Source organism: Panicum virgatum, chromosome 5K (genome assembly GCF_016808335.1).
Source record: "Panicum virgatum strain AP13 chromosome 5K, P.virgatum_v5, whole genome shotgun sequence".
NCBI lineage: Eukaryota > Viridiplantae > Streptophyta > Magnoliopsida > Poales > Poaceae > Panicum > Panicum virgatum.
Window position 1 is genome coordinate 1050170 of NC_053140.1, and position 112510 is coordinate 1162679.

The 112510-nt window shown below is 47.2% G+C and overlaps 16 protein-coding genes and 1 pseudogene across 24 annotated transcripts; 6 read left to right on the forward strand and 11 right to left on the reverse strand.

Annotated features, from left to right (window-relative positions):
• The first annotated feature begins 2730 nt into the window (after positions 1-2730).
• On the forward strand, positions 2731-7054 carry LOC120705508. Of its 5 annotated transcripts, none has more exons than XM_039989883.1 (5): positions 2731-3122; positions 3990-4113; positions 4269-5635; positions 5917-6046; positions 6174-7054. In XM_039989883.1, the coding sequence occupies exons 3-5, from the start codon at positions 4283-4285 to the stop codon at positions 6827-6829; spliced, it is 2139 nt and encodes a 712-aa protein (XP_039845817.1). In that variant the 5' UTR covers positions 2731-3122; positions 3990-4113; positions 4269-4282; the 3' UTR covers positions 6830-7054. The 5 variants fall into 5 exon arrangements, with proteins under 5 accessions (XP_039845817.1, XP_039845816.1, XP_039845819.1 ...); XM_039989882.1 differs by having other exon boundaries at positions 3990-4109; positions 4219-5635; XM_039989885.1 differs by having other exon boundaries at positions 3990-4109.
• Positions 7055-7226: 172 nt separating this feature from the next.
• Positions 7227-10184, forward strand: LOC120705509 (glyoxylate/hydroxypyruvate/pyruvate reductase 2KGR). Its single transcript, XM_039989887.1, has 2 exons — positions 7227-7805; positions 8662-10184. The coding sequence occupies exons 1-2, from the start codon at positions 7371-7373 to the stop codon at positions 9178-9180; spliced, it is 954 nt and encodes a 317-aa protein (XP_039845821.1). The 5' UTR covers positions 7227-7370; the 3' UTR covers positions 9181-10184.
• On the reverse strand, positions 9624-10360 carry LOC120708694 (putative protein TPRXL). Its single transcript, XM_039994071.1, has one exon. The coding sequence runs from the start codon at positions 10358-10360 to the stop codon at positions 9656-9658; it is 705 nt and encodes a 234-aa protein (XP_039850005.1). The 3' UTR covers positions 9624-9655.
• Positions 10361-11010: 650 nt separating this feature from the next.
• On the forward strand, positions 11011-14016 carry LOC120705510. Of its 3 annotated transcripts, XM_039989891.1 has the most exons (6): positions 11011-11176; positions 11306-11457; positions 11693-11807; positions 12524-13089; positions 13298-13483; positions 13572-14016. In XM_039989891.1, the coding sequence occupies exons 4-6, from the start codon at positions 12607-12609 to the stop codon at positions 13848-13850; spliced, it is 948 nt and encodes a 315-aa protein (XP_039845825.1). In that variant the 5' UTR covers positions 11011-11176; positions 11306-11457; positions 11693-11807; positions 12524-12606; the 3' UTR covers positions 13851-14016. The 3 variants fall into 3 exon arrangements, with proteins under 3 accessions (XP_039845825.1, XP_039845822.1, XP_039845824.1); XM_039989888.1 differs by lacking the exon at positions 11306-11457 and having other exon boundaries at positions 13572-13997; XM_039989890.1 differs by lacking the exons at positions 11011-11176; positions 11306-11457; positions 11693-11807 and having other exon boundaries at positions 11835-13089; positions 13572-13997.
• Positions 14017-17080: 3064 nt separating this feature from the next.
• On the reverse strand, positions 17081-17597 carry LOC120708812. The gene is made up of 2 exons (XM_039994230.1): positions 17448-17597; positions 17081-17332 (listed from the first exon to the last, which is right to left on the reverse strand). Exons 1-2 carry the CDS (start codon positions 17595-17597, stop codon positions 17081-17083), a joined length of 402 nt encoding a protein of 133 aa, XP_039850164.1.
• Positions 17598-18009: 412 nt separating this feature from the next.
• Positions 18010-21761, forward strand: LOC120705511 (protein Mpv17). Of its 2 annotated transcripts, none has more exons than XM_039989892.1 (3): positions 18010-18280; positions 19674-19771; positions 20992-21761. In XM_039989892.1, the coding sequence occupies exons 1-3, from the start codon at positions 18125-18127 to the stop codon at positions 21389-21391; spliced, it is 654 nt and encodes a 217-aa protein (XP_039845826.1). In that variant the 5' UTR covers positions 18010-18124; the 3' UTR covers positions 21392-21761. The 2 variants fall into 2 exon arrangements, with proteins under 2 accessions (XP_039845826.1, XP_039845827.1); XM_039989893.1 differs by having other exon boundaries at positions 18027-18277.
• A 7287-nt stretch (positions 21762-29048) lies between these two features.
• Positions 29049-30235, forward strand: LOC120705513 (pollen allergen Phl p 11-like). Its single transcript, XM_039989895.1, has 2 exons — positions 29049-29422; positions 29536-30235. Exons 1-2 carry the CDS (start codon positions 29248-29250, stop codon positions 29874-29876), a joined length of 516 nt encoding a protein of 171 aa, XP_039845829.1. The 5' UTR covers positions 29049-29247; the 3' UTR covers positions 29877-30235.
• Positions 30236-30413: 178 nt separating this feature from the next.
• Positions 30414-32648, reverse strand: LOC120705512 (cytochrome P450 71A1-like). Its single transcript, XM_039989894.1, has 3 exons — positions 31541-32648; positions 30833-31422; positions 30414-30642 (listed from the first exon to the last, which is right to left on the reverse strand). The coding sequence occupies exons 1-3, from the start codon at positions 32513-32515 to the stop codon at positions 30603-30605; spliced, it is 1605 nt and encodes a 534-aa protein (XP_039845828.1). The 5' UTR covers positions 32516-32648; the 3' UTR covers positions 30414-30602.
• Positions 32649-38354: 5706 nt separating this feature from the next.
• LOC120708893 lies at positions 38355-40536 on the forward strand. The gene is made up of 3 exons (XM_039994325.1): positions 38355-38639; positions 38686-39275; positions 39427-40536. The coding sequence occupies exons 1-3, from the start codon at positions 38355-38357 to the stop codon at positions 39866-39868; spliced, it is 1317 nt and encodes a 438-aa protein (XP_039850259.1). The 3' UTR covers positions 39869-40536.
• A 2884-nt stretch (positions 40537-43420) lies between these two features.
• On the reverse strand, positions 43421-45434 carry LOC120710401 (annotated as a pseudogene).
• Positions 45435-48171: 2737 nt separating this feature from the next.
• LOC120705514 (cytochrome P450 71A1-like) lies at positions 48172-50112 on the reverse strand. The gene is made up of 2 exons (XM_039989896.1): positions 49146-50112; positions 48172-49069 (listed from the first exon to the last, which is right to left on the reverse strand). The coding sequence occupies exons 1-2, from the start codon at positions 50082-50084 to the stop codon at positions 48446-48448; spliced, it is 1563 nt and encodes a 520-aa protein (XP_039845830.1). The 5' UTR covers positions 50085-50112; the 3' UTR covers positions 48172-48445.
• Positions 50113-53234: 3122 nt separating this feature from the next.
• On the reverse strand, positions 53235-54845 carry LOC120710402 (cytochrome P450 736A117-like). Its single transcript, XM_039996094.1, has 2 exons — positions 54209-54845; positions 53235-54110 (listed from the first exon to the last, which is right to left on the reverse strand). The coding sequence occupies exons 1-2, from the start codon at positions 54821-54823 to the stop codon at positions 53463-53465; spliced, it is 1263 nt and encodes a 420-aa protein (XP_039852028.1). The 5' UTR covers positions 54824-54845; the 3' UTR covers positions 53235-53462.
• A 6983-nt stretch (positions 54846-61828) lies between these two features.
• LOC120705516 (cytochrome P450 71A1-like) lies at positions 61829-63630 on the reverse strand. The gene is made up of 2 exons (XM_039989899.1): positions 62661-63630; positions 61829-62566 (listed from the first exon to the last, which is right to left on the reverse strand). Exons 1-2 carry the CDS (start codon positions 63495-63497, stop codon positions 61949-61951), a joined length of 1455 nt encoding a protein of 484 aa, XP_039845833.1. The 5' UTR covers positions 63498-63630; the 3' UTR covers positions 61829-61948.
• Positions 63631-63848: 218 nt separating this feature from the next.
• Positions 63849-68430, reverse strand: LOC120705517 (ras-related protein Rab7-like). Its single transcript, XM_039989900.1, has 7 exons — positions 68086-68430; positions 67954-67980; positions 67739-67838; positions 64983-65129; positions 64824-64904; positions 64593-64735; positions 63849-64281 (listed from the first exon to the last, which is right to left on the reverse strand). Exons 1-7 carry the CDS (start codon positions 68136-68138, stop codon positions 64212-64214), a joined length of 621 nt encoding a protein of 206 aa, XP_039845834.1. The 5' UTR covers positions 68139-68430; the 3' UTR covers positions 63849-64211.
• Positions 68431-68912: 482 nt separating this feature from the next.
• LOC120705515 (proline-rich receptor-like protein kinase PERK1) lies at positions 68913-73919 on the reverse strand. Its single transcript, XM_039989898.1, has 8 exons — positions 73007-73919; positions 71901-72392; positions 71311-71397; positions 71135-71205; positions 70788-70864; positions 70505-70652; positions 69871-70032; positions 68913-69530 (listed from the first exon to the last, which is right to left on the reverse strand). The coding sequence occupies exons 1-8, from the start codon at positions 73902-73904 to the stop codon at positions 69204-69206; spliced, it is 2262 nt and encodes a 753-aa protein (XP_039845832.1). The 5' UTR covers positions 73905-73919; the 3' UTR covers positions 68913-69203.
• Positions 73920-81661: 7742 nt separating this feature from the next.
• LOC120705518 (probable chlorophyll(ide) b reductase NYC1, chloroplastic) lies at positions 81662-87287 on the reverse strand. Of its 2 annotated transcripts, none has more exons than XM_039989901.1 (10): positions 86840-87282; positions 85849-85927; positions 85599-85734; positions 85289-85363; positions 84338-84533; positions 84004-84072; positions 83732-83871; positions 83462-83584; positions 82711-82903; positions 81662-82347 (listed from the first exon to the last, which is right to left on the reverse strand). In XM_039989901.1, exons 1-10 carry the CDS (start codon positions 87149-87151, stop codon positions 82162-82164), a joined length of 1509 nt encoding a protein of 502 aa, XP_039845835.1. In that variant the 5' UTR covers positions 87152-87282; the 3' UTR covers positions 81662-82161. The 2 variants fall into 2 exon arrangements, with proteins under 2 accessions (XP_039845835.1, XP_039845836.1); XM_039989902.1 differs by having other exon boundaries at positions 81678-82347; positions 86023-87287.
• A 12031-nt stretch (positions 87288-99318) lies between these two features.
• Positions 99319-100782, reverse strand: LOC120705519 (zinc finger CCCH domain-containing protein 18-like). Its single transcript, XM_039989903.1, has one exon. The coding sequence runs from the start codon at positions 100657-100659 to the stop codon at positions 99589-99591; it is 1071 nt and encodes a 356-aa protein (XP_039845837.1). The 5' UTR covers positions 100660-100782; the 3' UTR covers positions 99319-99588.
• Positions 100783-112510: the final 11728 nt, after the last annotated feature.

The window sequence follows — 112510 nt, forward strand, 5'->3', positions numbered from 1 at the left end:
AATGTGTGCCAGGTGGTTTCTTTTAAACAAATGAGTTGTTTTCTTGAAACAAAGATGTTGTCCTACAGAACATCTGAAAGGAACACACCTATATGAGTTTGACCACTGGTCATGGTCTATGAGAATTGGGTATTCTCTAGAAACTCATGAAGGGCCTGGAGTATGACTTATAAGCTCCAAACCGTGGGGATGCTTTTGCAGCCTAGTACCAGTGTAGGGCTCTGGTCAAACTTGTTTGCACAAAACTGGCAATTCAAGGCATAGTCCATTGCACAGTTGTGAATAAGTGTAGCCTTTGTCCTAGATGGAAGTTCAACTTAACAGTCTCTGTCGAATACTGGTATATCAATGAGGGAATGAGGGTATTTCTAGTGTGGCTTGAATTTCTTGGTGGGGATTGTTGGAGTAATGGGCTTGGCCCATTACTTCTAAAGCATTAAAAGAATTTAAAGCCCACTATTAATACTAGGGAATCAATGCTTAATTCCGTACCGGAAATTGAGGAGGATCTCAACCGACTAAAAAGGTGGACTTCGTGTACACCACTTGTGAAGCCGGTAAGAGGAGGACGGTAAACCACACGCGCGCGCGCTCGCTCGCCTCGCCGAGCCGGGCCGGACCGGGCCGGGCCGGGCCGTGGCCGTGGCCGAGACGAGGCGCGGCGCGGCGCGGCCGGCCGGCCGGACGGGCGGTGCGGTGCGCGTGCGCGTGCGCGTGCGCGGACGGACGTGACGTGCAGGTGCCGGTGCGGTGCGGTGCGGTGCGACGTGATGTGCTGAGATGAGAAGGATGTTTTGCAGTAAAGAGTATTAAAACAGAGGATTAATGTCGTCACTAATGACCAGACATTGAAGGCTCTTTACGACGTCCAGGTTCGTTGAACCTGAGGCACATTAACTGCCGCTCATCAAAGCCATTCATGACGTCCAGGTTCGTTGAACCTGAGGCATATCGTGACTATATAAACCAGCACCCTCTCCTCTCATCCTCACTCATCTCAAGCACTCATCCAGGTACTCCTCTTCAGGAGACCTCTCCCTTCTCCCTCAGCTGCTTTCTGCCTTCCCCACCGCTAGCACTGCGCGCACAGGTCTAGCGAGAGCAGGGCCTCCGGAACCTCTGCTCGCTGAAGGTCCTGCACGGGACGTGGGCAATTAGGTTTTTGGGGAGCGTCTTGACGCGACTGCTCGCTCCCTGAACGACTCCTTCGTCTACTTCCCGGCGTAACCGCTCGTGCGAACGACTACTTCGTCTACTTCCCGGCGTAACCGTTCGTGGGACTGCACTGCGAACATCTTCCTGCATCGACATAGTTCGGCTACTTCGAGCAAGACCAGTCGAATAGCATGTCTATTCCAGCTGGTAACGGCGCAACCGGTGCCTCTGGCACTGGTCCCGCCTTGGGGTACTTACTAAACCTACTCTGGTTTAATTCTTTGTTCATGCTTATTAGTGAGAATAACATGAACACATGCACATATCTTGTACACACATTATCACTCATCTATATCATGAAATTGATATTAATATTTGGAATTAAAATATACCGAAAATTGCCTAGATATCTAACAATAACATGCCTTTTTGTCGCAAAATATTCCTATACTTGCTCCTTTCTTCCCAAGCATATGCTCGTCCGATCCATTCTAGAGGTCCATCCGCATAAGGCAAGTAGAGCCATCATTCAAAGAAATAGAAGCTAACCCCTTGTATTGATCCAGCAATTTCACCACATCACGCCACCAGAAAGGAGCCGTTTCTGGCCTGACCAGGTAATATAATTTGCCATTCTGATAGTGTTTTCTCCAAACTAGATGGTATGTCAACCTTGTTGAAGAATTTATAAAGATACTTCAACAAGGGGGCTTCATTTTGCGTTTTCAGGTTTAGCACCAGTCCTTCTTGGGATTTGGGGAGTGCAAACCATCTTCCAAGCTGCCTTGGGCTTGGATCTGGATGAGAGCATATGGGGAATTGAGGAGTCTCGATCTAACTTGCGGCAAAGCCTTATCTGACGCGCAGCATGCATTTGCCTTTTAACACGTCTGCATGTACCAGTACTAGGATATCTTAATCCACCCATGTTAGTGTACTGCTACTACTAACCACTGTAATTTGGAGACTAGCAGTACCAAAGATTCAGCGCGTTTTCAGAATTCAGACGGCCTACTAGGCCCTGTTTAGATGCCAAAACATTTGGGTATAAAATAATATAGTACTTTCGTTTATATTTGATAATTATTATTTCGTTATGGGTTAATTAGGCTCAAAGATTCGTCTCGCAAATTATAGACAAATTATGTAATTAGTTATTTTGTTTAGCTATATTTAATATTTCATATATGCGTTGAAACATTTGATGTGATGAGAAATTTTATAAAATTTTAAAGGCAACTAAACAGGGTCTAACCAGGTGATGCCTGCCTACCCGCTGCAAGTTTTCAGACGTTAGCGTTTCAACTCTGAGCATCCCTCGTCTTTAATTGATGATCAGTACTTACTTTGGCCTGGGGACCTGTGGTCCGCCCTGCCGTACTTGCTTGTACCAGGGCACCAGGCAGCCTTCACTCACAATTTCAGATACGGCGGAGTATGACACCATGGCCCCCCGACAACAAGCTGGAGGTGGATGATGAATCCATCATCATCACTTCTTCATCACCACGAGCCTGGTCAAAGTAAATGAACGGCCTGCGGCTTGGCTGATGAGCTGTCCCCCCTTCCCTCTCCCTCTCCCCTCCCCATGAGGCCATGCCCCATCAAAAGACGGACTCCACGGGCATGGGTTGAGCTTTCGCGGCCGCTACCACCATACTGTACCTACCCTAGTCACAGCGGCGCCAGCGCCAAGAGGCAAAGGGAGTCTCCCGAATGGTATTGGTATGTGTGTCATCGTAGGAAGCCACAAGCAGTTGCAGTAGCACTGGGCTAGGTGCAGGTGCTAGTCTCCCTGTCTCTACTTCTCCCTTGCCGCCCTCATTGGCCACACCTCCCTTCTTCTCCCTCTCCCACAGATCTTGGGCTTCTTGTCCTACCTCCACAACCACCTGCACAGGCCAGGCAGCAACCTCGGAGAGGGACACAGCGGCTGTAGGCTTGCAGTTCATTCCAAGAGGCAAAAGGTGCCATTTTTCCCCCTTCCCTTCGTTTTACTTCAGTTTTGTTTTTGCAGTTCGGGCCTTCGGGGGGCCGGGAACCCGCCCGTTGGGGCTTCTGAATTCTGCTCCCCTTTCTTTTCGCGACTGTTTTGGTAAATTCTCCTGCCTGTTTAGCGTAGCTTGTTTAGGAACTCTCCGGCTGGGCATGGTGTTGCAGCAAGGATCCGCAACGAGGTTCTGTTTATTCAGACCTGAGGGATTCAGAGAAGCCAAGAAATGTGCAATTTTGTTGTGATTAATTTTCAGGTCGTTTCTCGTAGTTAGTTGTCAAATTTAGGAAGGAATAGGAAAGCTTGGTACTACAATCCCGTGCATTTGGGGAATGGAGAGCTTCTTCATCTCTTTCTCTAGATGAGGAGACCAATGGCCTCTATCCGCTACTCTCCTTCCTGCATCTTGGATTCTTGGTTTACTTCCTTTTCCTTTTCGCCTTCCCGTGACACAAAAGTAGGCCCTGCTTGTGAGCTGCTCGTCTTTGACACGACACATGTGATGATGTGAATTCAGAGCAACCATGGATCGGTAAAAAGCCCAGGTGGCCAGTGAATGCATAGATATTCCGTGGAGAGATAAAGAAAAAGTACCCATTGCTTTCCTGGAGCCAATTCCCCAACTGCTGCCTATCCTTGCCTATTTAATTATTTCAGCAGTCGCTGTTTTGTGCAAAACATAGATGTTTGTAGGATATGATATGATAGTCAATCAGACGACATACGAAATTCTTATATCTGCTTCTTGCTCTGGAACTTTTCTTTAAAAAAAATAAAAATAAAAATGGGTACCTTATCTTCTCCCTCTGAAACTAAGAAATAGGTTTCTTGTTATTTGCAGTTTCCTTTTGACTCCGTGTCCTCATCAAGGTTTCAGAGCTCAGACAAACGCCACTGCCTGAAGTAAACAAGCTTCTAAGTTGGCATCTCCTGTCCCAAAATTGTGTTGTCTCAACATAATGTAAGTTTGCACCTTCTTATTTGACCAACATGTCGTTTCTTTAATTTGTTTTTCGTTTCCTCAAGAGATAAGATCATGTTTGCTTACAAAAAATATTTTGTGTTTATAGATAATCTGGCCATCTCAGTTTGTCTATTCCTCCATCTCTGTTTCTTCCAGAAAAAAAATACAATATGCATCAAGACAGTTTCAGATCAGTGGTTTGCAGATCCCTTTCGAAGAGCCTTCCCCCTAGAAGCAAAGATGGCAGCTATCCTGAAACAGTCCAATGTGATCTCCCTTGTGTTGTTACACTGCAACCTTCAGTTTGTCGAAAGGAACGGAGCACGTCGCAAAGCTACCGGGAGGAAAGATCCATGCCATTCCATGGAGACTATCTTATGGCGCCCTCACTATCCAAGCATTTTGCTGAAGATCTCCTAAGAGGCGCCATGGATCTCCAGGAGTCCCTTGCGATGCTTGAGGAATTCCAAACTGCATCACAGAGCATGAGATTATCCAACAAGAAGAGAAGACCAGAAACTGGTGAAAAATCTCTAGAAATAGATACCATAATCCGTGAAGTCCTCCTGAGACCGTCGAATGCTAAGCAGGCACTACCAAGAACTGTTAACAATGGATTGCATGGGCAGCTAAGCAATTCTACTGATGAATTGAAGAATGTGGTCAAGGATAGTTTCTACAGGAAGAACCTCCTGTCAGTCGCCACCACCAATAATGACCAGGCCTCTTTGAGCCAGTCAGCACGGTACTTGCCGAACAATTATTTGATGTCCAATACTTCTCAGCAGAAGAAAGTGTCACGGAGATCACTTCCATCTTGTGCAGCAGTGCAACCTGACAAGTCTAAAGCCCCAAGTTTGGTAGCCAAGCTCATGGGCCTTGATGGATTGCCCTCACAAAAAGACAACTCTAAAATGAAGGACGAGAAGATTAAGATAGTGAGTTCACTAAGAGCACGGCTTGATATTGAGATGCCCAGATCACAAAGGCTACAGACACAATTATTTGGAGAGGAGTCTGGTTCTGATGCGAAGATGCCTAGGTCAGAAAAGCTAGCACCAGAACATCACAATGTTCGGACGTATCATACTAATTCACAGAAGGGCATTGCTCCTTCATATGATACTGGAGTGACTAATGAGATCAGACCGATGAAATCAAGTCACAGGGAGAGAAACATTGAGCAGGCTCGATCAAAATCCCCCAAAGAAATCAAGATTGCTGCACCTACAAGCAGAAAGCAGCAGATCAAGGAGACAACTGAGGTCAATGGGAGAACCAGGGAGAAACAAAAAACTAATTCAACTTCACGGAACAGAGGAGGGAGGGAGGATGCAAAGGCTAAAATAGTATCAGCATCTCGTAATGCTAAAGTGGTGAAAAATTCTGATAAGAAATCGGTATCAAGTAGCAGTCGCTCTTGTGACTCGGTGAAGCCTGTCTTACAGAGAACATGTAATAAGTCCAGAGAGAAGACAGTATCCAGGAGAAATGTCAAGAGTTCAATTATTGATGAGTTAGTGGTATGCACCCTTGTTTGCAGGCTTGTAGCATGGCATGGAAATTTCCATTTAATATTGCATATAAGATAACTTTAAAGAATGACCAGCCACAAGCTAAGAAATTATTAAAACTGAGATCATTGCTTGAATCCTTAGATTCTGAAAATCAAGTAACTGACCTTACTCTTAAACTTAGTAGCTTTAGCTATCTCATTAAAAAAAAGCCTAGTAAGTTCATATATGTGTGTGCATATATATTTTTTATTTACGCCTCAGTTTTTTTTTTTTTGCTCCTAAAATAGGCATATGAGATACAAAGGGAGATCTTTCATGTACTAGATCAAATTGACGGTCCATCCACTGAACATAGTGCAACACCTAGCAATGAAAGCTATCCCAATGCCGATTGGGAGGCGGAATCTTCTGTGGACGGTAAGGAACTGCAGATTTCCATTCTTTAACACACATTTTTCATCATTTCTCCTTTCTGTTTTATTATTTGCTTTCATGTCTTTGAAACTTAGATGATTTCACACTAAACAACCCCTTTGTGTTACAGATATTCAGAAAGACTCTTGCGAATCCAATGAAGCTTTGCTATCTACCACCCATGCTGAAAGAATCGGTTCAATTGATGGAGATGCTATTCACCCATCAACAAACATAAACATAACACCAATAAAGGAAGCTGAGATAAAAGATGAGATCATTTTGCTTCTTCTAAGTGATAAGTCTTTCCTCAGCAGAGCAGCCAAACTCGTTGGCATCGATGTGTATGAGCATCCAAGCAACCAACACGATGGAACTTGCAAGGTCGAAATGAAAAACCATAAGATCTATTTGGACACAGCAGTAGAGCAACTGGAACGAAAACAACATCAGCAAAATAGTCTGTGTTGCACTGGATTTCAGGGCCAGAAATGCAGAGCAACAGCATATTTCTCACTGGAGGAATTGCTAAGAGAGATCAGCGACGGGATTAGAAAGCTGAATGGCTATTCCGACAGAGACGACACTGGTGGCACGAAAGATAGCCTGGACACGAAGCTAGAGAGGGATCTCAGGTTCTCAGATGGGTTGATCAATGCTGTGTGGGACATGGGGTGGCAGAATTTTATCTGCACGGAAGAAACAGGGTGCTTCATCAGAGATGCTGGGGAGGACATTCTGTCGTTGCTTATTGAGGAAGCTGCTTTGGAGATGTGCATTCACTGACCTGAAAACATACAGCAGCGAGGTGCTCTTGAAGATCTAACTTGTAACCTGAGTATGAACTAGTTGCGTTTTGTGTTAGGTTTCAAGTAATTCCACCCATGTAAGGAGCTAAGAACAGGTGAAGTAGGCTGTAACTAGTTTCCATTTTCTGAAGAAACATGTTTGGTGAAGTTGTGTTTTCAGTCTTCACAAAAAAAAGAAAAAAAAACGACTGTATTTCGTGCAAACCGGCATGCAAAATCAATAGGGGAAAATGACAGGTTCTACGGCTGATGAACCTAGACAACAGCAAGCCACAGCTCAGTTATATGCAGGAAGAGTATATTGGTTGTTGGTTCTAAACTATATATGGTTCAAAGGAGACAAAGAAAATAAGAAAAGAAACTGGGCGGGCCGGCATCTCGCCACACCTAAACCACACGATGCTCTCTTCTAGGCTAGTGGTTTCTCTGCCACTGCCGCGTCACCACCTCGTCCCGTCTCCAACCCACACCCGCCGCCGCCTCCACCTGTTCCCCCTCCTGCCCGCCCGGCGGCAGAGATGGAGTCCCTGGGCGTGCTGCTTCTCCACCCCATGAACGCGTACCTGGAGCAGGAGCTGGACCGCCGCTGCCGCCTGCACCGCTTCTGGGAGGCCCCGCCGGGGGCGCCCCGCGACGAGTTCCTCCGCGCGCACGCGGGCTCCATCCGCGCCGTCGTCGGCAACGCCTCCTACGGCGCCGACGCCGCGCTCATCGACGCGCTCCCGGCGCTCGAGATCGTCGCCTCCTTCTCCGTCGGCATCGACCGCGTCGACCTCGCCAAGTGCCGCGAGCGCGGGATCCGGGTCACCAACACCCCCGACGTCCTCACCGACGACGTCGCAGACCTCGCCGTCGGCCTCGCCATCGCCGTGCTCCGCAGGATCCCGCAGGCCGACCGCTACGTCCGCGCCGGCCAGTGGAAGGCCAAGGGCGACTACGCACTCACCACACGGGTTCGTCGATTTTTTTCCCCTTCTTTAAGACCGAATTTCCTCTTGCTTCCTGCAAATATATAGCTCTTTCTTGTTGATCCTTTTGCAGAATATGTACTTATGATTAGTGATACTTCGGCACTGTTCCATTACTTGTGTACTATTTGGCCTCTAATTTAGTTTAGTTGAAGTGAGGATACTAGTCCTTCTCCTTGATGGCGAGGTTTATTTGACAGTGCGCAGTTCAGGGAATAAAACTGAATGAAAAGAGGAACTGCAAATTAAATAGGGGTCATGATCCGGGGCGCAAATTTTTAAGAGAATCAAGGAAAATCAAACAAAAGAATCGCAGCATTGGTTGTCGTTCTCAAATTCGGTTGCCTCTCTTGAACAGAAGGTGGTTTCTTTCAGCAGATTAAACAGTCACATTTTCAGAACTAGCCTAGCCCTGGGGGATTTGTTTTGGCTGTAGAATCTGGATTCTATGTGACTGAAAGCCCAGACTTTGTTGAGGAGTTCTTGACCTTCTTAATTAATAGCCAGAAATGTAGCTTCCTCTTCCTGTAATAACTTATAAGGTTAGTATTTTGTCGAACATAAGCAAATTTCGTGAGCTTGCTTTCTGCGGCTTAGATCGGTATTGCTTTCTCACTTAAACAATGCTGATGCTGAGGTAATAATCAGATTAGTGAACAAGTTGCCCCATCATATGAACTACATTTTCGGCTGTTAATCTATTTTAACCAACTGGTCATGAGTTGCTTGCCACGTTATGCTGCTGGTACTCTCTTCATTAGCACCAGGATGTGTATGAAGACTGAAGTAATAAGGTTTGTTCGAACAGAAAACGAAAATGACTCTGCTTATCTTCCTGCAGTTCAGTGGCAAGAGAGTTGGTATTCTGGGGCTTGGCAGGATAGGCTTAGCTGTAGCAAAAAGAGCTGAGGCATTCGGTTGCTCGATCAGCTATCATTCAAGATCAGAGAAGCCATTTCCAAACTACAAATTCTACGCGGATGTTGTTGATCTGGCAGCCAACTGCGATGTGCTTATTGTGGCATGCTCGCTTAACGCGGAGACCCATCACATTGTTAATCGTGAGGTCATCAACGCACTTGGACCAGAGGGTGTGCTCATAAACGTTGGCCGTGGAGCGCACGTGGACGAACCTGAGCTCGTGTCTGCACTTGTTGAGAAACGCTTGGGAGGAGCAGGCCTTGATGTGTATGAGAACGAGCCCTTTGCTCCAGAGCAGCTTTTGGGCTTGGATAATGTCGTCTTAGTTCCTCATGTGGGCAGTGACACAGAAGAAACATGCAGGGCGATGGCTGATCTAGTGCTAGGAAATTTAGAGGCACATGCGTCGAATAAGCCGTTACTCACTCCAGTAATCTGATTATTGTTGCTGGTAGCTAGTCAGAGATTAGTAGAAGGATATCGTAGTATGTTTTGTAATGCCAACTCTGCAGTTTGCTATTTTTAGTTTGCCAATCAACCATCGCAAGGGAAATTAATGCTGTTCTCTTTTTTTTTTTGTAAAGGATCGTGTTAATCAGCCATGATAAATAAGAGTACCCATATGGTCTGGATATTTATTTCACTGTTTTTTTTTACCATGTTATAAATCTGTTGATATAGTACTAGCTAGCTAGAACAGCAGCATTCTATATATCCTAGTGAAGGTGATGAAGTCTTTAATTTCTGACAGAATAATAATATTGTGTGTGTGAGTGGTTGCAGTTCAGCGGGAAGAGAGTGGGCATCATCGGGCTTGGGCGGATCGGTCTGGCCATTGCCAGGCGAGTGGAGGCCTTCGACTGCCCGGTGAACTACTACCAGAGGACGAAGCAGGCGTACCCCAACTACAGCTACTACCCGTCGGTGGTGGAGCTGGCGGCCAGCAGCGACGTCCTGGTGGTGGCCTGCCCGCTGAACGCGGCAACCCGGCACATCGTGAACCGGGAGGTGATGGACGCCCTGGGGCCCAAGGGCGTGCTCATCAACATCGGGCGCGGGCCGCACGTGGACGAGGCGGAGCTGGTGGCGGCGCTGGCGGAGGGGCGGCTGGGCGGCGCCGGGCTGGACGTGTTCGAGGACGAGCCGCACGTGCCGGAGGCGCTGTTGGGCATGGACAACGTGGTGGTGGTGCCGCACGTGGGGAGCGGCACGTACGAGACCCGGAAGGCGATGGCGGACCTGGTGCTGGGCAACCTGGAGGCGCACGTCCTCAACAAGCCGCTGCTCACCCCGGTGGTCTGATCACTGATGACTGTGATACGGTGTGTGTGTGTCAGTGTGTGGGATGAAGCTGCAGCAGAGATGTGCGCCTTTAGGATTTGTTGTCGATCGAATCGACTCGTTCTGAATAACAAACTGCTTGAGCCTTGATGTGCTCGCTTCTTTCTCGGGCATTGCAATGCCAAGTTTGGTGAACAAGTTCTTAGCAAAAGTGGCTCGTTTGGATTCGAAACGATGCTGTGCTCTGCTGACGGCGATGATGCATGGTTTAGTTTCTGTGTTGGCGCGCGCTCAGTGCTTGTGCTTGTTGATGCAGGCAGTAGTGTTGCTATGCCCATTTGGGTGGGCACGCGAGTGGGTGGGCTTGGCCCATTGGCAGTAGGAGTGAGCGAAACCCACTGGGCCTAGCTAGATAGTACTAGCTACTGTTCGTCCATCCAATTCCAAGGTGTAGTACTACAACGCATGGTGACCGACCTCAGGGCCCGTTTGGTTTAGTTTATGCTAATAAATAGTGCTATTTTGACTATTAATTACAAGTATTAATGAAATCTAATTACAAAATCACTTTCAGAACCATGTACTACTTCGCGAGATGAACCTAATGAGGCTTTTGACTGCACAATTAGAGATCGGTTACTGTAGTATTACTGTAGCCAATCATGAATTAATTACTATCATTGTTTGGGAAAAAAGTCTATGTTGTTGTATATTCGTCGCGAAAAGTTACACCCATCCATGAAAAAATTTTGTAAATAAATTTTATTTAATACAGTACTCCATACATGCAAGATTTTTGTTGCGCTAGACGCAACCCATGTGGCGCTCTGCTTGTCCTAGGCCCACATGGCAGAAAGCGACCGACAGGAGACAGGGCCCGCGGAGCGGGGCCCACGCGTCGTAGCATAGCCCGCATGGTCAAGCGGGCCCCGGGAAAGCCGCCGCCTCCGTTCCATCTTGTTCCATGCAGCACAGCAGACTGCATAGCATAGCAATAGCGTAGCAGCAGCCTGACCGAGCGCGTGACCTCCACCTCCCCATCCTCTCCCCCGTTCCGTCTGTCACTCGGCCGCTCCACCACCTCCTCCTCCTCCTCCAGGGGATCTCGATCGATCGATCACAAGGGAGAAGAAGATCAAGACGCCGATCGAGAGGTAATAAGCGCATCGACCTCCGATTCATCCATGGATACCTTTTCTTCCTGTCTCTTGGTTGGGGAATGCATGGTTCCCATCGCCTGGGTGTGGGGTTTTTCTTCTGAATTTTGGGGTTGGTTGGTTCAGACTCCGATCCAGACGGCCTTGTCGTCCAACACAGCGTCCCTCCCTGCCATCTCTCGGCGCACCCCACGTCTGGAATCACAGCGCGCAAAGATCGATCTACACATGTTCTTGGAATCGTCAGCTACCAGTTTCTTCGCTTCTCTTTCTTCAGGGTCAGTAAACAGATGCCAATTCTGTGGTCTTTTATGATGAAAAGAAAATCTGCTGGGGAAAAAAGTTTCATCATGCGCTAAATGTGAATTCTAGTATATGTTTACAATTTTTTCTTCAAAAAGTAATATATGTTTACAATGCCATTTCTCGCTCCTCCCAGCTTTATAGTACCGCCATCTGGACTCGGAAAGTCTGTCAGTATGCGATCCGTGATTCTGTACTTGTGCTCTGCAGATACAGTACATTTCTCGAGAAAGCATTCGTTCCTCGCGACATGTGGCGGGCGGGATGAAGCTCTTACACTTCATCAGTAGCAGCGGCGACGCCACCTATCGACACCGCTGAGCTGGTGCTACACGTGCCCCTTTCTTCAATTTTCTATCCTTCTCCTTCCCATAAAAATGCGCAAATTTTAAACGCGACAAAGAGCCTGCTGCAGTTTCTTTTTCCTACTCAATGCAAAGTTGCAACAAGCAAGGATTTTCCCCAGCTGCAAGGCCTTCTCTGCTTTGACGAGAGTGTCTTCCGGTTTTGTATTTCTACATGCTTGCTCGATCTTTTGCCTTTTTCCCAAACAATCCCAGGCACTACAATCATGCACAAAGCACTGCCTCCTTGGGTGATTTAATCCTACCCATTTCGTTGCACGCGATGGCAAGAATCCAAATGCAGGTGCTTCTGAATGCTGCTGGCATGGCGTTTTTGTCTGGGATCACAAAGAGAATACGTGTGGGTTTGCGGTTGCCTTATTTTCTCCAGCACATTTCTTGGATGAACTTGCTATGCCTACTTGCAGGCGTACTTTTGGACAAAAGGGTTTTTCTTTTATCTTTTGAGGAATGATGACAAAAAAGGGGTTGGTTGAGTCTTTGCCTAAATCTTGTATCTTCTGGCACTGTTGTTGCTAAAGCAGTAATGTCTCTTTGCCTAGATCTTGTTTTGTATCACGTCGGCTGCCACTGTTGTTGCAAAAGCAGCTGTCTTCCATTCCCCACCAAAGTTGTAATCAATTAATCTTCAGAGCTCCTCAGATTCTCTCTCACATCGATCAGCAAATATTTTCAGTTCAGTTTCAGGCAAGAAGCGCATCATTCCTTGGCTATCTCGATCGTTATTAGAAGAGGACGTCGTCGGCAGCGGCACGATAGATGAAGCACACGACGTCGGAGTCGGACGTGACGAGCATGGCGACGACGTCGCCGCCGCGGACGCCCAAGACCCCGAAGCGGCCGGCGTACTACGTGCAGAGCCCGTCGCGCGACTCCCACGACGACGGCGACAAGTCGTCGACGACGCACACCACGCCCGTGTACAACAACAGCCCGCTCGACTCCCCCTCGCACCCCTCCACGGGCCGCCACTCCAGGATCTCCTCCGCCACCCGCTTCTCCGGGACGCTCCGCTCGTCGTCGCCCGGCAGCAGGGCCGGCGACCGCAAGCGGACCAAGGGGTGGCGCGAGATCGCCGCCATCGACGAGGAAGGCGCGTACGACGAGCTTGACGAGGAGCCCGAGCTCCCGCGCTGCTGCGTCGTCGCCTTCTGGCTCTCGGCTCTTCTCCTGGCCTTCACCGTCATCTGCCTCAGCGTCTGGGGCGCTGCTCGCCAGTACAAGCCTAGCGTCGCTGTCAAGGTACACGACGTCATCTGAATCGAGTTTACTTTCCTGAATGCCAAGCGCACGGATTCGGAGGAATTTATACTTTATATATAGTAGGATGCTACGAGGATCTAGGCTGCAGCATGATCGTCAATGATCTCTGAACTTCTGAATCATGTTCCTGATTAATGCAGATGTTGTTAATGCAGAGCTTCCTGATTAACTCCGTCTGTGTCTGCAGAGCTTGACGGTGCACAATTTCTACGCCGGAGAAGGAACAGACCGCACCGGGGTGCCGACGAAGCTGGTCACACTCAACTGCTCACTGAAGATAAACGTTCACAACCCCTCTACAATGTTCGGCATCCATGTGTCCTCAACCTCGATTCGGCTCATGTACTCGGAGATCGCGGTCGCCAACGGCCAGGTAATTAACATCTCCTTCCATCAGTTACAGACATGAGAACTTCCCTTCTGCAGACCAGCGGCACCATAGCATCTGATCCTGTCTGCAGTTTGACAAGTTTTACCAGCCACGGACCAGCCGTCGCGTCGCCTCCGCGATCCTGCATGGCGAGAAGACGCCCCTCTACGGAGCCGGCGCCACGCTTGCTCCGTCCAACGCCGGAGGCAGAGTGCCATTGACGCTACAACTGGCCGTCAGAAGCAGAGGGTATGTGATGGGGAAGCTTGTGAGGGTGACACACGCGAGGCGTGTGAGATGCCCGATCGCCATCGATCCCGGCAGCTCCAAGCCAGTTAGGTTCCGTCAGAGCGCTTGCACTCACACCTGAGGAAGCTACCTTCTGGATGTGTTGTTCTTCATCCTGGGCTGGCTGGCTTAATAACAGTTGCTTGTGATCATGTAAATATAGTTACTACTTACTAGGCTGATCATATGACCTGATGGTGATCAAATAAAGAAGGGATGTGCAGTTTGCTGGTATTGCGTGGATGTGCATGGTTGATTGTATCTTGTGTTGACATTTTGTTTCCTTGTCATTTTAGCATAAGAGTTTCATTTGTCAGGTTTCCTAGGTGGCATCCGCTTGAGATTTTTCTTTCTGGGACAAGTGGTGTGTGACGATTATCATCAGTTTCTGACACAGCCCATATTTCCTCCTACTGAATCGTAAGAGGCAGTTTTCTTCAGAACAGCTTTCTGAAAGATATCACTTCAGTTTCACTTTCACATGTGTAACCACTTAGGCACTTAGCTACTCATTTCTGACAAGCATAATTACCAGGTTCTTAGCTAGTATTTCGGACAAACATAAGTAACAGATTCTTAAACTTTAACCAGAATGCAAATCCGACAACCACTTATAAAAACTAGAGCCCTAAACTAGTCACACTCTCCGCCACAATATCCACCGAGAAAGCCAGATACGGGATGCAACACATCAGCGTCACATGCGCAACATTTTAGAGACTTCTTCCTCTTTCATTCTTCCCTTGCTTTTCCCAGAAAGGCCACCTAACAAACAATAAGAGTAGGAATACATCAAATGGGAAATTATGGGAAAACTAGAAGCAAACAAAACTCAGCTCTATTGTGGGGCAAATCATACCAGACCAGTAAGCAATAAACCTTTTGAGACTGAATTTTGCAATACAGATATTTAGTGACCCACAAAAGGGACAAAGTCAAAAAAAAATGATGTGGGCTACGCGGAGGTATTAAATAATAAATACCCCACCTGAACAAATTCTATCTATCCCTGCCTGCTTTAGCACAAACAAAATTTGATCAACACCTACCAGTTTCAACAGATCATGTCGAACACGCTGCTAAAATTCAAAACAATCATAGGCTGTTTGGTTGGTGAAGAAGGGCTAAAATGGGTGCAGCATCCACAATAAGTTACTGCATTATTTCATCCATTCAAATAATGTCTTTTGGACATTTTTTAGAAATTAAGATGCACATTTTCTTCCGATTTTTTTGGCTAAAAAATGGGTAAGACGCGGAACAGTAGTCAAAACATAATTTCGCTAGCCTCTTAGTAAGAGCAGACACAACTGCACAGATGACTGGTTGCCATTTACAAGCTTGACCCAACATCTTCAACTTAGCCCAAAATCCAAACAAGTAATATTTTGACTTTATGCTAACTGAACTCCAGGATAAAAATTGGATAGCTGCCGTTTCAAAATGAGGCCCATTATCATTTTAAATATTTTGAAGCTTCCTTTGCCCCTTCCATAGTATTATTGCCACATAAGTAAACACTCTTCATTGGTCATCAATCATCAGAGGATCAAGTTATATGCAAATAAACAGCCTAAGAATATCACAAACTATATATAATTGTATTGTTTGAGGTAGTGCTGGCGTCCACACAAAATCGACGGACACTATAGTTATCTCACTTGATGTGCTAACACTGGAAATAAAATCCAAGTGACATCAGAAAAAGAACCTTTCACGGCATAAGCAAACATCTCCCAAGCTACACAACCCTACGACCATTCTAGGCACACACACACAAAAAATCCTGCCTACACATTCAACAAACTACTTCACAACCTCACCTTATCCAAAGCATTAGAAACAAAAATCCATAGTGATAGACCATATCGTTTGCATTGAAATAGAAATCCATAGTGATAGACCATATCGTTTGAAATAGAAAAGAGGAAGGAGAAGAAGAAAAAAGAGGGAGGATGAGGTGGACAAGCTCTCCTTAATTTTCTATGCTGCGTCCGCCACTGCACACAACCTAGAGCATAGAGGACTCAGTGCGGTTACAGGTGGAGAGATGAAGACGTGATGATTATAGGAAATCAGAGTGGCAATACGCGACGTTTCTTTTTTCCTTTTTCTTTAGACTCAATAATGATGCTTTATCCACACTGCAGGTGGAAATTAAGCAGAAATATAAAAACTTCTTAGGCACTCAATAGTTATTTGTTAATTCAACCGGGACATGTCAAATCTTGTTTAAAAGTTTGCAAAAGGAGATTAACCGGAACTGGATAATTTACAAAGCACGTGGGAACATGGAGCAAGAGATTTTGAACCACCAAAGATATTCACAATTAATGTCTCCATATAATTTATGCCCTTAGTTAGCAAAATGAACCACAACAAACTCTTGTATACTCAGGCTTGATCCTTCCGAGAAATCTCACTTTTTTTATTTTTCTGAAAGCTAAGCGGCAAAACATACATTTTGTTCTAAAAATAATGAACAAGATCTTATTAATAAAGCATAGCAAAGAAAACCAATTATGAGGTTTCAAAACTCCATCCATCTATTGGGGACCAATGAGACTTCATTGTTGTTTTGCATGATGAATGATGAGAATCTCCTTAGTCATCGGAGAAAAGGGTAATGTGTCTTTTTTTATCCTCCCATTTACAAGATTTTTTATTATCTATAAATTCCTCAAAAATTGTCACCATCACAAATTCATACTATCGAAGTTTGACCGTTTAAAATTGAATCGGCGTCTTTCTTTGAATATTTTTCCCTCATCCGGTTGGGCTTTGACGTTCCTACCTACAGTTGGTTGTCCACCCAGGAACCAGATCCTCTGCAGTCGGGCTTCTTGACTTCACTCTGCAGTCACACGATATCAACCGTCGACCCGTGATCCTACGATGCTCCCGTGCTAGCGCTCGCGCGCGGCTCTCCTAGCCGCTGGCTCTTTCTCGCGGCTCTCGTGGGCGACGGCTCGCTCTCCTCGGCAACTCATCCCCTCCCTCCTCCCTCGTCCCCTGCGCCGCGGGCTCGCGTCCCGGCGAGGCGCCGCCGCGCCCAGGGGCGGGTTCGTATAGAAGGTGCACGTGTACCGTGGGAGCACCGGAGGGCTGGCCGTGGCCTGGACGAGCACCACCGACACCGGCGCGCCGCCGCCCGACAGGCCCACGGCCATCAGGAACAGCGACGCGTCGTCCCGCGCAACAGCCGGAGGTCCGAGGCTGGCGCCGCCGCGGGCAAGGGCACGGCGACCGGAAGCGGTGTGCCGTAGGCGACGTCGTGGAGGGCCCAGTAGTGGTCGACGGTGAGGTGGGCGGCTAGCGTCCGCGCCTCCGCAGCGAGCAGAGAAGGGAGCTGCAGCCGTGGTTGGCGCCGCGGAAGTAGGGGACATAGGCCTTGCAGTCGTACTGCTCGAAATCCCACAACACCCCGAGGTCGGCGAAGAAGAAGGCGAGGCCAGGACAGTGCGCATAGGCGGAGGAGGCGGTGCCGCGGTCGCGGCAGGTCCGGCAATGGCGGCCCAGGAGCTTGACGCGGCAGCTGCAGCTCGCCAGGTGCCCCACCGCGCACTGCACGCCAACAGGAGATGACGACCATGAACCACTAGGAATCGAAATTATGTGCGCAGATTGCAGAGATGAGGGAAGCTAAGCTTGCACACAGAAATCAAATCATGAACCCAACCTGGTAGACGGGAGGCGTCAACAAGCAGCGCACATGGAGCAGTTGAGCTTGGCCTTGTCCACCTGAACGGCCGTCGGCGGCTGCTTTTCCTGGTACTCCGATGGGACGGTTGCTTTGCTCCTTGTGGTGCGGCTTCAACCACCAGTTCATCGTCTTTCCCTTCATGCTTCATCAATTGGGTGCCGAACAGCAGCGGGCCGTCCCTTGCGCTCTTGCCGCTGCGCTTGATCCTCTCCAGCAGGGAAGGCCTACGAGGGAGGAGGCTGGGCGGCGAGGATCGGGCGCTCCCACGGCGGCGCCTCGCCGGGACGCGAGCCCGCGGCGCAGGGGACGAGGGAGGAGGCGGGGGGAGGAGTTGCCGAGGAGAGCGAGCCGTCGGCCACGAGAGCCGCGAGAAAGAGCCAGCGGCTAGGAGAGCCGCGCGCGAGTGCTAGCACAGGAGTATCGTAGGATCACGGATCGACGGCTGATATCGCGTGACTGCAGAGTGAAGTCAAGAAGCCCAACCACAGAGGATCTGGTTCCGTCCACTTAACCCTAACTTGCATGATCGACGAAAAAAATAAAGAGAAGAAAGAAATAAAAAGAGGAAAGGGAGGAACGTGCACACTTCCTCCGCTCTCCTCTTCTTGCCCGTGGAATTGTTCTCTCCTCGCTTGCCCGGCGGCGCGGTGAGGATGCGACGGCTCTGGCGATGGTACCAGCAGTGCCTGGCCTCGCACCCGGTGCGCACGCAGGTCGTCAGCTCCGGCATCCTCTGGGCCTCCGGTGACATCGGCGCCCAGGCCGTCACCCACTACTCCGCACGCCGTCGCGCCAACAACAAACCCGTGGTAGCAGCCCCAATCGAATCCATCCCCTACCGCTTTCTTCGTCCATGGTCGCCATATGTAGATTCCCCCGGCTAGTTCTCGGACGGGGTCGCTCCATTTTTTTTAAGCTATCTCTTCCTATTCTTGGCCTGGACTTGGGCGGGTTCCTTGCGAGCTGTAACTTCTGTCTGGTGTGATCCAATGGCATATAGCTCGCTGCTAATGCGTAGGCAATCTTTGTCGGTTCGGACGAGCTGTGGATTTGATCGGTAACCTGAAACGGCACCACAAATGGGTCAACTTGTCAGCTCCTGAATGCGGATGATGGCTGGATTTGTGCTCTGTCCCTTTGGCCTGTGTGAGGTTTACTGCAAAGAAACTAGAGTATTTGGTGGGAAACCCCTTAATATCTTAAGATTCTTTATTTCTAATGCTAGGGCCTTGTCAAATCTATTATTGCGAATGCCTCTATGGACTTCTGTGGTAGTGAGAATTGATACTCCCATTCTGGCAAAAATTTTGGAAATAGGAGGTTTGTTGCTAAAAAGGACCTAGGATGCCCTTTTTGGTCACTGATGTCTGATATTACATTAGGTCTGATTGTCGTTCACTCCATTTGGGGTGTTCATGGATTGTTGGGTAGTAATGGAGCTTTTATTTTGTTCCCAGAAGTATGACTTAGAGGAGTAAATTTGTAATGGAATGAGAAGTTGAACAAGTTTTTTTTTAATAGATGGAGGTTTCTTGGTAAATAGCTTAACCTGCAAATCAGATTAATTTTCTGGCCATGTGATCTACTCTTTTGCTTGCTGTGACCTCACAGGGCTTGTTGTTTACTGTGCAGTTTTATGGTTATGGTTGGGATGGGGCTCATAGTATCCCATTAGTACATACTTACAGTTCTCATTTCTTGCTTTGATGGCAAAGGTTAGCCATTTCTCTGATTTTTAAGCTTCAGATAATCAGATGTGCTTGTTTGTTCTTTTAATTCCGAGTACAACGAGAATCGGGAGCTTGATTTGATTGTTGTTAATATGTACTTTACTCAACAGAGTTGCCTTCTCTTTAATCAGCAAATCAACCTTTGAATTTCTTGTATCCAGAGTTCATTTGTGGTCAGATTATTCTGTGAATAAAGTCAAGCAGTGCAGCTGTTGGGCTGCTTATGTTGCTATGCACTGGCCAGTTCGTTGAAACAAGATTTTTGTTGATGTTCATGGTGCCTTTGTTCAGATACGAGATTGGAAATTTAAGGAATCCTGACTGGCATTTCGTTAGGTCTTGAGACCCTATATATACTACCTCTATCTCCATGGAAAGTTTATTAGTTATTCTTCGGTTGGATGTCTACTCCAAAATTTTTCATTCTTCAATTTAATTGTTCTATTCAATAAAAATCTGTTGCCTTTTACAGGATAAAGATAAAGTTAAAGAGTTCAAAGTTGATTGGAGGAGGGTGGCCATCACAAGTTCCTTTGGATTTGCTTTTGTTGGACCAGTTGGACATTACTGGTTAGTTCCTGTATTATTGCATATGCGCTACATTTTCCCTTTCTATGATTTGATTTCTTTATGATCATAGGTTGATGATTTTACATTATTAACAATGATTTTTTTTTAGCATGCCCATCTGTCTCATGCCACATAGTCACTATGCTTCGCATATAAAGGGCAAATACAGGACAATATACACACGGAGATAAAATGAAAAAAAAATACAAGATAATAAAAAAGATAAGGGGCTGAGTGACGATGTAATCCCAATCCTGCACTGATCTCCATTCAATTACTCATGTTTAGGTGACAGCATGTATTATCAGTTTATGGTGTGTCAGTTTTAATAATGAGTACTTAAGTAGTTCTTGAAATTTGGTTAGATCTAAGAACATATGATTTTGCTTGAATACGTCAATGTATTTTCTAGATTTGGGTCATTGAGACTTGGATTTTTACTACTATAATACTATGCTTATTGGATGCAAGCATTTGTATAAGTGCATGTGTTTCTTTCAACACAATAAAGGGCAATATAGTATTATCAACAGTAGAGGGATCTATGCATCAGCACACTACTGGTTCTTATGTCACTGAATCTTGCCTCATTATTTAGTTATGAGGTCAGGCAACTGAGTTTGAGTGGAAAAGGGGCAAACATCGCCTTTATGAGTAGAAGTATCTGGGGTTGTACTTTGCAGTTTGCAGTAATACATTTTTGTTTGCTCATCTGTGTGCTCAGCAGTCCACTTCGACATCGACTTTATCTCCAACATGCCACATAATCTGTTGCATTTTCATGCTTACTGGCCTTAGGTGTTTAGTAGCAATGCTATATTTTGGAGAATGTGTAGTAGTTGACTATATTCTGCTATATGAAAATGCAGATGAGAAAAAATATGGTCATACAGGATTTCATTTTGGGACAGAGAAGTAACCTAATAAGATTAACTGCTGTGAACAGACTTTACTGTCTTATTCATTCCCACCTTGATGTTTTCATTTGTAACGAATAGTGATTCCATAATCTGCTCACTTATCTGCTGCACTTATTCATTTTGCAAAAGCTGGTTAAGGTATTGTGGTATGGGTGCTTTAGGTTTAGTGATTTACTGATGAAAACAGCTCTGTCCTGTTTTTAGGAGTATGAAATTTCAACTATTGTCATTTGGACTATCGTATGGCATACTGCTTGCATTGTATCTATTTCTGTCACTAAGGCCTTGGTGTTGTTGCAGGTATGAGTACCTGGACCGTTTTATCCGGCGGAGATTTCAGCCTAATACATTCAAATTTGTTGCCTCAAAGGTTGCTGCAGATGGTTTCCTCTTTGGACCATTAGATCTTCTCTTGTTCTTCTCATATGTGGGTCTCGGCCAAGGAAGGAGTGTAGAGCAAGTGAAGGAAGACGTGAAAAGAGATTTCATTCCCGCTCTGGTACTAGGTGGGATGATCTGGCCAGCCGTGCAGATCGCGAACTTCCGCTTCATTCCCGTGCGGTACCAGCTCCTGTATGTCAACTTGTTCTGCCTCTTGGACAGTTGTTTCCTATCATGGATTGAGCAGCAGGGAGACGCTTCATGGAAGCAGTGGTTCACATCGTTCCATAAAATCGAAGACCATAAGAGTAAGGTTTGATTTTACTAGTTATAATCCATGGTGTTCATGCAGATCAACATTTAAAACTCTACTGGCTGAAGCACTATTAACTTGCTGTAAGATAAAAGGGGGCCAAAGTTGTCCGGGAGAGGGTTACAGGGGATCATGTGTTTCCCAGACAGGGATACGGATGTTGATAAGCTGAAGATGCGTGCTTGACTGCTTGTGGCTAGTGGCTGAGGCATTGTTAACTTGCTGTAACCGGATCTGAGCTTTATGTCTCTGTGGTTGTCTGAAAATTCAGTCCAATACGGTGTCCCACTTATGCTGCGGCCGTGGAAACATTTCTGCGTTTTGTGGATGTGGAATCGCAACTTGGCAAGCTGCTCATGACTGGGCATTTCGTTTCGTTAGATGCATAATGCATTCTTGTTCTGGATCTCCTTTCTTCCCTTGTCTCTTCCCTGTCAGCAACGATACTGAATCTTAGCTGCTTTGGGTCCATCAATGCCTAGATTTCTTAAGACTGATTTGAACAACATATCCCTGAATGTTTGCTGTTGCAGTCTTCAGTCTTCAGATTAGAACCTGGACACACACGACATGAATTTTGAACATGTGTGCTGCATCGCGTGAGTTTTTTGTCTGAAAATTCATGTTGTTTCTGCATTTGGGCATGTCGTTGCTTCAGACGCATTCGCTTCATCGCGTGGCCGCCTCTCCTTCCTTTTCCCTGAGGTCAACTGGTCAAGAACACGACGGGCGCCCGCGGCTCCGTCGCCGAGACCGACCGACCGCCCGGTCTGCTCCGCAGCAGCCAAACAGATGGAGGCACGGAGCAGAAGCTTGCCAGTGATAGCTGTCTCGGCCGTCTGAATATTGAAGGTCCCTCATGTCACACCCGTGGCCGCGGTGGAGCTAGACTAGTAGCACGAGATGGACATGGCGTGGGGAAGGGGAAGGTCCCCTGTCCCGTTCACGAATTCGATTTCAGAGATAAGATTCAACTTGTCTTTCCCCTAGTACAAGTCATCGGTTTATATCAACCGGAACTACTGCCCATCGGACCCCACTCGTAGGTGGGTGACTCATGCCCACCGAGTTGAACACGTCTTCTCGCTTCCCGCCTTCATCACTCCTCCAGTGTGACATCTCCCCCCGCTGCAGTTCTTGCTTGTCCCCAAGCAAGCGCCGAAGGAAAGCGACGTTGCACCACATAGAAGTCTTCCCATGTTGCTGATGTGGATGGAAGATGCGCCCATTTCACCAACACCTGCGGAATAGCATGGTTACCTTTCTTGACAAGACGACGGTCCAGCACTGCTTCCAGAATGAGGTCAGCAGCACTCAAGTCTGACAACATAGGCAGATGAGTATAGACTGGAGTGTAGTTAGGAGTAAACGGCTTGAGCTGTGAGATGTGGAACACCGGATGCACCAAACTGCCCTATGGTAATTCCAAGCGATACGCAACAGGTCCAATGCGCTCCACAACTTTGTAGGGACCAAAGAACTTGAAAGCCAACTTGGGAAAAGGTCGATTCACCACTGTCGTCTGGGCGTAAGGTTGGAATTTCAGCAAAACTTGATCTCCAACTGAGAATTGTCTGTCGAGTCTGTGTTTGTCAGCCTGAGTCTTCATACAATTTTGAGCAGCACAGAGATGGGCTTTCAGAGCATCCAGATGACATTGCCTTTCAGTTGCAAAGTCTGCTACAGCCGGGCTCACTTGGTCAGGAAGTTGGGATAATGCACCAATTCGAGGCTCATAACCATAGAGAGCTTTGAAAGGAGAACAATTGAGGGATGAATGGAAAGAAGAATTGTACCAAAGCTCTGCCAAAGACAGCCATGAATGCCACTGCCTGGGTGAATCATAAACTGCACAGCGAAGATACATTTCCAAACATTGATTGACACGCTCGGTTTGACCGTCTGTCTGGGGATGGTATGCAGTGCTGAGTTGGAGGTTGATGTTGTATAATTTGAACAACTCTTTCCAGAAAGCACTAACAAATATCTTGTCTCTGTCAGTAACAATGGAGGAGGGCAAGCCATGAAGTTTCACCACATGATCGAGCACCACTCGGGCTATCTGTGCTGCAGTGAATGGATGTTTGATAGCAATAAAATGAGCAAACTTGGTAAAACGATCTACCACCACCAGAATAGCATTATAACTGTTGGATGTGGGTAGGCCCTCCACAAAATCCATGGAAATCTGTTGCCAAGCTCCATTTGGAATGGGTAGGGGACCAACAATCCTGCAGGCAGAGAGTTAATGTGTTTGGCCTGTTGACAGATAGAACACTGCTTCACAAAATTTTCCACATCCTATTTCATTCCTTTCCAAGAGAACAAATTCTTCAGCCTATAGTAAGTAGCATTTGTTCCAGAATGACCCCCAATAGCTAAAGAATGCATAGCATTAATGAGTCTGAGTGTGTAATGCTGAATTTTCTCCAATCCAAACCTTCCCTTTATGTCTGATGACATTTTGGTGTAAGGAGAACTCATTCTCATCTGGAGATGATATAGCCAGTTTGGTTAATAAGAGCATCTCCAAGAGTTTATCAAATTTTACTTGGCAAATCTTGTGTTTTGCCAACTTCTAAAAAGATATGCCAAGTAAAAAAAAGAGCTCATCTCCAATAGTTTGGCATAATTCACTTGCCAAACCTAGATATAACTTACATCAGAAACCTGAGAGAGAAACAAAATTATATTTATGCCCTTTCACCTCATAAAAACTTACATCATGAACCTTGAGACAGAAACAAAATTATTTTTATGCCCTTCCACCTCTTCTGATATGGACAGATGCGCCGCGGATACGAGCGCGCATATATACGCGCGCGGAGTCTCTTTTTCCGAACTTGGCAAAAATGGCAACCTGGGATGGGGAACTGTTGGAGAAGGTTTTTCTGTTTTTGCCAAAAAAAAAGAATGGCAACCTGCGATGGGGAACTCTTGGAGGTGCTCTAATGTCTGGGCCTTTCGATCTGTAGCATAAGAATTAATCACTTCCTGAATCCAAACAAGTTGCACAGTGGCTACAGTTTGTAAAGCCATCAAATGTCCTACTCTGGACAGAGAGTCAGCCACTATATTTTCCTTGCCTTATCTGTAAACTATTCTAAATTTGAGTCCCATCAAACGGGTCATAGCCTTTCTTTGCATATCAGAATGCAAGTTTTGCTCTGACAAATGTGCCAGACTTTTTGTGGTCCGTGGTGATCACAAACTCTTGTAGATGAAGATAAGACCTCCAGCATTCCACTACCATAATTAGTGCCAGAAACTCCTTCTCATAGATGGACATAGCTTTATGGGTTGGTCCCAAGGCTTTACTCAAAAATGCAATAGGTTGTGCATTCTGTAACAAGACAGCTCCAATGCCATCCTCACATGCATCAGTCTCCACTGTAAAAGGTTTTGTAAAATCAGGAAGTGCTAGAACTGGAGTAGTACTCATGGCTTGCTTTAAGGTGTCAAAAGCTTGCTGGGCTCTGTCAGACCACTGAAATATTTTCTCTTAAGTAACTGAGTTAGTGGCTTAGCTATGATGCCATAGTTCCTGACAAAGTGTCTATAGTAACCAGTCAGACCCGGGAATGCTCTTAATTCTGTCACACATGTAGGCATAGGCCAATTGACCATAGCTTCAGTTTTTGACACATCAGTAGAGACCCCTGCAGCAGAAATTATGTGGCCCAAATATTCCAATTTATCCTGGGCAAAGGAACATTAGCTTGCTTTCAGATAGAGTTGATGCTCTCTAAGTTTCTGAAGTACTTGGTGCAGATGATCCAAATGGCTTTCCAAAGTGGGACTATAAATCAATATGTCATCCAGAAAAACAAGCACAAACTTTCTCAGAAAAGGGCCCAATATGTCATTCATTAAGCACTGAAACATAGCAGGGGCATTGGTGAGCCCAAATGGCATAACCTTGAACTGAAAATGCCCATGATGGGTCTTGAATGCAGTTTTGTATTCATCCTGTTCCTCCATCCTTACTTGGTGATATCCAGAACGCATATCCAATTTGGTAAAGAACTTTGCCCCAGCCAATTCCTCTAAAATCTCCTCAATGACTGGCATAGGAAATTTGTTTTTAACAGTGACTGCATTAAGCTTCCTATAATTCACACAAAATCTCCAGGAACCATCTTTCTTCTGGACTAGTAACACTGGGGATGCAAAAGGGCTACTGCTATGAACAATCAATCCAGCTTGCAGTAATTCTTTGACCTGTCTCTCAATCTCTGTCTTGTGCAAAGGAGAGTATCTATAGGGTCTGGCATTGACAGGAGTAGTCTGAGGTAGTAAAGGGATAGTGTGATCATGTATTCTTGGGGGTGGTAACCTTATTGGGTCAGTAAATACCTCACTATACTGTTGGAGAACTTGTTCCACTTGAACCGAATATGGAGAAGGGGAATCTTGGGAAATAGTCTCCACTATTGCCATAGACCAAATAGCAGTGCCTTTAAGCCACTTGTGGAGTGTATCCATTGATACTTCCTGCACTGGATTGTGATGGGGACAAGTGCCCTTAAGCTGAATCAGTTGACCTTTAGCTTCAAATTCAATAGTCTTGTTGGCCCAATCACATTGCATAGGGCTGTTAGAACTGAGCCAATCATATCCCAATATAGCATCATAGGTGGGCATGTCCAGCACACACATATCAGTGACCAGGGTATGTCCATTGGACCACCATTCCAAACTTGAGATCATTTTGTCAGAAATCAGAATATCCCCACTACCCAGTTTTACCTTTTTGGCCACCACTGGAGTAGCAGAAAGTCCCACATTCTGAAGAAAAGCTGAGCTGACAAAACTATGAGAGCTCCCACTGTCCACAAGAATGAGCATAACCTTATTCTGGACTAATGCTGCAAGACACATGGCAGAACCAGAAGCTGTACCTGCCAAAGCATTCAGTGATAACTGACAAAACTCCTCATTAAGAGCATCCTCTATGGACAACTGATTTAATATCTCATTAGTTCCAAATCATTTGCAACAATGGCATTGACCTGAGCTTTGGGACGCTTAGAACACTTGTCAATGCGGCTGGCATCAAATTTGTCACCACAATAAAAACAAAGACCATGTGTCTTTCTATAATCTTTCTCTTGTCTCTCCTTCCACAAGTTACTGGTTGGTGCTGATGGTTTAGGATCAGGTTTAGGATTTGTATATGGGGCTTTGGTAGGTATAGGGGATTTTTGAAATTTGGTCCTACTCCTGTCCACAATCTTCTGCTGAATTTTAGCCAACATCACAACCTTTGTCATTTTGTCAGGAACTTGTATTTGGACAGTAGCACTAATATCATGTTTGAGGCCCTTTAGAAATTGAGAGACAAAAAACTCCTCATCATAACCATGGTTGTGCATGCAGACCTGGTATTGGAGAGATTCAAACTCAGTAACAAACTCCTCCATAGTGCCTGTCTGTTTCAGTTCCAACAGTTGTCCCAGAGCATCTCTATAATCACAGAAACCAAACTGATCCTCCACAGCCTGAATGAAAGAATCCCAAGTACCCAAGCCAAACCTAGCCTTGTACACATGAAGTCATTTTGCTGCATTCTTATCAAAATTCATAGTAGCCATGGAAACCCACATGTGCTCAGGGATATTAAAGATGCGAAAATAATCCAAACAACGACCCTTCCAGATTTTAGGTTGGTCACCAGTAAATTGAGGAAACGGCATTTTAGGCAAGTAGTTCCTATGTATGCCCTGAGATTCAGTATTCTGATGACCAGTGGAACGAGAGGGACCGGGCTCACCAAAAGTATGCCGATGATGAGGTGGAGACACGGGGTCGTCGTAGTGTGGCGAATGATCGACCAGGAGTTGAGCAACCGCAGTGGCCGTTGAATCCAGTTTCTGAGAGAGGATTTGGTACTGCTTCCCGTACTGATCCATGGCCTGAGTCACCGACTCCACTTGAGCGCGAAGTTGCTGCTGAGTATTGCCGATGTCCGCCATCCTTGCGAAGATGAGGTCGATGCTCTCCATTGTTTGATCCCAACGTGCAGCATCCTCCTGCGCAGCTTGTGCCATGGCGTCAAGCACAAACTGGGTCTGCACGGAAGGTTTTGGGGGCGCCGTGGTGACCGCGCCGCAAGTCGACTCGAGCGGGGAAAGGAATTACAGGCAGCAATTCCACCACGGATTGTGGCAGAATCACACAATCCCAACCGAATCAGTTTCTCAGATCAAGACCGACGGGTTCCGTGAATCAGCACGCACCAGAGAAACTCGGTGAAAAGAAATTTCCAACTCGAAAGCGCCCGATTCCCAACTACACCCTAAGCGGCGCGAATAACGTGATGGACGGCGGTGCCAGGACGGCTAACCGACGGTTGCTGTGGCCGTCGCTGATGAGCAGTCAGGGACGGGGCATGGATGCCGCAATCGGATGGATTGGCGGCGGAGCGGGCCGAATCGCCGGAAGGAGGAAACGGCTCAGGAAAAGGGCGGCGGCGACGGAACGGTAGCGGCTGGCCGAGGAAGGACCGTCTCTGATACCACCTGTCACATCTGTGGCCGCGGCGGATCGCCGACGTGAGCTAGACTAGTAGCACGAGATGGACATGGCGTGGGGAAGGGGAAGGTCCCCTGTCCCGTTCACGAATTCGATTTGAGAGATAAGATTCAACTTGTCTTTCCCCTAGTACAAGTCATCGGTTTATATCAACCGGAACTACTGCCCATCGGGCCCCACTCGCAGGTGGGTGACTCACGCCCACCGAGTTGAACACGTCTTCTCGCTTCCCGCCTTCATCACTCCTCCAGCGTGACACGTCACCATCTCATCTCAGGAGCTTGGACCAGGGTTCCCCTTACCGGTGGGAACCGGTCCGGTTTGACCAGTTACCGGTCAAACCGATCCGGTCCGGTTCCGGTTTGGGCCGGTACCAAACCGGCCCAAATTCAAAATTCAAATTTGAATTCAAAAAAATGAAAAATTCCCAAAAAAATCCTAAAAATACTTCAAGGTGCGACGAATCTAATGGTGTCAAATTTTCTCAAAAAATCGTTCTTTTAACATACTTTTCGGTCATTTAAAGTTAAAACAAAAAAGAAAAGGAAAAAATAAGACGGCCCATTAAGGCCCACTTGGTAAACCGGTCTAACCGGCCGGTATACCGGTCCAAACCGGTTACACATGTGATTTTAAATTTGGATTTGAATTCAAACTGGTTAAACCGGCCGGTAAACCGGTCAAACCGACCGGTATACCGGTACGAACCGGTTGAACTGAGTTTTTTGAATTCAAATTTGAATTTGACCGGTTTCTACCGGTAACCGGTCAGACCGGTCTGTTTTACCGGAACCGGAGGGCGCCGGTTTGGGTAAACCGGTCGGGAAAAAAAACCCTGGCTTGGACCAGGAGCGGCGCGGCGCGTGCGTGGAGACGGAGGAGCGGCAAGGGCGTAGGCCAGGGGAGGGGAGCGAATCCGCCAAGGGGATGGTGGCTCTTCTTTTTCTGTCTGAACGAACATGCCTCGTCGTAGCTACTCTGACTGCAATGCAGAAACTTGCAGTCATCTTTCTTTCTTTTTCAGAAAAAAACAAGGAGCAGTCCGAGGTTGGCGGCACGCGCGCATTGCTCGCCGCCGTGCCAGCTAGCATCTGCACTGCATGCGCATGCATGGTGAATCCATATCCACACACGGCGCCGAGCTCTTCCCGGGGCCTGGAAACGAGCTCCGCCCCCCGAAAAGCCCCCCTTGTCGGCGTCTCCTCCACCCAGCGCGCGCGCGCCAATAAATGGCGCAACCTCGCCAAGCGCACCGCCCGCGACGTACGTTCGATTCCCCATTCCAGATCGCCCGAGAGAGAGAGAGACCAAGGCAACAGATAAATTAAATGTCGCAGCCCAAGATGGCGACGACGACCGCCGTGGCGGTCGCCATGCTGGCCGTGGCGACCCTCGCCGGCGTCGCGTCGGGCGAGAAGGCCGGCGGTTTCGTCGTCACCGGGCGCGTCTACTGCGACCCCTGCCGCGCCGGGTTCGAGACCAACGTCTCCAAGAGCGTACCGGGTGCGTGCGTTGTATATATATGCAGATATATAGATTTCTTTCATATACATATACATATATGCATATATATACACATACACATATAAATATATATAACGAATGATATGGTGCAGGCGCGACGGTGGAGGTTGTGTGCCGTCGGTTCGGCAGCAGCAAGGAGACGCTCAAGGCGGAGGCGACGACGGACGAGTACGGGTGGTACAAGCTGGAGATCGACCAGGACCACCAGGAGGAGATCTGCGAGGCGGTGCTGGCCAAGAGCTCCGACCCGGCGTGCGCCGAGGTGGAGGAGTTCCGCGACCGCGCCCGCGTCCCGCTCACCTCCAACAACGGCATCAAGCAGCAGGGCGTCCGCTACGCCAACCCCATCGCCTTCTTCCGCAAGGACCCGCTCGCTGACTGCGGCACCATCCTCAACAAGTACGACCTCAATGACGCAACGGAGACGCCATGATTGATTCAGCGTCTGCGTGCTTAACATACATGATACACACATACATACATAGGTGTCTGTCTCCGGTATGCTCAGCCGCCGGCCGGCCGGCGTCGGAGAAGATGGTGGTACAGTGTTTGTGTAGCCGTCGAGTGGGCGTTTTCGACTTCTAGTGTACACTGGGATCTGTCACTTGGGCGGGCCTCATCAATTTAATTTGCATGCACATTCTTATTATATATACTACGATATGATGCTGCTTCTTCTTCTTTTATCTTTTTTCCTGTCTTCTCCATCTCCTCATGTACTTCAACCACGCACCTTGATTGATTAAGGCTTTGTTTAGATGTATAAAATTTTAGCTGTAAAGTACTGTAGCACTTTCGTTTGTATTTATAATTATTGTCCCAACATGGATTAACTAGGCTCAAGATTCGTCTCGCAAATTATAGACAAATTGTGTAATTAATTATTTTGTTTAGCTACATTTAATATTTCATGCATGCGTTAAAAAATTCGATGTGACGGAAAATCTTATAAAGTTTTGGAATTTTGAAGGGAACTAAACAAGGCGCAAGATGTTATTCTCTAATTAATCTGATCAAAACGTGACTACTACTATCATGTTCATGTCTCTTTCTTTTCCAAACTACTAATGTGACAGCTGTACTGCCTAGCTACAGTATAACGATAGTACAATACTACTACCAACACACAACCTGAATATATAAAACGCATGCATGTGTATCACGGGACCCACGGCTTCGCTACGAGCGGCAGGCCGGACCATGGTTCACAAAACCGGACGGGAACCGACGCGGTTTCCGCGGTTCCCGTTTCTCGTTCCGATTCAAAAACGAAAACCCAGTCGGAAAACGCCGGAAACCGCACGGAAACGCCGGAAACCGTCCGGTTTCCCGTTCCCGGACTTCACCGGGAAATAACTTCCCGACGGGAAGTTAAACCCTGGGCCGGACTTGATGTGCACGGTCAGGCCGTTCATCTCGCTCATGTCCAGCGACTTGCCTGCCGCCTCCCAATCGAAATGACACACCAAGCTCGCCAGCGCCGTCTCGATACTTGCCTCGGCGAACCCGGCCCCGGGACACCCCCTCCTGCCGGCGCCGAACGGCACCAGCTCCAAGCGCTGCTGCCCCTCCTTCAAGTCCACGGCGGCGGCGCCGCCCGAGAACCTCTCCGGCACGAACTCCTCGGCGTCCTCCCACGCCGCGGGGTCCCGGCCGACGGCCCAGGCGTTCACCACCACGCGCGTGCGCGCCGGCACGTGGTAGCCCAGGATCTCCGCGTCCGCCGGCGGCTCCCGGGGCACCAGCAGCGGGACAGGCGCGTGCAGCCGCAGCGTCTCCTTCACCACGGCCTTGAGGTAGTGCAGCTGGGCGACGCGGTCCTCGTCGACGACGACGCCGCCGCCGCCGGTGGGCGTGCAGCCGACCGCCGCGCGGATCTCGTCCTGGAGCTTGCGCATGGTGCGCGGGTGGGTCACGAGCTCCGCCATGGCCCATTCCATCACCGTGCTGGTGGTGTCCGAGCCTGCGGCGAACATGTCCTGCGGCCAACAGACGGCCAGAGATTGATTGATCATCAGCTACTGGCCCTCAGATCAACAAGTTGACAAGTTCGTAGTACGTGCAAGTATGTACAGCCGAATTTATATCGGTGCTTACCAGGATGATGGCCTTGATTTCGTTGGTCTCGAGCTGGATGCCGCACTCTTTGTCGTTCTTGTGCACGTCCAGCAACACGTCCACGAAGTCCCGGTGATCGCCGTCGTCCGTGTTCGGAGGCCGCCGGCGGTGGTCATCGATCACCTTCTCGAGCAAGGCGTCGAGCGCCTGGAACGTGCGCGTGATCTTCCCGTCCAGCCCGCGCAGGGCGTCCACCCATCCCAACCCCGGCAGGAGCTCCCCCAGCGGCTCCGTCCCCAACAGCTTCTGGAAGTCGGTGAGCACCTCCCTGATCCGCTCGCGGCCGCCGTCGAACAGGCCGCGAGCGCTCTCGTCTCCGAAAGCGGCGCGGCACACGACGGTGTTGGCGTACTCGGCAAGGAGCTCGCTGAGGTTGAGGACGGCCGCGCCGCCGGCTGCTCCGGCCATGGCCTTGACGCGGTCGACCAGCGCGGCGGCCTCCTGCTCCCTGACGCGTCGGAAGGACCGGGTGCGGCGCGCGCTGAGGAGGTGCACGACGCAGACGCGGCGCGCCTGGCGCCAGTAGTCGCCGTAGGGCGCGAAGGCGACGTCGCGGCCGTACATGAGGCGGTCGGCCATGGCGATCCTGGGGCGGCTGGCGAAGGCCAGGTCGCGCGCCCGCATCACCTCGTCGGCCCCCGCGGCGGAGGACACGACGACGGCGGGCACGCGGCCGAGCCGGAGCAGCATGACGGGCCCGTGCGCCCGCGTCAGGGAGCGGAGGGCGCGGTGCGGCAGCGAGCCGAGGAGGTGCAGGTGGCCGAGCAGCGGGAGGCCTGGCGGCGACGGCGGCAGCGGCAGCCTCCGTGGACGTCGCCCATGGCCGCTGGCACCGTGACGCTGCGGAGAGGCAGGGGCAGGCTTGTTGATGACGGCATGGAAGAGGAGGTATGAGAGCGGCAGCAGGATGAAGACGGCGAGGAGGGCGGCGGCCGCAAGCAGCGAGAGAGCCATGTCGTCTGAACCACTGCCGGTCTCGCCGGCGTGGATCCACTTAATTGTGTGGTGCGAATACACAAACACAAGTGGAGCAGCCTAGCTGTGTCTCTGTCAGTCGACGCAAGACCACGACTGTGATTTCTCGAGCTAGGACGACCAAAGGAAAAGGATATAGGCCGTGTTTGGTTTTTTCCGTGGATTTACTGTAGCACGCTTTGACCAAAAATTTAGAGTAGTAAACGAAGTCTAATTACAAAACCACCTCCACAACCCCGTGTAAATCGCGAGACGAATCTAATGAGGCCTTTGACCGCGTGATTAGAGGATGGTTACTGTAGCGTCACTGCAGCAAATCATCAATTAATTACCGTCATTAGATTCGTCTCGAAAAATTACATCCGTCCCTGAAAAGGTTTTGCAAATAGACTTCATTTAGTACTCCATGCGGACGTTCGTCTTCATATATAGAGGAGCGGGGGGGGTTCGCTGTCCGCAGCAGCAGCCAGCCAGCTGGCAGGCAGCGACGAGTTCGTGGTGGAGCGGACGATCCTATCATATCGAGAGTTGTGGATAGAGGCGACGACGTGGAGCGTTGGTGACGCAATCCCATACGGGAGGAAGGAGCCAAGGAGAGATGGAGTTGAGCACGCGAGAGCGGCACACGGCAACGTTGAGCAGGAGGGCCCACGAATGCAACTACCTACCAGCACCAAGTCTGCAAGGCGGTGACACTGGGCCCGGCGAATCCGCGAATATGGACATGGCATGTGCAACACATGCACATCGATCGATGTCGAGAGCCAGAGCGCGTGCCAAGATCGAAACAGGATCCATTTTCCCATTAAGATCCTGTTTAGTTTTAAAAAAATATCTGTCACATCGAATAATCGGACACATGCATAGAGCATTAAATGTAGTTGAAAAAATAACTAATTACACAGTCTAACTGATTAGCACGAGACGAATCTTTTAAATCTAATTAATCTATGATTCAACATTATTTATCAAATAATAACAAAATATACTATAATACCAAAATCAATAATTTTTCACTGCAGGCGTATGTGCGGACCATTCTCTTTCCTTTGCACAGGTGCCAGCTCTTTCGGGCACGTGAAGCGCAACTGCACCAATGTGGTTCCACCGGACCCCACCACGCTACTAGTCCCCACAGATCTCCATAATCGCCTTAAGGGCGTCCGCAATAGTAATAGGTGGCACTAATGGTCTCTTTGGCAGGACTCCCAAACCGGCTCCAAACCCAGCTCCAGTCGGAGCCCTGCCAAAGGGTATAAAATGGAGCCGCTCTAGACTTGAAGCCGCACTTGGAGCCCGTAGCAGCTTTCACACAAGGGGTGGAGCCACCAAAACGTAGCTCCTCGCGGCTCCACCCCTCTGTTTCCACCGGTACCCTCGATGAGCCCACTAGCAAGAGCGGTGATGATTTCCAAGAGCGGCGCCGGGCGCTGGAGCGGCGGCGTCGGCCGTCGGACATGGGAGGGAGCAGCGCTGGGAGGGAGGGAGGGGCACTGGGCGCGCGGCAGTAGCGCCGGGCGGAGAGGAGGCGGATGGCGGAGAGGGGCGCGGCGCCGGGCGTTGGGCCTGGGCTGGAGCGGTGGCATCGGGCGTCGGGCCTAGGCGGGAGCGGCGCTGGGCGCGCGGCAGCAACGCCGGGAGGAGGGGAGGCGGACAGCGGAGGTGGAAGGAGAGGGCGCCGGAGGTGGAAGACGGAGGTGGAAGGCGGGGGAGGGAGCCGCCGCCGGTGAGAGCTCGAGGCGGGGGAGGGGGCCGCCGGCGGGAGCTCGAGGCCGAGGAGGGGGCCGGCGGCGGCGGGATCATGAGGCTAGGAGGGAGCCGGCGGCGGCGAGAGCGAGGCGGGGTTGTTGGGCGGCGGCGAGAGCGAGGCGGGCGCCGAGGAGGTACGCCGAATGGATAAGGAGGAGGGGAAAAAAGAAAAGAGAGAGGAAAAGAAAAGAAGGGGAACTAAAGGAAAAGAAAGCAAATGGAAAAAAAGAAAAAAAATAAAGGGAAGTTTAGACATTTCACAACCTCAATCTAACTGGTGGAGCTGTTTTGCCAAACGTTTTTCAAAACGACTTCGGCTCCACCCAAGAAGCCGCTCCACCAGAGGAGCCGGAACTGTTTTTTGAGGAGCCGGAGCTCTACCAAACGGGCCCTAACTACATAGTCTGCTGATGTGGAGATGTGAGATAAACAAAAAGACTATTTTATATTATTGGACTCGCACATTCATTTCATATGATCTTGGACTACGTGAAATAGGTCAGTTATTTGCTCGTTGCTAGTGACTACTTTCTTTTATTTTTTTAATTGCCGCTTCAGAACTAGCTAGCTAAATAGCTATCCATTGCAGACGCCCTAAATAGTAAATTATTCCAACTTTATTCCAAAAGTCAGACTATTTTTATATTCAACCAAAATTGTTACAAAATTTATAGCACCAAATAGATATACTACGAAAGTATATTTAATGAAAAAAATCTAATAATACTTATTCGGTATTATAAATGTTAAATGTAAGTACTTTATTGGGTTGCGCACAAACTGATGGCAAGAAACTAGCAGTGTAACCCGTTCTGCATTCTGTGTCAAACCAATCAAGAAACAGCTGATCACTTGTGCTTACAATGCCCATTTGCCTTCAAGTTTGGGATTTGATCAGAGATGGATAGAAACATGATCCTTTTACATCTCTAGGATCAACGATTGACAGGTCGAAACCTGTCGGGTACCATGATTAGGGGCACCCTAATCAGGGGACTAAAATCTCCCTAAAAACGCAAACATGTGTTAGGCAATCGGGCCCACGAAGGTCTACAGACTAATTCCAATCTGAAAGAAAGGAAAGGACTCAAAGAAATCCAACACGCAGCCCATGTACACAGTGCGGCCCATCCGCACCCCCCTCGAACCCGCGGGGCGATCTCTGCCTCGCTCGAGGGCTCCTCGCCGAGACCCTCGACCGCACCCCGCGTCTCCGTCTCGCTCGAGGGTAGCGAGCCTACCCTCGAGAGAGCAGATCAACTCCGCCTCGCTCGAGGCCACCCCTCGACAGGAAGGACAAACGGCCCTTCCGCTCACCCGCCCGCCGTACGGATGCATTAAATGCCAACCACTCCTCCATAGCGCCTGGGTCAGACGGCGTCAGACCGCCATTTCTCACAGTAGCTGTGACCGGAGTCTAGTCCGCCAACTCCGGTCACTGCTCCACCATTCCGGACGCTGTGGCGACACTGTGGGAACCTGCGACGCAGTGAAAGACGTGCTCGGCGCTGCTCTAGCCACTGTACTGCCAACTCCCCCATAACTCCTTCAAACTTTACGCTCCGCGGAGCCCTCGAGCGGCATGGGCACGACCCTCGGAAGCGGCTTTGGCCTTGACCAGGACAAGACCCTGACCCGCAGGACCCTCGGAACGTCGCCACGCCACGCCTAGAGGACGGTACCCCCTACAACAACGACCACACCGCCCGCTGGAGCTATAAGGACACCGGCGCGATCTCCACAAGACCAAGGACGACGCCCAGGACGACTGTCACACCAGACGCCATACCCCACAGTATACTTTCCACAGTGTTCGACCACTGCGCCCCCCGCGATTCGGGGAGAAGACGACGACTTCCACGATCTCCTGTGCATGTACACCGCCCCTCCTTGTCTATAAAAGGAAGAGGCGGGCTTTATCTTGGGGGGTCGGTTCATCCGGTAGAACACAACACTCAGCACTACTCACAGAGCACATACGCTCTTCTGAGCCCCGATATTGGCACTCGCCTCAATAGACTCCTCCTCTAGCAGAGACTTGGGAACTTCCCTCTCTCTTTCGCCTCGCTTGTACCCCCTACTACATGCACCCCCGGTGCAAGACAGTACAGTGCTCCCGCACACCCCTTTGCTGGATGTACGGCCCCACGGCCGGAACCAGGATAAACCCGTGCGTGACTGTGTTGCCTCTTGCATCAACATCTGGGACGAGGAACACGCAGCATCATCACTAGTTGGGTCCGGACCGCCGGGTCCGGACACCGACAAAACCGTGATTAGAGCAACTCCAGTAGTGAGAGCAAATGTGCTGTCATATAAAGATTTAGTCGGTGGACATCAAAAATCAATCTCCAGCAGATGGAGCAAATGGGCTGTCATTTTGGTAGGTCTTCCAAATTTCTCCCCCACCCCTCTAATTTAGTGGCCCTCTATTTGGGCTGCCAACTGTGGAAGCCCAATTTACTCAGTCTGCAGGAGTGGAGGCCTATATTTGGGTGCGTAAAATTTAGAAGTGAACTTCTAAATAGATATTTGCTCACCCAAATTTAGTAGCTCTAATAGAATTGCTCTTATATATACAGCATGAAATCTTTGAAAAAAGCGCAACAGAAGAATTTTCGACAACAAGGCTGTCGATTCGCGAGCAGTGATCCATTTCATCAAGGAGGAGATGGCTTTGCGTTTCTTGGACTCTGGGTCCCCCGCTGTATCTTACTAGTCTCCATGTTATTTCCTCTAAGAGTACTGAGACCCGTTGTATTTATGTAATCGCACTTTGTACGACTCAGACATTTTTCGCCTTCTTATATGACATGGTAGTATTTTTGCCTTAGTTTAAAATAAAATACTTTATTGTATAAATTTGGATAGACTTGAAATATTTCGACTCTCCAAAAAAATTAGAATGACTTACAATTTTTAACGGAGGAAATATAAAACAAAATTTGTACACAACATTATAGTAAAAAATATAAAACATATTTATATCGCATAAATTATGCAATATACATTTATACAAAGAAAATCATGTTAAACATATTTATATAACAAACTTATATAAATAAACTATTCAGAAAAATAAATATAATTAACTGTATCCAAGAAGAAAGCTACCACAAATAAAATTGGAGAAAAAAAGGTTGTACAGATGCAACAAAATTATTGATATAACTTATGGAAAAAAGGAAACATTTATGAGAAAACATAAAATATATAACTTTTTCTACAAAAAGTTATACGTACTCCCTCCGTATAGGATTTAGATGTCGTTTTGGATAAAGTTTGAATCAAACATTGGGAATATAAATTATGAATAATTTTTAAGTTATTGAGTTTGAAAAAGTGAAAATTATATGAATAGATTTGTCTTAAGAAACATTTTCGTAAAAATATACATATATTACTTTTTAATAAATATTTTTTATAAAAATAAACAGTCAAAGTTATACTTTGAAGACCGTGTCGATGTCCTAAACGCCATCTATTTTTTATACGGAGGGAGTATATTTTTGCCGAATAAAAATCAAAGAGAAAGAGGAAAAAGATGTCGGACTCGGCGTCGCCGTTACTCGGCGCGCTCATCGGAGCAGCCGTCGGCCGCCTCTCTGGACGCGGAGCAAAACTGCTCCTCGGCAGCAGAGTAGAACGTTGAACGAAGGAGCTTGAGCGCCGTCGTGTTGGCACGGCAACTGCACGGCTGCCGGGCCGAAAGCCCGAAACGAAGCGAAGCGACGCAGCCATATACGCTTGCAATCTGGACCAGGAGGATTCAACTTCTTTGGGCGCCTTTTGAGCCAGTCATGGCCCGGCCCATTGTTGGATCAGACTGTTGGGCCCATGAGGCAGGCATGCACGCTCCTCTCGCATTCCGTTGCGGAGCGCAGCAGAGGGAAGCGCCTCGTCGCCCGCTGCACGTCGACGAACAACTTGCTCCTCACGCTTGCCTGCCTTCCTATATAATCCGTCCATCCCCTTCCTCTAGCGGCCGGCCGGCCGGCCAGCAACACGCGGATCATTCCAATCCAATCCAATTCAAATCGAACCAAACCAACCCACTCCCCGCCCAGCCATGTCGGCGCCGCCCGAAGCCGCCGAGTCCTCGCGCGCCCGCCAGCAGCCGGAGGAGGAGCCGTCCGACGACGCCCCCCAGCGCCGCCGGTGGGTGGCCCTCGGCTTGATGACAGGCGGGCCGCACCGCGCCGGGGACGAGCGCCACCGCCGCATCCTCCGCGGCCGCGACCTCCTGCTCGACCTCCACGACCCGCCGGCCGCCTCCACCCTGGTGCTGCGCGCCAACCTCACCACCTTGTTCCCCATCATCTTCGTCGCCGACTCCTCCTCCGCCCGCCTCCTCGTCAAGGCCGCCTGGGGCAGCGCCCGCATGCATCAACCGCCACGAGTACTTCCTCTGCGACGCCCGCGCCCGCACCGCCGACCGCCTCCCCGCCGTGCCCTCCTCCGAGCTCGCCGGCCCCGACGCCTGCCCGCTCGGCGGCCTCGACCTCTGCCCGCGCCGCAGCATCGGCCTCATCGCCGACCCGGACCACGCCGGCCACTTCATGGTCGCCCAGCTCCACCCCGTCCCCGCCACCCGCCACGCCTTCATCCTCTTCTACTCCACCGCCACCCGCCGCTGGGCCACCAAGCAGCTCGCCTCCGCCCCGGAGCACAAGCGCTGGGGCGGCCACGGCGTCCTCGCCCACCAAGGCCTCCTCTGGTGGGTCGACGTCGCCTACGGGATGGTCGTCTGCAACCCCTTCGACGACGCGCCGCACCTGCGCCTCGTCCCGCTCCCGGACGGCTGCGCCCTGCGGGGCGTCGAGGTGGAGCGCAACTTCTACGGCTGGCAAAGGACCCGCGCGTACCTCGACCAGCGCCGCTTCATCAGGCCCAGCGAGGGCAAGCTGCGATACGTCGAGATCCGCGGCTTCAACTACGACACGGCCGCCGCCGCCGCCGAGCCCCGAACGACCCCGCCGTCTGGATCAATGTTTTAAATAACAGGCTAACCTATTTAGCTATCTTTGTTCAAAAATAGGCTATAGCGGTAGCTAAGAGCTAAATTGTACATGATAAAACTTAACTAAATCTCTCTCAAACAGCTATAGCCGGAGATAGCGGAAGCTATAGCTGGAGATTTAAAACCTTGTCTGGATGTGGACGCTCCTCGACCCCGACGGCCCCAACCCCTGGGAGTTGGAGTACGAGGCGCCCTTCGCCGAGATCTGGGCCCACGACAGCTACGTCGCCGCCGGCCTGCCGCCGGACAAGGTCCCCAACCTCGCCCTCGTCGACCCCGACAACCACGGCGTCGTCTACTTCTTCCAGGGCACGCGGCTCTTCGGCGTGGACGTGCGCGCGAGGCGGGTCGTGGCCTGCGGCGACTGCGTCATAGGCGACACTCCGATTGAGATGGGCGGAAACCTATCCTCCCGCTTCGTCGAGGCCTGGGTGCCGCCGGAACCTGATACATGCTCACAGCCTGCTAGATCATTTTCAGTGTGTGCTGACTTCTCTGATCATTTTCGTCCCCTGTTACCATTTACTAGGCAGTTACCAATCATGCTTGCTTGTGCAGAATAGAATTGCTCTCAACTTTTGCACTTGCTGTTAGTCAAGATTCTGTTACTACTGTTACCATTTGTTCCTCTTGCCCAGTTTCTGATTCACGTCTCTGATTTTTTTTTTAGGGAAATTCATGTCTCTGATTTTACTACCATTTATTTGGATTATTACTGTTTGCAATTGCTGACCCAAACCCAATTGCCCGTTACAAAAAGGGTTCCTCTCGTGTAGATGAGTACTGAAGTTGCATTGATTAATATTCTGTTCCTTCAGTAAGCTGTGGCTTTTGTTTGAAGATTGCATATACAAATCACCATTCCAAGATATCACTAATCTGTTATTTTTTTGACGGGAATACTACTCTGTTATTTGCAGTCGAAATTCTAACTGTGCTTAGGATTTACCAATCATGCTTGCTTGTGCAGGATAGAATTGCTCTGAACTTTTTTGCAGTTTCTGTTAGTCAAGATTCTGTTACTACTGTTACCATTTGTTCTTCTTGCCCAGATTGTGATTCATGTCTCTGATTTTCTTTTTTTTAATGGAAATTCATGTCTCTGATTTTACTACCATTTGGATCATTGCTGTTTGCAATTACCCGCTTCAGCAATATACGAGTATATGATACGACTAGCACCACCTTTAATTATTACTGCTGTTTTGCACGCAGATCGGACTCCGCAGAGTTTGCGTTATAACGAGGAAAAGGACCGTAAGGTGATCGAATCGGGTAAATTAAAGAATGCTGCCCCTGCACGGCCTGGCCGAGCCCTCCCACGGGGACGCGTGGCGTGATAGGGCTGGGAGAGGTGCTCCTGTGCTGCATGGGTTCTACCTATTTTATTTTTTCTCCATCTCTTCAGTTCTCTTAGGCCATGTTTTCACAGATTTTTTAGTCCCTATCACATTAATTTTTTTTACTATTTTAGAGTATCAAATAAAATCTATTTATAAATATTTTTTGACAGCTGAGTGCTAATTCGCGAGACGAATCTAATGAGCCTAATTAATCCATATTTTGCTACAGTGATACTCCAGCAACCATCCTCTAATTATAAATTAATATATCTCATTAGATTCGTCTCACAGTTTAGCCTCAGGATTCTACAGTTACTTTTATAATTAATCTTTATTTAATATTTCTAAATATTAAGATTCTCTTTGATGTGACATAGACTAAAATTTAGCCCCTCAAATTAAACAACCCCTCATTCACTCACACTCTCTTGCTCGTATACTACTAAATCTACAATTAAGAAGAGAAAAGGTCGTAAAAAAACCATAACATAAAGTAGTTTTTCATAACATGTCAAATGATAATCTTATATCAAACATTCATTTTTTTAGTGTCGCGTCTCAAACAAGAAAATCACCAGGAAGCTGCTGCCCACGAAGACACCGGAAACGAAGACAATAGTTGTGTACATGACAGTCCCAAGCCTATCTAAACATCTTTCTCTACTTAGACTAATCCCACTGGGTAGTTTCATTTTTTGTTTCCAAAAATGTCACATCATCAAACACACAAATGAAACCATAGATAAAACTCACTTCAGAATGCATTGTTTCATGTTTGCTATTTCATAAGCTCTCATTTCATTTAATTTTAAGACTCATCAAGAGTTGGTAACTGTGCATACATAGTTTCATCTTTCATCTCTCTCTTCAGTAATCCAGTGCCACATCATCTAAAATACTGACATAGTACCCTATTTAATGTGTATAAAACTCTCATGAAACCTCCACTAAAAATATCCTTAAAATTTTAATGGCTGATTAAAATATAGTTGCCTCCAGACAAATATTAGTTTTATTGTATACTCCAACAATAACCTCTACTTTAAGATCCTTATTTTTAAAGTAGGGGTTGTCTCTACTTTCTCGACTTTGGCCCTGTTTAGTTCCCAAAAATTTTCTACAGTATCCGTCACATCGAATTTTTTGACACATGCATGGAGCATTAAATGCAGTTGAAAAAAATAACTAATTACACAGTATAACTGATTAGCACGAGATAAATCTTTTAAGCCTAATTAGTTCATGATTGGACATTTTTTATCAAGTAACAACGAAATGTGCTACAGTATCAAAACCCAAACTTTTTCGCGAACTAAACACAGCCTTTGTATTTAACCTACAACTCCAACAAACCCCTACTTGGTGGATCCCATCCGTAAGTGAGTGAACCTTATTTTTCTCTCCCTCTCCTGTGCGCCATCTCTCATTGGTGAAATGGGTCTTATCCGTAAGTGAGTGAGTATTTGGTACCTGCTAATGTTGATAGGAAAATATAATATTGAGCTACCTATTATATTATTAAAGTATTTGCTAACTACTAATATTAATAGATAAATGCAATATATGATTTGATAGAATCCACATGCTACGTATGCCATTCAATTAGCAATATTATTGTTATTAAGATATCTGTATGACATATTATTATAAATTTATCATTTAAAATATTTACTTTAGTATTCCTTCTATTGTACTATTTTTATATTGATGTAAACTCATATGATGGGGCGCGCGAAGTGCGCGTTAAGTTCTAGTATGTTGAAGATTGGCTAAGCCACATTGAGTGGACGAACCAGGACATCGTCGGGTGACACGATCGAGGGCATGGCACCGCCATCTGAAGCATCATCTCCTGACGGACGCGGGTCACCAGGCTGATGAACCGTAGATACAGATTTCTTTCCCTGGGTGGGAGTGGGAGGCCACTTCCTGGTCTCAACATGCGGAGGGTTTTTCGATCTTGCATGTTTCAGAATTCAGATAGGTAGTGGAGCGTGCAGCTTTATTTCTGTCAGCGACGTCTCATCATCAATAGGGTAAGGATCGATGCTATGAACAAGCTTGTGTAGGTTTCGTAAGTGAGAACATGCTAGCTCTTGCTGTGTTCACAAGTCGATCAGCTAATTCGAATGGAATTCAGTGTTGGTTCTCCATCCTGTCCTGTTCGGTCGTTTGCATGCATTTCTCATCCTGTTAGATTTCCCAACTTCCCAAACGCTTGCTAACAGAGATAGATCCAACTAGTGCTGTTGCCATGCATATGCATTTACATTTTACTACTGACTGGCATTATATATATAGTCTGAATGAAAGCATCTCGGTTACAAGTTATAACTTGCAAGTTTACAGCACACCTTTGTATCTCTAGCTAGCGCACAACGTCCATTCCGTAGAGTTCCACACACACACGACAAGACTAAAATGCAACAAGGTGCATTTGCTATAGCAAATGCACAGACGCTCTGCCGGACTCGCCAACTAACCACAGCTCAATCTCGCCACCCACCAGCCGCATGCAGAGAATCTTTTATTGATTTGGATAAAAAAATACAATATCTCTTAAATCGTAGCTCCGATTTCAGATCTATTTGCATCACGTTGTTGGAAAAAATGTGCTCAACAAAACGAGATCTATGAAGACTATATTTGATGAACTTTTTTTCAAGTATGTAATTGCAACATCACGATACTATGAGTTGCTATCATAGCTACATTATAATTGCAACTTGGCTGTAGCATAGTTAGCACTAGTTGCGACCACTTAGAACCTTGTTTTTGCACAATTGCTACTGATTTCAACTAGTTACAATCTAGTTGCAAGTCTAGTTAGTGAACGTTGCAACAAGGTGCATTCTGTATACAAAATGCACTTATACCCTGTAATTGCAACTTAGAGACTACATCAATTGCAATAAGAAGAATAGACCAACTGCAACTAGACGGAACTAATTGCAACTGGACACAAATCGGTTGCAACTTGGACAGATTTGGTTGCAACTCGGACAGACTTGGTTGCAACTCGGACTGACCCGGTTGCAACTGGACGCGAACCGTTGCAATTGGACACAATCCAGTTGCAACTAGAATAGTCACAGTAGTTGCAACTGAGAGGGTGGGTGCATTTTCTATACAGAATGCACCCGGGTGCATTATACATAACGGCGCCTTGAGCCGGACGGACAGCCCGAACACCTCGCTCCCGTCCACCGACGGCATCCCCGCCTGTCTCCTCCCGCGGCCGTGCGCCATCAACGCCCCCAATCGAAGTGATACAGCATGTTGGCGAGCGCGAGCTCCATCGTGGGCGCGGCGAACCCGGCGCCGGGGCACCCCCTCCTCCCGGCGCCGAAGGGCACGAACCGGAAGTCCTGCCCCGCCCCCACCCTGCTGTAATCCACGGGCGCGTCGACGAACCGCTCCGGCACGAACTCCTCGGCGCGCTCCCACGCCGTCGGGTCCCGGCCGATGGCCCAGGCGTTGATCACCACCCGCGTGCGCGCCGGGATGTGGTAGCCCAGCAGCTCCGTGTCCTCCGTCGTCTCCCGGGGTATCAGCAGCGCCGCCGGGGCGTGCAGCCTCATGGTCTCGCCGATCACGGCCCTGAGGTACGGCATCCCGTCGAGGTGGTCCTCGGTCACGCGCCCGGCGGCGCAGGCGGCGCCGCGGACCTCGTCCTGGAGCTTCCGCATCTCGCGCGGGTGGTTGATGAGCTCCGCCATGGCCCATCCCAGCACCGTGGAGGAAGTGTCAGTGCCGGCAGCAAATATGTCCTGTCCATCCATGTACAATTCAGTGTCACGATCGATCGACAAGTGTGCGTGTAACCACCAGCAGGCTTACCATAATAATTGCCTTGATGTTGTCCGTGTCGAGCCGGAGCCCGGCGTCCTTGTCCATCTCCTCCACGTCAAGCAGCACGTCCACGAAATCCCGGTGATCGTCGTCGACCTCGCCGTCACCAAGAACCTGTCGGCCACCGGAACGCCGCCGGCTCCGGTGGTCCGCGATGACCCGCTCGAGCAAGCCATCGAGCGCCTCGAACGTGCGCCTCGTCTTGGCCTCCAGCCCGGTGAGCGTGTCCACCCACCCGAGCCACGGCGCGATCTCCCGCATCGGCGACGCCAGGACCAGCTCCTGGATGTCGGCGAACACTCGCCTCAGCTTCTCTCCCCCCTCGTCGCCGTCCAGCCCGTAGTCCCCGTCCCCGAACGCCGCGCGCGAGATGATGGCCTTGGAGTAGCAGATGAGGGCGTCGCTCAGGTTGACCGCGCCGCCCGCCGCCGCCGCCTCGTGGCGGACGCGGGCGACCAGCGCGGCCACCTCCTGCTCCCGGACGCGCCTGGCGCCAGTAGTCGCCGTAGGCGGCGAAGGAGATTTCGCGGGAGCCGTAGACGAGGCGGTCGGCCATGGGCATCCGGGGCCGGCTGGCGAAGGCCGCGTCGCGGGCCCGCAAAGCCTCCTCCGCGGCGGCCGCCGAGGACGCCACGACGGTGGGCGCGCGGCCGAGGCGCAGGAGCATGACCGGGCCGTGCGATGCGGCCATGGACCGGAGCGCCCGGTGCGGCAGGCGGCCCAGCTGGTGCAGGTGGCCGAGGAGCGGCAGGCCGCCCGGCGGCGACGGAGGAAGCCTTCTGGCTCTCTGCGGACGGGAAGGCCTCTTGGTGCCGAGTAGCAGGAGGGAGAGCAGAGGCACGACGAGGCTCACGGGGAGCAGCGCCACCAGCGAGACGGCCATGGCTGTGGCTGGCTGGCTGCTGACTGGCCGATCGATCAGAGGAAGAGATATCGCAACAAAGCGAAACGAGAGGAAGTGGAATCGAATAGTCAATACAGTGGCAACAAAATTGTTGCTGTCAGAGTAAAAAAAATAACGCGTGGAGACGAGTCTTCGGAATTTTTTGGTGGTCAAATTGCGGAAAATTTAGAAAATTGATCATAGGAAGAGAGATTGTGATTTTTGGGTGTGTGCTAAAAGCGAACCGAGAGGCAGTCGAATCGAATAATCAACACAGTAGCAATCAAATTGTTGGTGGCGCGAGGGGAGGCGTCCAGATGATTGGGTGATTTTTTTTTACCGAAAGTTGGCCCCACGAAAACGAAGTCCACGCAGCCATAACCGAACACTAGTGCAGTCAGACGTCAGAGTGACAGAGTGAAGCCTAGTAGTTGAATTTCAAATAAAGTACACGAGCCGTTCCGAAACTTATCATGTTGTATCATTCCGATCTCCAGCTGAACACGTTTCGGGTGACCGGTCTCTGAACTCGCAAATTGCATATTTTAGTTTCTAAACTTAGATTCGGGTGTCAACCCGTTCCTAAATAAAAAATTCCATATTTGACTCTCTAAATTTAAATATGGATGCATATCATCTAGGTGCATGATTTAAATACCGGTGCTAGAAAATTTTGACAGTTAATTATTGATATTAAATGAAATAAGTTTGCAAAATTAACTCCACAATCCCTACGCTAGGAATCTTGAAGAATCTAATCAGGCCTTTGATCGTGTGATTAGGTAATGATTACTGTAACATCGATGTAGCCAATTATAAATTAATTATCGTCATTAGATTCGTCGCGAAAAGTTACGCTCATTCCTAAAATTTTTTTACAAATAGACTTCATTTAGTATTTCATGCATGTGAGATTCTTTTTTCAAAAAACCTGTGTTCTAGGTAATAAACGATCCAAACAAGGCCATTTTAACCATCAGTATTTAAAAATTAACAACACAAGTGAAATTTATTAGATTTCCCCAAGTTGGGCCCCACGAAAATTAACCGTCCAGGTGATTGAGTGATTTTTCCATGGAGGTAGGCCCCATGAAAACGAACTCCACAGTCCTCACAGCCAGAACCCCGACACCAGGTTTATTCAATTTTGTGTGTTCAGTGAAATTGTATTTCTTAATGGGCCTATACACACCTACCTCAGTTTGCAACTATACTTAAGTATCACCTTTTAGAGCAAGTAAAATGAAAAGCTCTAAGCTGGCTAAATACTGAGGTGTAGGAGAGAAAAGAGGAGAGAGAAGAGAAACAGGCTGTAAGCTTATAGCTAGCTCGGGCACAAGAACAAAAAAAAACTTTGTGAGAGACAAGTGAGCCATGTATTAATGATGGAGAGCTAAACCACTATACAAGTAGTACGGGAGTTGAGCTGAGAAAATTTTTGTAGCCAGCAACAGATTAAATTATTAGCCTTACTCTTACCACTTTATATTTTATTAGGATCTGACTTTATTTGACACTTCACGTTTCTTGAAGCATATTTCCTATTTTGCCCTCACATGAATATTGTAGGTATTGGATGTTCTAGAAATACTAAAAGAGTATTTTGGTCATTTCATGCTTAAAAGGTGAGTTGCCTAGGTATCCGTGTGTTGGTCAACGTTGCTAAGTATTTAGAAATGGTGGTTAGTACAATATTATCAGTCGGGGCTGCATTTGCCTCGCCGACGGACAGAGGGACAGAGTCTTTGTTATCAAGAGGATTAAACAAATGGCATCAGCCATCAGAAAACACATACAGAAGGCGTCATATGAATCCTTGTACTCTTTGGGCTTTGGATATCTCACTGTATATATCTATGCAAGGTGTTCGTTCCAAAGTAGTAGTGCAACAAGCTGCACTTTGTATAACCTACTTTGGTATGTATATCAGCACTTCTTAGAATCCGACTTGGTTTGTGGAGGTACTGTTTAAGACTTGTGTTACTGTACGGTGATAGATCGATGCACTGTGTGACTTATGCTGTATATATGCTAATCATGTTCTGCTCGTAATCCTGTTTGATGGGATGGAAGGTCTGTGATTTACTTATGTTATGGTTATTTTGGCCCCTGAACAATAGTAGACAGCACTATGGGAGACGCCCTCTTTGCCGTGTGCCCCTAAAAGCCCACGGCAAAGGGTTTGCCGTGTGCCGCACACGGCAAAGGGCACACGGTTCATGGCATGGCTCATGAGTAAGATCTTCAAATTTTGCATCCATTTTTTAGATTAGAGCTCAAATGGGAAAAAATAATGTGAACAACATTTTTTTTGCTTCATTAATATTTTATTCATAATTATTGCAGTTCAAAGTTGACTTATTCTCTAATATTCCTTTTCACGAAATAGAAATGTTAAATATAGCAAAATGACCGAGAAAATTACCAAAACTTAATGTAGAGTCCCACGTACAATATAGAGATAAGTAAAAAAATTTCAAACGGGGAACTAATTTTTTTAAGTCAAATTTGCCGTGTGTTTAACAAAAACACACGGCAAAGAAGCCTCTTTTGCCATGTGCTGTATTGCTCGGCACACGACAAAGATGGGGCTATGCCGTGTGTCCATGTGTTTGCCGTGTGCTAAACACTTGACACACGGCAAAAAGCCTGTTTGCCGTGTGCCCGATATAGTGCACACGGCAAAGATTCTCGCACACGGCAAAGGAGGCGTCTCCTTAGTGCAGCAAGCATTGAACAGCTTGTTCACAGGGATGCTGACAAAAGTCTGCTATGCGGCTGGAGAATGTACACTGAAATGAACATGATGCTTCCAGATCCAGAGAATAGCAGACAGGTTCACCATAGCAATGGGTTCGATCGACGTATGATCGCCCATAGCTGATTATTGACAGGTACGTTGCGCGCAGTAGTAGCATCTTACAACAAGTCGCGAGCTATATAGGATAGAAAGCCATCGTCGGCTAGCCGTCGAAGCTGGCATATATGCGTATGCTTATTGGTACAGAGAAACCAGAGTAGTGATCGCCGATGTCTGAACGTCCGTCGATGCATTCGATCGATCAGGGACAAGACCATGGCTTTGCGACCAAATGCAGCGTCGCCTTGAGCCGCACGGACAGCCCGTTCATCTCGTCCATCTCCAGCTTGGACGGCCCGCCGGCCGGCAGCTCCCAGTCGAAGTGGTAGAGCAGGGTCGCCAGCGCCAGCTCCATGGACGGCACGGCGAAGCCGACCCCCGGGCAGCCCCTCCTCCCGCCGCCGAACGGCACGAACCTGAAGTCCTGCGCGGACATCATGTAGTCCGTCGTGAGGTCGTCGCCGGCGAACCGCTCCGGCACGAACTCGTCGGCGCGCTCCCACGCGGCGGGGTCGCGCGCGATGGCCCAGGCGTTGACGATGACCCGGGTGCGCGCCGGAACACGGTAGCCCAGCAGCTGGGTGTCCTCCGTCGTCGCGTGGGGCAGCAGCAGCGGCAGCGGCGCGTGCAGCCGGAGCGTCTCCTTGATCACGTGCTTGAGGTAGCGCAGCTTCTCCAGGTGCTCCTCGGTGATGTGGTCGCCGCCGGCGACCACGGCGCGGATCTCGTCCTGCACCCGGCGCATCTCGTGTGGGTGGTTGATCAGCTCCGCCATGGCCCATACCAGCGTGGTGTAGGTCGTGTCGGTGGCGGCGGTGAACATGAGCTGCCGGAGTATGTACATGTTCATTAGTTTCTGGCACACACAAGACAAGGAATAATTATTGAAGGTTCACCCGTACCAGGATCATGGCCTTGATGGCTTCGTTGTCAAACGGGACTCCGCCGCCGCCGCCGCCGCCGGCGTGCTCCTCCGCTTCGTTCACGTCCAGCAGCACGTCCACAAAGTCCCGGTGGCCGTCGCCCTCCCGCCGCTGGCCACCGCGCCTCCGCCGGTGGTCGGCGATGACCCGCTCCAGCAAGGCGCCCATCTCCTGGGACGTGCGCCTCGCCTTGGCCTCCAGCCCCATGAGCGTGTCCACCCACGCCAGCCACGGCACGAACTCCCCCAGGGTCGCCATCCCGAGCAGCTCCTCGAAGTCGCTGAACAGCTTCGCGAGCTTCTCGCCGCCGTCCAGCTCGTAGCTCCCGTCGTCGCCGAACACGGCGCGGGAGATGACGCCGTTGGTGTAGGAGATGAGGACGGCGTTGAGGTTCACGGCTGCGCCGGCGCCGGCGCGGCGGACGCGGCCGGCCATGGCGGCGGCCTCCTGCTCCCGGATGTGCCGGAAGGAGCGGACGCGGCGCTGGCTGAGGAGGTGGAGCACGCTGACGCGGCGCGACTGGCGCCAGAGCTCGCCGTAGGGGGCGAAGGCCATGTCGTAGTCGGAGAGGAGGCGCTCCGCCATGCGCACCCTCGGGCGGCTCGCGAAGGCCAGGTCGTGGGTCTTCATGACCTCCTGCGCCGCAGCCGCCGAGGAGGCCACCACGGTGGGCACGCGGCCCATGTGCAGGAGCATCACCGGGCCGTGCTTGGCGGCCATCGCTTGGAGCTTACGATGCGGTAGGGAGCCAAGAAGGGGAAGGTGGCCGAGGAGGGGAAGCCCCGGCGGCGACGGAGGCAGTCGCCGACCATCGTCCCCGCTGGACGGAGAACCACCCTTCTTCCCCTTGCTGCCGAAGAGGAGGAGCAGGGAGAGGAGAGCAACCAAAAGCAGGGCAGCAAACGGCGAGATGTCCATGTTTGCACTGCACTGTCCTGCTCTCCGTTCAACGTATCATCCATTTATAGAATTGCAGGAGGAGAGAAGAAAAGTGGACAACTGGGTGCCACCTCTATAGCGGATTTCAAGATTATCATGAATTCATGATACATAATCCATATTTTGTAATAGTGATGTTACAATAATCATCCGGTAATTATAAATTAATCATAGATTAATTAAGCTCGTTAAATTCGTCTCGCGATTTACAATCTATTTGTGCAAAAAAAATTTGTAAATAAACTTCATTTAGTACTCCAAAATAGCAAGATTCTTTTTCAAAAATTTTACGGATAAAAATCTAAACACACATTTTTTTTAGGGTTAGTTGGATCCATGCCACTACAATTTCTTGAAATTGGATTTCATGTTGAAATCCATGCCATTGAGTGGCATGATTTTCAACATGAAACCCAAATTTACGGAGTTGTGGTGGCATGAATCGAATTTTCCCTTTTTTTTAACACCTAAGAGCACTGGAAAGTCATGTAAGATTTTGGGCGCCCATGCTAACCGGACTCAACGCAGACGAGGCTGCCCGAGTAGTCTCGGAACACGCCATACTGAAGTACTCATACCACCACACACACGCGCACACACACCCCGACGCACACCTCAGCCCTCGCGGGAACACTGTTCCCAGTGCGAACCCTGCGTTGAGCTGCGTTCGAACGCGGGCGGCAGGCGCCCCAGCGGGCTGTCTTACCAACACGCATTCGCAAATCTAAACACACCCTGACTCTATCATGTGGGTGGCATACTATAACTTTGGACTATTTTTTTAGAATAATTAGGGCTCCATGTCTTTGAAAGACGACAACGTTTTACAGCGCAGTGGAAAGACCGGATTCACCTCTGAAAACAGACACAGCATCAAGAGCTAAAAGAAACACCAAAACTGAAGATCCTAACTTTGGACTATGTGCCAAGTTCTTTTGTTGGAGGCGTTGTCGTCGTCTTTCTTTTTCTCTAACTAGAACGACAATGAGATAAAGATAAGAGGTCTAGCATCTATCTAATTCAATTATTTTTGAAAATAACGCTCTGGGGCATGCAGTGTGATCACATCTCGCAGCTGTTTGTTGTTGTGACCATTTTGGTTTTTTAGGTTGTTTGTTTGTGGTGGCGACGACGGTATGGGAGAAGCTCATTAGATGAGGTTGTGGCCATTTTGACTTCCTAGGCAAAGTTCTCACTAGCTAGCTAGTTTGTTTGCGGTGACGACGGTTCTGTGAGATGCTCATGAGATGAGAGGTTGTGATCATTTTGGTTTCAAAGCAATGTTATTAGTCGTCCAACTAAACATAACAAACCAGGATTAGTCAGACTTATTGGTTCATGGACCTTGAGATTAGTTGTTTCTCAAATAGCTCTGGGACAGCTAGCATAGAAAAAAAAGTCCAAGCTTTGGGCCACTTGCTTGTCCACTGAATTTCTGTTTTTTTTTGTCCCACAAATAAGTGATCATGCTTGATGCTTGCTACTTTCTTTTACCCATCTATAAAGAAGTTTTTTTATATCACATTGCAGAAAATACTTCGTGACTCTGCAAAGGGTAAAGGAGGGGGAGAGAAAATCTAGCTTTTAATCAAGAGCTAAGCTAGCCTATCTTCTCGATCTATCACATGAGACCTACAACTAACTTTAAACAACGTGTTAAAGTTTTTGTTGGATGGATCATTATATTATTTCTCATGCTTACTATCTTGATAAGATGAAAATGATATGAAGATACGAAGGCTAGTATGCAATATGATCACATCTTGTGCCCGTACGTAGTATAGCTCACTGGATGAGAATGGACGAGTTTGTTTGTGCTGGTGGCGACGGTTTTGGAAAAAGATCACCTGATGTCTACAGTGACAGTGGACGGAACTACACTTCCGACAGCACATCAGTCCTGCTAGCTAGAGATGTTGCTTTCATTTACTAAATGATCGGTACTAACAATCAGGTGGCATTTGTCATTTGTCTTTAGGCGACCGGCGTGAGCCGTAAGAGAGATGCCTGCCTGCCTGCTGGGCTAATTTCTGCTAGCTGCTAGTGTAGGGCAGGACGGCATGGCATGAGCTAGGAAAGAGCATCGCTATTTGACGGGTAAGAGATACCAACTTGTCTTCTTTTTTTTCTTCTTATTTTCAGCCAGACAGAGCTCATCTGGTGTTTTTCTTTTCCTTTGGTATTCCCTCCTTCCATGTCATCGGCCCATACATGTGCCATTGGAGGAAGAGCAGGGAGAGGGAGTAGGGCTTAAAAGTGGGGGACAGGGACATAAGTGATCCATAACTGACAGTGATATTTTTAAAAGTATGTCATCTTTTGGTACTGATGAAAATCCCAAATTCTATTTCTTCAAAAAAAAATCCCAAATTCCTCCATGAACCAGCATGTTCAGCGAATCCAAAGGCAGACAAGATAAGATGATGGCTATGCTTGCACTGCACTACTACTGTACAATCACTGTTCGCTGTACTAGTGCTGGTGGCTGGTGCTGGAGTGGTGTGAGAGAAAAATACTGTTGCCTGGCTGGTGGCTGGAGGCTGGTACTGGAGCTATGTGAGAGGAAAATACTGTTGGCTGGCTGGAGGAACCAAACAGCGAAGAGAGTGATTGTCGTTTGTACTACGTGATGCTGCGATGTAACTGAATGATTATAAAGTGACAAGACTAGCAACGCCAGTACTCTTGGCACTAGTGAGGTAGTTAAGGTACATGTCAACACGTACCATATAAACAAGTATGTTGCAGAGTTGTACACGCGACATTATTCAGCTTGGCATATCCAGGGCGTCTGTCTATGTGCTTTGCGGATGACAGGAGTCAGATACCTAATTGCTATGTTTGGTTGCATTGCTCAATCTGCCATATTTTTCAAATGTACCTTTTAATTACGGAAAATACCCCTCACTTGATGTTGTTAGCCTCCGTTTGTCAGAGCACCTGTCTTCTTTTATCATCTTCTTCCCTGTTGCATTAGTTTCTCTCTATCCAGGCTTACATGTTTTTCATTTCTGTGCATTGGTCATTGGTTAACCACCGGACCGTACGCAGCTCCTTGATAACGGGCCCTTGAGGTCTGGTAGTTTTGCGCAGGTTTTTTCGGATTTGGGTAATATTTCAATACTTCGCTAAGATTTCAAACTTCACTGTCAAAGTTCATTCAAGTTTTCTTAAGTTTCAGCCAAATTCCAAAACTTATTTGAACAGGTTTGCACGAAATTCGGAGCCTAGCTGATTTCCCCCCTTTTCAAATAGTGAACCGGCCGGGCCATACCAAGAAGAGATTGCTAATGTTCAAAACATACTACCACAACCACTTAATGCGAGAGAGAGCAGAGCCCAGGATCAGCTTGCATGTCAGGCAGGCCAGGGCTGAGCTACCAGAAGCAGAGGCCTCTTGAGTCGCACGGAGAGGCCGTTCACCTCGCTCATGTCCACCAACGATCCCGCCGTCGTCCATGGCCTCCCTCCACCTGCAACTGGAACTGGGACCTCCCAGTCGAAATGATACAGCAAGCTCGCCAGCGCCAGCTCGTTGGCCGGCACGGCGAACTCGACGCCCGGGCACCCCCTCCTCCCGCCGCCGAACGGCAGGAACCTGAAGTCCGCCCCCATCCTGTGGTACTCCGCCTCGCCGTCGGCGGCGAACCTCTCCTGCATGAACTCCTCGGCGTGCTCCCCCCAGGTGGCCGCGTCCCGGCCGATCGCCCATGTGTTGATCACGACACGCGTCCGCGCCGGGACGTGGTAGCCTTGCAGCTCGGTGTCCTCGAGGGTTTCCCGCGGCAGGAGGAGAGGCCCCGGCGGGTGCAGCCGGAGCGTCTCCTTGATGACGGCCTTGAGGTATGGTAGCTTGGGAAGGTCGTCCTCGGTGACGTGGTCGCCGACGACGGCCGCGCGGATCTCGTCCTGGAGCTTGCGCATCCGGGCTGGGTAGTTGATGAGCTCCGCTATGACCCATTCCAGCAGCGTGTACGTAGTGTCGGTGCCGGCAACGAGCATGTCCTACCAGGGTTTACAATCCCGGTAAATAAAATTCCATCTTGTTATGAACAAAAGAACAATGCAAGAGAGAGCGAGCATCAGATCAGAGCTGAGCATACGAGGATTGTGGCTTTGATGGCGACCGTGTCGAGCTGGACTCCCCCGACCTCTTCCTCTGCCTCGCTCAAGTCCTGCAGCACGTCCACGAAGTCCCTGCAATCTTCCTCCCCGTCTCCGACCCGCCGTGCACCACCACGACGTCGCCGGCGATGGTCGGCGATGACCCTCTCGAGCAGCCGATCTATCTCCTCAGACGTGCGCCTGGCCTTCCGCTCCAGCCCGGTCACCACGTCCACCAGCCACAGCCACGGCACCATCTCCGCCATCGGCACCGTCCCGAGCAGCTCCTCGAACTCACCGAAAACCTTCCTCAGCTTCGCCCATCCTCCGTTGGCGCCGCCGTCGAGCCCGTAGCCCGCGTCGCCGAACGTGGCGCGCGAGATGACGGCGCTAGAGAAGGCGACGAGGAGGTCGCTCAGGTTCACGACGGCGCCGGCGGTGCCGCGGACGCGGCCGAGCAGCGCGGCGGCCTCCTGCTCGCGGACGGCGCCGAAGCGGAGGACCCGGCGCTGGGTGCGGAGGTGGGAGACGCAGACGCGGCGCAGCTGGCGCCAGCGCTCGCCGTAGGGCGCGAACACCATGTCGCGGGTGCCGTAGTAGAGGCGGTCGGCCATGCGCAGGCTGGGGCGGCTGGTGAAGGCGAGGTCGCGGGTCTTGATGGCCTCCTCCACGGCGGCCGCGGAGGAGGCCACGACGGGGGAGCATGACAGGGCCGCACGACGCGGCCATGGACCAGGGTTAAAAAAACCGACTGGAATCGGTTCGGAAACCGCGGTTACCGGTCAAATCGGTCCGGACCGGTTACGGTTCCGAAACCGGCCCAAATTTAAAATTCAAATTTGAATTTGAAAAAAATAAAAAAATCTTAAAAATACTTCTAAAAATACTTCAAGTTGCGACTAATCTAATGGTGTCAAAATTTTTCAAATATTCGTTCATTTAGTACACTTTGCGGGTATTTGAATTTAAACAAAAAAAACGTGCATACAAAAGTATACAAATACAATGTAAAACATGTTATACATTGTATTAATGTAAAAGTAGTACAAAAGAGGATTGGAGGGTTCATTTAGGCTAAAACATGTTATACAAACATTCATTTAGTATACTTTTGCGAGCATTTGAATTTAAACCAAAAAAGGAAAAAAAATTGAATTTGGCCGGTTACCACTCAAACCGAACCAGTTTACCGGTCTAACCGGTCGGCTAACCGGTGGAAACCGGTTGAACTGCTGTTTTTGGTTTGAAATTTGAATTTGGCCGGTTTTTTCCGGTAACTGGTCAAACCGGTACGGTTTACCGGAACCGGAGGGCGGCGGTATTGTCACACCGGTCGATAAAAAAAACCTGCATGGACCTGAGCCCCCGGTGCGGTAGGCGGCCCAGGGTTTTTTATCCCGACCGGAATCGGTCCAGAAACCACGGTTACCGGTGTAACCGGTCCGGATCGGATCCGGTACCGGCCGGTTGTAAACCGGTCCAAATTCAAAATTCAAAATTAAATTCAAAAAATAAAAAATTCTCAAAACATTTATGAAAATACTTCAAGTTGCGACGAATCTAATGGTGTCAAATTTTTTTAAATATTCGTTCATTTAGTATACTTTGCGGGCATTTGAAGTTAAACAAAAAAAGCGTGCATATGAAAATATACAAATCAAGGTTTTAAATCGCCGGCTAAGACGTTTAGCGGCAGAGCTGCCGTTATGGCATTTAGCGGGCTATAGCGGGCAATAGCCGGCTTTAGTGGGATAAATGTCATAGCGTCTGGCCTTTCTAGAAGCTATAGCCGGCTATTTAAAACCTTGATACAAATACAATGTAAAACATGTTATACATTGTATTAATGTAAAAGTAGTACAAAAGAGGGTTTGAGGGTTCATTTAGGCTAAAACATGTTATACTACCTCCGTACTGGTAAAAGAAGTCATTTTGGACAAGGTTTGAGTTAAACATTGAGAATATAAATCATCAATAATTTTTAAGTTGTTGAGTTTGCAAATATAAAAATTATACGAATAGATTTGTCTTAAAGAATATTTTCATAAAAGTATACATATATCATTTTTCCATAAATATTTTTATAATAACAATAGGTCAAAGTTGTATTTTGGAGACCGTGTCACTGTCCTAAACGACTTCTTTTACAAATACGGAGGGAGTACAAACATTCAAATTTTGAACTAAAGTGGATTTTCCGTCGGTTTTTTTGTTCAACTCCCCGGTTCCCACTCAAACCGGACCAGTTTACCGGCCTAACCGGTCGGCTAACCGGTTGAACTATCATTTTTTATTTGGAATTTGAATTTGACCCGTTTTTCCGGTTACTGGTCAAACTGGTCCGGTTTACCGGAACCGGACGGCGCCGGTTTCATTCTACCGGTCGGTAAAAAAAACCCTGGGCCCAGCAAGTGGAGGTGGCCGAGGAGCGGCAGGCCTGTGACATCCGGTCCAATTTGGATGGCCCAGTAGTGGCCCATGAGTGCTGCGTGAACATGTTTAGTACCACCTTGCTAGTTGAACAAGAGTGGAGCCAACTTATAAGTCCTTGTCCTCCCGCCATAGCACCTTTGGGTTGACCTTTTTACGCGAAGCGAGGACGAAAGCGTAAGTGAGGTGTTATGTGTAAGCGGGAACGTCCCTTAGAAGAGCTGGGCTGTGCGCCAAGGGGGCTCAGTAGTGGCGAGCAGGGCAACAAGTGAGGCGGCCATGCTGCAGTGTTGATCAAGCTAGGTAGCTCCCAGTCAGTCCCAGCAACGGACGATGCGGAATGCTGAGAAACGGAATGGCAAAATCAACAAGTAGTAGGTGCCACCACCACCATATATGTACAGTACAGTAGAGGTGCATAGCATGCGGCGGTGGCTCCAAGCTTGAGGCGCCGTGGCTTGCGTGGCTGCCGACACCACATCTCCAGACGGCCACAGCCTCGCTAGCCCACATCGCTCATCTCCTGAGCAGCGCGTTGAGCTGGAGGAGCACACGCTCAAGCAGAAAAGACGTCGATCGGTCGGTCGTCGGATCAGGTCTGTAACCACGCGGCAAGAATCCAAGGCGGAACTTCACGGTGAGGGATTTGGGAACCGTCCCCACCTATTTTTTCTCTCTCTAGATTTTCGGGACAAATGATTTACAGATTTGCTCCTTGTCAACTGACTGAGATATTGCTTATCTCTCAATCGATGCGCAGACGCGTCCGATCGGCGACTTACGGTGGTGATCCTGTTTTGTGAAATTCATCCAACCGGGTCCGTACGGCACATTAACGGGTTCAGAAAAATCCACCCTTTACCTGTTTTGTCTACATGTGGGTGCGTCGCCCATCTTCAACCGTGTTTGCATCCTTCAGTGGAGGCTGGGGTAGTGGGGGAGCCGGCCAGCGATACGTCTTCCCCGGTGGCTATCTGCCGATCCACTCGTGCGCTGGTGTTTTTGTCTACCCCATCTACATCTGTCTTTGATCCCTAGCACCAGATCTCCCCTCCCCCTCGAGGTACCCATGTTTTTTCGTTTTTTGATGTGGTCTTTTTCTGCGTTTGATTTTGCTTCTATCGGCTATCCTACCAGCAGAGATCTTTTGCCCCCTTCGAGGTAGCCACATGTTGCCTAACTGGATTTTGCTATAGGCAAATCCGCTGCAGGATTAGATAGTTTTTTTTTGTTCATTTTTTTGGGTGGGTTTTTGTTCAATTTTTAAGTTGCTTTGGTAGAAATGACAAATTGAGCCACACCGGTTTTTGGATGATTAATGGTGGGCCATGCGATGGCTGTTTTTTTTAACCATATGATTGTTCAACCGATCCGATGAACATACTAGTTAGAGCAACTCTAGTGGAGTGACTAAATTTGAGTGACTAAAACTCATTTTAATCACCCACTTTTCAAGTTTAGTCATTTAAAATGTAGTCTCTACTCCAACAGCACCGACTAAATAGATTAAAAGTGGTGGGCCTTACTTTTGCTAGTCTAAGTAGAGGGTGACCAAATTGAGGGGATGGAAGAGGAAATTTAGTCACCTCCTCATTTTAGTCACCCAAATAGAGGTCCTGCTAGAGATGAAAATTTGAGCAAAATGACTAAAATATGGGTTTAGTCATCCAAATAGAGGCCCTGCTGGAGTTGCTCTTAGCTGTTGCTTCAGTAATTAACAGAGTTTGTTTCTTCAGCTGTAAATCAATGGATTTTGTCTTTGTTCTGTACGCCCCATAGTTCTTAATACGAGTTGGCTATTTCTTGAGTAATCTTTGTTTTTCAAAGCAATCTGCTGCATGTCAGTCTATTTTTTGCATCCTGCTCCATTTAGAATTAATCTCTAGTTTATATCTCGATACTACCATACTGTGCGAAATCCCAATGCTTGGTTCATGCGAATCATCTTATGTTGAACATATCATAATTTGATTAGCCCTGTCAAATTAGTGCCTGACAAGCTAGAGCCCTGTCAAATTATTTTCTGCATGCCATAACCATAAGTTACTAATGAGTTATAGTCATTTAATCTTTTGCATTGTAGCTGATTTGCATTCAGCCTCACAATCTGTCATTATAGTGTTTAACTTTTTTGTCTAATTCCAGTTGGAATTTTTGTGTTCCACTAGCTTCAGTTTGTGGATTTTTAGCTTTTGATTTTGTGAATTATCACCGATATATGTCCTGTTGCATTGTCTTAAGGTACCTAGTTGATAGGGAGCGAGGGGGAGAGTCGACATGTCTTGAAGGATTTTCTTCATTGCGGGATATGGTTGAGGAAGGGATCCGTGTTGCAGCTTAGCATGATTTGTAAATACTATAAATTTGTAGTGTCAATGTGTCCCTACTTTTTCAATTAATTGCGATTGAAATTCATCTCTCTCTCTCTCTCTGTGTTTTTGAGTGAGTGAGAGAGAGAGTTTATTTTTTCCCCTTTCTGCTACTGTTATAAATCTGTGTGTGTGTGAGTGAGTGAATGAGTGAAAGAGAGAGTTAATTTTTTCCCTTTCTGCTACTGTTATAAATCTGTGTGTGTGTGGTGGTGTGTGTGTGTGATAACTTTTTCCCTTTCTGGTATCACATGCAAAACTACTTGATGGCAGATGCAAGAGCTTCAATGATGTAGGTGTGGGCTTTAGAGTCATGGAAAACGTTTACAGTTCCATCTCCAATTGGTGGATTACCTACTAGATGTTCAACATGCATCCTTCTGCACTGGAGCTCCCAGCAATGAAGAATTGAAGAGAAAGCTTGATGATACTGGGGCATGTTCGAACAAGTAGAAGTTAGGGTTTTTTGGTGAACTATATGTTCTATCATGTATCTCCAAGGATCGTATGGTGGCCACTCCCGCCAATTTTTTCTTTTTTTTCTGAACCCAACAAGGATTTTTTTTCACTGGCACACATATGGCTGGTATGGGTTTTTTGGGTTCATAAATAAAAAGACCTTTAAAACAAACAAAACAACAGGACAAGAGTCTTCAAAGCAAGGGAGGCAACAGGCCTTGGGCTTCAGACAACAAATATCTAGAGATACAGGGCCACGAGACAAAATGGACCTTGTATTTGGGCTTAAAACAACAAGAAAACAGCTTGATAAATTGGGTCACGAGACAAAACGGGTCTTATTTTTGGGCTCTAGACAACAGGACGACAGAAGGTGCTAACGGATTTCAACTAACGACAAGCGGGCCTGATAATTTTTCAAACGGACACAAACAGTAATTGCGGGCATGATAAGCACAATCTAGTGTGGGTGGTACAATTATAACCGGTGATTGAGAGATATCTTAAATATCAAACGATTGACCTGGAGACACTCCCTTTTTTTTTATGTTGCAGATATTTTCTTTCTATGTTGCAGACGTCATTATTTAATATTGCGTTGCATCGTTGGAGCGTCTAATGGATCGGACGTCCGGGCGCTAGCAAGCCGTGATTTAGAAAGACATACATCCAAAGACATATATCACTACGGAAACGGGTCAAAGGCCAAAATACCCACGGCAAACCCTTTGCCGTGTGTTGCACACGGCAAAAGACACACGACAAATAGGCATCGGCAAATAGGACCTTTGTCGTGTGCCATTTATCGGGCACACGGCAAAGAGTTTGTCGAGTGTCAAAAAACACACAGCATAAATGTTTTCAGAAAACTGATTTTAAAAATAGAAAATTAAAAAAATTTAATTCGAAGAGGAGGACCCCACCGGTGAGCCACAGCCCATTCCACCAAAGTCACAACTCTCAGCCAATTTTCATGCACAACGCGGTCGACGGGTTTCGAACCCGCGACCTCCCCTTTACATCTAACCTTCTCTACCACTACACCACACAATCAGTTGTGTCTATACTTTATTTTCTTTCCCCATATACTATACTAAACCGAGTCTAAATTGATTGTTTGAGACCCTAAACGAATTCAAATTAAAAAGTTGTCAACTACAAAGTTTTATAACTTTTCGAGATCTACAACTTTTGTTTTGGAAGTTTCTTCATCCAAGATTGTTTACGAAATTTGAAGTTCACTTTGCCGTGTGCCAGATCTGGGGCACACGGCAAAGCTGCCTTGATCTGGCACACGACAAACCTTTTTTTATTTTTTTGTTTCCTTCTATTTTTGTTCTTTTTGTTTCCTTCTTCTTTTATTCTTCCAAATTGATTACCATACACTTTGAATATACTTATCAAATTCACTCAACTATATATATTTAATTCTTCTACTCATATTATTGCATTATCTTATGCAGTTATAGATCAAAATTCAATTTATATAAATTCTATAATTGCACTTGATACATTAAAATTACCAAGTGGTTCCAAAAAATTACCAAAATTTTACACGAAACAATATATATTGTCTATAGAAAATTTTTTGAAGTCAAACCCAAATTTGATCGTCACTTCCACTCCAAACCTAACCGCATCCTTCTCAACTCTCTGATTCTTCTTTACAGTTGTTTTCAATTGTAAGCATCATACGTGATAAAATTACGAAACCCACTCAAATTTTTACCGCAACCTCCACATATGATATCATGAGATATTGACAAATCTCATAATTTTCAGACTTCAATTGATTTTTTTAGAATTTTAAAATCATTCAAGCACAATTTGTGATCGTTTTTTCTGGACAAGATGTTTGCAATTTCTTTTCATTTGATAGGTAAGGCCTCAAACTATGTTAAATAACATGAATATCATTTTTTAATTATTTTATTCTATTATTTGAATCACTTACAGTTCAAATTTGATTTGATTCAAAAAATTGCTTGAAATGTAATTAATTAGTTAAATATAACAAATAAATACAAAAATATATCAAATTTTAACATGGAGTACCACATGTTGTATGTGAAGTGTAGAAAAAGTTTTGAGGTGAGAAGACAAATTTTTTTTATTACTTTGCCGTGTGCCAAAATAAAAGTATTCTTTGCCGTGTGCCAAAAAAGCACACGGCAAAAGTATTCTTTGCCGTGTGCCAAAAAAAACACACGGCAAAGCATGATTTTGCCGTGTGCTTTAATTTTGCTGTGTGTTTTATTGAGCACACTCAGCAAAATTTATGTTTGCCGTGTGCCCGTGAATTTGCACTCGGCAAACCTTGGCGCACACGGCAAAAACAAGGTTTCCGGTAGTGTATGCATGTCCTAAAATTAGATATATACCATCGTGACCCATATGTTATTGAATCATGTGCTCCACAAGTTAGTGAGATAACGCTAATCTTAGAATTTTTTAATGTACAGATTCAAATTTCCCTCCTAATTAAGGAGACCATGGCTTAGCAACCAAAAGCAGCGCCGCCTTGAGCCGCACCGATAGCCCGTTCAGCTCGTCCATCTCCACTTTCGACGGCCCGCCGGCCGGCAGCTCCCAGTCGAAGTGGTGGAGCAGGCTCGCCAGCGCCAGCTCCATGGATGGCACGGCGAACCCGATCCCAGGACAGCCTCTCCTCCCGGCGCCGAACGGCACGAACCGGAAATCCTGCCCGAGCAGGTAGTCCGCCGTCAGGTCGCCGCCGGCGAACCGCTCCGGCACGAACTCGTCGGCGCGATCCCACGACGCGGGGTAGCGCGCGATGGCCCAGGCGTTGACGATGACGCGGCTGCGCGCCGGAACGTGGTAGCCGAGCAGCTGCGTGTCCTCCATCGTCTCCCGGGGCAGGAGGAGCGGCAGCGGCGTGCGCAGCCGGAACGTCTCCTTGATCACGCACCTGAGGTAGCGCAGCTTCGGCAGGTGGTCCTCGGTGACGTGGCCGCCGCCGCCGACGGCCGCGCGGACCTCGTCCTGGACCCGGCGCATCTCGTGTGGGTGGTTGATGAGCTCGGCCATGGCCCATACCAAAGAGGTGTAGGTCGTGTCGGTGGCGGCGGCGAACATGTCCTGGACATACCGATCGATCAAGCTTGATCATGTTACATGCGTGCCTCAAATTAATAATCTAGCAGTTCATAAGAAGAACCTGTGCGCTGCGTACCAGGACAATGGCCTTGATGGCTACGTTGTCAAACACGAATCCACCGGCGGCGGCGTTCTCCTCCGCCTCCTCGTTCACGTCCAGCATCACGTCGACGAAGTCCCGGTGGCCGTCATCCTCTCGCCGGCCGTCACGTCGCCTCCGGCGGTGGTCCGCGATGACCTGCTCGAGCAAGGCGTCCATCTGCGCGGACGTGCGCGCCGCCTTGGCGTCCAGCCCCATGAGCGCGTCGACCCACGCCAGCCACGGCACGAAGTCCCCGATGGTGACCGTCCCGAGGAGCTCCTCGAAGTCGGCGAACAGCTGGGTGAGCTTCTCGCCGTCGTCCACCCCGAATCTCCCTTGGTCGCCGAACGCGGCGCGGGAGATGACGCCGTTGGTGTAGGAGATGATGAGGGCGGTGACGTTGACGGCGCCCGGTGAGGCGCGGCGGACGCGGCCGACCATCGCGGCGGCCTCCTGCTCCCGACCGTAGGGGGCGAAGGCCATGTCGCGGCCGTAGACGAGGCGCTCCGTCATGCGCGCCCTCGGGCGGCTCGCGAAGGCCAGGTCGTGGGTCTTCATCACCTCCTGCGCCGCGGCCGCCAAGGAGGCCACCGCGGTGGGCACGCGGCCGAGGCGCAGGAGCATCACGGAGCCGTGCTTGGCGGCCATGGCCTGGAGCGTACGGTGAGGCAGGGGGCCAAGGAGGGGCAGGTGGCCGAGGAGGGGAAGCCCCGGCGGCGACGGAGGCAGACGACGCCGGCCATCGGAGGAGGGATTCCTCCTCCTAGTGGCGAAGAAGAGCAGGGAGACGAGAGCACCGAGCAACAGTGCAGCAAACGGTGAGACGTCCATGTTTGCAAACGGTGAGACGCCGGCGCTCTGGCTGGCGTCGTCGGATCTGATAAGGCTGCGGCCATTTTCTCTGATGGGGTCGGGGACGACGACAGACAGGGTGCGTCCGCAACTGCAATCAGTGGTGCACGTGGCGTCAAATCGTCTTACAACTTGCAGCTCGTGGCTGGGGCTGGCTGGACGGTTGGCTGCGGCTGCTTGGCTTGCTGGAACAGCAGAAGCTCAAGAGGACTGACGAATTCACAGTAATCGCACAAATTCCACGCATACAGATAAGCAGCACAGCGCACACCCATGGTACAACGTGTCAAGGTCATCGCAAGCGGCTAGAAAGAAAACAGCCACCACATCTACGGTCAAAAACTGGGCAGAAACCATATTGTTTTCATTTACAACAACACTAGCGAAAACATCAGTCCTTGGATACATACATGCACCTTGACAATCAAAAGCATTACAAGACTAGAATGTACTCCAACCCTACTGTACCATCTAGCGCCGATACAACAACCACCAACCAGCAGCGGTTACAAAAGAATGTCCTTTGCATCCACATAAGGGCGTCAACAATAAGCACCCCCATGTAGACCTTGACCATCCACAAATAGCAGCCCCACAAACTAAATATCTTGTATATGGGAACACACAGCCGATCATTACAAACCCTATAGAACCAAACCAATCAACTGACGAAATCGCCTCCATCCATATCTTCTAGCACTCACAGCCTGATGATCGTTGTTGCCTTCCAGCACCCCCAACATCAATTGTATCAGGAAGATATCTACACAAGTCAGCAAAAAGTCAATAAGTTACAGGACTGCCTTTGCCAGTAAGGATATCTCCTTCCTAGTATATATCCATGTTAGGCCCTGTTTAGATCCAAAAAAAATTCTACAGTACCTGTCACATCGAATATTCGGACACATGCATGAAGCATTACATACAGTTTAAAAAATAACTAATTACACAGTCTAACTGATTAGCACGAGATGAATCTTTTAAGCCTAATTAGTCCATGATTGGATATTATTTGTCAAGTAACAACGAAATGTGCAACAATATCAAAATCAACATACTACCGTTTAAACTTACATGTCTTCTGGCTCATTCTTGATAGCATTCCTCGCTATACACTCGAAAGCAGCTTCCACATTGAAGCCTTCTTTAGCCGACGTCTCAAAATAGGGGATATTCCCCTTAGAAGCACACCATGCCTTGGCCTTTTTCTCGGAAACCTGGAAAAGTCAAGCAGAATTAACAACAATACAGAATAAATTCGGTGCAAGCAGGAATGAGTAGTAACTAGCAACGAGAAATACTCACAGTCCGACTATTACCACCATCAACATCAATCTTGTTACCAAGTACAACAAATGGGAAATTCTCTGGATCAGATGGGCTAGCCTGTATCATGAACAATAAGTCATTTTTTTACGACATAAACAGCAATACAATTAGACCACCAATAAGCAGGTTACTTACTTGAATTAGGAATTCCTCACGCCAGTTGTTGAGCTTTTCAAATGACTTGGTAACATTGACATCATATACAAGAACACAGCAGTCAGCTCCCCGATAAAATGCCACACCAAGACTCTGAAACCGCTCCTGTCCTGCCGTATCCCATATCTAAGCTTCAGACAGAGAAACAAATGTGTGGTAAGCTAAATGCCAGAGGAGCTACTATAATGTTAAAAAAGTGGCAGGAGAGCTGCTATCACATTAAGAAGGGAAATTACAGGCACTTGTACGGATTATAAGAAAAGAAAACGCAGAAGCAATTTTACAAGCAGTAATCGTACCGACATGTATTGACCTAATCACCTAAATGCTTGACATAGCAAATACAACAACAACAACAACGTAGCCTTTTTTCCCAAGCAAGTTGGGGTAGGCTAGAGATGAAACCCGAAAGAAATAAGTTCAAAGTTCAGGCACATTGATAGCTAGTCTCCAAGCGCTCCTATCCAAAGCTATCTCTTTAGAAATATTCCAATCCTTAAGGTCTCTCTTAACCGACTCATCACACGTCGGTTTAGGTCTACATCTACCCCTCTTTACATTATCGACCCGCTCAAGAACCCCATTACGTACCGGCGCCTCAGGAGGCCTACGTTGGACATGTCCAAACCATCTCAGCCGATGCTGGGTAAGTTTCTCCTCAATTGGTGCCACCCCGACCCTATCCCGAATAACTTCGTTCCGGACTCTATCCCCCCTTGTGTGCCCGCAAAACCACCGCAACATCCGCATCTCTGCTACACTCAGTTGCTGGACATGTCGACTTTTTGTAGGCCAACATTCAGCACCGTATAACATCGCCAGACGAATTGATGTCCTATAGAATTTGCCTTTTAGCTTTTGTGGCACCCTCTTGTCACAAAGGATGCCAGAAGCTTGCCGCCATTTCAACCAGCCAGCTGAAATTATATGCCTAACATCTTCATCAATGTCGCCATCCTTTTGTAGCACCGATCCTAAATACCGAAAAGTATCCTTCTGGACCACCACTTGCCCATCTAGACTAACGTCTCCCCCCTCATGTCTAGTCGCGCTGAAATCGCACATCATGTACTCGGTCTTGGTCCTACTAAGTCTGAACCCTTTCGACTCTAACGTTCGTCTCCACAGCTCTAACTTCCTATTAACCCCTGCCATACTCTCATCAACTAGCACCACATCATCAGCAAAGAGCATACACCAAGGGATCTCACCTTGTATATACCTTGTGACCTCATCCATCACTAAAGCAAATAAATAAGGGCTCAATGCTGACCCCTAGTGTAGGCCTATGTTAATAGGAAAGTCAGTGGTGTTGCCATCACATGTCCGGACAAATGTCGTCGCATCCTTGTACATATCCTTAATGAGGGTAATGTACTTAGTTGGGACTTTGTGCTTCTCCAAGATCCACCACATGACATTTCTCGGTACTTTGTCATATGCCTTCTCAAGGTCAATGAAGACCATGTGCAAGTTCTTCTTCTGCTCCCTATATCTCTCCATCAATTGTCGTATTAAGAAAATCGCCTCCATGGTTGACCTTCCAGGCATGAACCCAAATTGGTTTTGGGTTACACTTGTCACTTTTCTTAGGCGATGCTCGATAACCCTCTCCCAAAGCTTCATCGTATGGCTCATCAGCTTAATCCCACGGTAGTTAGTACAATTTTGAACATCGCCCTTGTTTTTTAAGATAGGTACTAATATACCACTTGACATAGCAAATACTTGTCAGAATTCAAAAGAACATGACAAATAGATAGCAGCTCTACATCACCATCCATTATGACCTGAGCCAGACAAATATAAACTATCTCGGCCAAAGTCAGTAGACAATCCATGAAGTATGGGTGATAATACGTACACGGGAATTATGAATGGGACATATTTTCAAAGGAAACTATGTCTCCCAATAGTCTTGACAGAGGCACAGAGCACTATGACTCTATGAGGCCCAGCTCCGCTCTATCCTGGTTAGCTGATTAAGTGATGATTGATACCCCAAACAGAAACCTCGGAGTGAATCAACATATCCACACAACGCTGTAACTCGAGCATATGCATATATGATCCAATACTGCTTCCGCTTCTGTTTTTCAGCCGCATTAGTGATTCAATGTCTTTGCAAGCAGGCAGTCTAATCTAGAGTCACATGGATGTAGTTCCTTTCTTATGCAGTCATATCATAGTACTTGATGCAGCTTATAAGAGGAGTTACATAACATTATGCAGTGTGAACTGAAACCAGCATGACACATTGTGCCTTTGGATTCAATCTAGAAACCTTGTTATTTGATATAAGTAACTAGATGTTGACAGAAGCACCATTCCCGCTTGTGACAGTTTTCCCCCAACCACTTATGAATCACTCAACGTCTCCAACAAGCCAGCCCACACCCAGAGTAGTTGAGAAGTACACGCTAAAAAAAGCTAATGAATGCGGCTGAATGTTGCTGTACGGACTAATAAGTACCCAATCAATGTAGCAGCCTGGTGAAGCTGTTATGAGCAAAGGAAGCCGGTACTTGTTTCAGAATTCAGACTTGAGGTGTCCGGATCGTGAACAAGCTCATCCAGAGCACAGGACTGAACCGCGGCGTCAGAATTCGGCACCGGAACTACAGTGACAGACGCAGAGCTCGCCCCCAAATCCAGGATTGGGTTCCTGGATCCCAGACACCCCCAAGAACCAATCGCAGAGGAAGCTGAATGCAAGGGAGAGGAAGGAAGCGGACCTGCAATGTGAAGAGGCGGTCGTCGATCTGGACCTCCTTGGTGAGGAAATCGGCGCCAATGGTGGCCTTGTACTGGTTGCTGAACTTGTTGTTGACGTACCTGCGCGCGCGAGCACAGGAACCAGAATCACGCCCCCGAACGAAGGAATGAACAATCTTCCCCCGGAAAACTTACTGGTAAAGTCGATTAAGGGGAGGGACAAGGCAAAACTTACTGGTTCATCAGCGAGGTCTTGCCGACCCTGTCAGGAAGCGCGGGGCGTAGAAAGGGGATCAGAAAAACGGCGCCGGGAAAAAAAAAAGAGGACGGGATTGAATGGAAGAGTGTAATGAATCGCGTGGCGCACCCGCTGTCGCCGAGGATGATGACCTTGAGGAGCATTCGCCTGCGCGACGCCATGGGCGCGGGCGGATCTGGGAGGGCCGGGGGCGGGATCGGGGAGCGGAGCGGAGGAGGAAGAGCTGCTGCCTGCTGGTGTGGCCTGTGGCCTGTGGGGGAGGGGATTGGAAATTCCGCCAGGTGTTTTGGGCGATCCGCGTGGGGATTGCTGCGCCGGCGCTGCTCTTGGGAAATGGGAATGGGCGATCCGCGTTCCGTTGGCTACCGCTGCTTTGTTTGCTTGTTGGGTCCGTTCCGTCACCGGTTGGCTCCGCGTTCCTCTTCTTGACTGATGAATTACAAACCGAGATTGATGGCCATCTATAGATAGTCCGGTTTGATTGAAATTCGTTGTGATGCATCTTCTGTTGTTGTTTTTTTTTTCCAGTTGAATCCCATCATCACTACTGAATCAATTTTAGCTGGAGCAAACCGCTGCAGTTGCAACGGGAAACCGCACCCATCTGCTGATCGAATTCCTCCCAGTTGTGCTTTTGTTTAGTCCTGTGCAAACTGCCTGCCAAACAACTGAACATGGATACTGCACTGTCTGTCGCCAGGTGCGCCAAAAGATAAATATTCAGGTGACAGCCTGACAGGGGAGGCATATGGTTCCAGTTCCAGCACAAGCCTGTATCTGTTCTGCACTTCCGCTCCATCGCTATACGTGGAGTGGAGGCCAGCATTCACTACAATAGCCATGCATCAATCATGCTTTCAGGCAATTACCACCGTGTTTTCGTGTGTTGCTGCACATTTTCATGTTAAAAAAAATCTCGTGCAGCCAGACAACAGTTTTCAGCAGCGTTGCTCATAATCAGTGGAGTCATGAATATAATTGTACGAGATAAGGTATCCAACTATATATACCCTCATGAACATCCTCAATCGCGGTGAGATCTCAGAGAAACAGTGAATCGAATCTACTAAAAAGAAGAAGAAGAAGAAGAAGAAGAAGAAGAAGAAGAAGAATCTACCTCAACCAAACAATCATCGATTGGTCGCAAACAGGTCAGCAGATTCGATCAGCTAGGCTGGGCCGGGGGATTTACAAATGCGCGCTAGTTGAGACCGTATGTATGTATCTCACGAAGCCTGGCTCTGGCTGTCTCCAGCGCTGTCGCCGTCTTTCCTCACGCTCCCCATCTCCGTTTCCTGTGTCGTCTGGTGCCCGTCGCTGCTCGACACCGATGGGTTCTGCCGGTACTCGCTCGCCGGCGTAGGCTGGCTGCCGCTCTGCACGCCGCTGCCGCCCAACGCCATCTTCCGGAACTTCTTCAGGTCCTCGTTGTACTGGTTGGTGTCGTAGTCCGAGGCCGAGCTGCCGTAGGATCCCATGAACCGGCTGTGCCCGGGCCGGACGCCTTCGTTCAGATCATCTAGCGACACGTCACCTTCCAAGGCCCGAACAACCTGAGTCAGATACCAACGAATGACTTCTTAGATTACATCCAAGTAGCAAGAAACTAGCCAAACCAAGATCAGATAGCAACGGCAGGGTATAATGTTGCAACCATGCTGAAATCTGAAATGGTGTTTGACGCCTCTTATTTTGTTACTGAATAACTGAAACTGGAGTAACTATTGTCCATCTCTAAGAGGAACTTTTATAATTGACTGAAGACTTTTGCTACAAGTTGTTAAGCGTGATTCCAGGAAGAAAACAAAAAAAAATAAAGGTTCCAACACAAGGGCGATGAACTTGCACTGACAATGGCAAGCAAATATACAGGAAAATAATTCACTTGTATACCTGACCCATCCGTGGTCGCCGCCGTGCAGAGTGGCGAACACATGCAGCTGCACAGGCTATCATCCTCGCCATCTCATTATCATTATACTCGCTTCCCAGCCGCGGATCCACTAAAGCATCATGATTGCCATCCTCAAATGCTTTTGTCATTAAAGGTCTTGCCTGCAGGGGAAAAACAACGAGATAATTCAAGCAATATATCAATAAAGTCGAAGAAATGGACGCGTGTTTACAGAAGAGACATGAGGGATTCATTATCTAAAGTTTGCATGATGAAGAACCGCCTGAAAAGAATAGTTACGAAAAAGGTATATGCGATCAAAATAGGAATGCCATGGAACCCAATCAAAAAGTGACAAAGGACATCATTTTATCCTAGATAGATAGGAAGAATGTATGATTTGTATCAAGATAAAGCATGCAGCTATTAATTACAGACCTCGAGAATGCCCAGATAAATAGGAAGCAATGTGCAATTTGTATCAAGATAAACCATGCAGCTTTTAATTACAGACCTCGATAATGATGGTATCATAGTCACAAGATTAATTAAGTAAAAAACTGCCAGTACTGTGGACAGAAAAGCTATGGTACTGTAGACGCAAAATCCAAATAGTTTGGACACACAACTTACCCAGTCAACCAAGTTGTCATCCATAGGTGCTTGTCTCGAACTTACAGGACGCCGCCCAGTTATTAGCTCAAGAAGCATTACTCCAAAAGAAAAAACATCTGATTTCTCAGTGAGCTTGCCGGAAGCAGCATACTCAGGTGCTAGGTACCTATGAAGATTTAAACACAGCAATTTGATACAGTAGATCCTGAAAGTCAATTGTGTACACCATAGATAACCCTGACGGATCATCTATTTCAGAACAATAAAATAAGATAATATCGCATCGTAAGTTTGAACATACCCAAATGTGCCCATTACTCTGGTTGAAACATGGGTGTTAGTATCAGAGGTGAATTTTGCAAGTCCAAAATCTGCCACCTGCAAACAAAAGGTGCTTAGCAGATTACAGTTGCGCATCTATTTGTTAGGTTTTTAGGTTTATATCAACTATTTAATGATGATTGGTAATACTTGTACATCAGTCTTGTCACAATTATGTTATCTGAGTGTACTCATCTCACCTAGACACAAAAGGTTAGCCTGGTTCAATAGTTCTATTTAGTGTGATTCAAGGAACAATGACATATCCATGGAGGAAGTATGCTAATCGTTAGGAAAAGAAAGTGAAGCAGAGAAAGAATAGGATACCTTAGCCTCAAATCTTAGATCAAGAAGAATATTTGAGGCCTTTATGTCACGATGAATGATCTTAGGATGGCCTGGAAGCAAAAGAGAAATAAAATCAGCACAGAAAAGCTACTTGCATGTCTCAAAGGGAAACAGAAAGCTGAAAGCATAACAAGTAGCTATGGCTGTGGGCTCACAGTCTTCATGAAGATATGCCAACCCCTTCGCAGAACCCAGAGCAATTTTTAGTCTTGTTGGCCAATCCAAGGTTGGTCGGCCTCTTCCTGAAACAGAGGTGAAAAATAACCCTAAGCAGATGGTATGCAAGACAGGTGGGCCCAAACAAAATGTTCAGGGTTTATATAAAAAGTGGTTGAGAAACTATCAGGATCAGAAAACATTTTCCTACTTTAGAACGAGCTCAGCCATTTCATTGAACGGGACACCTTCTTGTCTTTTTTAATACTCTTGGTAGTTTGACAATGTGAATGAAAATAACACATAATTCAAACTGAAGAAAGGAGTAGCATTAAAGCTAAAGCTTCCAGAGAATGGGTTTGTTTGTGACTACTGCTCTGCATTGACAAAATTCTCCTAAATAGAGAAATGGCAGCCTGCTATAATAACAGGTATATTTTAGTGTATGATGATACAGGTATTAGCTAGGATATATGTGGCTGCTAATGGAAATACTTCCTTAGTTGCTTTAGACATATATTATTCAAAGCATTTTGAATGAGCAGAAGCAATAACTGTGCAGAACTGCAGATAACAGAAGAGAACATACCGTGTAAGTGGAATTCTAATGTATTGTTCGGAACAAACTCATATACAAGCAACCTGTTGACTCCAGAAATGCAATAGCCGACCAAAGATACAAGATGCTTGTGATGTACTCTGCTGATAATCTCAACCTCTGCCTGGAATTCACGCTCTCCCTGGCCACTTCCATCTCTTAACTGCTTAACAGCAACCTCTGTGCCATTTGGCAGCACTCCTTTGTGAACAAACCCAAACCCGCCTTGTCCGAGAAGGTTAGCATCAGAAAACCCATTGGTTGCCGCCATCAGCTGCTCGTAAGTAAATGTGCTTCTTGAAAAGCTAAAGGCAGTGCCAGGCGACAGCGGAGGGCGGTTCTCACCACCTGAGTGATTTGAAGCAGAACCACCACTATGTACATTAAGCGGCGGAGGTGGAGGGGAAAGATGTGAATGCATCTTGACCACATGATCAGGCGGTGGTGGAGGGGCATTATGCTGCCAATTCTGGTACTGATCCCCTGAATCAAAAGAACAATAACTCCGTTTAAAAGATAGTTGTGATTCTAAATATAATGTTGGAGAAAGAATTTGCACGTGAACTAACTTCCCAGTGCAGAATATATTGGAGAAGAAACTATTGTAAAAGGGTGAAGTTGTAAATGCTACAAAACCCAGAACTGAACAATTCTTTGCCCTTGCGGTTTTGACTTAAATATCGTGATAAATTGTGGACCATGTGGTGTGCTCCCAGTTTTTGCTGTCAAAATTCACCCTTTGGAGTATCCAGAACACCGACAAAGATCCAAATTACCAGTATTTGTTTTGTTTTTTGAAATAACTTATCCCCATGAACAACACCTGATACCAGTTACCCACATTTCTTGAACGCAGCCAAACCTCAAAAAAAAAAAGGGCCAATATTTTAGTCACATGGCATACGTCCCGCAAGGCCGCAACGAGTATCCATCTCGTGCGCACAAAGAGAAAAAAAAACTTGGGAGAAACGAAACAAGGACTGTGCATGAGAACCCACAGAAAACATTTGCCTAGAACACAGCAGAATTATAGGCGACGGCGACGTGACACGGTCAGCAGTGGCTGCCTGTGAAGCTGATTGACGGTGGCATCTGACCTTTGTGCGGCGGGGGTGGAGGCGGCGGCGGCGGCGGGTGGCCGTAGTAGTGCAGGTGGTGCGGCGGCGGCGGCGGCGGGTGGTGGCGGTGCCGCTTCTTCTTGTTCCTAAACATGCAGACGCAGAGCAGGCTGCCGAGCAGCAGCACGGCCAGGCCGCCCACCGCGATGCCCACGACGATGGGCGTGGAGAGGCTGGAGCTGGACGGCGGGGGCGCGGCCGTGGCGGGGGCCGGCGTGGCCCTGCCGCTGGGCGTGGGGAAGGCGGGCGCGGCCGGGGGGAAGGGCGCGGGGGGCGTCCCCGGCGCGGGCGGCGCTTGGGACGGGGTGGAGGGCGTCGCGGGCGGCGCTGGAGACGGGGTGGAGGGCGTCGCGGGCGGCGCTGGAGACGGGGTGGAGGGCGTCGCGGGCGGCGGCGCGGAGGGCGTCGCGGGCGTGGGCGTCGACGGGGAGGACGAGCTGTTGGACGGCGCCGGCGGCGGGGCTGCGGCCGTGCCGTTGGGCGGCGCGGAGGCCGACGGCGGCGGCGGCGACGAGGACATCGCTGCCGCCGCTCCGGGCTGGGCCTGGGTGGCTGTCAGTCGCGCGTGCCGCTTCCTTGCAGCGCACGAGGAGTAAGAGTAGGCGCAGCTGCCTGGCCTAGTGCTAGTGGCGCTCTGCTTTTGGGTGGTGGAGGGGAATTGGGAACGGGAGGGGACTACCGGGACGGAATGCGACCCGCGAGCACGCAGCCGTAGCAGCGGGCGGCGGGCGGCGGCCGGTGGGAGAGTGAGGGTGGAGTCGAGTGGTGCGGTGGGGTGGGGCGGGAAGCCGGGCGCGGCGCGAGCATCGTGACGGGGAACAATAAAAGCGCCAGGAATCGGGGGAGGAGTTGCCAGTTGCTGGTGGTAGGATTGCATTGCGTGGGATCGCGAGCCACCAGCCAAGCAAGGCTCACAAGGACAAGGGGAGGAGGAGGGAACGGGCGGGGAGCACGGCGACCGACCGCGAACCGGCCGGCCTACCCGTCCGGGATTCTCTCCCCGTCCCGGCCTACCCGGCGACTGACTGACTGACCGGTGGGCCTGCAGGTCAGAGGTGGAGTTGGTGAAGACGTGAAGGGCTCAAGGCCGAGGGGGCCCCCGGTGGCAGTGGCTCCTCCGGGCGGCGCGGCGTGATTACTTTGGCGACGGTGACGCGGGCGGCGAGGAGGAGGACGGCACCGGCGACCGGTGAAGCACGCGACGCGACGGTCCCTGCTGTCCCCTGATTTCCAGCGGCGTGAGACTCGCCATGGAAGAAGCGCCGGTCCCTGCTGCCGCCGGCGAGAGTCCACGGCCTGCATGTTCGGAGGGTGACACGACCGCCGTGCGGTGCCGCCTCCCTCCCTCGCGCGCAGCCTAGCTGCTTGGCTGCTCCGAGCTCTAGCCTCCATGAATAAATCTACTACACGTTAGTCTAGTAGAATAAATCATCTAGCAAGGACTGCCTCAAGATTCAGATGATAGCCTACCTGCCTTGGATTTCAACTACTTCGAATTAATTGCATTTTTGACTGCATGCACAATTTGTGCATATGCATCGAAACGGGTCTCAAACTTATTTTCCACCAAAAAAAAAGATTAAATACTAAAACACATTCAGGATAATGTGTTAGTTCATGATTAATGATGCAAACTAGTACTACTGTATGACGATATTTAACGTTGATCGTCGCAAAACCACTAGTGTCAGTACGTGACTGGTACGCAACGACTCTGATACGCACACGTTCATGTTCGAGAGGTTTTATGGCAAGGGGTGTGTTTAGTTCCCACCAAATTTCCAAACTTTCCATCACATCCATCACATCTCCTATCACATCGATACATTAAATATAGCAAATAACACATGCATGGAGTACTAAATGTAGTTAAATAAAAAAAAACTAATTGTATAGTTTTGATGTACGTTGCGAGACGAATCTTTTGAGCCTAGTTAGGTTATGGTAGGACAATATTTACCACAAATAAACGAAAAGTGCTACAGTGTGCTACAGTGACTGGTGTGATTTTTTCTCCCCTTTTCACCTCGGCTGTGTTTAGATGAGGTGAAAAGGGGGAGAAAAAGTCACATCAGTCATTGTAGCATACTGTAGCACTTTTCGTTTGTTTGTGGTAAATATTATCCTACCATGACCTAACTAGGCTCAAAAGATTCGTCTCGCAACGTACATCAAAACTATGCAATTAATTTTTTTATTTAACTACATTTAGTACTCCATGCATGAGTTATTTACTATATTTAATATTTCGATGTGATAAGAGATGTGATGGATGTGATGGAAAGTTTGGAAATTTATTGGGAACTAAACACACCCCTCATCTAAACACAGCCAAAGGCTGATTGATTGATCGATCGATCCATCCATCCATCGCTAGCCGCTCCTGCTTTGCTGTCAGGAGCCGAGACTTTTGGTCCCGGTACGGTCTCGATCTGCATCATGTACATGTGTGGAGCAGCATATGCGAGCAATGTACATCTATCTATTATCTTATTATTTGGTCAATAAACGGAGCTTCCACATTCCCTTTCAAAGTATACAGATTTCCACATTAATCGGAGAAAATAGTGAAATAAAAATTACCCACCACTGCCATTACGATAAAAATTAGCTTAAAATACCCCTGTGTCTAATTAAAAATCACCCACCAATGCTATTATGAAAAACTAAATATAAAATACCATTTAACTATGTATTAGTTACAAATATATACTATTAATAAAAACTAAAGCTAACAACAATCAATCAAAATAAAATAAAAATAATTATTTGCATAATATTATTAAAACTCAACTAATCAAATTGTTATTATAGGTAGATCATAGTTGAATTGTTTTAATTAACAATAAGACATAATTTACGATAATGAACAGGATGATGTACGGTAAAAAGTTAGTATAACGTTTAAGTAAGGATACGGCGACATGAAAATTTTTGAATTTTGAATACTAGCCGCATAAATACGCGGGCTATACGCCTAGTTATCTTATTATTTAGTCAACAAACGGAGCCTCCACATTCGCTCTCAAGGCCTAGAAATTCTCATGTTAATCAGAGAAAAAAAAGAAAAAGAAAAATTACCCACCACTGCCATTACGATAAAAATTAGCCTAAAATATCCCTATGCCTAATTAAAAATCACCCACCAATGCCATTATGAAAAAATAAATATAAAATACCATTTAGCTATATATCAGTTACAAATATATATACTATTAATAAAAACTAAAACTAACAACAATCAATCAAAATGAAATGAAAATAAGAATAATTATCTGCATAATATTATTAAAGCTCAACAAATTAAATTGTTATTATAGGTAAATCATAGTTGAATTGTTTTAATCAACAATAAGACATAATTTACGATAATGAACAGGATGATGTATGATAAAAAAATAGTATAACTTTTAAGTAAGGATATAACGACATACAAATTTTTAAATTTTCAATACTAGCCCCACAAATGCGCGGGCTATACGCCTAGGCCGTGTTTAGTTGCACTCTGTAAAATTTTAGAAAAGGCATCTTTCTGCATTTGAAGTACTAAACATAGACTAATCACAAAAATAATTGCAGAACTCGTCTGTAAATCGCGAGACGAATCTAATGACCCTAATTAATCCGTCATTAGAGGTTATTTACTGTAGCAATTTAGCATCTAATTACAGCCTAATTAGGTTCATTAGATTCGTCTCGCCATTTACAGACAGCAGTCGCAATGCGTTTTTTATTTCGTCTAGATTTTAAGTCTCCATGCAGGTGCCGGAAATTTTTTTTGGAATTTTGATTTTTGTATATGTATATGCTCTGCTCACACAATTTTAATCCATCGGCAGGTGACCGCGTTTCGTTTGCATGCCTTGCAAGATTGGCCAACGCCGCGGCCGGTCGATCGTGTGCTGTGCTGGGCACACATGCAAGAACTTGTTGCCCACTTTGGATCGACGCCCAACCAAACAAGCTACGGCTTCGAGGCATGCACAGTCCTGCAGGTAACCAACAACAACTGCTAACGTATGGTATGGAGGCCATCCCTCGTCTTTTTCAAGAAAAATATATATACTAGACTAGCAGCTTATATATTATATTTTTTTTAGAATCAGCTTATATATTATATGAGTTACTAAGCTATAGTACTTGATGAAAAAAAGAAGAAAAGAAAAAGGGAGCGAACTAAAGGAGAGCTGAGCTGATGTGCTCTTTCCTGAATATGGCATGGTTATTAGATAGCTTGGGCCGCCGTGGCAAACCACAAGCAAGTAGTGTAGGGTGGTGCATCTCCCAAAGAGCCAAAAGGGAAAACAGAGCCACATTTTCGTACACGCGCCTGTTGGACGATGTGTGTGTGGACGTGTGTGGTGGTGGTGGTGGCGCTTTCGCTGATGCTTGTGCCCCCACGCGGCCACATGCCGCCATCCCCACCCTACCCATCCCGATCCGCTAATTAATTAACCATTGGGGTACATTTTCTCATCTGTCACTTTCATCATCGCAGCATCAGCTAGCATATATATATATATACTGTATGTATTCGGGATCATACAACCTTTTTAAAGAAACTTTAACCCCTGCCATATAGTACATATCATCCTTGATAACGTACTACTGAATTTGAAGGTTTATTGCTGATAAGGCGTGGCATGCATGGCTTGTTGTTCGGATCCCCCCTCTTTCTTCAGCAGCTTCAGCTTTCGATATGATGCTCACGTTAGACTGTCCAGGTGTTTCTGTCACGTTATGTGATTGGAACGCTGGATACATCCATCGATTCAGATAGGCACTGTTGTGACGGAACCGTCAAATTAAAACTCTAAATTAAATTAAGTACAATGGTCGTCATTTCAACACATCGGGCGCATTAGCTTAATGGTTTAATTTGACAGTTTTTTCTCAATCTACGGTCCGATTGAAACACACCGGTAGTCCCACACGAAGACGGGCACTGATGGTACAAGCACGACAATTACTTAAAAATATAAAGAGGCGACAAACCGGTATACAAGAGTTTTACAAACTGAGTTCAAATACACCCATAGTTTACATAAATTTCTATAAATTAAATAATTTACAAACTTTACAGTAGGGTAACCCTACTCAAATGAAAAAGATCCTACAACTACATTAACTACTATGGTTCAATTTCTATACAACCGGTCAGACCGGTACACCTCACCGGTCAGACCGGTCACACATGACTTGCCCAAGCCTACCGGTCAGACCAGTCCCATGACCGGTCAGACCGGTCTAAGCAAAACAGAGGGCAGCACGCTCTGCCCTCCAGGGTGCAACCCGCCAAAACTCTAACCTAAGAGTCTCGATCCACCGCTTGCCACGCTTCTGAATCACAGCGGATAAATTTAACACAGCAGGGGTAGAAGTCAACGTCCGGGTGCCCTGTAATAAAAATTGGTGGCAGCAAACCCTGAGCAACTAATACTCAGCAAGACTTACCCGACCAGTGGGTATACTTAGCCCACATATATAGACACACAAGGATTTTTTGCTGGTGGTTGGTTTTACAGAAAAACGCTAGAAGTGAGTCCTTATCTTCCAAGTTTTAGCTCCCATTTATATCACTAAGTTTACTAGCCATCTATGATTTGCAAATTTACAACAATCAAAGTAAGCAACCATTAGTTAAATAACATCAACCCTCATTGCATCCCATCTCATTTTTTTCCACTTCCTTTCTATGATGTGACCAAGAGATCAAGGCTCTCATAACCGCGAGACACGACGAATCGATTCGATTTAACCTTGCAAGGTGGACCTAACCAACACGGCACGTACTTGCCCCGTCGGACTATACGAGCTAACAATTCCCCTTCCCGCCTCGAACTACAGAACCGCCCCACCTGCATATAGTCAGCCGAGCCCTACAAGAGACCACAAAAAGTAAACTCATGCATCCCAATTCTCCGCGGCCACTCGACTCGCCCTAAGGGGTGGGTAGAAGTTCTGTAATTTCAAAGCAATGCAGTACTCGGTTTACCGGTTTCAACTACCTCCTACTCCCGGCAATGGCATGCGGTTAGCACAGTTCAATCCCTTATCAGCACAGCCGACAATGGAACGGTCCTTAATCGACACAGACAGAGCTACACATTCCCCGTCCGGCCTTCAATGTTCCCTCCCGTACATTATGAATTTAATAATTATGTACTGAAGATAAATGCTCCCTATGTCTCGCGAGTAACAAGAAATTACTCGTCTTCTACCGAATCCTATTAGCATGGCAAAGCTATCGTCCTACACATACTAGTATAACTCAAGGAAACTTAGGGATCATGTAACTAGGGTTCCAAACAACTCCTAAAACTTAATGCACAAGTAATAGATCATATATAGGTATCATAATTTAAATTAATAGGTTATGCACCGGGGCTTGCCTTGAGTCTGCTGCTCAGCACCGGGGTCAGTTGGGCCTTGGGCCAACTCCTCACGAATCTCCTGCTGCGGGGCTTGCCCCTGCGGCTCGTGTGGCTCCGCAACCACCTCGTATACCACCTCCTCCGCTGCAGCCGCTACACGTATGCACATGCGTATGACATGAGAAATGCATGCATGATTTATTAAAATAATAGGTAACCAATAGCCAAAATAATTTCTAACTAATTGCACTAACTCCCACTTATTGAACCCTCTCAGCCACTGCCATACCAGTCAGACCGGTCCACCCGACCGGTCAGACCGGTCCCATATAATCCAAATCTGCTACCGGTCAGACCGATCCCTCCGACCAGTCAGACCGGTCCTACCCAGGCCAGAAGCTCAAATCCATGTCGCGGTGAAACCCGCCCACAAATTCTAAAACTCTTCTAGAAACTAGTTCAGGGGTGCTACTGGAGGTGTTTGACCAGAGAGAATCGTTTAAAATCGCCTAGAGAAGGAGATCGATCCATCCCTAGCTAAAATACTTTGGATGAGTCCTTCCCCCGCGAAGAACTTGGATCCACAGCTCCCCAGGGAGGGAATCGTGGAGAAGAAGCTCCCCACGCCGGTTTGATCCTTCTTTGGCCTTGGAATCAAGTGGAAGAGAAGGATTTGAGGAGTTTAGGGTTTGGGTGAGAAGGAGCTCGGGGATGGAGTGAGAGATCTAAGGGAGAACGGGTAAACTGATGAGGGAGAGAGAAAGAGTGATTTAAATGTTGTGGGGCCCAAAACAGTTGAAATCGTTTCAACCGGTCAGACCGGTTGCCCGGACCGGTCAGACCGGTCCGGCTGGGCTGAGACCCAAACTTTGATTTTGTGAAGTTTTGTCGCATAGATTTGTAACTAATGATTGTGCTTAATCTTAATTATAATTGATTAACAGCTGAGGTGTTACAGGCACATCCTTGTATGTATGTTCTCCGCTGATATTTTGCTGCAGGCTCCACACAGCACTGACAATGGCTACTCCGTTCCTATCCTCAACCTCACTATATATATATATATATATATATATATATATATATATATATATATATATATATATATATATATATATATATATATATATATATATATATATATGAATAAAAGAGAGAACCCTCCAACTTGCAGCGCCTGTGGTCCGAGAACTATCCCCTTCAATCTTGGGAGCACTCACACCCTGGTGGGCACTGTTGTTTGGTCGCCTGGTTTGCCGTTTGCTTCACTATAGACCTAAGGATTGGCAAGTAGTAGTGCGTAGTGGCAGCCAGTGCTCAAGATAACGACTAGTCCCAGCTCGCTCTTATTCTTGTCGGAATAAACTAACTAGTGGCATCTCTACTAGGACTCTAGGAGTACATGATAGCCAAATTGAAGCCTGAAAGGCCTTTTTTATCCAAAACATAAGGGATGTAATAGTATATATGCAGCCCGGCCTCCTACGCGTCTTCTTCTAGAGGAGAGAAACAAATTGGCGGTAGGTACCACTGTTTCGTGAGCTAGCTGCAATCGCAGCCCGATCAAGGAAATATCTAAATCGCCGCCAAAAGCCGGCAGCAGAGTCAAACTCTTTGTGTTGCTGGATGTGGAAATCAAAGGAAACCAACCGCAAGTTTACCCTCCAGTGGTGTGTGCGTCTGCATTGAGTTGTTGACAGAAATTAGTATGTCCTGTGCATATGTTTACTCTCGCAACTTGCTGAGACAATAATCTGAAATTCTGAATGCGTGTTACTCGATCAGAGTTAATACTCCACTGTGGTCTTTGTTGGAGGTTATGAAGGTCGTCAGGTTTGGGGAGCTGTCATATGGAATTGAGCAGATTGGACAAGTTGGGCGGCTATGCAGGCAAGTACTGGGAAGGTTCCAAACTTCCAACCTCCAACAGTTGGAACTTGAGAGAGAGCTAGTGCTCGGGGAAAGCAAAGAAATTGACACCCAACTTCAAAGTGCCTGATCTTATCAACTTGGAAAGAAGAACCCGTTTCCCCTTTTCCTTTTAGGGGAGTTGCCAAGACATCATGCATACATGGCACACAATCTATGCATAGCATCCCACATTCCCACTCCAACCCGCAGTGTACTACTATACACTTTACCAGATATATGTCTGCAGATTCTCTATAAATATAGTGTTACTCGCTGTGCTACCTCCCCCTGCAGTTGTAAACTGCAGCAATTCTTTATCAACTCACAAACCATAGTGCAAAGATTCGAGTCACTGCAAGCCTACCTTTAATTTATAAGCTTTTCTTATAGTTGTAGTTCCCATGGCAACCTAAAAGTGCATACAAACCTGACATCTCATGATTCTGAGTTCCGACCCATATGACCCAAGTTATAGATACTTTAGTGCCAAGGGAACAAGTGGCCCAGAGAGTTACAATAATTATCATGACTATAAGCATGTACACCAGGTAAGAAGACTCTGCTGGTGCTCTTTCTCATACATGTTCTTAAAAGTCACAGGTCACAGGCTAGCTTATAGAAGTGGGAATGCCCACAAAACAAATTCTATTTACCCTTTTTCTGAGCACATGGTTAGCCAAGCCTTAAATGGTGAGAGGAAGCAGCTGCTGATCTCCCTTGCACCTATCTACATTTGTGGGTTCATCTTCCTCCCCATTCACAAATCACAAGTGTTGTGTCGTATCCTTTCCGATAGTAGAACACCTTTGGTGAAAATAAATGGAGTATCTAGGTTGGCAACTTTGGGGATCATGTGCCTGGAAGAGGTCCACCTGAGCTGGAAAGAATTATGAATGCACAGACCACAGAGAGCGAGAATACGGAAACCCATGTGTTTTCCGTGTACATCTCCATGGCATCAGTGACAGAGAACCGTGCTCGGCTTTCAGCCCAGTTGCGAATTCTATCAGCCTCGGCTGCATATACTGCTCTTCCCTGTAATGGATAAATGATTGATCATATAAATCAGAGCATAATAACAGCAAAAATATAAATTTGAATACTGCCAGATTCAGCAAAAGAGAATAAAAAACACCAAAACTATAACATGTGCAAATGACAACCAGAAAGGACTGAAACAAAAAAAAATGTAAATCCAATGGAAAGAAAGACCAAACATTCTTTCTGTAGACATTTAGCTCAGTTGTTGCCTCAGAAATGTAAATCTAAGAAGCACAACAACCAAATGTTCTGAGTCCCAATTTTCCAAGTAAATACAATGGGTGAACGATGACACTATTGAATTAAAGATAAATCTAAGTGTATGTTAAGTAGTATGAAATAAGTATATCTGTATACCTCGTCATCAAACCACCGCCCCCTTCGAACCCATGCAGTAACCAAGGCCAGCAAGATCCTTGGTGGTGTCAAGTAGTTGATTGCCTTTCCACTTCCTTTTACAACTCTCATCCTTGGAACCAATGTCCTAGCTACTGTTTCTGGAAGCTCGCATATTAAATTGAACATCTGTTTATTTCTGAGGGATGAACCACTGCAAAGAAACAGGTAATCAGTGAAGAAGAGTAAACGTGATCCCGGCAGACAACAATAGGAGGGTCGATCAGATCTTATTTGAAGAGTGGCAAATAAGTAACGCACATTTTGCCAAGTAGACAAGTGGTAATTAATAAGGCCATGTTTGATCTTTCTACTATTAAGTTAATTATGAATATCACAGCTCAAACTTACCTCATCAATTAATTGTACATACACAGAAACAGTGAATTAATCTAGTTATAGAATAGTTTATTTTACAGCACCTAACCATGGAATCTGTGATAAGGTAATCTCAGCAGTATCTACACAACTTCGTGTTTAATATGTTGTGTATGTATGCAAGGAAGCACCTAAATCAAGCCTTGTTTTGCAATTGTTACACAAAACTCTGCACTTTAGACATCTTGAACACTTCGCCATGTCAAATGCAATATAAGTACTTATCAGACAAATTAATATATACAGAGTTCATAGTGAGCTTTATAACTTATAAGTCATATCATGATAGCTGATATGTGAGTAACTTAAAATTGTATGAGTATGGAGAAGTTACCTCAAAAGGAGGTCTGTGAGGACCATACCAGGAGAGGCAGTGTGCACTCCAACTTTCGATCTTCTGCTTTCCTTCAGAAGTGATGATTGGAACTGTCTCAGTCCACATTTAGTAGAACCATAGCTACAATTTTGGGTTCAGCGTCAGATTTAGCTCCAGCACACAAGGAATTCCAACACAACAGTATTGGCCAACAAGAAAAAATTAGCACAACATTACAGTATTAGGCTATACCGAGGCAACGGAGTATTAGAAAATTAAGGTCCTTACACAGCTGTAAGTGGTGTACTTGATCCTCCGGAACCTGCTCCATCCATGTTGAATATATGGCCTCCCTTGTCTTGGTATTGCATGACATTTATGGCTTCTCTGGTGCACAGCAAAGACCCAACTAGGTTTGTTGAGACGATCTGTAACAGCATGAAGTAGATCAGAACAAATTAAAAAGAAGGAAATAAGACATCATGGTTACACCAAGTCTGCTGATCAATGATACATGCAACATCATAGTAGAAGGCAACAGAATATAACAATAAACAGACCTGAGTAATGTCATCATCAGAAAAAGTTACCAGTGGCCTAAAACCTTTATTTGTGCCCGCATTATTGATCTGTACATAAGATTGAAGAAGAATCAGTAAATATATATTATTCTTTGGTCTAACCATAGCACCATACAGGAACACGAAAAGTGGGGACCACAGAATTTATCTTATGTTCATCATATAAAAAGTATGTTTCACAACTGATATAAAGAAAGGAAACTCAATAGCCATGCACAATCAAGTTTTGGACTAGCCATTCAGTTTAATAAATACAAAAGGTAGGCCAAATAAGATATAGATTTAAGCTACGGAACTGTAAAGAATCACCTACCCAAATGTCAACTGAGCCAAGCTCATTAATAGCAAAATTCACTAACTTCTTCACATCTTCAGGTTTACAGACATCACAAGCTGTACCGACAACCTTGGCATGAGATAAAGTTTTCCTTTCTTTCTTTTTGGCTACTGATAAGCCCTCCTGAATGTTCTCTTCAAGTTCTTTGATAGTCTGAAGAACTGATTCAGGACTGTCTTCACAAAAAGAAAATATTTAAAACTAGGACAAAGCATAATACACCATAAGAAATAGGGAAAAGTCCGGTTTACACCCTCCAACAATCGCAAAAGTCCGATTTTCAACCTTCAACTACGAAACCGGACAACATAGGCCATCCAACTGTCAAAACCGGGCAAATTTGGCCCCTGGGGCGGTTTTGAATGTGGTTTTCCAATTTGTGAGAATTAAAAATATTCAATTTTACACTAAAAAATTTATAAGTAATTCATTTTAAGTCAAAAAATTATGAAATGGCTATCAAAAGTTTTCTAAAAATATAACCTATCTATTGTCACATGACTTGTGAGCTATTCAGATCTAATTTTTTTATATTCATAATATTTGGTTGCTTACAGTTATGCCTATTATTTTTAATAACTAAGATTGAAATGGAGCAATAATAGATAGGTTACATTTTTAGAAAAAGTTTGGTACTAGTTTCATATTTTTCTGACTTAAAGTGAATTAGTTTTGATTTTTTAGATCTAATTAGATTTATTTAATTTTTTTAGAAAATGCAAAACCACCTTCAAAACCACTCCAAGGATCAAATTTGTCCGGTTTTGACAGTTGGATGGCCTATGTTGTCCGGTTTTGTAGTTGAAGGTTGAAAATCAGACTTTTGCGATAGTTCGAGGGTGAAAATTGGACTTTTCCCTAAGAAATATGTAAATGCATATTTATAGAACTAGACTAAAGTTTAAGCACCACGATCATGAAAATCACCTTCGTGACGTAATAACAACACGGTCTCCTGAAAGAAGAAACTCACGAGCAAGTGCTTTTCCTAACCCTCTTGTGCTGGAGAATTCAAAAAACAATGTCAGTGTTAAACCACCAAATATTACAGTAGCTTTGACAGTTTTCTGTTTCTGAGAGACATTGTTTTTATTTAGAATAAGCTACACAACAATTTCCAATAAAAAAGAAAACATTTACAAGTCAAGTCAAGAGATAAGTGAAATGAACACACTGCATATTACTTCCTAGCAAAATAATCAGAAGGCATGTTGAAATAAGGATGCAAATAAGCTACCTTCCAGTTATGACGACATTGCGAGGTCCAGCTTTGCAGTGTTCCTCTAGGACACTGTTTGTACCTATCATTGTACCGATAATCACCCCACCAAGCCAGCTGTACCAAATTAGTTCATTCATTTGGCTGTCTCCACCTAAAAAGAATAGTCTGACTAAGTAAACGGAAGTTCAGAAAAGATACACAAAATGAAAACAGAGGTGTAATGTATAAAGCAAAGGCAATGCAGGCATGCAGGAGTCTAACAAACCTGATAGCTGAAATCCAACCCCGAGTACAACACCACTGCTCATCATAGTGATAACATATTTTCCTAGCTGAGTAGTAACCTGAAATGGTGAAGGAAATAAGCGAACATAGAGGACACCCTGTTGCAGAAGAAAAATAGGGCCTAACAGAATTGTGATCTCTATTGCTGGTATACCGTATACAACATGACTCGTGATCAACAGGGCCCATTGCAAGAATGAATCATATGTCTGGATTCTGGACTGTTTGACAGGCTAAGAAGTGATTAGGCACAATGCATGCACTCTAGAAGTAGCAACATATAACAAATTAAACCACTGCTTGCTCATGCTGCCACAATTTGATACTCCGAAGGAACTTTGGTTTGAATCAGCAAACACCTGTCATTTCATTGCATTCATAGTACTCCTACATGGTTAGAATATTCTAACGAGTGCACCTTTGAGTTGCATACCATTTCTGGTGAGAAGGAATGAAGGATACGGAAATCCGTGTAGAATTCAATCTCCAATATAGGCCTGTGGCTTGTGAGGGAAAAAAAAGAAACTAATCTGGAAAGGGGCGCCCTCCACATGTGCAATCGTGCAGTGTATGCCCTTCAAGTTTAAAACATGCTATAGAGCCAACACTAGAGTGGTGTAGGCCTCCATCCCTGCCTTTGCAAGGAGCTGGTGTATTAAACATGGATTGGACATTGGAGCCACCAATAGTTGTGAATCAGAGTCAATCATCGAACACCCTGTAGTCAGGTAGTAACCAGGATACGGACCAGATTCGAGCTCACTTTTAGCAACTGTTGGGGAGGGAGGGGCACATGTGCAGTTCAGGCACAAGCTAAGGAAGCGAACTTGGCCACGGGCATTCAACTAGCCGATCATCCATCGGGTGTTCAAACCACCAAACAGATGCAGAAACTAACAGTACATGTACGTGTACTGCGTCGGCCAAGGGCGAGAGGGTTTATCGTGAATGAATGGAGCTCGGTGCCTCACCGAGAAGAAGATCTCCTCCGCCTTCTCGACGGCGCGCTGGTACTCTCCCCCGTACGCCTCCGCGGCGGCCGAGCGGGAGCCCGCGAGCCCCTGGATCGCGGCCTTGAGCTTGTACAGCGGCCCCTTCTTCCTGCGCTTCCGCGCCTCGGTCGGGTCGGTGCCGCTGCTGCCCCCGTCGGGCTCCTGCTTGAACGCGCGGCAGCGCAGGAGGGTCGGGCGGCGGGAGGAGGTGGAGGGCGGGTCGGCCGGCGAGCGGCGGAGGCGGAGGCGGGCGTGGGTGGAGAGGTGGACGGCGGCGGCGGCGGCGGCCATGGCGCGGCGAGGTGGATAAGGATTCGGCGATCTCTCCCGCCCGTCTCGCTGGGCTCCGCCTGCTCACTCGTTGCGTGCGCTCCTCACCTTTTGGCGTGTTTGTGTTTGTGTCCAATGATTTTTCGGAGGGGCGCGTGCCGGGCACTTTAACAGTGAATAAATAAATAATCAGCAGGGCATTTTTGCAGAAAGGACCCTAATATGTTTTTAACAAATAAAAACAATGAACAATTTTTTCCCTCACAGCAGTTGCTATGAAAATTACAGGTACCAAACACACCGTTAGACTAGCAGCATGCCACACATTGACAGCGGTGGAGGAGTGAGGCGTGGATTTTTCTTTATCTTTATTTTGAGAAAGCATACTAAGAGCAACTCCAATAGAACTTTTAAATTTGGGTAAGTAAATATCTATTTAGAAGTCCACTTCTAAATTTTACTCACTCAAATATGTGCCTCCACTCAAATACTAAGAGCAGGCCGAGTATATTGGGCTCCTATAGATGCCCCATAGTTGGCAGCCTAAATAGAGGGCCACAAAATTAGGGTGTGGGGGGAGAAATTTAGAAGGCCTATCAAAATGGCAGTTTATTTGAAAGGCCTGCTGGAGATCAATTTTTTATACTCACCGAGCAAATATGAATATGACAGCCTATTTATTAGCCCTACTGGAGTTGCTCTAACATGATTACAATCGAGGTCGAGTAACTCGAACTAGCAGAGTAAAGTTGGCTAGTTTCATGAAATTATTATCACAGGAGGCCTCAGGGGTCACGTTCAAAACTTGGGAGATAACGATGCGAGTAGTAATCGTTGTCGTACCATGTTTGAGCCTGAAAAAGATCGCAGAGTCTGCACGCCAGCACGAGACGAGAGAGTGCCCCTTGCCAATTGCCATACGTTCGATTTTGACACAGGAAAAAAACGCTGGAAATGCAAGAGTCTGGAGGACGCAGGCAAAAGGCAAGCAACGAGGTGGCCACACGCTGGAGCAACCTCATCCCGTGGCGGATAGACGCCACGTGGCCGACCTTTGCTTTACGGCCGCCCGGGCCCCCCTCTCCGGAGCCTTCCTATATACATACGGTGGAAGATAAATAAGTCATCTATTTTTAAAATCAATTAGATCTAATTATTATATATAAATTTTGCAAATATGTTTAACATGTTGACATAATTAATTCAATATTTTTATTAAAACAGTTCAACATTTGATGATCATAATATCGAACTGATGAAATATTGAAATTGGAAGTGCGAAATGTTGAAATGCTAAATTCGATTTGTTGAATGATGACCGGACAAGCTTCTTCTCGGGCGCCCGGGAGGCGGCAGGGCAGCAGCACCGGCGGCGCAAGCAGCGCAGGCAGGCAGCAGCAGCGACTGCGCAAGCGGAGCAAGCAGCGGCGGTGCAAAGCATGCATGCAGCAGCAGCGGAGCAGGTAGCTAGCACGCGCGGTGGGGCGGGGCCAGCGCGCAGGGGCAGCCGCTGGCGGCCGGTGGTGGGTCCTTGTCCCACAGAATGGAGATGGGTCCTCTCATCCAAAGAGCAGCAGCTGTGCCGGCCCACCAAGCGAATTGCGGCAAGTTGCGCCAGTGGATAGGATATTTGCTTCTTGTCACGGCCCGCAAAATATCTCGGCATCCTCGAAAAAGAGAATAAATATCTACTCTCTCCGTTTCAAATGGTAGTTTGTTTGACTTTTTTGACTCCAAGTTTGATCACTTGTCTTATTCAAAAAAAAATTTGTGCAAACATAGTCAAATTTAAGTCATTCTGAAAGACCTTTTGTTAATAAAACATGCCACAACAAAAGAAGTGACATTTTGCATAAATTTTTAAATAAAACGTGTGGTCAAATTTAAAATTGTAAAAGTCAAACCAACTGTAATTTGGAACGGAGGGAGTACTCCGTACGTGCTCCTATATCTCAGCTTCAATCGCGACGGCACCACTTTTTTTTTTACCGGCATTGACCTTTCTTTGTTTGTGTTCCTATATAGATATAAAATATCAGAGGCAGATCCCTCGGGCCGATATTTATATCCAGCAAAATCTCTAACACATAGCATAGCAGTAACGACTCGGCCAGATTTGGATTAATGTTTGGTGAATTCTTTAATCTTGTGTCCAGTCCGTAACAAAGACAAACAGGCACCTGGACCTGGCCAGAGGAAACGCGTGCACGGAACTCCCCCCGTCATACTCATCCACGGAAAAGCCCAGGTGTGTCGCAGGATACTACTGCGTGCACTCAACCGCTATCTATCTGTTTCCCAGACGTGCCAACCGAACATTCTTCCTTCCTTCCAACTTCTTTTTTTTCCCCTTTCTCTCGGTCGTACTCGTACCGTAGCGGACTCGGGCACACGGCCTCTCTCTCTCTATATATATGGATCGTTATTGGGTTTTCCAGTGATGGGCCACGAGACGAGCCCACTTCCAGAGCCCATCTGGAAGGACGACAAAGGCTAGGCTCTGTGGGCCTAGTCGCCCGGAAATCCTGTACATTTTTCAAAAGATTTTTTCTTCTCCATCTTCCAGTGTTTGAGATTCATGTAAATCATCTCATTCATTAAATCTTCACAATCTTATCTTCTTCCTCCTCCTGCCCCCTTCTCAACATGTGCTGCCGCCGCCGCTGCATGCTGCTGCTGCGCTGCCGGGCGGCTGCATGTTGCTGCTACGCGGCCGTGCTGTTGCATGCTGCGCCGCCGCTGCATGCTGCCGCTGCGGCGCTGCCACTGCTGCCGCGCCGCACGTCGCCGCTCCCCGCCGGCAGCGTCAGAGAAGATGGATGGGAAAAAAAATATTGATCTAGATTTTAATTTGTTGAATCTATTTTTTTAGATGTTGAAATAGTATGTAAAAAATGTTGAATCTACTATTTTTACATATTGAATTATTTTTTCAAAATATTGAAGCTAATTTAGGTCTAATGAGTTTTATAGATATATAGATTAATTTTTTTCAGAAGTTATATAGGAGCCTCGCCGGCCCGTATATCTGGCTTCTGGCAGCTGGAGCCCACACCCACTTGTTCCCCCCTCGCCTGCGCTGCAGCCTGCAGCGGCCGTGTGTCTGCGGGGGAGCTAGTGCGCCTGCTGCCGGCAGAACAGCAGCGAGAGCGCGCCGAGGAGAGAACGAGACGACGAGGCAGCGGTAGGGAAGCGGGAGCCCCGGGAGACATCTGCGTCCGTCCGTCGGCCCGTGACGCGCGCGGCGCCCGATGACGATGAGCTAGCCCCAGAGCAAATGCAAATTCAAGGCGCCTCGGCTCGCGCTCCATCCGAGTTGCTTGGCTTGCAGCAGGCGCGGCAGAATGGGAGCATGCATTCGCTCGATCCGTGGTCCGGCCGGCGGAAATGGAATGGGCGCCCTTGTTCGTTTTCCAGCTAGCTCTTCCTTTTTGTTTCCCTGGGGCTGGGGTGGTCCCGTGGAGTTCTTTTTTCGAACGCACACTGCTACTGTCAAGTACAGTACCAAGTCCATGCTAATCCCACTGCGAGTAATAAGTTGGTTCATTTGCAGTTGTTCTACTCCTACTCCTACTCCTACTCCTACTTAATAAGAAGCTGGTAAATCTGACAGCAATTCGTAAGCATCTATCTATGCTCAATTTCGAAGCGCTTCGAGTTGAAACACGCTCGTGTCAGTGTCGCGAGGTCGGGGCTGCTGCCGCCTCGACTAAACTGGCCCAGCCAGCAGCAGGCTGTCCACACGGCCCGGCACGCGAGCACCATCCCATCCCACGCTTTCTCGGCCGGCCCGGCGCAAGCCAAAGCAGCAGCAACGCCGTCGACGGTCGATCGCTCCGCGGCAGGCTTTGCCTTTGCGCATGCATGCATTCCGGTACAGCAGACTGCAGACCACCGCCGGGCGCCGGCCGTATCGCCTGCCCGCGCCGTCGCTGACTGCCCTGCCTACCTGTGCCTGGCGCCGCCGCAGCGACGGGATCCCGGACTCCCGGATGGCGTCTAGCGCCGGTAGCCTACTGTACTAGCTAGCCGATCGATCGATCGATCGAGCCCCTCCCCTCCTCCTCGTCCTCCGCTGCCTGCCTGCGTTTCCAGCGCATGCAGACAGACACAGACACGACGGGACCCAGCAGAGATCGATGGTGGTGCATGCATCGCAGCCCGCGCAGCACAGCAGCTTCCTGAATCCTGCAACCTCATTCGCTTTCGGCCCCACCACCTCCGCAATTACTGCGGTTTGCTGCCTCCTAGCTCTGCACTGTTCCTTTCCTGCCTCCGCTGCTGCTCGCTGCTGCCCTGTCGACCGATCTCACGAACGTAGCAATACGTACAGATGCAAGCAGCACAGGGGACAGGGACGGCTACTATTTCCTCCAAACATGACAGCACGTAGCAGGAGCACGAGACCGGCCGGGCAGGCAGAACTGCATGCATGTACAGCCCAGCCATCAGCCATGGCGGCCATGGCTGTTGACGCCTACTACTACAAACAGTAGTCGAAAGCCATGCACATGCACTGATGCACACACCGATACCGATAGAGAGGTGACCTTTCAGTTCGGGCATCGGCCAGAGCGAGAGTTTGTGGCGCATCATCATGCGTGCATGATGATAGAACAAACAACCAAAGCGCGTGCACGGAGACCGCGCCCGAGGCGAGAAGCTAGCGACCGCCGGTCCACGGGTGATGGAGCCACTGTTTCTCCAAGCAACCTCCGATCCGGCGGCCGCTTTTCCTCCGACAGCGGAAGGTGGTGGTGGACGACGGCACATCCATGCATGCACGAGAATGATGGATGCATGCATGCGTCCACCCAGCAGACTTTGTGCTACGGCGGCGAGGCGATATGTGGATCCAAACCAAGCACTGCTCCGGCCGCGCGACACGTCCATCCAGGTCAAAGACCAACAGCCTTTTTGCTTGACTTACTACAAGTGAGAGACCACTAACCACCAAATAAATTAGCTACAGTTAGCTTGCTTTATGGGGCATATTATATACACTAAACAAGATTTCTTTCTTTCCTACAGTGTATACATACCTCTAACTGCATGCATTTAGGGGGTGCTTGGATCGAGACCACACTCCGCCACGCCACGGCGTGGCTCTGTTAGATATACTTTTGGATCATCTAGCAGTAGATTAGTGGGAAGACTTTACTAATCGTGAGAAATACCTTGCTGTTACACTAGCCACCTGCCATAGCGTCCTTGTCAAGGGGGGTTGGCAACGCAGGGCGGCGAGGTGGCGATGACGTCGCGGACGGGGACGTCGCTGTGCAGGGAAGCCGGCGTAGTGATGGCGTAGTTGTGCAGCGGTGCAGTGGCGACGTCAAGCCGGTGGCACTTCCCGTCGCTCTCAGCCCTCCCACTCGATCGGTCTAGGGTTTGAGGTGGGAACCAAGACTGCAGCAGTGAACCTCATCCTTTGTGCCGCTAGTCCTCATCTCTCTTTTATGGGGCTACGCGACAGGGGCCCACCAGCCTTCTATGGGCTGGGCGCCCCCGATCAGGGCGCGAGTCAAGGTCCATTTGGTCCGTTGGGCCCAAATGGTGGAGATCAATACTAACATTCTCCCCCTTGATCTCATCTTGTTCTTTCAACTTTATATCTTTATATATATCTTTTTTCCTTTTCATATTTCATCACAGATTAATGCATAGAGCAGCTTCATCGTCACGGTCAGTTGCCGATAGATTCAGCAGCTACAATACACGTCTCTGTTCTGAAACAGATCTTTTAACTTTGGGCCCTTTATTGTCCGGAAAACATAGGCTATACCATAAACCCATGTCGACTATGTGTTTTCTCTGTACACACTGGGCGGCAAGCCTTTAATAAGCGGATCCGCAAACACTTTGGCTATCATTTGAACTCACAATGTATTTCAATCATGATTCCGGACTTTCTCCTTTACAACGTATAACTTTGTGTCAACGTGTTTGGCACCACAGTTGACTCGTTGTCAGAGGAGCAAACTACTTTTAATGGTTATCACTGCTGTCAGCCATTATTAACTCCGGGTACAGGTTCCCTTAACCATTTTGCCTGTCCCTCGGCCTCGTATCATGCTATACTATATCTTTGCATCACATTGATCTTAATTGCTTTGTTTTGGAGCTTTTCCACACAAAACCTCCAAATGTGAAAGTTAGCGACAATTGTGGATTTCGCTACACATTTCACAAGTTCTACTTTTGTACTCACAACCTTTTGAGAGTACTTGTTCTTTCCAACTTAGAATGAGGCCGACATTCTCAATTTCATTCCAGTGATCTATATCTGGATTGAACTTTTGCCAAAAGAACCCGGATACACAAAACTATGTCAGGGTAAGTTCTTTACTTGCGCGCTTATAAAGCTTCTAACAGCTGAAGCATATGGGACTATTTCTGTTTCACATTGGTTCCTGTAACACTAAGGTTCCCAAAACTATTACCCTTGATGATAGGAACAGGCGTATGTTTACTCATTCGCATACTTCATTTCTTTATAATCTTTTCTAAGTATGCCTTTGTTGTAACCATAATACCCCTTTCTTTTTTATCTCAATGAGTTTCAATTCTTAGAACGAAAACCAACCACCGAGATAAAAAACTTGAGGACAAGAATTCTTTATCTGAAATAGCATATTAACACCACCACTAGTGGGTAGGGTGTTATCTTTAAGTTGTGGAAATAAAATTTCTCATTCTTTAACTTTCTTTTAAAACTTTCCTTAAAAACTATTGTCCTCCTCAATCTCTTTAAACCCAAATTTTTTCTTACTATTTCTATCAACTTTAGATACCACCATCTCAAGGCTTTAAATGGGTTTCTTCTTGTGGTATCTCATATATTCTTTCTTTCCATGACAAAACGTCAAGTAGTGTCATGTAAATATGTATTCACTTTGTGTGAAACTTTTGTCACAAGCCTTGCGTTATATCTTTCACCATTCCCTCTAGAGTCACATTTCTCTTTGTAGGACCATTACAACCTACTGTGGTGACTCTTTTAGGAATTATTTTCCTTTTCCACGGACTTAGCCCATAGAATTCTCGTGACTTCTTCAAATGAGGTGGAATCAACCTCCATTTCTTTTCTTGGTACATTGTTTTCTATATAGGGCTGTTGTTGCTCTTTGCCAAAAGGCAATAGACTCTATAGGCTCTTGCATAACAAGACCCTTCTTTACATTATTCATCTTCTTTGAAAAGCTAACAACAGGTGTTGTATGCAACATCAACAAGTATGAGAAACTTATTGCTCCTGAATCATCGAAGTGGACACGCATTTCTACTTCTCTTCAAGGCTTAGGTCTCTACATACCATGCTCCCCCAAATTTTGCCATCTTTTGTAAAGATGGCGTATCAGTAAATCTCTTTGTTTGGGTTTCATCTATTTAAAAACTTTATATGTGCTCTGTAAGCACCTTCTTACTATCTTTGAGCATCGTCCAGCATGAATGCTGAGAATTTATCTATTTCTTTACATAGGGGTATCAGTATAGTGGCCGTTGTACTTCCTCTGATCATCTCTTGCTTTTCAATGCACATTGCAGGGGAGTATCTTTCTAACTGTCTCACATTTCTCCCCCTCGAAATGTGGCATGAACTTTTCTGCCACAATTTCGAAAACTATTCACAACTTTTGTGAATGATGAAACTTTTATTACTTACTTCATCCACATGATTTCGACATGCAGAATCAAGTAATTTGTTACTTCGGAGTACTTTTTATTCATTTTACTTTGATAACTCAATAGAGTCCTTTATTCAATATGGTAGTACTTTTTCCTCATTTCACTTCACGAACTCAACATAGTTCTTTATTACCAGTACTTTAGCAAGTCACGCTCGTATATCTTTCTTATCTTGAGGTTCATATGTAACTTTTCATTCTTCTTAAACTCATTGAGTGCTTAATCACTGTGACACAATAGAAGTGTCCGATCAATTCTAGAATAGCAAAGCTACTCCAAACTTTTCTCCCAGTGTGGGATAAACTAGCACATGAGTCATCACAACTTTCTCCCGCCATGCAGGATTAGCACTATGCCAACTTTACCTCATCATGCGGGTATTATTTCATACTTTTTTCAGACATAAATGTCAGGATTGGCTCATATAAATATTCAGAAATAAATCTGAATATTCCATGACACATGCTTAATCCGACGTTGGTCAAATTAAACATGTATGTACTTATCACAATTTTGAATGAACTCAAAATGAATTCTACTTGATAGAGAGTAGGTAATAGATATATCTCAAAACAATCTCTTATTGCTCTATCTTCTTTTCCTTGGATCAATATCCATAAGTACTTTTCTTTTCAAGATTTTAAAGAGAATACACTTTATCTTGTGACGACCTTCTTTCTTTATGAGTCGCAAGTACTCCGTTCATTTTCTTTTGTCCCTTCAAGAAGGACTACATGCAAATCTTTGTCTGAACAGACAACAATTAAAACTTTAAGTTCTATTCTATATCACCGTTGGGCAGAAATAGAATAATTTTTTACATTAATTCCATATCACCGTTGGGCAGAAACGGAATTAACATATGAAAAACTCAATAAACTTTAAAACCATATATTTGCTACTCAGAATTAAATTCTCCCGTTGGTTCGAATTTAATTAGAGGATAATCAACTTTATTGCAGCACAATACTAGGAAAATATATTTCTCTAGTTTGATAGCAGTTCTTTATCTATTCAAAAAAAATCACTTTGATGCAAAATATTGCTAGATACTTTAAACTTTGACTCATAAAAATTATAATATTGTTATCATCAACGTTGGTCAGAAAATAACAATATCAAAATTAACTTTAAATTTCTCTTCCTCGAGAATTATCTTTATGATCCCAATGATGCTCAACTTTGAGACTTCAAATGGCATAAAAATGCCAAAACTCAACTTTGACTTTAAATAGTGGAAGCTTTTCTGTCTTTTACCCACATGGAAAGTCTCATTTAAGACATTTAGACTATTCTTCCAATTAAATCTTCTCGTTGGTTCCGACTTAATTGAAAGATAGCAACAGTATAACAGCAGAATCTTTTCCTTTCTTTTATGTCAGCGGAAAACTTTTCTTTTCTTTTAGAAACATTACTTTGTACTCATTTTCTCTCTAAACAATTTATCTCATTGGTTCAAAATTGAATAGATAATCAAAACGGTACAAAATTCTATAAAGAAAAGCTTATAAAAAAGATGAAACTGATTTTCTTTCTTTACTGTGCTCTCGGCCCGTTGTTGAAAAAGGCCCCAGGCCTGCTCGCGTGGCGCGTTCCCGTGACCCAAGCCGCAACCTGGGCCTGGGCCGCGAAATCGGCCCGCGCTCGGCACCCGCCTGGGCCGAGATTTGGCCCGACGGCCCGACCGCCTGCATCCGTCAGATTTCATCCAACGGCCGAGCGCAGATTTCGGCGGAACAAAATCGCTGGCGGCCGGCGCCTCTCCTCCCAAACCCTAGGGCATTTTGCCCTCTCCTTCCCGGTCCCGGCTGGCGGCGGCGACGCGCCACCAAGCCTCCTCGGTCCAGCCGTCGGCGCCATGGCCGTGCGATCCCCGCGCTCGGTCCGGTCTCTTTTCTTTTCCCCTTCTCCCCTTTTCTTTTTCCTTGAACCGACGACGGCTACTGAGCGGCGGAGCTCGCCGGGAAAGGAGAAGGCGGCGCCGCCTCGGGGGTCCCTCGGCGCCGCCTCGGGGCCACTCGCCGGCGCGCGCACTCGTCTTGGCGCGAGTGCGCCGCCGTCGAGCGGCTTTGTGGTCGCGCCCGAGCCCGCGCGCAGGCGAAACCCGCGGCGTTGCTCTCCCGTCACGAGCTCGCAGTTCGGCCGATGCTTGCATCTGCGGCGGAGCGGAAGCCCGCTGCGGTGGCTGATGACGGTGGGGGATAACCAGGTAGCACCCTGCCCCAATCCGCCCTTTCTTTGTCTGTTCTAGGGTTGGGGTTTCATTGAACCGAATACCTTCTGCTCTTTTCTTTTTCGATTCGAGATCGATTTATTCTTTCAATCCGAGCTCGGATCCATCCCATCTCAATCTACACACTTGATCGAGGCTCTTGATACCAATGTTAGATATACTTTTGGATCATCTAGCAGTAGATCAGTGGGAAGACTTTACTAATCGTGAGAAATACCTTGCTGTTACACTAGCCACCTGCCATAGCGTCCTTGTCAAGGGGGGTTGGCGACGCAGGGCGGCGAGGTGGCGATGTCGTCGCGGACGGGGACGTCGCTGTGCAGGGAAGCCGGCGTAGTGATGGCGTAGTCGTGCAGCGGTGCAGTGGCGACGGCAAGCCGGTGGCACTTCCCGTCGCTCTCAGCCCTCCCTCTCGATCGGTCTAGGATTTGATGTGGGAACCAAGACTGCAGCAGTGAACCTCGTCCTTTGTGCCGCTAGTTCTCATCTCCCTTTTATGGGGCTGCGCGACAGGGGCCCACCAGCCTTCCATGGGCTGGGCGCCCCCGATCAGGGCGCGAGTCAAGGTCCATTTGGTCCATTGGGCCAAAATGGTGGAGATCAATACTAACAGGCTCGCCACAGGCTGTGGCGCTCGTTTTCTCCGCGCTCACCTCTGGCACTGTAGCGTGGCGAAATTACTATGCTTGTGGCGGATTGTGGACACCAATCAAATATCCTAATCCCAACCTCTGCTTCTAACAAGAAACCAACAAGGCTTAAGTTCAGTGATGGCACTATAGTACGTACCATTTCTTTAGTGGAAGCACTGCCCCCACAAACCTAATCCCAACCTGCTCCCTCGAGGAAACAAGACGCTTCCATTTGCATGGTTTGGAGAATGCGCCAAGGCGCGCTCTGTCAACCTTAGCTTTTTTTCAAACTTCAATTGCAGACTCCACTACCACCCTTCTGCTGCTACTGTATATTCTATAGGCTCATCATGCATGAGTAGAGGAAGCCTTTCCATTTCCATGGACGCACTATTCTAACTTGCTGGAGAAAGGCAAGCTAGGCTCCTGCTTCCAAGGTTATACCAACGTACCGCTAGCTACTCGTATCTAGGAGCACCTTTGCTTGTGATTTGACTTTTGAGGGCGCATCTAATCTAGTACCACCTTTGCTTGTGAATGCTGATTTGAATTGGACCTGCTGCTGAGTGCTGATCTGATAGGGCAGGGGTGAAAAGTCGCCAGCCAGCTAGGCAACAAGCAGCAAAGGGCCCAAATCCCAAGTCAGCTAGTAACTAATGTGGTCGTAGAGAGGAGAAAGGCATACTCCACTGCTATCTTCCATTCTTTTTCCCCTCGGCCTCGTGTGAGCAGCTAGCAGCCACGGCCCAAATTTAATTCGAGTCTTTTGAGGAGGCTTGCATTGTGTACGTACGCAGGAGAATGCTCGCCGGAGAATTTATAGCGACCGCCTTTACTGAATTGTTTGAAATTCTTATCAGCATGTGACTGGCTGCATATGGCTCTTGGAACATTTTATATGGGTCGTCGTTGGTTGTTTGGCAGCATGTCTCGTTTTTCAGCAGCGGAATGCATGCACTTGTATGTACTCTGAAACTGAACTTGACCTTTTGTATGGGTTTGCCGCAGATTTTCGTTCCCTTTTGACAGGTAGCCACTGTCAGCATATGCTGAACTTGACCTTACATTACTTGTCCAGCTAAAAGTGCAGTAGTATTCTTTGTTAACTGTCAGTGCATGCTTGGAGAGGTGTAATTTTTGAATGGAGAACAATTTGTAATGGCCCTTGTGACGCATATATAAAAGTTTCGTGCATAACAGCTACTAGTGTTGCTTGACAGGACCGATTGGTCCGGCCAGTTTTCAAATTTCAATTGATGACAAGCCCCCCTCATCAGCTACTCGCGACCAACAGTTGCCGACACAAATGTGACACAAGCTCGAGTAGTACATTGTGTCAATGTGTCGCGTTGTCATCATCATCTCTAAAAGTCCAAATGATTGTTTTCTTTTGAAATAAAAAAGTCCAAATGATTGTCCCCGAAGGAAAATCAAACGCAGGTACCACAGGTAGTCAGTCAGGTACAGGCACGGCACTAGCTAGTAGTTAGGCACTACTAGCTACCAAACAAAACCATGACGCTGCTGCTAGCTCAGACTCTCGGTGGTCAGTCAATCCAAACCCACTTCCAAATCTGAAGCTACCTGGTCACTTTCAGATCCTACACACGGCACCAGGACCGCATCACAGTACAAAGAAGCTGTCAACATCTACTAAATCCAGATCAAAATCGTCAACCAAATACATCAAGAATTTAAGATAGCCTCCTCCTTAGATTAATCACGTACATACGTGAACAGTAGCAGATCACACAGCAAAGTAAAGCTTAGTCAACACGTTATAGATAGAGCTGCTTCTACATTTATCCGCGATCGGCATGCGTGATATATATGATTAACCAAGAAGCAGAAGCAGATTATTGATGATGAGGAGGAGGAGACTGCACTGCAGGTTAGCTAGCTAGGCGCTAGCCCCCGTGGACGACGACCCAGATGTCGGAGAATGCCTGGAGGATGACGGGGTGGTGTCGCGGCGCGTTGAGGGAGAGGTAGGAGCGCAGCAGGCGCTCCATGTCCGGCGCGCCGAAGAGCTGCCGCCCCACGATCATCTCCACCATGGAGGACCGGAAGTCCGCGTAGGGGTCCCGCGACCGCTTCACCACCGCGAAGCCCTTGCGCACCTGCTCCTCCGCCGCGCACACCACCGGGCGGAACCCGTCCCGCACGCCGCACGTGTCGCAGGCGCTGCTCGCCGCGCGACGGTGGCGCCTGCCGGTGCCGGCGGCCTGCTGGCCGCCCCGCTGCCTCGGAGGTTTGGGCGGCGGCTTGCTAAAAATGCTGGAGGCGGCTGCGGGGGACTTGGTCTTCTTCTTCTTGCTGGTGTAGAACTCGGAGGAGTCGGAGGAGAAGCTCCGCGAGGAGCAGAAGAATGTCTCCGCCGGCTCGCCTGTCAGCTTCTTGGTGGCCCCGCTGCGGCCGGCGAGGTCCTCGGCGTCGCTGCTGAAGACGTCGCTGTGGGCGTCGTCGTCGTCCGAGGTGCTGAAGCCGTAGGGGTTGGAGAGCAGCTTCATCTTCATCTTGTCGCTGCTGCTATTATTCTTGCCGCCGCCGAGGCGGTACTCGCGCGGGCTCTTGTCCTTGGCGCTGGCGTTGGTCGTCGTCTCCAGCAGCGGCGGCGCGTCGACGGAGAAGCGCGACCGCGGGGCCCCTGGGCGGCGGTTGAGGCGGTCGACGGCGGTGGAGAATGACTCGGTACGGGCGACGAGCGGCGGCGCGAGGTCGCGGCGGGACGAGGCGAGGAAGGAGTCCCTGCCGACGGCGGCGTCCGCGGCGAGGAGCGCGCGGCTGGAGGAGCACGCGGAGGCCGGCGGCGGCGCCTTGGGGGACGGCGCGCCGGCCGGGGCGACTGCGGCGGAGGAGGATGAGCAGGCGGAGGCGGTGGTGTTGCAGGTGGAGCGGAGCAGCGAGGCCGGGCGGAAGATCCGGGCCAGGCGGTCCCGGAGGCGGCTGGTGCTCCTCCCTCCCCCGCCGTGGTCCATCGCCGGCGGTAGCGGCTTCTGGTGAGCCAGCGGTGCCTCCGCCGCGGGCGGTGTTGTCTCTTGGTATTAGCCTCTTTGTATTAGGAGAGGAGCACCGACAGCAGGCAGTGGCGATGGCGAGTGTGAAACCGATGAAATATATAGCTAGCTCGAGTGGGGGTGGCGTTTTGAAATGCAAATGGGCTGTTGAGCTGGCGTTGGTTGGTCGCGCGTGCTCGAGGGGAGCACCAACAGTGGAGATACTACTGATGCAGATGCAGATGCAGATGCAGAGCCATCCTTGTTTCCTGGGGCCGGCACACCGTACGTACCAACATGTGTTGATGTGCACGGTGGCCGAATTCAATCAACGAGGTACAGTAGTGGGTTACATTTACATTACATATACTCCGTATTGTTCAACTGTTGCAGCATGCATGCTCCTACAGACTAGTACACACAGGAGCTGCATGATGCGACTAGTGTCGTCGCGTCTCGACGCCCGCCCGCGGCCTCCGTCCGCATGTATTGCTGCTGGAATGCTGGATGCAAACGTTGGGCACTTAGCAGTTACTCCTCCATTCTAAATTATAATTTGTTTGATTTTTTTGGCCTCAAATTTGAAATACTAGTCTTATTCAGAATTTTATCCTGCAAAATATCACTTCTTTTGTTGTGGCTTGCTTTGTTATTAATAAAAGTTCTTCAAGAATGACTTGAATTTGACTATGTTTGCACAAAATTTTTTAATAAGACAAATGGTCAAATTTAGGGTTAAAAAGTTAAACGAATTATAATTTGAAATAGAGGGAATATATATACTCCTATATAGTAATCAACAACTTCCCAATTTATGCATCCATCCACATGTGCACTCTCTGTGCTTGCTGATAACAAGAAATGCTTTGGGCTCTGTAATTTTCATGGAGAGCGCGCACTTCATTGGAGCTTACTTACTACAGTAGTGGTAAGATCCAATTTAATACACACACCATGCATGTTCCTGTAGCAGTAGCGGACATGCGCTCTCAGACACACACTGGAACTCCAGTGTTGGACGCCGGCCCGATCGCCATGCCATGAATGCCGGCCAGCTCTGGATCCAAAGTTAAGAAATCAACATTTCTTATAATATCGGTCCTCTACGACGACTCCTCGTCCCAGGCATACAGTAGCAGTCGTAGAAGCAGCACATTTGAAATCAAATGGATGGCCGAGCGAGGATCGATCGGATGCATGGATGTTTCCAAGCCCTTCTTCCTTCGATCGCCTTCATTCCCCTCCTCTGGCTCTGCTCTGCTCTGAGCCTCTGATCCATCTGTTGCCTGCTTCATCCACCCACCACCTTCCTTTAGAGCACGTCCAATAATCGGCGTAACGCCGGGCGCATGACCTGCTCTTTCTGACAGGGAAGAGAAAAAGGAGGAGAGAGAGGGCCACTAGGCGTCGCAGGCCGCGCCGATCGCTTGCGCCTGCCACCCTCTCCTCTCCCACTCAGTCTCTCTCTCCTATGTGCGCGTAGAACGAGGGAGTGTGAATGAATAAAAAAGGGAGATAATCTGGCTACTGTACATTATCAGACAATACTTGGGTCCTGTTTGTTTTTCACTATCATAGCATAGCACACAATTCCCGAGAAAAGAATCTTACATGCATAGAGCACTAAACGAATTTTATTTGCAAAACTTTTTCACGGATGGGTGTAACTTTTCGCGACGAATCTAATGATAATAATTAATCGATGATTAGCTACAGTGATGCTACAGTAACCATCCTCTAATCGTGCGGTCAAAGGCCTCATTAAGTTCGTCTCGCGAAGTAGTACAAGACTGTGGAGTTAGTTTTGTAAATTACCTTTATTTAGTACCCCTAATTATTGATCAAAATTTTTGTGCTACTTGTGCTACTATCAACCAAACAGGGCCTTAGCTTATAGACAAGCTTATTGGCCATGCTCTTACTACTCATCCCTGCCATGCACTTCTGCCGCGCTGCGTGCTGCACAAAGAACAAATTACTTGCACATCAGAAATTCTTACAGTATATACAATTCATGCCTGTTGTCTGACGAGTCCATTTTTCTGACCATCGGAGCATACATACATGGCTATAGCTAGCTCCTCATAATCTTGTCATCAACACAGCAATAAAACACTAGTTATATATGTAGTACATGCATGGAAAGCCTGCACTCTGTTGCTCTCCTTCCTAATTAAGAACAAGAAACCCTTAATAATGTGCTATTACTCCTGCTGCAAAATGAAGGTAGTGCAGCAGCGTGCGTCGTCGGAGCTGCATGTATTGGGCAATGTGATAGCCGCTGCATCCGGCTGTCCGGCGTTCGGTTACGTGTCCCTGTCTAGCATTACTGTACAAGAGCAGATAGCTATACGTCCTTGTCCTCCTCTTTAAACCAGCCTCTTTTCCCGTCGATGCAGGCGATGTCGTCGATATGATCAGATCCTCCCCTCCCGTAGGTCGCGTATGACTATGGTATGGGCGTATGGCTCCCCATCCCTACTTGATCGGATAGGCTACCCTCCCTCTGCATGCAGCAGGTCGGTCTCAAGGCACCATGCCCTAGTGCCCTAGCTCGCCACCACCTACTAGGCTACTACCACCACCACCATATGTATCGACCGTCTAGCTAGACCAAGAGATGCCCATCGTTTGCATACTCTCTCTGTTTTTTATTTACGTATCGTATTAAGTTTGCCCTAAGTTAAATTTGACGAACTTTGACCAATTTTATAGAAAGACATACTAACATATATAATACCAAATTTGTTTCATTGAATTCACCAAACAATATAGGTTTGATTTAGAACAAACCTAATATTAACTAAAAATGGAGGGAGCGAGTGTGCGCGCGCGCTTGTGTAAGGTTTAGCTTGTTCATTCTTTGTCCAAAATTAATTAATTAAACGAGTATAGACAATCCATGGTGCACCCACGCACTGCACCCACAGCATGCAACAGGCTTATTGTCAACAGTGGTGCAAGGGGACAGGAAGAAGAGAGTTTGGAGTGTGCGTGCGTGGATCGTCGAATTTCTCAGCATCTGTACGTTGCGCATTCAATTCAAAACTACTGTTATACTAGTATGTACTACATACAGTAGCTAGGCCTCGCTCCCTCCTCGATCGACCGAGATTTAGAAATAAAAAAAATAAAGATGATTTGTTTTTTTTTCTGCCAGCATCATATCAAATATAATCACCTGTATTCAGGCAGGAGGCAGCCGGCCTGTTGGCAGGGCCCTTTTGCGTCTATAGTCGCTTCAGGCTCCTCTTGGTCCGTTCCCAACAGGCAACACAGCGGCATCACCCTGCCACTGTGTCTGTATGTACGCGTTCTGCCCGGCGGCCTACGCATGAAGTACCTCTGCTGACCCGACGATCAGGCCCGGCCACGCGCACATGAATGTACAGTACAGTACAGTGCTGCTCGATCGATAGATACGATCTCCGGTGTGTGTGAGACTGTGAGTGTAGTGACCGACCGACCGAGCTGTCTAGCTACCTCTTCCATGGATCGGATGCATGTAAAAACAGCTAGCGTACCAGCACAAGGCAAGCAGCCAGCAACTAGCTAGCTAGCGTGTGATCTGAGACCGAGAGAGACGGATAGATCGATCAGCAGGTGAGGTCGTCGTCACGTCAGGTGGTTGGCACCGAACAACACAAAGAGGGGAAAAGGGCCGGGCTGCATGCTGGACGCGGCTGATCACCGATGATGTGGCAGTTGACACTTCACTGGCGGCTGGTGATCGATGACTGCACTGCACGCACGGTAGCTTTTTTGCATTGTACGAGCTAGCGCCAACACGTAGTGCATGGATGGGTCCCTGCACTGCACTGAATGCATGTGGTTCATGGCCGGCCGTGGCCGTAAAAGGTGAAACGCCGTGTTTGGTTTACTTTTGGTGAATTTTTTTTCCAAGGAATCTTGCATGCATGGCACATTAAACGAAGTCTATTTGCAAAAATTTTACACAGATGAGTGTAAATTTGCGAGCCAAACCTAATGAACCTAATTAGTCCATGATCTGATACAGTAATGCTACAGTAACCGTGCTCTAATCATTCTCTAATCGTACGGTCAAAGGCTCCATTAGCTACAGTACTTACAGTACTATGGGTGTGGCGATAGTTTTGTAATTTGACTTTATTTAGTACCTGTAATTAGTGGTCAAAACTGTGGAAAACGCGGCCAGGCGGACATCACATCACGTCAGCAGTGGAAGGACGGGATCAAGCATGCATGCGTGTCTCCTGCATCCTCTCTCCTCGATCTCGATCTATGGCCGCGCCATGCATGCATGCACACCGTACCGGAAGAACAGTGGACGAAACATGGCCTTGTTCTTCGCTATTCATGCACTTTCACTCTGGTGCGGGTCCCGTCGTCCAATTCAAAAAAGAACCAGTGCGTCGGCCTGGCTTTGCAAAAAAAAAAAAAACATTGTTTACTTGTTGCAAATAAACCACACGTGGTAACCAATAAGTAACTTTTATAAAGCTGATTGGCGCTGTTTAATTATTGGATCGACAGGCTCTGAAGCATGCAGAGGAACAGATGATACTACTCATACTCGCAGGAGGCACGGATGCGCGGAACCGGAGGAGATCCATCATCCATCCATCCTCGGGAAGGGCCAAGAAAGAAAATCCAGGTGTTTTGGTTGGACTGGAGTGGCTGGCGTTCGTTGGATTCCCCCGGCCGGATGCATGCAATGCACCTATTCGCGGCACAAGTGCTGAAGCGAATGATGAATCCCGGCGGCCAACCCTCGGTCGCATCTTCGTGTGTAGCTAGGCTTGACGTACTTTATTGGCGCGTCTGCTGCCCGCATCGTCGTATCCTCCATTAGAGCATGGCCAATAAAAGCGACAAGCGGCTTGGCTCAAAAACTCCATGTCACCAAAGCTGCGGACGGGTGGTGGAGACTTTAATGCGCTGGGCGCTCGAGCTGCGACGTGGAAGAACTCAAGTGGAGGAGCAGTGGCCAGCTGCCTAAATAGTGCGATGAACGGTGGAAGAGCTTGGCGACGGAAGCCGCGACAAGCTTGGCACTCTCTCTCCTCCAGCTCAGTCAGGCAGCTGATGTGTTAGGCGAAACGCCCATTGCTGTACCTGCCCTTATACAGTTCCATCTCTAATGATCTAATCTCATACAGTCGACCATCTTCGCGCCTTCCGGCATCTTGATGTACTACTAGCTAAGCTAAGCTAAGCTAAGCTAGCTGCAGTAGTAGCCAGGAAGCAAGCAACTGCTACCTGTAGCGTATAATTAAGAGACCTCCTCGTATGTTCGTACGTGCATGCACACCACAATAGACATTAGACAGATCGGATGATCGAACCTCGTCAGAAGAAGTGATGACGACGCCGGCCCGGCCCTCTGTTCTCTCTCAGCAGGGGCCAGGGGGGTCGGAGCCACCAGCAGGGACGCAATCAATCATGCATGCAAGCTAGGCCCGGGCCTGTAGTACCTACCTGTACATGCCCGACCGAAACTAACAAAGTCATTGCAACAGGGGAGGATCCGATCCACCACGTACCAGCTAGCTACTCGTAGTAGCACGCAAGCATCCGTGCACGATCGACCACCGTTCGGGACCATGCATGCCGGCCGGCCACTAGCTCCATCTAGCTACATACCGGCCTTCTGTCACGTTCATTATTTAATTTGACACATTATATTCCATCGACGATATGATGACGCACAGGCTAGCTGTAGCAACTACTAGCTAGGATCGTATAGCAGAGTAGTGCATGGTGCCAATGCGATGGAGAGCAGAGGCTGAGACGACGAGCGGCCCCTGCTGCTGCTGGATCGATCGATCGCTAGCAGCTGATGCCTACTAGCTTGGGCCTCCGATCCTGGAGCCCCTGCTGCGCGGCCACATGATCGATTCAGGTCGCTAGTTATTAGATACCATCGCCATCGCGTATGATCAGGCAGACACTAGCCTTTTGCTTCTGGATCCATTCGTCCTCAGCTGCCGGGGTGGCTTGGCTGGATATAGGCTAGCATGATCACATACACTACATATATCTGACAAAGATTCAGAACAAATATACAGTCTTTACAACGACACAAGTTTTCATTCAGACGACGACCGGCGCCGGGTCAGCCTTGCAACCAGCTGCTAGCTACTGTCTTCTTATTCCCCGGGCGCTTCTTTGCAAATCAATGGACGGAGACTCACTGAATGCTTGCTTTATTTCTGCCTGCCTTACTGCATGCGCGCATGATCCAGGCCGTTATTGCTAGCAAGCTCATGATCCATCAGTCACCAGCACGTACCCAGCTTTTAACTTCTGAATCGAATCAATTCTCCAGCTGTGCCAAGCATGCAAGGGTTGTGCATGACAAGGATTCAGACAAATTTATAATGCGCTCTCCAGGATGATGGGCTAGCTGCGTGGCGTCCTGATCAGGTCAGAGCGTGGTGCTCTGGAGTCTGGATTAATATATGGATCATCACTGAGAAGTCAACAACTGGTCGAGAGAAAACAACACAGATACTTGCATGCACAAAGTGTCAAGACGGATCAGTACAAACATAAAATATATGTGTGATTTAGCATCTATCGCACTCGCAAAGTAACCCATTCCTCTTTTGGTGCTGTTCCTGCAAAATTCGGAGTGGTGAATCTTGCGGAGCACGACAAGCTAAGGTTTTTTTTTTTTGCAAAACACAAATCTGGTACTATGTTTTATGGGTTTTGCTGGATAAATATCGGGTCATCCCTGATATTTAGGAACAGAAATAAAGGTCACTGCTTGTATAATAAATAGAAGAAAAGTGGTGCCGTGTCACGATTGAAGCTGAGATAGATATTTATTCTCTTCTCACCTCCTAGGATGCTGAGAGAGATATTTTGCAATTGAAGGCCGTGACAAAGAGGAAATATCCAACCCAATCCATTGAGATCAATTCATTCATTTAACTGTTGTAGCAAACTATCATAACATATAAAGGGAAAAGAACACAATCCTTCCTCTGATCAGGACGGATAACCACACTTTGAAGGTTTCAATAGGAGTAGTATTGTTTTTAGAGGGAGTGAGGGGGGAGACTTAAACATCTAAGATTTGCCATTCAAGCGTTTAGCAACATAACCTGGTGTATTTGTTTCTTATTGGCATGGTTAGACTGAGGTAGCAACTGCAAAATCTTATTGCCATGTTCCAACATCAATGTAGTTTAAGTAATTATTCTTGCAATTGCAAAATCTTATTGGCATGTCCAACATCAACATAGTTTGAGCAATTATTCTTGAACGGTCTAAGCGTGGAGGGATTAAAAAAAAGTTTTTTTATAAAAAATACCTCCAAATAGTCTTAGCCAAGATTGCAAGAACTAAGACAACGTGTTAGGTCATCTTTTCGAGCATAAGTTCTTCCAACTTCACCAGCAATTAAGACTCTACACACCCTTCCTAGTCTGAATATGCCTCCATAGGCTGCTATCTCACCTACGTTCAGCTCACGATCTGTCGATTTAATTTTTAGAATTTAAATAGAGATAAATGGCATTAAATCCTTAGGAATTATAACAAGATTACTTATTACCCGTATAATCCAAGGCAGGTGATGCATCCTTCGATATTGAACTCTTTCATATCTAACTTTGTACCATTGACTTTAGGTTACAAGATTTGGCAGTTATCAGTATTAATTTCTACTCATATAAGAAAAACATTTTAGTCACTAATAACAGTTGTCACTAATAGCAGTATCAGTTTAACAACCACTAACTACAGAACTGCAAACAAATTACCTTCTGCATAGGGCTTAATATGTGATCATACTCAAAGCCAAACAACTAGACCTTTGCCGCATACCTCTTGTAGACTTTGTCACCAGCAGCGTTGGCACGCAATCCCTTGGGGTCACGCCCTAGTACTTCATCTATTTTCGTCCAGCACCACTTCATATTGATTAAAGATCCGGCGATCATCTAGGTTGGGTAAACTTCCACCGACATTTGTCAGCATATGCCGCCTCTGCGGCCTCCTCCCATTCCTGCCCCCTCTACACCGCTTCCTCCTCTATTCCGACATCGCCACTGCAGCCTCCTCATCTCACTGTCTGGTCTCTTCCACTCATACACGCGACCCTCGCCAAGGACTCAAGGTGCTTAAAAAGCTGAGCGTGGGAGTGGGATGGCAGGTGCAGGTTGTAGGATGAATGCTGTACCTATTAATCGGCAGTGAGGGTGGGTGAATGCTGTGCTTTATTTATTTGATGCTGCACCTATTAATCGGCAGTGAACGGTGGGTGAATGCTGCTTTCAAAGGTCTGCAGTGACGGGTGGGTAAATGCTGGCCGGAGTTGTGATGGATAGATTATAATAACGAGACTTTCTCTTATGTAAATTGTTTTTAACCTCCATACCCTTAAATAATTGACTCGCACCTGTATGTCCTCAAATTTTCTTTACTCCAGTTCTCTTTTGGATGGAATGAATTGTACTGGTGGGTAAAGGAGTTAGGAAATGACAATTTTGCCCTTATGTGGAGGAGGTGCTTCACTTTTGAGTCTTTAACCTGTGGCAAAATTTGCTTCTGGACATCAATAAAACATGGCTTATGCCACAGGACACTAAAAAATTGTATCTTTGCTGAGGGCCATTATAATTCTATGTACATTTGCTGCAAGACATCATGACTCATATAATATTATTTTCTTCTCAAACAGATCACAAAACACATGATTCTGGACATAAATACCCCTGCCCATTAACCAGATCATATTGCACTCAATAAAGCATGCCCAGCAACATATAATAGGGTTTCAACCCAATTTGACTATCAAGTACAGCGACACAACATAACATGGTTTTCAACCATATTTGGCTATCAAGTACAGCAACACAAAACAACATGTTTTACTCCAAATCCACATATTACAGGTCCATAGCTGACAACCTTCAACCTATTTTTTCTTGGACCTAACAACCTTCAACTTTTTTGCCTTCCCCTTCTCAATAACAACTGGAGATGTGGATGCACATTCAAAAGGCTCTATGGTGCCTTCAACTTCTAGCATCTTATGAAACAAATGTCACCAGCAGCATTCAACTTGACAAATGTCAGCATCTTATAAAAAAAAGATGATGAATTGTCACATATGACTAATTTAGTTCATTTGTTGAAACAATTCTTGCATTCATTTGTAGAGTTCCTTCTTCGCCATCCTATGATTCAATGGTTCATTTATTAGGTGACTTGGCCTTTGCACCTCCCTTCTTCAATCCCAAACTCTTTTTTATGTGAGTTTTTAGAGGCAGACTGAAGTTTATACAGTTAAAACAGAGACCGGAATCTGTATCATATGAAATATTGTCAGCATTCTTATGTGAGTTGTCAGAAGCATTTTCATCCATAGTAATACGATTTACCATCCCCCACATAACTAACACGTTAGCATAGGACCAATAGAATTTGGTCAGTCGATTCTAAACACATGACAAAATAGAAAGGGAATTACTAGCACCCGAATGTCCGATGGGAATTTTTCATCGGACGCTCCGTGAAACATTAAAAATTATCCATTCCACGAAGAATAATCTCGTGCAACATAAAAAAATATATGATAAAACAGTAAGTCACTAGCAGCAATTTGAGTATGTTTTAAGAAATATTCCCACTGCAACAAATGAAAATATTTCACGCAACATCTTATCTAGGAGTCACACCTTTGCAAAAACTGGATAGTGAAACATCCAAAAGACCTTTTGCAACATCGACAAAAGGATAACGGAACATTTAAAATAAATACCTATAATAGAGATGAGAATAAATACAATACTGGAACACTCGAAAATAAGGAGTTGTTGCTACAAAATTCGGAGCGGTGAATCTTGCCGAGCACGACATGCTAAGGCCTAGGAGCTCTGTGCCAGTCAATTTGACCTGTCTTCGAGGTTCACTGTATACCAGTCAATTTGACCTATAATTGACAAAGAAAAAATTTAATCAGTAATTATCAGAAAACATATCGGTTGGGATTCTGAATAGTTCCAAAAAAGGCATCGGCCAAACTATCCGATATATGCGCATAGCTATTGGCTATAAAACTGATTTACAAATAACAACTAGAACAAAAAACGAATATAGTTGCAAAGGGATGCATCCAACTCATTAAACTCAACTTATCGTCACCATTAGTCGGACCAGACCTAAACGAGACAGTCTGATACATGGAGATAAATGAAGCGAATCACCTGATAAGATTAGTTGTAACAAGGTACAAGATTTGACCAATTTTTAGCATCAAACGAGGATTACTAAACCTATCGGCTATCAAAATTCTGCAAAGAAAGAGATTAAATAGCAGCCGATAGATCTGTAATCTCCGTGAGATAAACTATGAGATCTAATAAATACACATTTGAGATCAGAAGAGAAGCCTTATGAGCAACTAAAAGAAATTGATAACTGATGAACTCGATTAAATCAAACAAGAGATTAAAGCAATGGCAGACTTGTTTGCATTAAAAGAGATCGGATAATAACTTGGTAAATTACAGCGATGCGCCCGTAATTAAAGTTTAAAAAATCTATTAAGACGATGCTTACAAGCAAACCGGAGATCGAAACGATGCAGCACTGTTCACTGAAGAAGTCGTCGGAAACAAGTGGATTGGTTTATTGTTATCTTTTACAAACCTTGAGGCATACTGTTTATCTCTTGAAACTAGGACTCCTAACTTATCACAATGCAATAAACTTGTTCCAAAAGAAAAATAGCTAAATCTACTATATTTACAAGATCTTTTTAAAAGTAATCGGATCCCTGAATTTCATGATGATACCATCTTCCAGTCCGACTCGCAGCCACCCGTCACGCCGCCTTTGACCAAATTTTTGACCATGCTCTCTTGAGTGTTGACCAAGGTCTTCTAACAGCTTGGACCGAACAGACATCAGCTCCAACCTTCTTACCAAAATTACGTTTGGAAATTTTTGGTGTCAATAGGTCTCAATGCAACAAGCAACGCAGCTTCCCCTGAATGCATGCTAATAACGTGCAGCTGCAGGCCCTCCATATCTCAAGTCAGCGCCCATGGCCTCTCTGGGCTCTGGCAAACAACGCCGCCACCGCCGCATGATTTCAAGGGCTCTGTGCTTCATGATTGTTAAACAAACTCTAATTTAAACTCTAGAAACGATATGCAGGGGTGTTTGGGTTGCCTTTTCCTAGTAACTTTTGAGTATATGTATTGAGAGTAATTTCTTTATATAGTAATTAATGTCGAAACGACAAGTTTAGAAACATGTATGCTTCAGTTCGATGGGTTAGCCGTGGCCAGCTTTACTCCAGCTCCAGGTTTAAGGATGGCACCCGCGGATGTGGGTGCGGGTTCGATGAAAACCCGCCCGTAGGCAAACCCGCGGGTTGGAAAAAACCCGCCCGCAGATAGACCCGCAGGTGCATTTCTACACCCGCACCCGCACCCACGGGTTTCGGGCGGGTTTCGGGTGCCCACGGGTGTGACAAAAGATATAATAAAAATGCACAAATCTTTTAATTTAAATAATCAAACATTACATTTCTATAAGTAATAAGGACAAACTAACAACAAATTCCCAAATTCAAAATATTAACGACAAACTAACAATAAATCTATAAATTTTTGTGCTCATTTTATAATTAGAATAGTTGAAATAAGCCTTATCTAAACACGTTGGTTTAGAATTTCTTTGTTTGTGGATGGGTGCGGGTCCACCCGCGGATGGAATCTCAAACCCGCACCCGCAATACGCGGGTGCGGGGGTGCAGGTCCACCATGGGTAGAATATCGAACCTGCACCCGTCGGGTCTAGAACCGCGGGTGCAATTGCCATCCCTGTC

What these genes read in the sequence shown, in the direction of transcription:
- LOC120705514 (XM_039989896.1), bottom strand. Translation starts at nt 50,084, where the DNA reads ATGGACATCTCGCCGTTTGCTGCCCTGCTTTTGGTTGCTCTCCTCTCC. An exon ending in CCATCAAGGCCATGATCCTG is followed by an intron (nt 49,070 to 49,145) that starts GTACGGGTGAAC and finishes ATACTCCGGCAG; the next exon opens with CTCATGTTCACCGCCGCCAC.
- LOC120705510 (XM_039989891.1), top strand. Translation starts at nt 12,607, where the DNA reads ATGAAGCACACGACGTCGGAGTCGGACGTGACGAGCATGGCGACGACG. An exon ending in AGCCTAGCGTCGCTGTCAAG is followed by an intron (nt 13,090 to 13,297) that starts GTACACGACGTC and finishes CTGTGTCTGCAG; the next exon opens with AGCTTGACGGTGCACAATTT. An exon ending in TCGCGGTCGCCAACGGCCAG is followed by an intron (nt 13,484 to 13,571) that starts GTAATTAACATC and finishes TCCTGTCTGCAG; the next exon opens with TTTGACAAGTTTTACCAGCC.
- LOC120705509 (XM_039989887.1), top strand. Translation starts at nt 7,371, where the DNA reads ATGGAGTCCCTGGGCGTGCTGCTTCTCCACCCCATGAACGCGTACCTG. An exon ending in ACTACGCACTCACCACACGG is followed by an intron (nt 7,806 to 8,661) that starts GTTCGTCGATTT and finishes ATCTTCCTGCAG; the next exon opens with TTCAGTGGCAAGAGAGTTGG.
- LOC120705513 (XM_039989895.1), top strand. Translation starts at nt 29,248, where the DNA reads ATGTCGCAGCCCAAGATGGCGACGACGACCGCCGTGGCGGTCGCCATG. An exon ending in CGTCTCCAAGAGCGTACCGG is followed by an intron (nt 29,423 to 29,535) that starts GTGCGTGCGTTG and finishes GATATGGTGCAG; the next exon opens with GCGCGACGGTGGAGGTTGTG.
- LOC120710402 (XM_039996094.1), bottom strand. Translation starts at nt 54,823, where the DNA reads ATGGCCGACCGCCTCTACTACGGCACCCGCGACATGGTGTTCGCGCCC. An exon ending in CCATCAAAGCCACAATCCTC is followed by an intron (nt 54,111 to 54,208) that starts GTATGCTCAGCT and finishes AAACCCTGGTAG; the next exon opens with GACATGCTCGTTGCCGGCAC.
- LOC120705508 (XM_039989883.1), top strand. Translation starts at nt 4,283, where the DNA reads ATGCATCAAGACAGTTTCAGATCAGTGGTTTGCAGATCCCTTTCGAAG. An exon ending in CAATTATTGATGAGTTAGTG is followed by an intron (nt 5,636 to 5,916) that starts GTATGCACCCTT and finishes CTCCTAAAATAG; the next exon opens with GCATATGAGATACAAAGGGA. An exon ending in GGCGGAATCTTCTGTGGACG is followed by an intron (nt 6,047 to 6,173) that starts GTAAGGAACTGC and finishes TTTGTGTTACAG; the next exon opens with ATATTCAGAAAGACTCTTGC.
- LOC120708893 (XM_039994325.1), top strand. Translation starts at nt 38,355, where the DNA reads ATGTCGGCGCCGCCCGAAGCCGCCGAGTCCTCGCGCGCCCGCCAGCAG. An exon ending in CCTCCTCCGCCCGCCTCCTC is followed by an intron (nt 38,640 to 38,685) that starts GTCAAGGCCGCC and finishes AACCGCCACGAG; the next exon opens with TACTTCCTCTGCGACGCCCG. An exon ending in ACCCCGCCGTCTGGATCAAT is followed by an intron (nt 39,276 to 39,426) that starts GTTTTAAATAAC and finishes GCTGGAGATTTA; the next exon opens with AAACCTTGTCTGGATGTGGA.
- LOC120708694 (XM_039994071.1), bottom strand. Translation starts at nt 10,360, where the DNA reads ATGGGCATAGCAACACTACTGCCTGCATCAACAAGCACAAGCACTGAG.
- LOC120705512 (XM_039989894.1), bottom strand. Translation starts at nt 32,515, where the DNA reads ATGGCTCTCTCGCTGCTTGCGGCCGCCGCCCTCCTCGCCGTCTTCATC. An exon ending in AAATCAAGGCCATCATCCTG is followed by an intron (nt 31,423 to 31,540) that starts GTAAGCACCGAT and finishes TGTTGGCCGCAG; the next exon opens with GACATGTTCGCCGCAGGCTC. An exon ending in GGCCTGACCGTGCACATCAA is followed by an intron (nt 30,643 to 30,832) that starts GTCCGGCCCAGG and finishes TTGTGAACCATG; the next exon opens with GTCCGGCCTGCCGCTCGTAG.
- LOC120708812 (XM_039994230.1), bottom strand. Translation starts at nt 17,597, where the DNA reads ATGAACTGGTGGTTGAAGCCGCACCACAAGGAGCAAAGCAACCGTCCC. An exon ending in TGACGCCTCCCGTCTACCAG is followed by an intron (nt 17,333 to 17,447) that starts GTTGGGTTCATG and finishes GTTGGCGTGCAG; the next exon opens with TGCGCGGTGGGGCACCTGGC.
- LOC120705517 (XM_039989900.1), bottom strand. Translation starts at nt 68,138, where the DNA reads ATGGCGTCGCGCAGGCGAATGCTCCTCAAGGTCATCATCCTCGGCGAC. An exon ending in ATCATCCTCGGCGACAGCGG is followed by an intron (nt 67,981 to 68,085) that starts GTGCGCCACGCG and finishes GCTTCCTGACAG; the next exon opens with GGTCGGCAAGACCTCGCTGA. An exon ending in ACCGCCTCTTCACATTGCAG is followed by an intron (nt 65,130 to 67,738) that starts GTCCGCTTCCTT and finishes TCTGAAGCTTAG; the next exon opens with ATATGGGATACGGCAGGACA.
- LOC120705515 (XM_039989898.1), bottom strand. Translation starts at nt 73,904, where the DNA reads ATGCAATCCTACCACCAGCAACTGGCAACTCCTCCCCCGATTCCTGGC. An exon ending in ATGACAACTTGGTTGACTGG is followed by an intron (nt 70,033 to 70,504) that starts GTAAGTTGTGTG and finishes TTTCCCCTGCAG; the next exon opens with GCAAGACCTTTAATGACAAA. An exon ending in GGCGACCACGGATGGGTCAG is followed by an intron (nt 69,531 to 69,870) that starts GTATACAAGTGA and finishes TATCTGACTCAG; the next exon opens with GTTGTTCGGGCCTTGGAAGG.
- LOC120705519 (XM_039989903.1), bottom strand. Translation starts at nt 100,659, where the DNA reads ATGGACCACGGCGGGGGAGGGAGGAGCACCAGCCGCCTCCGGGACCGC.
- LOC120705511 (XM_039989892.1), top strand. Translation starts at nt 18,125, where the DNA reads ATGCGACGGCTCTGGCGATGGTACCAGCAGTGCCTGGCCTCGCACCCG. An exon ending in GCGCCAACAACAAACCCGTG is followed by an intron (nt 18,281 to 19,673) that starts GTAGCAGCCCCA and finishes TGCCTTTTACAG; the next exon opens with GATAAAGATAAAGTTAAAGA. An exon ending in GGACCAGTTGGACATTACTG is followed by an intron (nt 19,772 to 20,991) that starts GTTAGTTCCTGT and finishes GTGTTGTTGCAG; the next exon opens with GTATGAGTACCTGGACCGTT.
- LOC120705518 (XM_039989901.1), bottom strand. Translation starts at nt 87,151, where the DNA reads ATGGCCGCCGCCGCCGCCGCCGTCCACCTCTCCACCCACGCCCGCCTC. An exon ending in TTGGCTCAGTTGACATTTGG is followed by an intron (nt 84,073 to 84,337) that starts GTAGGTGATTCT and finishes TCTTATGTACAG; the next exon opens with ATCAATAATGCGGGCACAAA. An exon ending in AGTACACCACTTACAGCTGT is followed by an intron (nt 83,585 to 83,731) that starts GTAAGGACCTTA and finishes CCAAAATTGTAG; the next exon opens with CTATGGTTCTACTAAATGTG.
- LOC120705516 (XM_039989899.1), bottom strand. Translation starts at nt 63,497, where the DNA reads ATGGACGTCTCACCGTTTGCTGCACTGTTGCTCGGTGCTCTCGTCTCC. An exon ending in CCATCAAGGCCATTGTCCTG is followed by an intron (nt 62,567 to 62,660) that starts GTACGCAGCGCA and finishes CGGTATGTCCAG; the next exon opens with GACATGTTCGCCGCCGCCAC.